General features: G+C 43.0%; 2 protein-coding genes across 2 annotated transcripts; one reads left to right on the plus strand and one right to left on the minus strand.

Moving 5' to 3' along the window:
* Positions 1–22,090: 22,090 nt before the first annotated feature.
* LOC148139862 (procathepsin L-like) lies at positions 22,091–41,866 on the minus strand. The gene is made up of 6 exons (XM_087980686.1): positions 41,735–41,866; positions 40,715–40,837; positions 36,615–36,794; positions 31,624–31,842; positions 24,464–24,629; positions 22,091–22,224 (listed from the first exon to the last, which is right to left on the minus strand). Exons 1-6 carry the CDS (start codon positions 41,864–41,866, stop codon positions 22,091–22,093), a joined length of 954 nt encoding a protein of 317 aa, XP_087836812.1.
* A 16,272-nt stretch (positions 41,867–58,138) lies between these two features.
* Positions 58,139–84,182, plus strand: LOC122547413 (procathepsin L-like). Its single transcript, XM_087980687.1, has 6 exons — positions 58,139–58,285; positions 66,780–66,953; positions 71,754–71,942; positions 78,937–79,102; positions 81,316–81,418; positions 83,815–84,182. Exons 1-6 carry the CDS (start codon positions 58,139–58,141, stop codon positions 83,912–83,914), a joined length of 879 nt encoding a protein of 292 aa, XP_087836813.1. The 3' UTR covers positions 83,915–84,182.
* Positions 84,183–144,179: the final 59,997 nt, after the last annotated feature.

Below are 144,179 nucleotides of genomic sequence, written 5' to 3' on the forward strand. Positions count from 1 at the left end.
TTCTATTGATGTCGTATATCTGGAATTCCAGAATGTGTTGCATAAGTTGCCGCCCAAATGACTGATATGCAAGATATTAGCATATCGGGTTAGAAAAAAAAATGCTTGGAGACCGGAATGACTAACCAACAAAAGCCATGATATGTGGGGTTGTATTGGGTTAGACGAGATCAAATAACACACGTCACAAGCGTATTATCCAACGGCTTTATCTGAAAACGTTAGCTTTCGGAAGGCTGCTCCTTCATGAGATGTTAGTGAGAGAAGGAAGAACTTGACAGAATTTATATGGAAAAAAGTTAAGCGAAAGAATTGAACAGACCTGATGAGACATTAATCATTAATAATTTCGGGCACAGGTCTGGACTGATAAATAGTCAAATCTCAGAATGTCATTTAAATCACTACCCCAAAATAACTTCAGGTGTTACGAATTTAAAGAATGTGACATCTAAAATCATACAATGTAATTTAGATCTTGTGTGGAGTCGGTCTTTGACTTAACTTTGAGCCAGACCAGTTTTATTACCAACGTAGATGTTCAGAAATTGCCAAATTGACTGACTGTCAACAAATAGTAATCTTTTCGTAAAAAAGTAGAATGGATCCACAAGTACAAATCTGTAAATGCAACTTAACACAGATTTACATATATATGCGTGTGTGAGAGGGGGAGCATATGTGTGTGCTGGGGAGAGAAAGGAAGAGTGTGAGTGTGAATGTGTGTGTGCCAGAGGTTGAGTGTATGTGGCTAGGGTGGAGTGAGAGATCATGTGGGTGCGAATCTGTGGGTGCGTGTTTGATAGAAAGAGGGAGTGTGTGGGGGGACGGAGACAGTATGACTGTGAATGCGTGTGTGCACGTGTGTGTGTGTCAATGTGTGCCTGTGTGTGTCAGAGAGGGACGAGCGCGGGTGTGTAGAGGGGAAAGAGAGAGAGTGCGTGTATGAGTACAGGAAGATACCCAGACAGTTACGGGAGATCCCTTTCCCCACACACACTCACTCCGTGATTTCACAGCTTCTCATCTCCGCCCTATTCGTTGTTCATGCTACAGGCCTTGGTGTTGTCGCTACAATCCTCATGCTCCATTCATAGTTGGGTCAACAAACCTTCAGCTCTCCTTAATATCTGAGGCAGCTCACAGCACATCCTCCAGCAAGCCAGCCCCAGCAGCACCACTAACTCTTCAACGATATGAGTCTTCAGAAACTCCTCAGCTACAATTTTAATACCTGGTCCTTTGCAATAATACTCGAGGGGCTTCCTTATGATACTGACCACAAGATCAGCTGAGAGTGACAAACACAAATTCAGTGGACAGACACAGACCAAGTTTCAACAGCGTGTCTCAACGCATGGGACATAGCTGAAAGTGACACACAATCTCATTGTCAACAGAGAGACACGTGTGTTGTACTGCCAGAAGCAAAAAAAAAGTGAATGAACAACTCACTGATGTCGTTAGTAGTCGTTTATGGAATGTGTATCTGGATTCAGACTCTCAGCAGGAATACTAACAGCAGGAAGGAGAATAGAGTAGATGAGGAGAACAGTATTATAATCAAACACGGTGTACATAATTAGTAACTGAACAGTAAGACTTACCAGGCACACTAACGATAGCTAGGATTGGATAATAAAAATAATCAATAATATAAAGTGCATATTTGATCCGTTTTGATAATGACCATCGATCATAATATGTCGAAAGAAGCCAAATATCCCGATATAAACCCCTGTCCATTATTGGAACATTCCAGTCTACTGTTCTCAGATTTGGATGCATTGCTGGAACATTCGAGCCGAATGTTCTCAGATTCTCTTCTCTTTCCCTTCCCGCGAACAGGGAGCTGCTGACCCTTGTTCGCACTGTGGGTGATGCTACCGCATATACTATGGGATTATACGTTGAATGAAGTCCATTTATCATTTAAAAAAATGAGAAAACTCCGTTGGGATAATTAGAATCCATGGAGACTAATATTAATCACAGCCATTGAACAAACAGGTTCACTTAACCCCTTCCTTACATCATTTTTGAGATCACAATAATAGTGAACAATTTCTGGGTTTGGCTGGAATGGATGAGGTCACTAAGGGATGAGGTCACAAAGGTCACTAACTTTCACTCTTTTTAATCTTTCTTTTTTGAATGTGGGACCCATGCCAGAAGACTGCAGGATTGTATCTGTCCCATGCTGTTTATAAAAGGAGACAGGGATAAAATAACATGCTAACTGCAAATTGTAGGTACTAGGGAAATATCAAGAAATCACAAACCAAGGTAATAATGTTGAATTGCCCACTGACTTTGCTTAATTTTGCTCCTTTTGTTAAGTGTCCTGTTATCAAAGCCTTTTGTAAACGTTAGATATCATTCAGAGTACTGGGACTGCTGCCCATGAAAGTGGAAATAAATTCAGTCCACATGTGCCTGACGCAGACGGAGGGAATTTAGCCTTTCAAACCTGTTACAGAGAGACAGGAGGAGGCTGTTCAGCCTCTCTAGACTGTAACACAAGGACAGGAGGAGGCCATTCAGCGCCTCGAAGCTGTTACACAGTAACAGGAGAAGGACATTCAGTCTCTCAAGTCTATTGCAGAGGGATACGAGGAGGCCAGTCAGCCTCTCGAGTCTGTTACGTAGGGACAAGATTAGGCCATTCAGTCTCTTAAGCCTGTTACAGTGCCAGAGGAAGAGGTAATCAGCCTCGAGAGTCTGTTACAGTGGGACAAGGGCAGGCCATTCAGCCCCTCGAGTTTGTTACAGAAGGATAAGAGGACATCATTCATCCATCAAGTCTGTTAAAGAGAGACAGGATGAGGCCATTTAGCCTTTTCGCGTCTGTTACAGATGTTATGATAATCTCAGAGCCACTGTTTTCTCAAGGGGAATAGTGAGATTCACCATGGGTCTCCATTTACACTGATGTCTTCGACAACGACAATGAACTCCCTACAATTTTGTCCATTTCTCTCGTTGGCTGAGACTGCTCTAACCCAAGTGGCAATTTGAGAGAGGGCAGGCATGGTCTTTTGTCATGGCCTCCACGCCGAGTCCTGCGGGAAAGGCAAATGCTGCCTGTGACTACTCACCCAGGAGGAGCTCCATTCCCGAGCACTCAACGCGGGTTTGGAAGAGCAGTTATTTCCCTCTGCCTGTCACGTACAGTCTCAATATTAGGGGGTACAGGGTAGTTCTGCACGGTTTGAGCTTTCCCAATTCATTATGTGCTTTCAAAGATGGCACTGCTTCTCAGTATGGCTGGATAATTCCAGGATTCTGAGTTGCTCTGGAATGGTGTGCAGTGACAAATGGGAGAAACCCAACGTGATTCTCAGTGTGGGCTCAACCACCAATTAATGTGGGGAGCTGATGAGATTCACTCAGTGTCATGATGGAAATCACTCCCCAAACTCAACTCAACTCGCACTTTGTGCACAAAACAAGATAAGTATGTCAATACTTAAGAACATAAGAAACCGGAGCAGGAATAGGTCAAATGTTCGTCTGCTCCACCATTCAATCGGATCATCATTTCTTGGAATCAGCTCCACTTACCCGCCCGGTACCATTGACCTTTCATTCCTGCAGTGTTCATGAATCTCAATGCTTTTGCCTTTAAAACTTTCAACGAGGTAGCCTCGACTGTTCAGATGGGCATTGAACTCCACAAAATGACAATCCTTTGGGTTGGTCAGTCCTAAATCTGCTCCTCCATATTTTCAGACTGTGGCCCCGAAATTGAATTTCATCCAGCAGTAGAAACATCCTCCCTGCTTCCATCCTACTTGTGTTTGTATGTTTTTTTTTTTAAGAGATCCCTCTCGTTCTTCTAAATTTCAACGAATATATTTCAGTATGCTCAATCTTTACTCAAGAGGCAACGCTCTCAACTCCGGAATCCATCTAGTCAACTTCCTCCACACTCTAATTTCAATCCAGTGCCAGTACATCCTTTCTCGAGTAAAAACACCAGAACTGTACACAGTACTCCAGTTGCGGCCCCACCAGAACAATCTACGACTCTAACGTAGTCTCCCTGATTTTAAACTATATCCCTCTTGCAATGAAGGACATTGTTACATTTCCCCTCTTAACTGTTACATCTGCAAACCAACTTTTGTGATTCATACATCAGGACACACAAGCCCAAATGCACAACAGCATGCTGCAATATTTCACCATTTAAATATTATTCCTGGCAAAATGGATGAACTCACATTTGCAAACATTATTCGCCATCTGACAGACCCTTGTTAACTCTGAAGACGAACAGTGCCCTCCACATGCTTTGCTGGGCGACTCACTTTCGTATCATCTGTGACACACTACACTTGGTTCCCAACTCTAAACCATCTATGAGATACATTGATCACTTAATGTCAGTTCCTCTTTAACAATCATACAGTTGCCATCCCTAATTTGGCGATCTCCCCCAGCTCCGTTTCAGCTTGGTATAACACTCGCAGCTGTACATGTTCTCGAAATTCAGTTCCAAATATCAGTTACCCTGTCAACTTATCGCTCTAATGCCATGAAATCACATCCATTTCCCTCAACTTATGCAGTGAATTACTGTATCTGATTTGAAAATACAACACAATCAGATAGAGTGCTTCTGATTTATCATTTTACACCGATTCTTCCCTGCTCCATTGTCAACTTTATTCCCTATATTGACGCGGTCAGGAAACAGTTTGACATCGTCATACTCAGAGTCAGGCCTCCTGGGTAAGGTTTCATGAAGTCCCCTGACCATCCTTGGGCATAGTCTAGATTAGAGTCGTGCTGGAAAAGCACCGCAGGTCAGGCAGCATCCGTGGAGCAGGAAAATCTACGTTTCGGGCAAAAGGTGTTCATCAGGAATAATCAGGCAAATTGTGATAAATTGCAGCTGAATGGAAAATAAAGTTTTAAAGTGAATCACAAAATGGACACGCTACAACGAGAAAGTAAAATAGCCAATTGCATGAGTTTGAGAGGAAAACTGATCAAGGTAAACAGGGTAAACAGACTGAAACGTGTGTCTGTAAATGAGCAGTGGAGAATATTTCCAGGAACAAAATAAAATATTTAGCAGAAGGGCATTCTAGTGAAACAGACGAAACCTCAGCATGAAGTTCCCACCTGTTCCTCACTCAGGACAAAATGGTTAATATTAGCTTTGTGAGGCTTACAAGATCATCAAACATTAATAATTCTGAAGTAGGTAAATTTTAGGAGTAAGCGTGAAATATATAAAAAAGAGTCTCCTAGCAGGAAGAGAACATGGGAAGTGGAAGCATTGTCTTGGTTTCATGAGATATTAGCAACAGGAAAAGTTGAAAGTGGAGGAGGTGGGGAAAACGTTACAGAGCGTGGCCAGCGCCTGAATGGTGTTACCAAGCCAATACGAATTGCTGAAGCTGGAAGTGTTCACGGAGATCGGGAGGGAAATATGTTCTTTTAATTATTCTTTCATTTATGGGATGTCATTGTCACTGACTTTACCAGCATCCTTTGTCCCACTGCTAATTGATCGGAGGGCAGATAAAGATCAGCCACATTGCTCTCGGTCTGGAGTCACACGTGAGCCAGACTAGATTAGGATATCAGATGTCCCTCCCTAAAGTGGGTAAGTGAATCAGATGAGGTCTTCAAACTGTTAAAAATGCTTTCATGGTGGCCCCACCGATATCTTGCACAGCCGTAACATGACGTTCCATTTCCTACACTCAATGCTCAGATCAATGAAGTCAAGTGGCCCAAACGCCGGCTTCACCACCCTGTGTACTTGTGACACCACTTTTAAAGAACTGTGTATCTGCCCCCCTACGTTTCTGTTTGACAACACTACTCAGGGCCTTAATGTTAAATGCACAAGTCCCACCCTGGTTTGTCTTATCAAAATTCAAAATCTTGTATTTATCCAAGTAAACTCCATTTGCTATTCGTCAGGTTACTATCTCAGCAGTACTGTTAATCCTGTTTTGTCATAGATATCCTTCTTCACTGCCCACTTTAACACCATTTTCAGTGTCACCCACAAAGTTACTTACCAGGAAATCAATATTCTCATCCAAATCATTTATCCAAATGACAAATAACAGTGTACGCAGTACATGGCTGGTCAATTGCCTACAGTGAAAAAAATACAAAATATCTCCCATTAAACGTTTCTCCCCACTTCAAGCCAATTTTGTATTCAGTTGACTAGCTCCTCCTGGATCCCATATCCTTTTACATTGATCTGAACTTGTTACCCAATCTACCATAGGGAACGTAAAGCACAGAACATAGAACAGGAAAACACAAGGTCCTTTGGCCCTCGATGTTGTGCTGAAATGTTATCCTATCCTAAGATCAAACTAACATACATGCCCTTTATTTTCCATGTGCCGATCGAAGAGGCCATTAAATGTCCTTAACGTATCTTTCTCTGCTACCCACAATGGCAGTGCATTCCATACACCCACCACTCTCTGCATAAGGAACCAACCACTAAAATCTACTGTGAGCCTTCCTGCAATCACGACAAAATAATGCCTGCTTATGGTAGTCACTTGTGCCATGGGAGAAATGTCTCTGACTGGTCATTCATTCTACACCACTCATCTTGCCTTCCAATGCTACTCTGTTCCTCCAGATATATCTTTGTGCAGCCCACACTCCAAACGCCCTCTATTGTCATCATTTGCTGTTCCGTCAAATTTGGCATTTCTTTCATAAATGTCTTCAACTCATCTTCACCCGAGTCTCTCGTTTGAAAACCCCTTCAAACCAGTTCACCTCTATCAGTTTGCCTCTTATCCTTCTTCACTCCAATGAGAGAAAGCCTTAGCTCGCACAACATTTCTTCATAAGAAACGTCCCCTAGTCTGGGCAGCATTCTTGAAAATCTCTGCAACCTCCCGAAAGGTTCCACATATTTCCTGTAATGAGGGAAGCAGAACTGAACACAATATTCCAAGTGTGGTCCAACCAGAGCTTTACAGGACTGCAGCATAACTACGCAGCTCTTAAACGCAATGCCCCTGCTAATGAAAGCCAACAACCATACGTCTTCTTAACGACCCTATCAACTTGGGTGGCAACACTGGGGAGTATGCAGACATGGACCCCAAGGTCCCTCCATTCGTTCACACTGCCAAGAAACCTACCTTTAATCCTGAATTCTGCAATCCTTCATAATGAATCACATCACACTTTTCCAGTTTGTACTCCATCTGCCACTTCTCAATCCAGGTCGGCATCGTGTCAATATCCCATTGCAAACTACAACATCCCTCCACACTATCCACAACTTGAACAAATTTCATGTCATCAGGAATTCTCTTAACCCGCTCTTTCACATCCACATCCATGTATTTTCCCAGAAAACATCCCTGCAGAATACCACTGATCACTAAGGTCCAGGTTGAATGCTTCCCATCTACTACCACCCTCCAACTTTTATGGTCAATTAATTCTGTATGCAGATATCCAAAATTCCCTGTAATCCATGCCTCCATACTTTCTGAATGCAACTACCATGGCGAACTGAAATATTTTTCAAACTTGAAACTGTTCAACAAATATTTTCAAGAATGTTGCCAGAGTTGTAGGATTTCAATTGTAGGGAGAGGCTGAACAGACTTGGAATATTTTCCCTGGAGCATCAAAAACTGAGTGGTGACATGATAAAGGTTGAAATAATCATGAGGGGCATGAATAGGACAAATAGACAATGTCTATTTCCTGTGGGAGCTTGACCAGAACTACAGGACATATGTTTCGGGTGAGATCGGAAAGATATAATAGGTAACTTAGGGGCAACATTTTCATGTAGAGTGTGGTGCGTGTATGGATTGAGCTGCCAGAGTAACTAGTTTGGCAGAAGGAAGGTGGCTGGTACAATTACAGCATTTAAAAGGCATCTGGATGGGTATATGAATAGGAAGGGTGTAGAGGGATATGGTCAAGTACTGGAAAATAGGACTAGATTAGGTTGAAATATTTTATGGGCATGGACGAGTTATTTCGAAGGGTCTGCTTCCGTGCTGTACATCAGTGTGACTCTGACTCTTTATCTCATCAATGTGCTTTGTCACAGCCTGAAGGAATTCTTTAAAATTTGTGAGGCTTCAAATGCCCCGCACAAAGCCATGCTGACTATCCTTAATCAAACTATGGTTTTCCAAATGATCATAAATCCTGTTTCTTAGAGTCCGCTCCCATAATCTGCACACCACAAAAAAAGGACAAAAACAAAGAAAATATATAGCTCAGGAACAGGCCCTTCGGCACTCCTACCCTGAGTCAATCCAAACTAACTGTCTAAACCTTTCAGCCAATTTCTAAGCATTTCTATCCCTCTGCTCCCCACCTACTCATGCATCTGTCCATGCTCAGCTTAAATGCATCTACCGTACCTGTCTCTACCACCTCTGCTGGCAATGCATTCCATACGCCCACCACCCTCTGTGTGAAGTACTTGCCGTGTGTATCCCCCTTAAACTTTCCACCTTTCACCTTGAAAGCATGAACTCTAGTTATTGAATCCTTCACCCTGGGAAAAGGCTTGTCTCTATCCACCGTGTCTATATCCTTCATGATATTGTAAACCTCAATCACGTCCCTCCATCTCCTTTTTTCTAGTGAAAGTAAACCTAACCTACTCAACCTCTCTTCATAGCTAGCACATTCAATTCCAGGCAACATCGTCGTAAACCTTCTCTGTACCCTCTCCAAAGCATCCATGCGGCAGAACCAATGTCTTGTACAATTTTAACATGACTTACCGGCTCTTATACTCAATACCCAGTCCAATAAATACAAGCATACCAAATGCCTTCTTGAACACTCTATCCACCTGTGCAGTAACCTTCAGGGTACAATGGACTTGCACTCCCAAATCTGTCTGCCCCTCTCCGTTTCCTAACGATCCTCTAGAATTAGACTTGCCTAAATGCATCACTTCACATTTGTCTGGATTGATAAACATCTGCCACTTTTCCGCCCAAATCTCCGGTCTATCTTTATCCTCCTGTATTCTCTGACAGTCCATAATGCTCTCTGCTACTCCACCAATCTTTGTGCCATCTGAAAACTTGCTGATCATACCAACAGTACCCCCTTCTAGATCATTTATGTATATTACAAACAACAGTGGACCCTGTGGGACACCACTGGTCACCTTTCTCCATTTTGAAAACCTCCCATCAACTTCTACCCATTGTCTCCTGTTGCTCAACCAGCTCTTTATCCACCTTGCTAGAACACTCTGCACACCATGTGACCTCACTTTCTCCATTAGTCCACAATGGGGAATCTTATCAAACGCCTCACTAAAGTCCATGTATATGACATCAACAGCCCTTCCTTCATCTAACAACTTAGTCACTTCCTCAAAGAACTCTATTAAGTTGGCAAGGCACGATCTCCCCTGCACAATACCATGTTCCCTATCACTGATAAACTCATTCTTTTCTAAATATAAATAGATTTTATCTCTCAGTACCCTCTCCAGTAACTTCCCAAACACTGACGTCAGGATCACTGGTCTGTAGTTACCCGAAATATCCCTACTAACATTCTTGTACAGGTGGACAACATAAGATACACTCCAGTCCTCCTGCACGTCGCCTGTATTTACGGATGCCACAAAGGTATCGGTCAGGGCCCCAGGTATTTCCTCTCTCGCCTCCTTCAGCAACCTGGGATAGATCCCATCCGGTCCTGGGGATTTGTCCACCTTAATAACCTCTAATAACCTCTAACGCACCCAGCACATCTTCCCTACTTATGCCAACGTCATCAAGACTAATCAAACTTCTATGTCTCATCTCAAGGTTCATTATGTTCCACTCTTCAGTGAACACTGATGCAAAGTAATCGTTCAGAATCTCACACATTCTAAGGTTCAGAACAAAACCTTATTTCGTTGTCATTTAGTGGACCAATCCTTTTTCCTGCTACCCGCTTGCTTCTAATGTAAGAATAAAATGCTTTGGGATTTTCCTTAATTCTGCTTGCTATAGCTATTTCAAGACCGCTGTTCGCCCGCTTGATTCCTTGTTTAAGACTTTAAGGGGCATTTGTATGGGTATATGATTGGGAAGTGTTTTGATATGGGCCGGGTGATGGCAGGTGAGACAAGATTGCGTTGGGATATCTGGTCGACATTGACGGGTTGGACTGAATGGTCTGGTTCCATGCTGAACATCTCCAGAACTCTATGAGTTGAGGACTGGAGAATGTGACAGGAATAGGGAGGTTGTATGGACTGGAGAATGTTACAGGGATAGGGATAATGGCATGGACTGAAGAACGTAATAGACATAGGGTGGATGGTATGCACTGGAGATTATTTCAGGAACAGCGAGGATGGTATTGACTGGAGAAGGTTATGGGATAGGGATGATGGTAGGGACTGGAGAGTATTACAGGTATAAGGAGGGTTGTTTGGACGTGAAAATATTAAATGGACAGAGAGGGTAGTATGGACTGGCGAATATCCGAGAATGATCTGGTTTTATGCACTAGAAAATATTTTAGAGTGAGTGAGTGTTGTGCATGCTGGACAGGGATCGGGAAGCTTATCGTGAATGTAGGAGGCTGCAGTCATACAAAGTGTTGTGATGCACTGGAGTACCTTACGACATTAGGATGGGCGACAGTGAGACGAATTGTTTACAGATATAAGGAGAATTTAATTGCCTCAAATTCGTCACACCGATAGGGAGGTATACCGCATCTGATGGAGTGTGCACGGGGGTGGTGGTTGGAGGGGTGGAGGTGGGGAAGCTGTCAGGGTTTGAAGAGGTTAAAAAGATTGAGCGTGTTTTCGAGACTGGAGGGTATTACACAGACAGGGATGGATTTAGCGACTGAAGAATGTCAAGAAATAGGGAGGGTTGCAAAGGTGAGAGAAGGTCGCAGCAAGTTGGATATGGGGGTGAAGGTTATTACAGAGATAGTTATGGCTGTAGGGTCTGGTGGGCATTACACAACCAAGGAGCTTGCAGTCACTGGAGGTATTGACACGTACAGGGAGAGTACTAGTTGCAGGCAGAGTTTATAGAGACGGGGAGAATGGTTGAGGTGGCGTGAGATTACAGAAATGAGTAGTGTTGTATCAATTGGATGGTTTACACAGGTAGGTGAGTTTTAGAGGTAAGAAACAAGGACTGCAGATGCTGTAAACCAGAGTCGAGATTAGAGTGGTGCTGGAAAAGCACAGCAGGCCAGTCAGCATCCGAGGAGCAGGAAAATCGACGTTTCGGGCAAAAGCCCTTCATCAGGAACAGAGGTAGGGTACCTGTAGAGTGGAGAGATAAATGAGAGGGGGTGGGGGTGGGGAGAAATTAGCATAGAGTACAATAGGCGAATGGGGTGGGGATGGAGGTGATAGGTCAGAGAGAAGGGTGGTGTAGATAGGTGGAAAGGAAGATAGGCAGGAAGGACACTTCATGAGGGCAGTGCTGAGCTGGAAGGCTGGAGCTGGTGTGAGGTGGGGGAAAGGGAAATGAAGAAACTGATGAAATCCACATTGATAGCATGGGTTTGAAGTGTTCCAAGGCAGAAGATGAGACGTTCTTCCTCCAGGCGCCGGGTAGTGAGGGAGCGGCGGTGCAGTAGGCCCAGGATCTCCATGTCCTCGGCAGAGTGGGAGGGAGAGTTGAAATGTTGGGCCACAGGGCGGTGGGGTTGATTGGTCCGGGTGTCCCGGAGATGTCCCCTAAAGCGCTCTGCTTGGAGGTGTCCAATCTCCCCAATGTAGAGGAGACCGCATCGGGAGCAATGGATACAATAAATGATATTGGTGTATGTGCATGTGAAACTTTGATGGATGTTGAAGGCTCCTTTAGGGCCTTGGATGCAGGTGAGGGGGTGGTGTGGGCGCAGGTTTTGCAATTTCTGCAGTGGCAGGGGAAGGTGCCAGGATGGGAGGGTATGTTGTAGAGGGGCGTGGACCTGACCAGTTAGTCACGGAGGAAATGGTCATTGCGGAAGATGGAAAGGGGTGGGGAGGGAAATATATCCCTGGTCTGGTGGTGGAGTCTTTTTGGAGGTGGCAGAAATGTCGGCAGATGGTGCGGTTTATGCGAAGGTTGGTAGGGTGGAAGGTGAGCACCCGGGGGGTTCTCTCCTGGTTACGGTTGGAGGGGTGGGGTATCAGGGGGGGACGTGGATGAGATACGTTGGAGGGCATCTTTAACCACGTGGGAAGGGGAATTGCGGTCTCTAAATAAGGAGGCCATCTGGTGTGTTCTGTGGTGGAACTGGTCCTCCTGGGCGCAGACATAGCAGAGGCGGAGGAATTGGGAATATGAGATGGCATTTTTGCAGGAGGTAGGGTGGGAATAGGAATAATCCAGGTAGTTGTGGGAGTCGGTGGGTTTGTAAAAATATATCAGTGGCAAGTCGGTCGTCATTAATGGACATGGAGAGGTCCAGGAACTGGAGGGAGGTGTCAGAGATGGTCCAGCTGAATTTAAGTTCGGGATGGAATGTGCTGGTGAAGTTGATGAATTGCTCAACCTCCTCTCGGGAGCATGAGGTGGCGCCAATGCAGTCATCAATGTAGTGGAGGAAGAGGTGGGGAGTGGTGCCGGTGTCACTATGGAAATGGACTGTTCTACGTAGCCAATAAACAGACAGGCATAGCTGGGCCCCATACCGGTGCACATGGCTACCCGTTTGGTCTGGAGGAAGTGGAAAGATTCGAGGAAAAATTGTTAAGGGTAAGGACAAGTTCAGCCAAACGAATGAGGGTGTCGTTGTAAGAGTACTGTTGGGGATGTCGGAAAAGGAAGAAACGTAGGACTTGGAGGTGCAGAGGGATTGGCTATCCATGGTGAAGATGAGGCGTTGGGGGCCGGGGAAACGGAAGTCTTAGAATAGGTGGAGGGCGAGGGTATTGTCTCGAACGTATGTGGGGAGTTTTACAGACAGGAGCCGCCTCACCATAGTATGAGTCTGGAAGACATTGTGGAATTGGTGATGTTTGAAATCACTGAGACAGTCAGAGAGAGCAATAAAGTTATACTTCCACAGATTTGGAGGGTTTTAGGGAGGACCGAAGGTTGAGAGAGACATGGCGAGGGCTGGAGGAGTCTGCAGACATTGCGAGGGTTGTGGTGTCCAGAGGAAGGTCCACAGATAGGGATGGATGTTGGAGCTTTAGCTATTTACACTGTTACAGCCTTGCCACAGCACAACATCTCCGTTACAGTCACATGATGACTTGCACTACACAAAGAAAATCATAGAACATAGAACATAGAACAATACAGCACAGAACAGGTCCTTCGGCCCACGATGTTGTGCCGAACTTCTAACCTAGATTAAGTACCCATCCATGTACCTATCCAAATGCCGCTTAAAGGTCGCCAATGATTCCGATTCTACCACTCCCACGGGCAGCGCATTCCATGCCCCCACCTCTCTGGGTAAAGAACCCACCCCTGACATCTCCCCTATACCTTCCACCCTTCACCTTAAATTTATGTCCCCTTGTAACACTGTTGTACCCGGGGAAAAAGTTTCTGACTGTCTACTCTATCTATTCCTCTGATCATCTTATAAACCTCTATCAAGTCACCCCTCATCCTTCGCCGTTCCAACGAGAAAAGGCTGAGAACTCTCAACCTATCCTCGTACGACTTCCTCTCCATTCCAGGCAACATTCTGGTAAATCTTCTCTGCACCCTCTCCAAAGCTTCCACATCTTTCCTAAAGTGAGACGACCAGAACTGCACACAGTACTCCAACTGTGGCCTAACCAAAGACCTGTACAGCTGCAACATCACTTCACGACTCTTGAATTCAATCCCTCTGCTAATGAACGATAATACTCCATAGGCCTTCTTACAAACTCTATCCACCTGAGTGGCAACCTTCAAAGATCTATGTACATAGACCCCAAGATCCCTCTGTTCCTCCACCTGACTAAGAACCCTACCATTAACCCTGTATTCCCCATTCTTATTTGTTCTTCCAAAATGGACAACCTCACACTTGGCAGGGTTGAACTCCATCTGCCACTCCTCAGCCCAGCTCTGCATCATATCTAAGTCCCTCTGCAGCCGACAACAGTCCTCCTCACTGTCCACAACTCCACCTATCTTCGTATCATCTGCAAATTTACTGACCCACCCTTCGACTCCCTCATCTAAGTCATTAATAAAAATTACAAACAGCAGAGGACCCAGAAATGATCCCTGCGGAACTCCACTTGTAACTGGGCTCCAGGCTGAATATTTACCATCTACCACCACTCTCTGCCTTCGACTGGTTAGCCAGTTTTCTATCCAATTGGCCAAATTTCCCTCTATCCCATGCCTCCTGACTTTCCGCATAAGCCTACCATGGGGTACCTTATCAAATGCCTTACTAAAATCCATGTACACTACATCCACTGCTCTACCATCATCCACATGCTTGGTCACCTCCTCGAAGAATTCAATAAGACTTGTAAGGCAAGACCTACCCTTCACAAATCCGTGCTGGCTGTCCCGAATCAAGCAGTGTCTTTTCAGATACTCAAATCCTATCCCTCAGTACCCTTTCCATTACTTTGCCTACCACAGAAGTAAGACTAACAGGCCTGTAATTCCCGGGGTTATCCCTATTCCCTTTTTTGAACAGGGGCACAACATTCGCTACTCTCCAGTCCCCTGGTACCACCCGCGTTGCCAGTGAAGACGAGAAGATCATTGCCAACGGTACTGCAATTTCCTCTCTTGCTTCCCACATAATCCTAGGATATATCCCGTCAGGCCCGGGGGACTTGTCTATCCTCAAGTTGTTCAAAATGTCCAACACATCTTCCTTCCTAACAGGTATCTCTTCTAGCTTACCAGTCCATTTCACACTCTCCTCTTCTACAATACGGTCCCTCTCGTTCGTAAATACTGAAGAGAAGTATTTGTTCAAGACCTCTCCTATCTCTTCCGACTCAATACACAGTCTCCCACTACTGTCCTTGATCGGACCTACCCTCGTTCTCGTCATTCTCAGGTTTCTCACATACGCATAAAATGCCTTGGGGTTATCCTTGATCCTATCCGCCAACGATTTTTCATGCCCTCTCTTAGCTCTCCTAATCCCTTTCTTCAGGTCCCCTCTGGCTATCCTGTATCCCTCCACTGCTCTGTCTGAATCCTGTTTCCTCAACCTTATGTAAGCCTCCTTCTTCCTCTTTACCAGACATTCAACCTCTCTCGTCAAACAAGGCTCCCTCACACGACCATTTCTTTCCTGCCTGATAGGTACATACATATCATGGACACGTCGTATCTGCTCTTTGAAAAAGTTCCACCTTTCCACCACATCCTTCCCTGACAGCCTATGCTCCCAACGTATGCTCCTCAAATCCTGCCTTACAGCATCGTAATTTCCCTTCCCCCAATTATAAAATCTACCTTGTTGTGCGCACCTATCTCTCTCCATAACCAAGGTGAAAGTCACAGAATTGTGGTCACCATCACCAAAATGTTCACCCACTAACAAGCCCACCACTTGTCCCGGTTCAATACCGAGTACCAAATCCAATATGGCCTCCCCTCTGGTTGGACAATCTACATACTGCGTTAGAAAAGCTTCCTGGACACACTGCACAAACACCGCCCCATCCAATCTACTTGATCTAAAGAGCTTCCAATCAATATTTGGGAAGTTGAAGTCGCCCATGACTACGATCCTGTGGCTTCTGCACCTTTCCAAAATCTGTTTCCCAATCTGTTTCTCCACATCTCTGCTGCTATTGGGGGGCCTATAGTAAACACCCAACAAGGTGACTGCACCTTTCCTATTTCTGACTTCAGCCCATACTACCTCCAGAGGCAGATCCCCCTCAAACTTCCTTTCTGCAGACGTTATACCATTTCTAATTAGCAATGCCACCCCCCCTCCTTTTTTCCCACCCTCCCTAATCTTACTGAAACACCTGTAACCAGGAACCTCCAACAGCCATTCCTGTCCCTCATCTATCCACGTTTCCGTGATGGCCACAACATCGTAGTCCCAGGTACCGATCCACGCCTTAAGTTCACCCACCTTATTTCTGATACTCCTTGCGTTGAAGTATACTCACTTGAGCCCATCTCTGTGTCCGCAAGTAGTCCCTGTCAGTGCTACCTTCTCCACAGCCTCCCTACAGTCTTGGGCATCCTGACACACAGCTAGCTTACTTGCTGGACTACAAGTCCGGATCCCATCCCCCTGCCAAATTAGTTTAAACCCCCCCGAAGAGTGCTAGCACACCTACCTCCCAGGATATTGGTGCCCTTCTGGTTCAGGTGCAACCCGTCCTGTTTGTACAGGTCCCACCTTCCCCAGAATGCAGTCCAAATACTAATCACTTACCTTCCCGCCCAGCTATGCGCTCCAACCTCATTTCCGCTGCTCCCACTCAAATGACCTTTGGTGATTAAAGGGTGAGTATTTATACTCACAGTTCTCCTTCCCGGCTGCCCCTCTGTTTGCTGTCACTTCCTCTGCTGCTCCCGCTCTTTTTGTGAAGAGAGAAAAAAAACACTGCTGCCCGCTACAGGTAAGTAATTTTGAAACAAACTGTCTTACCTTAGCTGTAGTCTCCCGGGTTCGCCTTTACTCGGTCGCTGCTCCCACTCAAATGACCGTTGGTGATTAAAGGGTGAGTATTTATGCTCACAGTTCTCCTTCCCGGCTGCCCCTCTGTTTGCTGTCACTTCCTCTGCTGCTCCCGCTCTTTTTGTGAAGAGAGAAAAAAAACATCGCTGCCCGCTACAGGTAAGTAATTTTGAAACAAACTGTCTTACCTTAGCTGTAGTCTCCCGGGTTCGCCTTTACTCGGCCGCTGCTCCCACTCAAAATCATCACTCAGATTCCCAGGTTATATAATCCTCTGAACGACAGTCTACAGAAAACGGCAGAATCCACAAAACCTCACTGCATGGGTCAAAGTTAATGAAGAATATTTCATTCTCTCCACTTGGAAACCAGTTCCTACATTTTACAAATTTGCCACTTTTCAATAAGGAGAAAAATCAACAAAATTCCAAATTAAGATTTTGCTGAGGTGAACTCTGGTGTATCATGCAGATCTGGAGATCAGATGAGCAGCACCAGGTCAGAGTCAAACACTCAGAGAGCATGGCCAAATAGATTCACATTTGAACTACATCTCCCAACCTGGGAACCTGAAGCTGCACTCAGCCATTCCAGTAAAGTTCTCCAGATGCAGCTCAACAAGATCCCGGGTTTGTGCATTTAACATTACAAAATATTTGTTTTGAATCCCTTGGTCCAATCAGAAGACGTCCGTGATTCAGATTGCAATCTCCCTCAGGATTCACAGCCCATTATAGATGCAATCCTGCAGATTCTTTAAATGCCGCTACCTCTACTCGAATGCAGGATCCACGGCCCTTCCAACATATGAGTGGTCCTCCAGCTTCTGAAGCTCTTCCTACCTCCGTAACATAGCCCAACCTCAACAACCTTTCCTCTGCAATGTTCACCAGAAGGGAACTGGTGCAGGTTACAGAAACAGGGAGGGATATTAGCACTGGAGGATTTTGTAAAATTGCGAGGGTTGAAGTGGCAACGGAGGGTTCATATTTATGACGGTTCATGGTGATGGAGGAAGATCCTTCGCTCGGGACGTTGTGGGGGAGGGCGACATTTGCTCAGATAGGGGCGTCAGTGCAGAAGTAGAATATGGAGATGAGTAGATGGATGGAGAGACTGCTGGAACGTGCATTGAGAGGGCGTGTGAATGCGATGGGAGGATGTTGCATCGATAGTGAGTCTTGTAGGAACTGGATCGGGAAAGTCACAGGCATTGGAAAGGGTTCTATAGATCGGGAAGCTTTCAGGAATCTGAGAGGATTACACAGAATGGGAGGATTGTCGGTTCTCCACAGATTGATATTGTTATAGAGACAGGAGGAGGTTACACCGATTAGCCACATTGCAGGAGATGCAGGAGAGTAAAAGGAGGTTTGGTTGGGTTGGAACAATTTACAGAGAGGGGGAGATTTGTTCGAACAGTAGTAGATTACAGATAGTGAGGATTGTGTGGCATGAGAAACTTGAGGGAGATCTTTTGGATCTGGAAGAGATCAACATAGATCGGGACCGCTCAGGAAACTGGGACTTGCTTCATCAATAAGGTGAATTGAATGTTCTAGGTTAGATGACACAGATAATGAAATATGTGGGGATTGAGGGCAAATACGCAGGCATTGCCAGCTCTTTTGACAGAAGGACCTTCTAGGGGTAAGGACTCCTATGACGAGTTTACATGGAGAGTGAAGTTTGTATTTACTGGCGAGGTTTACACTGATACAGGCAGAGTGAGAGAGTGGAGAAGCTGACTGAGGTTACGTGTGATCTGTTGATTCGAGGAGGTTACACGCAGAGGATCACAGGAACTGGAGGAGATTACTGCCAGAAGGAGGACTGTAGAGTTGGGAAGAAGTTACCAAGATAGCTAGTGTAGAGATAGCAGCAATTTACACTGATCAGTAATTTTGTTAAGACTTAATCACTTTATTGCTATCGAAGGGGACTGTGGAAGTGACAGTCAAATGCAAGTTTATGCAATCCAGATCAGTTTGCACAGCTATATGAATGGTTCTGGAAGTTGCATGCAGTAATTTTGATGGCGAGTGCGGCAACGAATGCCAACGTATTTTTTTTAGTGTTCATATCTGTATTCTCTTAATAAGGATTATATCTACGTATCCTGTGCTTAAAATGATACTGCGTGTTGGTGATATTGCTGCATTGTACCTAAACTTGGAACTGAAGAGTCAGTAAATAGTTACCCTTGTCAATCCGATGGCGCTGTACATGGAGCGTCAAAAGCTTCTCAAACTACTCGTTTGAGTACATGTGACAAAAAGCTAACTTATTCATTCATTTCTTCGAAGGTTACAGTCACAGGCAGAATTCTCAGGGAAGAAACAAGTGACAGTCACAAGGAGCTTTGTAAGGACTGCAGAAGCTTATAAAGACAAAGAGTGTACAATAGCCTGTTTTCAGAGTTAAGCAGAATAGTGGGAAACAGGCAGTGTTCAAGAGACAAGGATGGTTTGTCGGAGGAAAATACTATGATAATGAGCATTGCAAAGAGTGGACGAGTTCACAATATTCACAATGGTTATTGGAACAGGAAGAGGGTACTGCCAGTATACAGCAAAAGAACGGGAGGAATTATTAACAGCAGTGTGTTTACGAGGGACTGCAGAAGGGTACAACAATAGGGAGGACGGTGGAGGTTCGAGTCGATTACAGAGATAGGGAAGGTTGTCGAGAATGGATGAAGTTAGCAATACTGAGGGTTTCACAATTAGAAAGGACTATTCAGACTGACAATGCAGAGAGCGTCGTACGGACTGGAAGAGGTGACATAATCAAGAGTATGTTAGACATTCATGGATGGTTTTAGTAGTGGCAGGAGGTTACAGGGTTAAGAAGGCTACTAGTGACGGAAGGAGATCACAGAGATAGAGAAGAGTTCAGAGATTGGGCGAGTTACAGATCTAGGAAGGGGCAAGTGCTTTCATAATGTTACACAAAGGGAGGACTGGCAGGAAAGGCTGCATGAACTGGAGTGGTTTATGGCAGATAAGGAATTTTATATAGATGGTAGAAGATTAGACGGAGTGAGGTGCTATAGAACAGGATGGAAGAGTGTTGTGGGGTTTGGAGAAGGTTGCAATGATACCTTATGCAGATAGTGTACCCGTCTTCACCCCAGTCTGTTCCCCAGCTGGAAAATAAGAAAATCCATTGGTGTTGGAATCAAAACGCTAATAAAAGAGACATGTTTGGAGAAGCATCTGTTTTAACTCTGGTATACAATTGGAATTGTTTTAGGGACTGAATTCTGGAATTACTGAGCTAGATAATGAGTTGTAAAGAATAAGTTGCATCAGGCTGGAAAGAGTCAATTATTTTCTTTTACATCAATTGCTGATCTGTACAGTACGTATGGACTCACTACACAATTCAAAATGGCATGAGGTGAGATCCTTATCAGGGATAGGTCTGCAGCTGGAGTAGATATGAAGGGGAAAGTGAATAGGGACGAGTGAGAGCTTTATAGTTGGCCTCCTGGAGATTTCCTTCTTGCCGTATGGAGGAGGAGATTTTCTCAGAGTTTTTTTTTACCATCATCGTTCTGAGATTGCCTGTTACAGGATATAGTCTGTGCAGAGCATGAGTTGATTTGGGCACAGGTTACCCAATGTCTCCTGAACTGCAACGATACCTCGGCCTTAAAATTTGTTCCATATCCGGTTACCCTGCCCAAATCACATTTCCAGCTTTACCAAACTATTCCAGCACCCATTACACTGTTATACTATCTACCTTATTAAACAACACTGTCTACGTTTTTATAAACCACCCACGTACTTTTTCCTCTGGGAAATCATGTAGAAATGTGTGTATGTGTCAGTGTGTGTGTGTCTGTGTCTGTGTGTGTGTGTCTGTATATTCACCCGAACCACAGGACTTATTTCATCAAACATTTTGTATCCAATCTCGCCCTGAAGATGCGACTGCTTCTTCCAAGCCTGACTGCCGTGATTGTAATAACGGCAGCCAGCGACGCCTCATAGAATAAATCGCTGAAAGGAGACAGACAGTAGTAGTTGATGGAAAATATTCATTCTAGAGTTCAGTTACTAATGAAGTACTACAAGGATCAATTTTTGGATCCACTTTTTTCAGTCGATTTTTATATAAATGAATGAGAGCACAGAAGGATGGTGGATTAATATGCGGATGACATTAAGTTCGTTAGAGTTGTGGACAGTTACTAAGGATGTATGGATTGCAGAGATAAGTAGACAAGCTGAAGAGCTATGACGAAAGGTGGCGAATGCAGTTTAACGCGGAAACGTGTGAGGTGGTTCGGTTTGGAAGGAATCCAATGTAATGGGCGAATAGTCAGATTCGTGCTTGTGTGGATGAGCACAGAGATCTCGGTGTCGAGGTACATCGATGTTTGAATGTTGCCTCCCAGGTTGATAGGGTTATTGAGATGGCATATGGTGTGTTAGCTTTGATTGATAGGGGGATTTAGTTTCGGAAATAGGAGATCATGCTTCAAGCCGGACTAAACTCTGTTGCAACCACATTCTGGGAAATGTGCACAGTTCTGGTCACCATATTACAGGAAGAATGTGCATGCTTTGGAAAGGGTTCAGATGAGATTTACTGGGAAATCGCCAGTTATGGAGGGAGATATTAAAAGGAAAAGCTGAGGGAGTTAAGGCTGTTTTCGTTAGAAAAATGTTTGAGAGGTGAAGTAATTGAGACACAAAAGTTAATTAAAATATTTGATAGGTTGGATAGTGAGTGGCTTTTTTCCTTGAATGGCGATGGCTGGCAGGAGGGCTTTGAAATCAACAGTGATAGATATTGGACAAATGTCAGTGGTAGTTTCTTTCCTCAGATTGTTGTAGGGACTTGGAACTCTGCCTGCAACAGTAGAGGTATTGCCACATTTCAGAGTATTTAAATTGTCATTGTCAGGCATATGGACGAGAATGGAATAATGTTTGTTACATGGGCTTCAGATTGGTTCCACAGGTGGGCACAACATCGAGTGTTAAAAGGCATGTACTGGGCTGTAAAGTTCTATGTTCTACGTTCCAAAATTGAGGCTGTTAATCTGATCCCATCAGTGCTCTAGTGACAAGTAATTCGAGCGTTGTCCTTATTTCCCTGTGAACAGGTTGTACAGTTGGTTTTGAGATCTGACTTTGCCGCCCATTTCCCCAGTAAATTGTCTTTTGTTGTGTATCGCTGTTAATTTTAACCGTATGTTTGTAATTTGTACTGGTAAGTTTAAAAATGGTTGTGATTCAGGGATAATGACACTCTGATGCCTGCCTCTGTATGAAGCAATCCTTCAGTCAAGAACTGTTCACTTGTAAGTGCAGCGTTACTTGGTGATGGAATACCTGCCTCAGACTTTTTTTAGATATCATCTCAGACAGCACAACCATTAAGCCTTCACTTCCAGATAAACACAGTGTTACGTGCTCGCTGAACAGATACACGGTTTGCAGCACAGAGACAGGAAATTCATTCCATGTCACTGTCCCTTCTCCGTCTATGATCAGGTGTTTATTATTTCATAGAGTACGGACCTGTTTTTAACCAGCCAATAGTTCATACCATCCTCAATTCCAAAACCAACCACCAGCACTTCATCGGTTACATATCCATTGCAATTTTCATCATAGTAAACTCCTGTAAAGAGATACATATTAAATGGTTTATCTGTGAAATATTTAATTCGTGTTAATTTAGCTTTGATTAATGAACACTGACATGTCTGTTTTTACTAATTGTCTTCAAATTGATCGTCCTCACTCCGCACCATTACATCTGTTGACTTTAATCAATGTTTCCCAATGACATCGCCTCTGCCATTCTCACTTCCTCTCGGCACATCCTTCAGATTCATAGAGTTTTATAGCGGAGAAATGCTTCGATCCTTCGATCGAAATCGTCCATGCTGAGCACATATCCTCAACTAATCTAGTCCTATTTTCCAGCACTTGGCCAATATCCCTGTAAACCATTCCTGTTCATGTACCCATCCAGATGCCTTTTCTAATGTTGTATTTGTATCACTCTCCACCACTTCCTCTGGTATTTCATTCCAGACACGTACCATGTTCTGTGTGAAAACATTGCTCCTCAGATAACTTTTAAATCTTTCCCTTCTCACCTTAAACGTATGGTCTCTCGTTTTGGACTCTCCTTCTCTTTATTCGTCCCATACCCATTATTGTTTATTAACATCCACAAGCTTACCCTTCAGTCTCTGTCGAACCAGCGATCAAGGCTGCAGCCTTCTCAGCCTCGGGCGAAAGTGAGGACTGCAGATGCTGGAGGTCAGAGTCCAGATTAGACTTATGCTGGAAATGCACAGCAGGTCAGGCAGCATCTGAGGAGCAGGAAAATCGACTTCATCAGGAAGGTTTTTTGCCCGAAACTTGATTTTCGTCCTCTTCAAATGCTGCCTGACCTGCTGTGCTTCTCCAGAAAACTCTAAGCTGGACTCAATTCAGCGTCACTCAAACCCTCAAATACTTCGACCTTTGCTAAGTCCTTGTAAATATTTTCTGGATCCTTTCAAATTTAACACAATCTTTCTTATCGCAGAACGTTCAGACTTTAACATAAATTTCTAAAACTGGCCTTACCAATGTTCTGTGCAGCTGGAACTTGACATCCCAAAGCATATACTCAAAGCGTGCACTGACGAATGCTGCTTTCACTACCCTGTCTCCGTGTGACTCCAAAATCATGGAACTATGCACGCGGGCCCCGAGGTCTTTCTTTTTAAATAACACTCCCTCAGGCCCTTAAATTTACTGCATACATTTCTTTACTTTATTTAATTGTCTCCATTCCAGTCCTGCTGGCACTGGACCACCATCCCTTTTCTTATTTAATTTCCTTGTTCCACCCAATCACAGACTCTCTGTTTTCCAATTGAAGGTCCGACCTTGATTACAATCTTCCATTTTTTATAATTTTTGCTGTTGTTTTTATATCGATGATTGATATAGTATCTTGCTGAGATTACTTTCGATGTAGAAATAATTTACCAGACATTTGCAGAACACACTGACCATGGTATCTGACCGTGTGAAACATCGGTTTCCTGCCATGTGTGTTAACACATTCTGTGAACGAACAAAATCCTACACCTGGAGTGATGAAAGAGCTCCACTCTGCATTCAGTATTTTCCAGTTTGTCTCCAATTGTGGGTTGTACAGTAGAAGTGCTTTGTGATTTGAAATGTTGATGAAGTCAATAGGGAATAGTCCTGCACATGGAGACGACCTGTGTCATCATCACAAGGAAGCTGTGCAGGCGTCCACCTCCCTGTTCAGACCACCGTCTTTGCAATTCATCTCGCGTTGCCACACGAGAGGAGATCAAGAACAGAATAGAAACAGCTGCTGAGAGAAGAGGTGGAGCAGAGAGTGAAGGACTCTCAGCAGGAAGCGAAGAGATTTCAAGTCGAAGGTCTCGCCCGTCCTCTTAATCCAGATACAGTGAGTGTAGCGTCTTCAGTTTACAATTAATAAAACGCTGACTTGTGCAGACAGTCAGCAGCACATCAGGACAGTTACACCTCACTATCAGTTCTCTCAGCTATAGCACAACGTGTTGAGCTATTTGCATTACTCTGAATGGGAGCAGGTCCATTTCTCATTACCATTCATGAGCTCAACTTGTAGCATGGTCTAGCTTTAACTCGATGACATCTGACAGAACTGGACGGCATGTAACACGGAGGGAGTGTAGGCAGGAACAAGGGTAAGGGTCATGGTCCATGGTGAACTTTGCAGTAATACTAATACCAAAATAGTGACAGTAAATGTGTCTGTAGATGTATGATTTCTAATACCTTTTCTTGAACAGTCAATAATCTGATTCAAAGACATCATCCAGTGCTCTGCGACTTACCTCCTTTATAATGTTGAAAGGATTTCAGACTTGCATTAATCACAACAGACATCGGTCCTATCTCTCTCACTGCTTGTTCCAATGCTGCCTCGCCTCCCCAAACCCATTTGTAGTCAGTGATTTTAGCAGCAATTTTATCTGGCTGAAATTTGCAGTAGCGTCCATGCTATATTTTAAATAAAATGTTCAAAATGAATACTCATTAAGATCATAACAAAACTATTTTTCCTTTGCTTGACACTTTTCTGCATTCCGACTTTGGAAGCCAATTTATTTTCCCAAACCTGTGCGATATTTGTTCACTATTTGTTTAGACAAAGGCGCATTTTGCGCGACTTAGCACGAAAACAAACCGTCTGTTCCAACTCGTCCACGCCGGTCACATACCCTGACGTATTGTAGTCCCATTTGCGACCACTTGGCCCTGAACACTTCCAATCCATATACCCATCTCCGTACCTTTTTAATTTTGTAATTGTACCAGCCTCCGCCACTTCTTCAGGCAGGTCATTCCATACATACGTGATCCTCGGCGCGAGACAGTTACAACTCAGATCATTTATAAGGTTTTCTTGAGTCAAAATTAATATTTATTGCTCAATGTATTCGAAAAATTCTACAGTGTGACCAAGCAATGGTATTACAAATGACTTGAAACGTGAGAAAATTTAAAAAAAAGTACTTTGCCTTGACAACCCAATATCCCAATCAGGCTCACCATCTAGTTAGCTCATACCGAAACTACATTAGAAAGAGTTGAGCCTCTTCACAGTTTTCGGTCGACTCATCTGAATCTTGTGATCATACAGTAGTGCATAAAATTCTTCACATGCAGATAAACGTTTCCCAAACCGCCAATAATTACATCATTAGAGTCATTGGATTACAACTAATAAGTATTAGTCCCAGTACCTATTCAAATAGTTCACCTTTCATCTTAAGGCTCTGCTCTCTAGATTTGGACTACGATCCCATGGCTAAAACATTCTGTTCTTCACCCGATTCATGTATTTCATGATTTTATAAACCTTGATAATGTCACCCCTCAGCCTCTGTTCCTCCGATTGGAGAAAAGCCCCAGACTATTCAGTCTCTCCCGATAACTGAAACCCAATCCCAGCAACATCCTTGTCAATATTTTCTGCACCCTGTGAAAGTTAACAACATCCTCCCTTTAACAGAGCAACCAAACGTGTGTACAGTTTTACAAAAGTGGCCTCGCCAATGTCCTGTACAGCTGCTATAAGACGTCCCAATACCTGTACCAATGTTTTGAACAATAAAGGTAACTGTGCCAATTGCCTCCTTCACCATCCTATCTATCCTCGGCTCTGCTTCCAAGGAATTATCCACATGCAGCCCTCGGCCTTTCTGGAAATGCTTGCATGTTGGAAATGATGGAGTATATTGATTGTCTAAAGTATGGCCTCGATGCCCGTGTTTAAACGAAAATTGGAAAATTATAAATGTGGTGACTTTGCTACTCTCTGATGGAGTGAAGATTCTGGTCAATAATTTTCAATTACTTCTCACCAATGTTGCAGTTACTTCAGTTTCAGGACACAGGGCAGAACATGATGCAAGCTCTTGGGTGAGATTGATACTGGGAGTGATATCGAAATGGATGGGTGTGTGTAGCAGGAGGAATTGCCAAATGCACCGAGATTTAATTCCAAAATGGATTAAAATGTAGTTGTGGCATTCTGTGTCAGCGTTCATTCAAACTTGGCTTGGAGAAGGTGTGATGAGCTGCCTTCCAGAACATTTGGCAGAAATTTTGATCGGTACTATTCTGTTCGAGAGGTAGTTCAAGGCTTTTGACACAAAGTCGGTGATGGAATGACAATAAATTTCTGAGTAGGAATGGTGAGCGATTTGAGGGGATGTTGCAGGGAGTGGTGTTAACTGTATCTCCTACGGTCCTTGGCAGAAATGGTCTTCGGTTTGGAAGTTTCTGTCTACAGTCCATTGGTCAACTTCACAGCTGTAGCTCGTGGATTGTATATACTGCTATCACTTTGTGATGATATTGGAGGGAATTAATATTTGTGGATTTGATGCCAGACAAATGGAGTGAATGTCCTGGATGGTGGCAAACCTACTCAGTGTCAAAACATAGAACACTGAACAGTGCAGCGTAGTGCAGGCCCTTCGGGCCCCAATGTTGTGCCAAACATTTATCTTAATCTAAGATCAACCTCAATGCACACCTCTGAAATTGCTGCCGTGCATGTCCTTGACCAGCAGTCGCTTAAATGTTCTTAATGTCTCTAAATTTACTACCAAAGCTAGCAGTGCAGTCCACGCATCAAAAACTCTTTGCGGAAATAACCTAACTCTGATATCTTCCCTTTACTTTCTCCAGGGAACATAAACGTATGACCTCTCCTGACAGCCTTTTCCCTGGGTAACGTCTCTGGTTACCTTCCACTTCTTTAGCCAAGCCATTTATAAAAAAAAAACAACAATCCTTAATCAAAAATCTTTCTCCAAACAATCCAAAATCATATATCTGCGAACATTATTCAGTACCTAGCTGACCACAGACGTAAACCTACCGAGACAATAGTTTCCAGGTTTTTTCTCTACTTACTTCCCTGAAGAGAAGTACAATAAATGCCTCCCTCCAAACATGAAGAACTACTATGGAGAGGTTGGATTCAAAGATCATTGTCAGAGGTGCAGCAATCTTAGTCCTCACTTCTCGTAGGAAATTGGATACATTTGATCCGGCCCTCGAGATTGAATCATACTCATGCTTTCCAGAATTACCACCATATCCACATTCTTAACATCAATCTGCTCAAGCCTATTTAGCTCTTCCCAAGTATTCTCTCTAACATCAAGATCCCTCTCTCTCATGAGTACAATAGCAAAAAACTCATTTTGCTCCTTCTCTATCTCGCCACGCTCAGTGCTTCAGTTCCCTCCACTGGCTTGGATCTAGATTACGCTCTCTCAGATCATTCTCTTATTCCGAATATGCGTGTGCAAAACATTTGGATTTTTCCAACTCCTTCCCGCCAAGGCTTTTGATGCCCCCAACCAGCTTTCCTCAGTCCATTTTTGAGTTCTTTCCTTTCGACCCTGTAATCTTCAAAATTTGCGCCAGATCCCGCTCTTCTGCTCTTGTCATCCAGGGCTCCTTTCCTTCACAATTCCACACCGGTCTCATTGGGACAAAGTTATTCAACACAGCAACAAAATGCTCCACATTTCTGTTGTGCATTTCGGTAAAGCAATTATTCCTAATTTAAACTCCACATGTCCTGTCTAAGAGCAGTAAAACATCCCATCCCCAGATTAAATTCACTCTCATACAGTCAGTTTCTATTCCTCCCCATGCCGACCGCAAATGTGAGGCATTTTTGCTCTCTGTAACCAAAATGCTCTGCCACCGAGACATCTGACACCTGGCCTGGCGAATTGCCTCGCACCAAATCCAATATGGCCTCCCCCAGTCGGCATATCTACTTATTGCGTCAGGAATACTTCCTGGAAACACCTAACAAAATCATCTCCATCCACATAATCTGCACCATGGATGTTCCAATTAGTATTGGGGAATTTCAAATCACCCTTATCAGCAATTCTGTTATATCTGCACGTTTTCAAGATGTACTGTCCAATCTGTCCAATGTCTACAGCAGACAACCAATAAAATAACTTTCTTTCTTTGTTGTCGGAGCTGCAGTCATCCAGGGAAGTGGAAGTATTTCACCATATCCTTGCCTTTTGTTTATTTGATGGAAAGGCTTCAGAGATGTTGATAGTGTGCGATTCAGTAACGGTTAAATTCTCTCCCATATTGGCTTATGTCATTGTCTGGCACTTGTCTGGTGAGAATGCTATTTGTCATTTATCTTCGCAAGTGGAGATATTGTCCACACTTTGCCGCATTGGACACAGATTTCTTCAAAATGTGATAAATTCAAATAGTGCTGACAATCGTGTAGATATTCCCTCTGCGTACCTTTTGGATAGAAGGCCAGTGACGAAGCAGCTGAAGATGGCTGTACCAAGAAGGCTAGACTCAGGAACGCCGATCGACATGTCCTGAGCAGAAAGATATCAAATAACTGCAAACACCTTCCAGTGTGTTCGATATAATTACAACTAAAGGAACTTTTTCTTCCAATTCCCATTCACACCATATTTTCTTGGGCTCCTTGATGTCACGTCAGGCCTTGATGGAAAGGGGTGTCATTCTCACTTTAACTCTTGAGATCATGTCGTTTTCCCAACTGTGGAGTGTAAATTAGTGACTAAAGGTGTAATGAATCACAAGCCGAGTATTCGTCTGGAGTCAAAACTGAGGCTGCCAAATTGGCAATTTATAATACTGAGCAGTTCTGATCCCAATGCCATTCAGGGGTGAGTGAGGTGCTCAACATGAGAGGACAACGACATGCAAATGAGTTCAGCATTGCTTGTAGATTTAGGGGTCGGGAAATATCAAGTAGCAGTTGAGGAAGGGGACACCTGCTCATATGTGACCTTACTGCACCACACCCCACCCCAGCCAAACACACCCCTACACAAAGCTGTGTTGTGATCGTCACCTCCCCTCCTCTCACTCAATCACTTACTGTTGCTCTGTTACCCAAGATCAATAACAGCCTTCAGGTTGTTGTTGTACTAAATGTTACTGCCTTCCTGTTAAGCAGGGCCACTGGCCTCTGGCTGGTAATGACCACTCCTTGGCGCTGTCATTTGTGCAAAGCCCTTCTCTTGTCCAGCTCAGTGCCCGAGTGACAATACGTACACTAGGGCTTCATGAAAAGAGGAGACTCTGTTAATGTTGACTCACCAGCCAGTGAGTGAGAGACCATCACCTCCATAAAATATAGCCAGAGAATAGGTTTAGTTTAGAGTGATGCCCAGTCACCAGATCACGTACGCCTGTCATATGAAGAGAGTGTTTCTTTCATTCAGTTGTTTATTTGGCCAATGAAACGCTGGATTTTGGAGAGCAGAGTGGATGGGCAGACAATGAACTTAAACTCTGCGAGGCCTCAGATTACCACAGGAACAATTAAACAGTGTTGTCACAAACCCAAAACAAAAGCAACAGCTGTCCTGGATGATAACGCACAAGTCATCTACAATGAGTCCAGACATGAGAGTGTGGAAGAGCTGGGGTAACGACTTGAAGAATGAATTGAAGAACAAGCTGAAACTGTGTGACACTGAGACAAAGAGCTGGGATTTGCAAGCAAGAGGCTGATCCCAATCATATCCAATACTCGGTGCAATTGTGACGTGTCGAAAGACAACAACGGCTTCTGGAGGAACAGCATCAACCGTAAAGCAACTTACCCAAAAACGTCTCCTGAGTATAGATTCAAGCTAAGTTTCTTAATTACACACAATATGCCAAATGTCAACCCAGCAAGTTGCACGGTAAATGATATTCCAAAAGAGTAAACACCTCTCTTAACAAAGGACCATATTTACACTCAGACCTACCAACGACCTGAGCACATAATTCGAAGATTTCTCATCAAACGTTTATAACTTCTTATAGCTCATACTCCAAACGTAAGTTGTTCCTTTTCATGTAAAATTGCAGCTTATATTAGAGTGACTGACCAGCCCGATGGGGCAAATGGGAGAAGCAGACAGACTAAAATAATTACCTTTATTCCTGACTCTTCAGATCTGTCCTTCGCTGTGTTAGTACGTTAACTGTTATAGTGGATGGCGTACGTACATGTCTGAAGGACAGAACATGCTGTATGTTCCGTTGATTCAGCTGAACGTCACATCCACATGCTAACTCACAGTATCAGAGAATCCCCAGAGTGTAGAAAGTGCCCATTCGGCCCTACCTTATCCCTGCAATCCTGCGTCTCCCATGGCTTACACACCTAACCTATAATTCCCTACGCACTATTGTTAACTTAACATAGACAATCCCCTAACCTCCACATCTTTGAACTGTGGGAATGGTGAGCATTAATTCACAGAAATGGAAGTACTCTTAACTCCTCAGACAGATTGTCTGAGGGTACGAGGTGTTGTGTCAAGATGTCGGAGAGCATTCCAAGATAAGGTTGAGATGACTGGGCGTGCTGAAAGATTATATAGTCCTTGCTAAGTGCTCCATCATGGACATGCTGGTCAGGCATGTGTCCCCTCTCTATCACCGTCGGAATGAAAGTCGCCAGATCTTTGGCAGCATCTTGACTCCGCTGATGCCTTGGTTACAAAGAGGCCTTGTTGGACCTCAGCAAAGTAGATGCCACTGATGCTGCTGGGCATGACATTGGTCCAAACACGATTCTGTTGTTACCACGAGGCTGCTTTAGATATCGCGAACTAATGCAGTCACTGCAGTTGCTGCCGGATCTTGTTCTGGGCCTAAGCTCCATTGCTGCCTCCATGAATCTGTGATAGCGACCTGCACTGACAGGAACCCAAACTCACCTTATCCCAATCTCCATGAATCTGTGCTTGATACAGATCATGACAGGAACCCGAAAAAACCTTTATCCCTCTCTCCATGAATCTGCGCTGGATAGCGATACTGACAGAACCCAAACTAATCTTCGCACTGCCTCAATTAATCTATGATGGATGCAGTAATGACAGTAAATCAAACTCACCTTTTCTGCCTCCATGAATCTGAGCTGGATACATATACTGATCGGAAACAAAACTCACCTCCGCTTTGCCTCCATGGACCTCTGCTGGATACAGACACTGACAGAAAACTGACCCACTGGCACCCTTCCTCCATGAGTCTGTGCTGGATGCTCATGCTGTCAAAATCCCAGACGCACCTGCACAGCTAATTTTGTGAATCTATGATAGATACAGATATTGCCATGAACAAAAACAGATCTCATCTGCTGCCTGCACGAAACTGTGCTGGGTATGGGCACTGCCAAGGACCGAGACTCATCACCGCCTGAGCAGCCATGAATTAGCGTCAGGACAGGAGCCATCAGGAACCCAAACTCTCTCAGCTATCTCCGTTGTGAGTCCATGCTGCTCGACAGACTCACAGGTTTCGCTGCTCTACACCAAGAGGTAATTAAAATAAACTACAAGAAAACTTACAAGCGAACGCAGACAGGAGAGAAGAAATAAAATAAAACGAAATGAGAATGAATCCCGACTCCACCACAATCTTACTTAAAGTCTTGGGGATTTACCTTTCCTATGTAAGGGTAAGTTTCAGCAGAGTTGATGCCTTGAAGTTCAATCACGAGATCAAAGGCGCTCAATACGGTTAAACCAGAGCATCCAGTATATCCTATTCGACAATCAATCAGATTCTGTTCACTGAGAGAAACCAGTTTTCCATGCTTTTTTGCCCACTGTCCTTCTATGCCACCAGTTGCACTGAAAGCCCAGTCAGAATGACATTGACCCTGGTGTTGACAGAAATATAACCACATTAAATCATATTGATCTAAAAACCATCTCCAGTTTGCATCTACATTCATATGGAACACAGTCTCACACTAATGTTCTTAGTCTAAATGTTTGTTAAACTTCCTCAGAATTACACGGAATCTGTGAATATCGGTGTGCCTAGGTTCGGATTTGATTTGATTTATGTATCGTCACGTGTCGCGAACAACAGTGAAACCCTTTGTTTATAAGCAATATAGGCACATGATAGTATGCGAGGATGAAGAGATCAAAAAAGACTTGGAAAAATGTTACATTGCAGAGAGTGGGCACAAGGCAAATTCAAAGTCAGCAAGGTCAGTATGATTTGAACAAGAGAGTCTCATAACCGCCTAATAACAGCTGGGGAAAAGCTGTTCCTGCACCTGCTGGTGGATGTGTTCAAGCTTCAGTGTCTTCTACCTGACGGAATGCATGTAAGGAGTACATGACCAGGGTGAGTTAGGTCCTTGGTGATGTTGCCTGCCGTGTCGTGGCAGCGAGATGTGTAAATGGAGTTCATTGATAGAGTATTCGATTCCATAATGGCCTGGGCTGCGCACACAATCTTTCGTAGTTTGTTATGATCCTGAGCTTCACAGTTGCCATAAATGGCCTTCTGGACCCAGACAGTATGCGCTCAAAGGTGCAACTGTCGAAGTTAGTGTGGGTCCTTGTGCACATGCCAAACTTCCTGAGCTCTCTGAGGAAGAAGAGGCGTTGTTATATATTGTCCATTATGGTCAGTCGAGGAAATTTGACATTTTCCATTCTCTCAACCTCATTCCCATTGATGTAGATGGAAGCGTGTTGTTCTCCTTTCCTTCTGAAGTCAATTATATGCTATTTAATTTTACCAAAATTGACAGAGAGAGAGAAGCTATTCTCATTGCACCACGTCAATGAACTCTCTATCTCCCTTCAGTCTTTTTATTCCTCGTTGTCACATTTCCCTCCTGTTACAGTTCTGTCGTCAGTGAACGTATAGATGGTGTTCGTTCGGGATCCGTGGGTGTAAAGGGAATACAGTAACTGGTTGAGCACTCATTATTTGGGGGACGCAAGTGGTGAAGGTTATTCGGGAGAAGGTGCAGTTGCCTATCTTCAATGATTGGTATCTGTGGGACAGACAGCTGCGGATCCAGTTGCAAAGGATAAAATCATGACAAATGTCACAGGGTTTTGTTTTCAATGTCGAGAGGATAAGAGTGTTGAAGGCAGAGGGGTAGTCAATGAGCAGGAGTCTGACAAAAGTGTCCTTGTCCAGAAGTTCCAGGGATGCAGGGCGAGAGATATTTCATTCACTGTGGACCTGTTACTTTAAAAGGCAAATTTGAAGTGACCAAGGCAGTCTGGGAGAATGGAGTTGATGTGGAACCTCACCGGCTTCTCGAAGCACTTCAGGATTATTGTGCTCAGGCCACTGGGCGGTCGTCATTAAGGAACAATGCATGAGTTTTCTTTCCTCACTTACGAAGAATATGGTGGTCTTCTTGAAGCAGGTTGGGACTTCAGCTTGTAGAAGAGAGAGTTTGAAGATGTCAGAGAATTTTCCGTGAGCTGGTCCACACTGGAGCTGAGTGCCTGGCAGGGACAGTGTTTGGGCCAAGCAGCGTCCTTAGGGTAATTCCCAGGAGGACTGATCTGATTTCTACAGCAGTGACCAACAACTTGAAGCATTGACATGAAAGAGGATTATTTTATTATGAAAAGTCTTCTTAATAGCAAAACTTGTCTAATTATTCAATTTCCTCTCTTGACAAATTCACAAAATGCATTGGCTATCGAGGGAACATGGCATGGCTCTCAGAGAGGGACAGGATGACGCTGTTTCCGATTGGTTACAAACGACTATGGTGTTCGATCAGACCAAATAGCATCTCAGGGCAAGATGCACAGGCTCCTGTTGTATGGGCCTTGCCCATGAACTTTGGCATCTGGCATTTGCTGGTCCCCAGTCCAGGAATCGACCATAGTCTGTTCCGGGGGGGTGGGGGGGGGGGGGGTGGGGGGTGGGGGGGGGGGGTGGTGGTGTGCGGTGGGGAGTTGTCTTTGCGTCTGCAATCCAGGGACTTGGTTTCAACAGTCCTTTGGCTACAAAGTGACCAGTTCGGGGATTGGGGAACTGTTGTCCAGGAAAATGATTTTGCAATTCTTCACCTCTGAGGACTGTGCGTTGAGAGATCGAGGAGATTGCAGTTGTTCGCGAGGATGGGTGATAACACTATATGCAATGGTGAATAAAATGAATTTTGGATAGGAAGGGATTCCATAAATTTGTTGGATGAGGTATGACGGTATTTGCAGCTCAGCCTTACCTCGGCAAAACTTGTTCCTCTTCCTTCCACATATGACACCAGGCTCTCAGTACACACATTGATCCTATGTGACCATGTCGTTAGGCATCATGGTGCTGCAGTTATATGAAGCCTTCTCTCCACCGAGAGGGAAACAGCCATGTGGAAGGTCCAGCTGATACCACTTATCGAAAAGGATCAAATAACGTACGAGGTTTGTCACGCTAGCCACTAAACCTCCCTTTCCTTCATTGTCACAGATTTAAAGAATACCAGTTACTGTGTTGGGCAGGAAGGATCGGACTCCTTGTTGCTGCCTGTTAGCCCTGCAGTGGTTTGTTCAGTCAGCCTCGCAGCATTTCTGACTGGCGGGGGTGAGGGTGCTCTGACAATGCTGAGCAGAACTGGGCAGCAGTTTGCAGGTGGAGGCTCAGCCACTTCTATGACATCTTCAGTTTGGTCTTCGGTGTGACCTGTGTGTGCTTCCTCCTCCAGCAAGGCACTGTCCCTATTACTTGTGATTACAAAGTGGCACCTCGACTACACGCCCGTGGAGCAGTGGTCGATGGGTTACAGCTTTGTGCCCATGGCCAGCAGACGCTGAGGTTGCTGGGCCTGCTTCTCCATGGCCACTGCGAAACTGTTCTTGGAGGTTAGATGATTCATTGATTGGGATATCTGGATCCCCATAATGTATCTGCATCCCTGTCGTCTTTCAAGTGTATATCCCTGTCTGCTGCATCTGCTGCTCACTGGTACATGTAGATATTTGCCGACACCACGGTCTCTTCTGCCCGTCCCGTGTCGCTGACAGCCCTCTGAGTTCTGTGACAAATGACACAGTGAGGTGCTTACCAGACTGTGCTCCCACACCCTCAATAGCTCACATTCCCAGGAAGCTGGTGGTGTGTGCTGGACGCAGCCTTACTAATATTTCCTTTGAGGCCGCAATACTTTCATGCTCAGAGAACGAGGAGGTGTCTTCTTACCCTGCGGAGCGAGAGTAGATGCTGACAGAACCGGCAGAACACGAGAGACAGAAGTTTCTAGGACCAATGCAAAGATACACTGAAGAATTAATGAGACTGACAGAGTGCTAACAAAGGAGTGAAGAATGGTATTTTCTCGCTTAGTGGAATGTGGGTGTATCAGGTTTTCTTGTGAGAAACAAGAGTTACTCCTCACAGGTTGAGGAATCTGGTGTCAGACACCTCTCCACCAATCCAAGAGTTTTCTGTCCTCCAGTGTTCTCTCTTCTCCTGGAATGACAGAAAGGGAAGGATTTAGTGAGAGATTTAAGTTTTGCATGGTTCTTGGTGTTGGTACATGGCGGGAGGTACTCCAAGGTAGTGACGTGGAAATGCCGATGCGATGTTGGTTTGGAAGATGAGGAAGACGTCAGTGACAGCATGAATCTGGGTAGGACGGGGTGCTGGGGCTGGGATAGAGTGAGTCGGAGGGGGAAGGTGGGTGGTCACAGAGATTCTGACACATAGCATTCTTACGGCACTGTTGGTAGATTTTCTGTACCATTCTCTGGCATGTTCGAAAGCATTCCTATCTGAGCAGGGCAAGGTTGCCATGCTAGTGCTCATGTGGGTGCACAGCAGCTTCCTTGTGATGGCTCAGCTCCCAGGATATCGGGCACTAATCAGGAATCTATTGAATTGTTCCGGGAATAATGTGTGGCAAGATTAGGCTCGAATCGGATATGCGGGATCTTATAGCTGCATTGACGTAGCTAACGAGATGGTTTTTACAACGATAGTGAGAAATCTCACTGAGCCTCATGGTGGTATCACTCCCAAACATACAATGCAACTGACACTTAGAGAATTACAGTATAATCCGATCTTTTACAACTCCCATTTGGACACAATACTTCATGTACTTACCAGCAGGCTCTGCCTTCCTGTCGATCAGCCTTGTCCGGTTGGAGAGAATGATTGAGAGAGGTACAAGGCCCAACAGAAGTGAACTGTGAACGTGGTTTTAAAAGTTGGGGTGTCGAGATTCTGATCGAATATTCTTTGAATAAGACTGGTCATGGTATCACAAGGAAGCTTGGCATTGCAGTTTGCGACATTACCATTGTTGAGTTGTGCCAATTTACATTTAAACTTATATTTATTATATCGGAATTGTACTGGTAGACTTCCATTTTACAATTTAATCTAACCATTGAATTTGTTTTTGAAGTAAAATTTCTATAGATATTGTGAGTAAAAGCACGAACATTACCATTGATACATTTACCATGCTCCCTTGCCTGACCATAACCAATACCAGGAAACAAATGCAACAAGAAAGCAGGAGAAGCAATTTAGGTTAAAAATGATCTACTAAAACGGAGCCTTTCCTAACAATTCCTACAAGCTGATCATAATGTCCAATCCTATTGAGAAATTAATGTCTGCACTTAATAATCTTGAGAGCTTTTTTCTGATTTTTACCTGGTTTTTCACTGGAGTAACTACACCTTCTCTTCGCCAGTCAACAGTTGCAGTTGTCAATTCAATGTGACTTTCTTCAGATTCACGACTTTCATCTCTTTCATCAGTTTCAATTTCAGCAATGTTGACAGCTTTGATTCGGAGATGTCCATTCATGAGCTTATTGAACTCTTCATTGGTCTGAAAATTCAAACACATTGGTGAAATGATTGACTTTTAGTGGTGATTATGTAGAAGAAGTGTCAATAAAGTAAGAGAGCTACATTCTACATATTCGCTGACTTTAGCATAAAGTGCAGTGAAAGCAATGAGGGCACTCGTTACTCGTGTTTAATCTTTGACTGAATAAATGAGAAGCAGGCAAAGAAGTGGCCATCCATTTCGTCCGAATCCAATATAAAGCTTTGTGAGAAACCTCGAGCAGCTCAAATATCTCTGTTCGATTGTTCAATTACCAAAATGGCAGGAGCTTTATACATGTGTTTCATTTCGCAAGAATCAGTTCGATTGTCGTCTCTGATCATTAAAACCTGACAGGTCAATTTCATCATGGAAGGATAGGTTACGTCACCTCAGATTGGTGGGGTTTATAGGTGTTTGAGATGAACCTTCCCAATCAGGAGGATTACAAATTCCATCACCGGCCTGACCTGATTTCCGGATAACGCGTTGGTCTTGAGTTGGCCTCATGGCCCTTGGACCATTAGATTTAGATTCGAAACTCAGATTGATCATTTTCATGAAGATACTGGATTGGAATGGTTAGAAAAGGACCAGATTTGATGCTTTCCATCATCACATAACTTGTCATCCGGAACTGTGGATGTCTACATATCAAACTGAGATTGCAGACTGGTATTGAATCATCTGGTGTCTCTTTTTTGGGGTAGGGAGGGGTATATGTCGGATTGAAAGGGGATGGAATATGTCCCATCCTCTGAGTAATAAGCTGGGCCCGAGGTACATGCAAAAGTCCGAGTTGAACATGCCTTTTTGCAGGCTATATGGAGCATGCCTTGTTCCAGTCCTACTCTGACACCTGCCATAGTTCTGTCTCTGATCCATTGATTGTTGCTTCCTACTCTCACCCAGAATTAGAAATAGTAATCAATTTTACTTCGAATTTCCACCCTTGTCCCAACTTCACCTGGAATCTCTGAAAATCTTCCTTTCCTTTCTTGATGTTCATGTTTCCATTTAAGGGCTAGACCATCTACTGTCTCCCACAGTTACGTTGAACTACGTCTCCTCACACCCTGCTATCTGCTAAGATTCCATTCCATTTCCCAGGCTCTCCACCTGTACTGCATGTTCATTGGTGTCACCACCCACTGGGGTGTTTATCCTTACCTAAGGACTCCTCTCAATGCCGTTGACAGGCTGTCTTACTCAGTTTGCGCAATTGTTTCCTCACCCATAAGAACATAGGAAATAGTAACATGAGTAGACTAGTGGCCCCTCCACCTTGCTCCATCATTCCATTATGATTGACCCAAAATTGCTCATTTTCCCGTTCCTTCAATTTCATTGTAACACTTGGTTCCCCTACCGCTTAAGAATCTCTCTCATATTAGGCATACAGAGAGGCCGAGTGTCATAGAGATGTACAGTATGGAAACAAACCCTTCGGTTCAACCTGTCCATGCTGACCAGATATCCCAACCCAATCTCGTCACACCTGCCAACACCCAACCCGTATCACTCCAAGCCCTTCCTAATCATATACCCATTGCAAATGCCCTTCAAATGTTGCAATTGTGCTAGCCTCCACCACATGGTCTGGAAGCTTGATCCATCCATGTACCACCCACTGTGTCAAAAAGTTGCCACTTCGGTCTCTTTTATATCATTTCCCTCTCACCCTCAACCTATGCCCTCTCGTTCTGGATTCCCGATCTCAGGGGAAAGAAATACTTTGTCTAATTATCCTATGCTTGCACCTCATAATTTTGTAAACCTGCATAAGGTCACTCCTTACCCTGTTACGCTGCAGAGAACAAAACCTCAACTTGTTCAGCCTCTTCCTATCGCTCAAATCCTCAGTCCTGCCAAAATACTGATAAATCTTTTCTGAACCCTTTCAAGATTCACAACATCTTTCCGAGTGGATTGAGACCAGACATGCACGCAATATACCAACAGTGGCCGAACCAATGTCCTCACAACAGCAACATGACATCCCAACACCTGTATTCAATAACATGACAAATATAGGGGGGGGGGGGGCATAACAAACGCTTTCTTCACTATCCTATCTTCCTGGAAAGACATTCAGGCCTCAGACAGAAGGATTTCCTCCACATCTCGATTTCAAAACGCTGTTATTGTGATTCGATGATGTCAATTCCGAGCCTCTCTCATTCGCGTCAACATCATCTGTGCACTCACCCTGTCAAATCCAGTAAGAACATATAAATTTCAAAGGGATCACCTGTCATTCTTATAAACCCCATTCAGTAAAGTCCCAACCTGATTAGTCTTTACTCGCTGGAAAATCTTTGGTGCAGTTGTTCCCCTCCATCCCAGAAGAAAAATAGGATTATTTCTGTCTTCACTTTCTACCATCCCATTCTCTGTTTCTTTTTTAGCGAACAAATCCTCTACCAATGCCAATATGTTACGAACTAAACCATAAGCTGTTATTTTGTTTAGCAACAGCTGATGTGGCACTGCATGACATGTCTTTTAAAATTCCAAGTGCACACAATATATCGGCTTTACTGTGGTAAAAGAAAAACGTTTTGTCTCTTTGTTCACTTATTAACATTTGTGTGCACATCGGTCCAGCAAGTTATTAAAGAGGCAAAACAAATATTTGTCTTTAATGCAGAGCAAAGACAGTATCAAAGTGGGGAAGTCTTGTTGCCATTGGACAAACATAGAAGGCACTGTGATGAGCATTGATTTCACTCGTTACGGAGGAATATTTGGAAGGAAATTTGAAGCAGGTTAATCAAAACTATTCCTACGAAGAAGAGGGTTATCACAAGAGAAACATTTTGACAGACTGGGCCCACTCCACAATAAAGTTGAGGAGAATGAGTGCTGATCATACTGAAACAAATAAGATTCGAGGGAGATTGACAGGGCTAATGATGAGAGGATGATTTTCTTGATGGGAAAGGTGAGTACAGAACCAAAGCCTGGCGTAGACATTGTCGCTATTATTTACTTATCTATGCGACTTAACTCTGTGATCTGTGATCTGCTCGCAAGACAAAGCTTTTCACTGTGCCTCAGTACACGTGACATGAATTTCAATTCGCTTCAATTCAATTCAATTCAGTTCAGTTCAGTTCAGTTCGGCTCAGTTCAATTCAATACAATTCAATTCCATTAATTTATTTTCAATTCATAGAATGCTGGTGTAATGCTGATGTCATTAGTCACATTTTGTTGAGGTGCCAAGAATAGGGGAAATGACCAACTGTCCTGAGGAGCAATAATACAGAGAGAAGGATCATGTACTTCAATTTGTTTCAAATGCAGGTTAGTTTAACGGCTGTCGGATAAAGTTTAGTCAGCGATAGGTCGGGCGGAGCCAGAGATCCAGCAGACTCAAAAAGATTATTGTTGCCGAAGGGAGCAGCTTCCACAGTACAGAATGCAACTCTGGCTTCCAAATGTCATAATGTTCAGCGTCTGTGAAGACTCAACAACATAGAGGTGTATCCATAGTGTGACTGCAGTCCATAGAGGGAGCTCAAGCCAGCCAGTGTTGTTTAATGCAATTTAGTTGTACAGAATCTGATCGTGCAAGTGAGCAGAAATTATCGAATCAGGGGATTGTTAGTCATGAAACTTCTCTTCCGCAGAGAGAAATGGAGACTTGAGTCATTGAATATATACAAATTTGAGAGAGATGTTTTTGATTTCCAGAGGAGTTACGGGTTATGGAAACCTGAAATGAGAAGGAAGGAATCAACAATTTGGAGTAAAGTGAGATCAGTCATTGAGTGTACTGAATGAGTGAGTCAGCTTGGAGGACCAAATGTCCAAGTGCTGCTCTTGTCGCTGCATATAACTTCACAATTATATAGATTCACAATTTCACAACGACCAGCATCAAATAGATCCCAGACGATACATCCTGTACATACCAGAGCTGCAAATTTGTTCATTCCCACTTTAGATGTGCGTTTTCCCAATGAGTGTTCGATGTTGTGTTGTTCGATGTATCTCATATTGTCCTCCCATATCATCCTCCTGTAGCTCTCCTCATACTGAATAAAGAGATTAATATAATCAGGCTGCAGCATCTTTCATTTATAAAATTATACAGAAGCATTAATAATCCGTTTGTGAAACCTGAAATAACATTTTGCTGTCAGGGTCCATCCTCCCACCCAGATCTGAAAATTATTAATCAGGGTCCCCTCACCCCACTCAAAATAACGCACCCCTAGCAAAACCTGTCGAGCTGCCAGTCTGAGAGATTCATGCTGAAAGTGAATTAAGAATAAAATAGCTGAACAAGAGGATGGTTTAATCGACCGTCATGAATGACGTTGACAATGGATACGTTCCCTCTACTACCACCTGTCCCTGTCTGAAGTAAGATTACGCCAGTGGCAGGCAGGGAATTCAAGAAGCCACGTCCTTGCGAAGAAACCGAGGCCAATACATGGGCAATTACTGTGCATGTATATACCTTCTTAACCTGTTGTGTGAGAGACCTACCTTAAGCTGCCAACATAGTAAAGTCGGTGTCGGCAAAGAGACGCTTCATTGAATGGGCTGCTTGGGATGATCAGACGGCTTCCCAATCCCTCTGTCTCCAAGTTGCCCATTTACAATTGCCTCTTCAACACCATGAACGGATCTTAATCTTCCAGAGGCAGGTTTGTGTTCTTTGTAGTAAATCCAACAGAACTGCAGCGGGATCCTAGTAAATTAAGATACACCAAGTCGCTATTGATTCACTTTGTGTTTGGTCAGTTCTCTGATGAAGTTAGAAACTTGGAGAATACCCATTGAATTTCAAGATCAATATTTTCTCAATGTCACTTCACTCAACAGGTACCTCTCATTGACTGCAACTACATATTCTCAATCTCTGCCAATTGTGTGCAGACCGTTCCTATTCTGAGTGAGCTTAACATTACAGACTCTCCTTTTACCTTGGTGTACTGGTTCCCATGTTGTGATTTCCAATTTTTCCAGTCTTCATTCAGTTTCGAATCAAATGTGCCTGTTGAGGCTGCAGCCAGAAGACATACCGCCACACTGCCCAGAAAGAGCCAGACGCTCATGACAGACAACCTAATAGTCAAAACCAGTGGGCTTTCGACAGGGAGTGGGTAATTTTCAAGTTAGCTGTTTCCTTATTCTGAGAAGGAACAATATAAATTGTACAAATAATACAAACAATAAAATTCTAACAATTCATCCAATGCTGAAAGTTTAATGTAATTCACCGTCATGAGGCATCATCAGTGGATTGGAATCTTCCAGCACGAGATTGATCAAATTAATGACGTTTCAACTTTAAAACCAATTACTGGAAAGAACACGGTAAAATGAAATCATACTTTTCCATAAATTGCCTTCATGTGATGAAAGTTATTTGACTCACGGTCCACAGGTTTAATCAGTCAACAGCTCATGTCGTAATGATTACATTGCATTCAACCTTACATTGAGCAATGAATCCTCAGAAGGTATGACTGTACGTTTAGCAACAGGAAATAAAGAACAGGTGGACATATTAAATTGTTATCTTCTGTCACTTTAGAGAATGCCAAAAAAATCTGAAGACGACATGTAAATCGCGAGTTGAAAGGGAAGGAAGATATTGACCCAATGCAATCAAAATGGAAAGATACAGGGAAAAAAATCAAACTGAAAAACTCGTATGTGCTCAGTCAAAAGATAGAATTAATGATAGAATTCCGAAATGAAATGTGTGCAGCATTTTTAAACTGTTGATGTAAAAAGTCACAGAACAATGGGTATGACATGAAAGTTGTTTCAGACGAGTGTTTCCAAAATGGTCACGGAAGGGACCATCCAACTGATTATTCAAGAATCCTTCATGTTTAAGAAGTAAACGGAGGGAATTTGGCCAGCTCGTTTGATAAGCTTCAATGTGAAAAGGGAAAGTTGAAACGAGAGGCAAGCATTTGTGTTTTCTTTTACACAAGGCTTGTACATGCCTGGAAAATGCAGCCAGTTGAGGTGCTCGAAGTAGATGCAATGTCGAAGTTAAGAGAAATTTAGACAGACACATGAACAGGCAGGATATGGAGGGTCACAGAACATGTGAAATCAGATGAGATTAAATTAGAAAAGCATCATGGTAGGCGCAACCATGGTGGTCTGTAGGGCTAGTTTATTTGCTGCATTGTTTCATGTTTAAAACCATCGGATATCAGTGAAATAGTTAGAAATGGTTTTCTGGATGACTATGTGTGGTGATGAGAAAGGAAAATAAGTCTCTGGAGGGTCTTATTCCTGCGTTTCTTAAGAGCGTAGATGGAGAGCACAAACCAAGGAATAGTGGGATTTTGTAGGAAAGGTATCGAATAAGTCATTACAATTTTAAATTTCACGTTGATTGGATGAATCAAATTGACACATACAACCTTGTGGTTGAATTCATGGGATGTAATTATAAGAGTTTTTCGAAGAATACGTTATAGGATCAACTGGATAACAAGCTATTTTCATCCTGGTATGTATGAAACGAGACAGGATCATCAATAATAATCCAGGAAATGATTCGTTCAACAAAAGTGGTCACAGCTTTCCAGAATTTCATATGCAATGTAAAATAGAAAATCTTGGATATCAAGCTAGTGCCTGAAACTGAAAGAAGATCAAGCAGAAGAAGATGATGACAGCGTTTACCTCAGTGGGAGATGGAAAAAAAGGTGAGGTAAGAGACTGGATAAACAGTAGGATACAGTTAAGGTAAAAGTTAGGTATTCTTAGCAAGGAACTATTCAATGGTGTAGATTGTAAGAGAAGAATGTACCATTTATGGCTAAATATCAAATTCACGTCTAGTCGAAAGAAATTAATCATCGTCTGTGCAAACATCGATCAGGAGATTAAAAAATAGGAACTGACAAATGACAAATATTGATGAAGAGAACAAGAATATGAATGTTAGTGACAAATAAAAAAAAAGAAATTGAAAGCAAGGACTTTAATACTTATTTAAAGGAAGAAGCTAGCTGAAATATTGATCATTTCGATGGTGAGAATTGCCCATGAATAATGGAAAAGACGAAAGTAGCAGGGAGTTTGAACAAATATCCAGTTTCATGTTAAAAACAACAAAACAACAAGATTCAGAATCAAGAAGTAAAGGGAGGGAATTACCTTGATCACTGAAGGAACAATTACTCAGAAAGCAAATGAGATTAAAGTCTGACATTCACTTGGATCTGACTGATTAGATCTGAACGTTTTAAATGTAGTTACTGCAATGATAATGGGTACAATAGTGGCAATATCATTGGGTTCAGGAATTGTTTTCGCTGATGGAAATCTGCAAATAGGGCAATTCACAAAAAGGAGAATATTAGAAAATTGGAAGATTTATGCAAGTTCGGAAATATGATGTCATTGCCTAAAATACAACAAAGAGTTACGACTGTTATCGCACAGCAACAGGCCTATCGGCCATACAAGCCTGTGTTGACACATATTGCCCGACACCAATGAATTGTCTTCACTTAGAGGAACCATGACCCTCAACCTCCATTCCTATTCTTGTTTTCGATCAGGTACGTCTTGAATACTGCCATTGTGTCCGCTTCCACCAACTCTTTCAGAGAGCGCTCTCGGCACTCATCACTTTGTGTGAAATGCTTGCCTCTTTTAAAATCCACTCCCGCTACGCATGTTTCCCAAAGTAACTGACTCCTCCACCCTGGGAAAAAGGTCTCCTACTCACTATTCGATCCATGCCATTCATGTCCTATTATCTGACAGGTCACCCCAAAAAGCAAACCCAGTCTCCGTGATAATGAACATAACACATAGAAAATTACAGCACAGCACGGACCCTTCGGCCCTCGTTGCAACGACCTCTACAATTACACAATAACAAATTCATCCGTACGTTTCCCAAATAACCATTTAAATGCCCTTAACCCCCGCGGGTCAGCTGCTGTTGCAATTAGTGCGTTCCACAGCCTTTCTACTCTCTCAGGAAAAAAAAAACTACCTCCATCATTCGTCCTTTTTCTACAGCCCCACAATTTAAAGATGCCCCGTCGTGCTAGCCATTTGAGGAATAAAGGCAGCCAGTCTCCACCCTGTCTACCTCTCTGATTATCTCTTATGTCTCGATTAAGTCACCTCTCAACCTTCTTCTCTCTGACCAAAACAGCCTAAAGTGCCTCAACCTTTCCTCATAATACGTTCCATCCATAATGTAATCTAATCTAATCTAAAAACCAGGCAATATTCCCGTAAATCATGACTGAACCCTCTCCAAAGCTTAAACATTTTTCTTCCAATTCTGTGAGCAGAACTGTACGCAATATTCGAAATGTGGCCACACCACAGTTTTGTACAGCTGCTATATTACCGCGTGGCTCCGAAACTCAATCCATCTGCCAATAAAAGATAACACAGCCGTATGCCTTATAATGAAATTACTTAACCTAGATAGCTATTTTCACGGATCTCTGTACATGGACACCGAGATCTCTCTGCTCATCTCCACTAGCAAGAATCTTACCATTCACCGAGTAACCTTTATTCCTGTTGCCCCCTCCAAAGTACGCGTTACTTTTACACGTTAACCTACACTTGACACCGCTGCCCAGCTCTGCAGATTATCTTTCTCCCTCTGTACCTTGTAACATGCATGAGCACTATCCACAACTCCACCGACCATAATGTCACCCGCATATTTGCTATCATATGCTTGTCCGCCCTCATCCATATTATGTATAAACGTAACAAACAGCAGTGGCCCTAAAACAGAGCCTTGCATTACACCATTATTACATGAATCCCACTATACACATTTCCCGTCAACCGCCTCCTCTGTCGTCGTTTAGCGAGCCAATCTCTGATCTAAACCACGAAATCATCCTGAATCCCATGCCTTCTTACTTTGTGGAATAACCAACCATGGGGAACCTTATCAAAAGCCTTACTGAAATCCATGTACACCACATAATCTCTTTTACCCTCATCCAACTCGTTGGTCACCATCTTATAGAACTCAATAACGATTGTGCGGAATGGGCCTCCCCTGCGCAAAACCGTGTTGACTATCCTTAATCAACGGATTATTCTCCAGATGATCATAAATCCTGTCGCTTATAACCTGTCCGAACATTTCACTCACAACCAAGGTAAGGTTCACCCGTCGAGAATTATCAGAGTTGTCTCTACTCACCTTTTGAACAAGGCAAGAACATTTGCTATCCTTCAGTCTTCTGGCACTATTCCCGTCGCCAATGTCAACATAACGAAAAAAGGCAAAGTGTCTGAAATCTCCTCCTTGTTTCCCAGGAAATCCGAAGAGAAATCCCATCCAGTCCAGGGGACGTATTTATTTTCAGACTTTCCAGAAGTGCTCCATCTCCTACGCGTGAACCTCAGTCCTGCCTAGTCTCTTAACTTGCATTTCAGTATTCTCAACAGCCTTTCGCCATAGCCAAAATGTCCCCCATACCAGGCAACATAATGGTAGGCCTTTTTCTGTACATTCTCTATGGCATTGACATTCTTCTGGTAGTGTGGCGAACAGAACTGTGAACAATATGCTGAGTAAGGCCTTAAATAGAGTTCGGTAAAGCTGAAGCATAGTCTCTCCACCCTTACATTTTCTGCAATTTCAATGACGCCAAGCATGCGAAACGCATTTCTTTAATTACCTATCTACCTACGCTGTGGCCTTCCATGATCTGCAGATCCAGAAATCCAGATCTCTCTCCATACTAACACTCCTAATGATTCTTCCATTCACTATATAATTTTCATCTGTACTTGACCTTCCTTAATGCATCAACTGACTTTCTTTCAAGCTCAACTCCACCTGCTATTTTTCTGCCCATGCAGTGACTCATTTATATCCTGCTATCTCCTCCGAAGGTCATCCTCACTGTCCACAAAACCACCAATCCTTGTCGTCCATAAAATTACTAATTTGCCCAGCCATGTTTTCCTCCAAATCAGTTATGTAGATCACAAACGACAGATGTCAAACCACTGAATCCTGTGGAATTCCACTTGTCAGAACCCACCATTTTGAAATAAATTGTGAATCATCCACAAAAACCCTCGTTCTTCTACGACGAAGCAAGGTCTGTTTCTATCTTACCAGTTCACCCCTGAGACAGTGTGACTTTACCTTTTGTACCAATCTGCCTTGCGGGACCTTATCAAAGCTTTTACCGAAGTCCATGTCGATAAAATCAACTTTTATTCCCTTGCCTATGATCTTACTCACCCCCGAATAAAAAAACGATCAATTTCGTGAAGTGTGACCTTCACTGTTGAGTCTATCCCTCAGACGTCCATTTTCTTCTAAATGCCTACAGACATTGTCTCTGAGAATCTTTTCCCATCGTTTCTCGACAACCAGTGTGAGGCTCACAGGCCTGTAATTTCTCTACAAATAACTGTGACCTTCCTTAAACAATGTTATAACAATGGCTACTCTCAACTCCGTTAGATCCTCACCTGTGGCTTCCCCTGGTGGAATCCATTACAGCACAAATATTAAGTAAGGTCACAAAATGCCTGAGGACCATGGGTTTCCTCTCTCTCAGTGGACACAGACGGTATGTCATGGTTAACCATAGGGGTCACCATACCTCAGGAATAGGCAGTGGTCGAGAATGTCGGACTTTCAAGGTAACCGTATGCAATATGGAAAATAAAAAATAACAGCACCTTTAAATATTACACGATAAGCAAGGTCGATCAACATCGTTTTCTGAAAGGAAATTGCATTTGTTCAAACGATTTTGAGGATATAACTACAGATTAGAACTCGTAGGAAGCAGGATAGTATTGTGTTTAGGTATCTACAAATGTTCAAAATTGTGAGAGATGGAAGACACAAGAGCTCACACTGATGGAGTTGCATATCAGCAGAAATAGAGAGCTAACGACCTAATAGGAAATAGGGAGTTGGGATGAACAGATAACTTCTAAGTTGGCAAGTTTCAATGCGTGGAATGCCGCAGCGATTGAACATGGAACATTATCTGTCTATCAGCTATAGCGGTGACATAATGAATGAAGAGAGCCTTTTTAAGTCAAATCTACGGATATATTGATTATTAGATTACATTACAGTGTGGAAACAGGCCCTTCAGCCCAACAAGTCCATACCGACCTGCCGAAGCGCAACCCACCCATACCCCTACATTTACCCCTTACCTAACATTTAGCATGGCCAATTCACCTGACCTGCACATCTTTGGACTGTGGGAGGAAACCGGAGCACCGGGAGAAAACCCACAAGACACGGGGAGAACGTGAAAACTCCACACAGTCAGTCGACTGGCGGGAGGCGGGAATTGAACCCTGGTCTCCAGCGCTGTGAGGCAGCAGTGCTAACCACTGTGCCACCGTGCCGCCCATAATTGCACCCGGGTCTCCGGCGCTGTGAGGCAGCAGCGCTAACCACTGTGCCACCGTGCCGCCCACAATTGAACCCGGGTCTCCGGCGCTGAGAGGCAACAGTGCTAAACACTGTGCCACCGTGCCGCCCACAATATTGTTTGCAATATAAATTGGGAAGAGGACACAAACTGCTTTCAAAGGCACGGAGAGAATTTCGCGGGAGGCAGATATTTAGCAGGTGGAATAAAATATGGCAAAGTGGTTGATTCTCCATTTCGTTGGGTAAGCAGGAAAGCAGAATGTTATTAAATGGAGAGTAGAATGTAGTTGGACTAAGCGATGTAGGACAGCCCCAAATAAATTTTGCAGAAGCTCAAAAAGTCTGACAGAATCTATGGAGTGAGAAACAGAGTTAATGTTTTGAGTCTGGTTTGACATTTTCAGAACTGAAAAGGGCTGGATATCCATGCCATGCAACAAAACATGCAGTCACAGTATTATGTCTATTGAACTTAATTTGATAATTGTTTGTCCATTTTCCACATTTTGTTTAAAAAGTTCACCTAATTTACTGTTGCATACTTCGAAGCTGTCCTCAAATTTAGAAGTTGTGCTTTTAATTCCAAAGTACAATTTGTTAAACCAAAGCTTGAGTGAAATGGCAATAACTTTAATTCGTATGTCCTGAAGAATCTCTCATTTCAGGCACAGATCTCTGTCTTAGTCATGCACCTTTCTGTCTCACTTGTTCTGTTTCCTCGTATTTTCAGAGACACAGAGAGCAGGGGTATATACAATGTGTGCGTGAAGTGTTCTGGTGACATATGATGCGGGGCTAGAGAGGCATGTCAGGTGGAAGCTGGGTTTGAGGAATTGGATCGCTGATGGGTTACAGAGCGATGGGGATGGCTAAGAGTAAAGAGTGTTAAGGGTCGAAAGTCAGTCTGAAAATGACGAGAAAAGCTGGGAACTGCAGTATTTGGTGGTTATTGAGGGTTTAGGATTGTGACTTCAGGGGGTCAGTTGCCTCACAGGGAGGCGTTGTGTCAGTGTTAGAGATGGGGCGGGTGGTGCTGCGAATAGCTGCAGGAAGGATCGTTCTGTTGAGTTGGGTGGTTTTCTAACTTGGTAGATTTATGCCCGCCTGCATTCACTGGATAATGCATGAAGGTGAAATGCCTCGCTGATGTGTATAGAATTATGAAAGATCTCAGGATGCAATGATGATGTTTCCTCTGGCCTGGGAGTCCAGAGAAAGGGTTCAGGGTCTCAGGATACACACGGGACACCATTTCCGACTGGGATGCTGAGAAATGTCTTCACTCAGGCATTGGTGACCATCTGGAGACGTTCTCCACAAAGGGCTCTGGAGACAAAGTCATTGTGTTTTTTTTTTTAAGAAAGAAACTTGTAGATTTCCAGAATCTAAAAGTGTCAGTGGGTCTGAGAAAAAAAAAAACAGGTATGGGACTTCGTGATAAAGGGTCAGCCAGGATCATATCGGAAGGTGGAGCAGCGCTGATGGGAAGGTCACCCTTTCTCCCATCGCCCATTCTCTCCTATTCTTAGCATTTGTTATCACATATTCAGCTTCGGATCTGCCCGCCCATTTCATATATTATGGAACAGTCCAAACTCTCTAAAAACTATAAAGGACATAGCCTAGACCCTAACCTGAGTGTTAGTTGTTGAATTGCAGATGTGGTTCGATTGGTCAATCTACTCGGATTTAAGCAAAAGACACTTCATTCTTACCCCACAGTTAGAAAACACGGAAAACAATCAAGGTTGTATTGGAACAGTTACTAATTAGTAGTTACTGTATCGGGTCTGTTAATGTGTTCCATAGTTAGTTTATTTTAAATTTCGCTTTTTTAGTTCGTGTTTCAATTGAAGTGTTTAATTAACTTCTACTTAAAGCCGCATGGCTTGACCAATTGCATTAAACCGGGAATATCCACTTTACATCTGCCTTTAAAATAGGAAGAAGTTAGAGTCTCGGCTACCTTCATAAAACATTTTGAGGGGTTCTGGCCCAGTCCATAACAAAAAAAAAGCTACGTACTCTGCTTCTTCTTGAGAACACATCTCTTTGAAGAGAAACAGAACAGAACCAATCCCACTTAAAGGCGCATGTTATCACACACAGCTCTCTCTCTCTTTTTCTCTCTGCTCCATCTCCACCGATCCGCTCAACTCTAACCATCCCCCACACCACACTCTAAATACTCCTTATTCTCTGCTGCTATCAGTTGTGATGAAGGGGAAACAGACTCAAAGCATTAAATCTGGTTTCTTCCCACAGTTGCTGCCAGTGATTCGCGGTTCACCATATTCATTTCAAAGACAGTTAAGGATGGATAATGGTGGTTGTTCTAGCCAGTGAATACACCAGCGTGTGAAATCTGAGGTTTTTCCACTGTGAACTCGGAGGTTCGAAAACTGCACTCCCCTGCAGACACCGTCCTATCTCTGAGCACTGATACTTCCAAACTGCAAATCAAGCTTAGGTTTATGCCTCCTGGAACACAATTTTCAGATAATAACCCCCTCAATGATACATAAGAATGAACAAATTTTGGCTCCATGACATTAGCACTGAGCTCTTGTTCCTTGACCTGCAGGCATTTGGTCTGTGTGATGTTGGTATGGCTCACGCAGGTATGTACCAACCTACACACAGTATAGCTGGAAAATATCATTTACCATCCATCCAAATAATATTGTTATTGAAGAATTAGAATTCATCGCATTAAGCAGGACCGGGGGCGGCACAGTGTTTCAGTGGTTTGCACTGCTGCCTCAGCGCCAGGGACACAAGTTCCAATCGAGCCTCGGGCGACTGTCTGTGAGGAGTTTGCACGTACCTCCAGGTGCTCCGGTTTCCTCTCACAATTCAAAGATATGCAGGTAATGTGAATTGGCCATACTAAATTGCCCATAGTTTTCGATACATTAGTCAGAGTAAATGTGGGAAATGTATGTGGGTGTGTTACTCTTCAAAGGGTCGGTGTGGACCTGTTGGGCCGAAGTGATTCTTTCCACACTGTAGGGAAACTAGTCCAATCATTACCTTGTGAAATCTGGTATTTGTAAATATACCGTTCTGACTTCAACTACATGTTTCAGACAGAGAGAGACAAGCTGACAAAAAAACAGTGTGAGAGAGAAAAACAGACGCATAGAGAAACAGTGAGAGAAGGAGACGCAGAGAAAATGAGACAGAAAGACAATTTTTGGGTGTGTTTGAGAGAGAGATGGAGAGACAGAGGCAAGGAGTAACACAGAGAGTAAGAGACAGAGAGAGCCAATCAGACGTGCAGAGTGGGATAGAGTGAGAAAGGAGGACAGTCAGAGGTGACAGTGACAGAGAGAAAACGACAGAGAGTGAGAGGCAGAGAGGGAAAGAGCGAGAAAGAGATGGAGAGTGAGGCAGCAGGGAGACAGAGAGACATACATGGGGAAGAACAAGAAAGAAGGACAGAGAGAGAACGGCAGTGAGAGATCGAAAGTGACAGAGAGATGGTGCGAGAGAAAGACACTGTGAAGCACACGGACAGACAGTGAATGAGGGAGAGTCAGAGACAGGAGAAACAGAGAGATACACAAAGAGAGAGAGATCGATGGAGACAGAGACATGGGGGGGGGGGGGAGGAGATCAAAAAGAGGAAAAGAAACAGTCAGTGAGAAAGAAAGTGACTGTGTGTGAACAAGAGACACTGCGGTGGAGTGAGGAAAACAGTGAGATACACTGAAAGAGAGAGTGGGAGACAGTGGGAGAGGAAGGCTCAAAGGGACAGAGGTGCTGAGACAGAAATAGTGAGAGGGAAAGACAGTGAGAGAGGTAGGGAGATGTATAAAGAAAGGAGACTGGGATAGAGGGAGAATGAGACAGACAATGGGAAACAGGAATAGAGGAGAGGCATTGAGAGAGAAAGGGAGAGTTACAGAGAAAGAAAGACAGAGTGACAGAGAATGTGTGTGCACGTGTCTTTGGATCTCGTCTCACTCTCTCAAACTGGCCCTCTCTCACTATCGATCTCTCTCTGTCCATCTTTCTAAATCTTTCCCTATTTCTCTCTTATAGTCTCCCTCTCTCTTTCGTTCTTTCTGTCTCTCTCTCTCTCTCTCTCTCTCTCTCTCTCTGTCACTGTCTCTTCCTCTCTCTCTTTCTGTCACAGTACCTCTCCCTCTCTCGGTCTAACTGACTCACACTCTCATTCTGTCTGTTCTTCTTTCTCCACACCCCACTGTATCTCTCTCTCCCACTATCTCTCTCTGTCTCCCACTTTCTCTCTTTCTGTACATCTCACTGTATCTGTCAACCCCCTCTGCCTTGCTTTCTCACTCACAGTATCTCTCTTTCACAGACATGTTGCCTCTCTTTCTCTCACTGACTTGTTCTGTTCCTCTTTCTTGCTCCCCATGTCTTTCTCACTATCTCTGTCTCCCCGTGCATCTCTCTGTTTCTATTCTGTCTCTGACTTGCTCTTTCTCTCACTCTATCTCTCTCGATCGCTGTTCTTTATGGTATATCTCTCTCTCCCTCTCACGTGCACACACATTCTCTGTCACTCTGTCTTTCTTTCTCTCTCAATGCCTCTCCTCTATTCCTGTTTCCCATTGTCTGTCTCATTCTCCCTCTATCCCAGTCTCCTTTCTTTATACATCTCCCTACCTCTCTCACTGTCTTTCCCTCTCACTATTTCTTTCTCACTCGATCCCACTCTGCACATCTGATTGTCTCTCTCTGTCTCTTACTCTCTGTGTTACTCCTTGCCTCTGTCTCCCCATCTCTCTCACACACACACCTACAAACTGTCTTTCTGTCTCATCACTTTTTTTGTCAGCTTGTCTCTCTCTGTCTGAAACATGTAGTTGAAGTCAGAACGGTATATTTACAAATACCAGATTTCACAAGGTAATGATTGGACTAGTTTCCCTACAGTGTGGAAAGAAGCACTTCGGCCCAACAAGTCCACACCGACCCTTTGAAGAGTAACACACCCACATACATTTCCCACATTTACTCTGACTAATGTATCTAACACTATTGGCAATTTAGTATGGCCAATTCACATTACCTGCATATCTTTGAATTGTGAGAGGAAACCGGAGCACCTCGAGGAGCGTGCAAACTCCTCACAGACAGTCGCCCGAGGCTCGATTGGAACTTGGGTCCCTGGCGCTGAGGCAGCAGTGCAACCCACTGAAACACTGTGCCGCCCCCGGTCCTGCTTAATGCGATGAATTCTAATTCTTCAATAACAATATTATTTGGATGGATGGTAAATGATATTTTCCAGCTATACTGTGTGTAGGTTGGTACATACCTGCGTGAGCCATACCAACATCACACAGACCAAATGCCTGCAGGTCAAGGAACAAGAGCTCAGTGCTAATGTCATGGAGCCAAAATTTGTTCATTCTTATGTATCATTGAGGGGGTTATTATCTGAAAATTGTGTTCCAGGAGGCATAAACCTAAGCTTGATTTGCAGTTTGGAAGTATCTGTGCTCAGAGACAGTACGGTGTCTGCAGGGGAGTGCAGTTTTCGAACCTCCGAGTTCGCAGTGGAAAAACCTCAGATTTCACACGCTGGTGTATTCACTGGCTAGAAAAACCACCATTATCCATCCTTAACTGTCTTTGAAATGAATATGGTGAACCGCGAATCACTGGCAGCAACTGTGGGAAGAAACCAGATTTAATGCTTTGAGTCTGTTTCCCCTTCATCACAACTGATAGCAGCAGAGAATAAGGAGTATTTAGAGTGTGGTGTGGGGGAAGGTTAGATTAGAGTAGATAGGTGGAGATGGAGCAGAGAGAAAGAGAGAGAGAGAGAGCTGTGTGTGATAACATGCACCTTTAAGAGGGATTGGTTCTGTTCTGTTTCTCTTCAAAGAGATGTGTTCTCAAGAAGAAGCAGAGTACATAGCTTTTTTTTGTTATGGACTGGGCCAGAACCCCTCAAAATGTTTTAAGAAGGTAGCCGAGACTCTAACTTCTTCCTATTTTAAAGGCAGATGTAAAGTGGATATTCCCGGTTTAATGCAATTGGTCAAACCATGCGGCTTTAAGTAGAACAGAAGTTAATTAAACACTACAATTGAAACACGAACTAAAGAAAGCGAAGTTTAAAATAAACTAACTATGGAACACATTAACAGACCCGATACAGTAACTACTAATAAGTAACTGTTCCAATACAACCTTGATTGTTGTCCGTGTTTTCTAACTGTGGGGTAAGAATGAAGTGTCTTTTGTTTAAATCCGAGTAGATTGACCAATTGAACCACATCTGCAATGCAACACCTAACACTCAGGTTAGGGTTTAGGCTATGTCCTTGATAGTTATAAGAGAGTTTGGACTGTTCCATCATATATGAAATGGGCGGGTAGATCAGAAGCTGAATATGTGATAATAAATGCTAAGAATAGGAGAGAATGGGCGATGGGAGAAAGGGTGACCTTCCCATCAGCGCTGGCCACCTTCCGATATGATCCTGGCTGACCCTTTATCACGAAGTCCCATACCTGTTTTTTTTTTTCTCAGACCCACTGACACTTTTAGATTCTGGAAATCTACATGTTTCTTTCTTTAAAAAAAACGCAATGACTTTGCCTCCAGAGCCCTTTGTGGAGAACGTCTCCAGATGGTCACCAATGCCTGAGTGAAGACATTTCTCAGCATCCCAGTCGAAAATGGTGTCCCGTATGTATCCTGAGACACTGGCCACTTTCTGTGGACTCCCAGGCCAGAGGAAACATCATCATTGCATCCTGAGTCCTTTTATAATTCTATATACATCATCGAGGCATTTCACCTTCATGCATTATCCTGTGAATGCAGGCGGGCATAAATCTACCAAGTTAGAAAACCACCCAACTCAACAGAACGATCCTTCCTGCAGCTAATCGCAGCACCACCCGCCCCATCTCTAACACTGACACAACGCCTCCCTGTGAGGTAACTGACCCCCTGAAGTCACAATCCTATACCCTCAATAACCACCAAATGCTGCAGTTCCCAGCTTTTCTCGTCATTTTCAGACTGACTTTCGACCCTTAACACTCTTTACTCTTAGCCATCCCCACCGATCTCTAACCCATCAGCGAGCTAATTCCTCAAACCCAGCTTCCACCTGACGTGCCTCTAGAGCCCCGCATCATATGCCACCAGAACACTTCATGCACACATTGTATATACCCCTGCTCTCTGTGTCTCTGAAAATACGAGGAAACAGAACAAGTGAGACAGAAAGGGGCATGACTAAGTCTTCCACCACAGTCTTGTACAGTGATAATAAGCTCTGATTGAAAATATATTCTGCAGAATGATTGATTCAGAGAGCTGTGCCTGAAGTGAAGAGCTTCTTCAGGAAATGCGAATTAAAGTTATTGCCATTTCACTCAAGTTTTGGTTTAACAGATTGTACTTTGGAATTAAAAGCACAGCTTCTAAATTTGAGGACAGCTTCGATGTATGCAATAGTAAATTAGGTGAACCTTTTAAACAAAATGTGGAAAATGGACAAACAATTATCAAATTAAGTTCAATACTCATAATTCTGTGACTGCATGTTTTGTTGCATGGCATGGTGATCCAGCCCTTTTCAGTTCTGAAAATGTCAAACCAGACTCAAAACATTAACTCTGTTTCTCACTCCATAGATTCTGTCAGACTTTTTGAGTTTCTGCAGAATTTATTTGGGGCTGTCCTACATCGCTTAGTCCAACTACATTCTACTCTCCATTTAATAACATTCTGCTTTCCTGATTACCCAACGAAAATGGAGAATCAACCACTTTGCCATATTTTATTCCACCTGCTAAATATCTGCCTCCCGCGAAATTCTCTCCGTGCCTTTGAAAGCAGTTTGTGTCCTCTTCCCAATTTATATTGCAAACAATATTGTGGGCGGCACGGTGGCACAGTGGTTAGCACTGCTGCCTCACAGCGCTGGAGACCAGGGTTCAATTCCCGCCTCAGGCGACTAACTGTGTGGAGATTGCACGTTCTTACCGTGTGTGTGTGGGTTTTCTCCGGGTGCTCCAGTTTCCTCCCACAGTCCAAAGATTTGCAGGTCTGGCGAATTGGTCATGCTAAATGTTAGGTAAGGGGTAAATGTAGGGGTATGGGTGGGTTGCGCTTCGGCGGGCCAGTATGGACTTGTTGGGCTGAAGGGCCTGTTTCCACACTGTAATGTAATCTAATAATCAATATATCCGTAGATTTGACTGAAAAAGGTTCTCTTCATTCATTATATCACGGCTATAGCTGATAGACAGATGATGTTCCATGTTCAATCGCTGCGGCATTCCATGCATTGAAACTTGCCAACTTAGAAGTTATCTGTTCATCCCAACTCCCTATTTACTATTAGTTCGCTTGCTCTCTATTTCTGCTGATATGCAACTCCATCAGTGTGAGCTCTTATGTCTTCCATCTCTCACAATTTTGAACATTTTTAGATACCTAAACACAATACTATCCTACTTCCTACGAGTTCTAATCTGTAGTTGTATCCTCAAAACAAATGCAATTGTTTGAACAAATGCAATTTCCTTTCAGAAAACGATGTTGATCGACCTTGCTTATCGTGTAATATTTAAAGGTGCTGTTATTCTTTATTTTCCATATCGCATATGGCTACCTTGAAAGTCCGACATTCTCGACCACTGCCTATTCCTGGGGTATGGTGACCCCTATGGTTAACCATGACATACCGTCTGTGTCCACTGAGAGAGAGGAAACCCATGGTCCTCAGGCATTTTGTGAACTTACTTAATATTTGTGCTGTAATGGATTCCACCAGGGGAAGCCACAGATGAGGATCTAACGGAGTTGAGAGTAGCCATTGTTATCCCATTGTTTAAGGAAGGTCACAGTTATTTGTAGAGAAATTACAGGCCCGTGAGCCTCACACTGGTTGTAGAGAAACGATGGGAAAAGATTCTCAGAGACAATATCTGTCGGCATTTAGAATCAAATGGACTTCTGAGGGATAGACTCAACATATTTATGTGGGGAAGGTCACACTTCACGAAATTGATCGTTTTTTTCCGGTGTGAAAAAGATAATAGACAAGGGAATAAAAGTTGATGCTGTCGACATGGACTTCAGTAAAAGCTTTGATAAGGTCCCTCAAGGCAGATTGGTACAAAAGGTAAAGTCACACTGTCTCAGGGGTCAGCTGGTAAGATAGAAACAGAGCTTGCTTCGTCGTTGAAGAACGAGGGTTTTTGTGGATGATTCACAATTTTATTCAAAATGGTGGGTTCTGACAAGTGGAATTCCACAGGATTCAGTGATTTGACATCTGTCGTTTGTGATCTACATAACTGATTTGGAGGAAAACATGGCTGGGCAAATTAGTAAGTTTATGGACGACAAGGATTGGTGGTTTTGTGGACAGTGAGGATGACCTTCGGAGGAGATAGCAGGATATAAATGAGTCACTGCATGGGCAGAAAAATAGCAGGTGGAGTTGAACTCGAAAGAAAGTCAGTTGATGCATTAAGGAAGGTCAAGTACAGATGAAAATTATATAGTGAATGGAAGAATCATTAGGAGTGTTAGTATGGAGTGAGATCTGGGTTTCTGGATCCGCAGATCATGGTAGGCAGCAGCGTAGGTAGATAGGTATTTAAATAAATGCGTTTCGCATGCTTGGCTTCATTGAAATTGCAGAAAATGTAAGGGTGGAGAGACTATGCTTCAGCTTTACCGAACTCTATTTGAGGCCATACTCAGCATATTATTCACAGTTCTGTTCGCCACACTACCAGAAGGATGTCAATGCCATAGAGAGTGTACAGAGATGGCTTACCATCATGTTGCCTGGTATGGGGGACATTTTGGCTATGGCGAAAGGCTGTCGAGAATACTGAAATGCAAGTTAAGAGACTAGACAGGACTGAGGTACATACATAGGGGGTGCAGCAATTCTGGAAAGTTTGAAAATAAATACGTCTCATGGACTGGATGGGATTTATCCTCGGATTTCCTGGGAAACAAGGAGGAGATTTCAAACACTTTGGCTTTTTTCGTTATGTTGATATTAGCTACGGGAATAATGCCAGAAGACTGAAGGATAGCAAATGTTCTCGCCTTGTTCAAAAGGTGAGTAGAGACAACTCTGATAACTATAGACCGGTGACCTTACCTTGGTTGTGAGTGAAATGTTGGGACAGGGTATAAGTGACAGGATTTATGATCATCTGGAGAAGAATCCGTTGATTAGGGATAGTCAACACGGTTTTGCGCAGGGGAGGCCCATTCCGCACAATCGTTATTGAGTTCTATAAGATGGTGACCAATGAGTTGGATGAGGGGAAAAGAGATTATGCAGTGTACATGGATTTCAGTAAGGCTTTTGATAAGTTTCCCCATGGTAGGTTATTCCACAAAGTAAGAAAGCATGGGATTCAGAATGATTTCGTGGTTTAGATCAGAGATTGGTCGCTAAAAGAAGACAGAGGGAGGCGGTTGACGGGAAATGTGTATACTGGGATTCATTTAGTAATGGTGTAATGCAAGGCTCTGTTTTCGGGCCACTGCTGTTTGTTATTTTTATACATAATATGGATGAGGGCGGACAAGCATATGATAGTAAATTTGCGGGTGACATTGTGGTCGGTGGAGTTGTGGATAGTGCTCATGCATGTTACAAGGTACAGAGGGAGAAAGATAATCTGCAGAGCTGGGCTGCGGTGCCAAGCGTAGGTTAATGCGCAAAAGTAACGCGCACTTTGGAGGGGGCAACAGGAATAAAGGTTACTCGGCGAATGGTAAGATTCTTGCTAGTGTAGATGAACAGAGAGATCTCGGTGTCCATGTACAGAGATCCGTGAAAATAGCTATCCAGGTTAAGAAATTTCTTTATGAGGCATACGGCTGTGTTATCTTTTATTGGGAGATGGATTGAGTTTCGGAGCCACGCGGTAACATAGCAGCTGTACAAAACTGTGGTGTGGCCACATTTCGAATATTGCGTACAGTTCTGCTCACAGAATTGGAAGAAAAATGTTTAAGCTTTGGAGAGGGTTCAGTCATGATTTACGTGAACATTGGCTGGTTTTTAGATTAGATTAGATTACATTATGGATGGAACGTATTATGAGGAAAGGTTGAGGCACTTGAGGCTTTTTTGGTCAGAGAGAAGAAGGTTGAGAGGTGACTTAATCGAGACATAACAGACAATCAGAGAGGTAGACAGGGTGGAGACTGACAACCTTTATTCCTCAAATGGCTAGCTCGACGGGGCATCTTTAAATTATGGGGCTGCAGATATAGGACGAATGATGAAGGTAGTTTTTTTCCTGAGAGAATAGAAAGACTGTGGAACGCACTAATAGCAACAGCAGCTGACGCGCGAGGGTTAAGGGCATTTAAATGGTCATTTGGAAAACGTACGAATGAATTTGTTATTGTGTGCTTTACTTTTGTTCCAGAGGTCGGTGCAACGAGGGCCGAAGGGTCCGTGCTGTACTGTAATTTTCTATGTGTTATGTACATTATCACGGAGACTGGGTTTGCTTTTTGGGGTGTTAAAGATGTCCCGTCGTGCTAGCCATTTGAGGAATAAAGGCTGTCAGTCTCCACCTTGTCTACCTCTCTGATTGTCTCTTATGTCTTTTTGGGGTGACCTGTCAGAAAATAGGACATGAATGGCATGGATCGAATAGTGAGTAGGAGACCTTTAACCCAGGGTGGAGGAGTCAGTTACGTTGGGAAACATGCGTAGCGGGCGTGCATTTTAAAAGAGGCAAGCATTTCACACAAAGTGATGAGTTCTGAGAGCGCTTTCTGAAAGAGTTGGTGGAAGCAGACACAATGGCAGTATTCAAGATGGACCTGGTCGAAAACAAGAATAGGAATGGAGGTTGAGGGTCATGGTTCCTCTAAGTGAAGACAATTCATTGGTGACGAGCAATATGTGTCAACACAGGCTTGTAGGGCCGATAGGCCTGTTGCTGTGCGATAACAGTCGTTACTCTTTGTTGTATTTTAGGCAATGGCATCATATTTCCTAACTTGCATAAATCTTCCAATTTTCTAATATTCTCCTTTTTGTGAATTGCCCTATTTGCAGATTTCCATCAGCGAAAACAATTCCTGAACCGCCATGATATTGCCACTATTGTACCCATTATCACTGCAGTAGCTATATTTAAAACGTTCAGATCGAATCAGTCAGACCCAATCAAATGTCAGACTTTAATCTCATTTGCTTTATGAGTAATTGTTCCTTCAGTAATCAAGGTAATTCCCTCCCTTTACTTCTTGATTCTGAATCTTTTTGGTTTGTTGTTTTTAACATGAAACTGAATATTTGTTCAAACTCTCTTCAAACTTTCGTAGTTTCCATTATTCATGGGCAAATCTCACCATCGAAATAATCAATATTCCAGCTAGCTTCTTCCTTTAAATAAGTATTAAAGTCCTTGCTTTCAATTTCTTTTTTTTTATTTGTCATTAACATTCATTTCTTGTTCTCTTCATCAATATTTGTCATTTGTCAGTTCGTATTGTTTTAATCTCTTAATCGATGTTTGCACAGACGATGATCAATTTCTTTAGACTAGACGTGAATTTGATATTTAGCCATAAATGGTCCATTGTTCTCTTATAATCTACACCATTGAACAGTTCCTTGATGAGAATACCTAACTTTTACCTTAACTGTCTCCTACTGTTTATCCAGTCACTTACCTCACCTTTTTTTCCATCTCCCACTGAGGTAAACGCTGTCATCATCTTCTTCTGCTTGATCTTCTTTCAGTTTCTGGCACTAGCTTGATATACAAGATTTTCTATTTTACATTGCATATGAAATTCTGGAAAGCTGTGACCACTTTTGTTGAACGAATCATTTACTGGATTATTATTGATGATCCTGTCTCGTTTCATACATACCAGGACGAAAATAGTTTGTTCTCCAGTTGATCCTATAACGTATTCTTCGAAAAACTCTTATAATTTCATCCCATGAATTCAATCTCAAGTTTGTATTTGTCAATTTAATTCATCCAATCAACGTGAAATTTAAAATTGTAATGACTTATTCGATACGTTTCTTACAAAATCCCATTATTTCTTGGTTTGTGCTCTCCATCTACGCTCTTAAGCAACACAGGGATAAGACCCACCAGAGACTTATTTTCCTTTCTCATCACCACACATAGTCATCCAGAAAACCATTTCTAACTATTTCACTGATATCCGATGGTTTTAAACATGAAACAATGCAGCAAATAAACTAGCCCTACAGACCACCATGGTTGCGCCTACCATGATGCTTTTCTAATTTAATCTCATCTGATTTCACATGTTCTGTGACCCTCCATATCCTGCCTGTTCATGTGTCTGTCTAAATTTCTCTTAACTTCGACATTGCATCTACTTCGAGCACCTCAACTGGCAGCATTTTCCAGGCATGTACAAGCCTCTGTGCAAAGAAAAACACAAATGTTTGCCTCTCGTTTCAACTTTCCCTTTTCACATTGAAGCCTATCAAACGAGCTGGCCAAATTCCCTCCGCTTTATTCGTTTACTTCTTAAACATGAAGTATTCTTGAATACTCAGTTGAATGATCCCTTCCGTGACCATTTTGAAACCACTCCTCTGAAACAACTTTCTTGTCATACCCATTGTTTTGTGACTTTTTACATCAACATTTTAAAAATGCTGCACACATTCCATTTCGGAATTCTATCATTAATTCTATCTTTTTACTGAGGACATACTAGGTTTATCAGTTTGATTTTTTTTCCGGTATCTTTCCATTTTGATTGCATTGGTTCAATTTATTCCTTCCCTTTCAACCCGCGATTTACATGTCGTCTTCAGCATTTTTTTGCATTGTCTAAAGTGACAGAAGATAACAATATAATATGTCCACCTGTTCTTTATTTCCTGTTGCTAAACGTACAGTCATGCCTTCGAAGGATTCATTGCTCAATGTAAGGTTGAATGCAATGTAATCATTACGACATGAGCTGTTGACTGATTAAACCTGTGGACCGTGAGTCGAATAACTTTCATCACATGAAGGCAATTTATGGAAAAGTATGATTTCGTTTTACCGTGTTCTTTCCAATAATTGGTTTTAAATTTGAAATGTCATTAATTTGATCAATCTAGTGCTGGAAGATTCAATTCCACTGATGATGCTTCATGAAGTTGAATTACATTAAACTTTCAGTATTGGATGAATTGTTGGAATTTTATTGTTTGTATTATTTGTACAATTTATATTGTTCCTTCTCAGAATAAGGAAACAGCTAACTTGAAAATTCCCCACTCCCTGTCTAAAGCCCACTGGTTTTGCCTATTAGGTTGTCTATCCTGAACGTTTGGCTCTTTCTGGGCAGTGTGGCGGTATGTCTTCTGGCTGCAGCCTCAACAGGCACATTTGATTCGAAATTGGATGAAGACTGGAAAAATTGGAAATCACAACATGGGAACCAGTACACCAAGGTAAAAGGCGAGTCTGTAATGTTAAGCTCACTCAGAATAGGAATGGTCTGCACACAATTGCCAGAGATTGAGAATGTGTAGCTGCAGTCAATGAGAGGTATCTGTTGAGTGAAATGACATTGAGAAAATATTGGTCTTAAAATTCAATGGGTATTCTCCAAGTTTCTAACTTCATTAGAGAACTGACCAAACACAAAGTGAATCAGTAGCGACTTGGTGTATCTTAATTTACTAGGATCCCGCTGCAGTCCTGATGGATTTACTACAAAGACTACAAACCTGCCTCGAGAAGATTAAGATCCATTCTTTTTGTTGAAGAGGCAATTGTAAGTAGGCAACTTGGAGACAGAGGGATGGGGAAGGCGTCTGATCATCCCAAGCGGCCCATTCAATGAAGCGTCTCTTTGACGACACCGACTTTACTTTGCTGGCAGCTGAAGGCAGGTCTCTCACACAACAGGATAAGAAGGTATATACATGCACAGTAATTGCCCATGTATTGGCCTCGGATTTTTCGCAAGGACGTGGCTTATTGAATTCCCTGCCTGCCACTGGCTTCATCTTACTTCAGACAGGGACAGGTGGTAGTAGAGATAACGTATCCATTGTCAACGTCATTCATGACGGTCGATTAAACCATCCGCTTGTTCAGCAATTTTACTCTTAATTCACTTTCGGCATGAATCTCTCAGACTGGCAGTCGACAGGTTTTGCGATGGGTGCGTTATTTTGAGTGGGGTGAGGGGAACCTGATTAATAATTTTCCGATCTGGGTGGGAGGATGGACCCTGACAGCAAAATGTTATTTCAGGTTTCACAAGCGGATTTTAATGCTTCTGTATAATTTTATAAATGAAAGATGCTGCAGCCTGATTATATTAATCTCTTTATTCAGTATGAGGAGAGCAACAGGAGGATGATATGGGAGGACAATATGAGAACAACACAACATCGAACACTCATTGGGAAAACGCACATCTAAAGTGGGAATGAACATATTTGCAGCTCTGGTGTGTACAGGATGTATCGTCTGGGATCTATTTGAATTTGGTCATTGTGAAATTGTGAAGCTATATAATTGTGAAGTTATATTCAGCTACAGGAGCAGCAATTGGACATTTGGTCCTCCAAGCTGACTCACACATTCTGTACACTCAATGACTGATCTCACTTTACTCCAAATTGTTGATTCCTTCCTTCTCATTTCAGGTTTCCATAACCCGTAACTCCTCTGGAAATCAAAAACATCTCTCTCAAATTTGTATATTATCAATAATTCAAGTCTCCATTTCTCTCTGCGGAAGAGAAGTTTAATGACAAACAATCCCCTGATTCGATAATTTCTCTTCACTTGCACGATCAGATTCTGTACAACTAAATTGCATTAAACAACACTGGCTGGCTTGAGCTCCCTCTATGGACTGCAGTCACACTATGGATACACCTCTATGTTGTTGAGTCTTCACAGACGGTGTCCATTATGACATCTGGAAGCCGGAGTTGCATTCTGCACTGTGGAAGCTGCTCCTTTCGGCAACAATATTCTTCTTGAGTCTGCTGGATCTCTGGCTCCGCCCAACCTATCGCTGACTAAACTTTATCCGACAGCCGTTAAACTAACCTGCATTTCAAACAAATTGAAGTACATGATCCTTCTCTCTCTATTATTGCTCCTCAGGACAGTTGGTCATTTCCCCTATTCTTGGCATCTCAAAAAAATGTGACTAAAAACATCAGCATTACACCAGTATTCCATGAATTGTAAATAAATTAATGGAATTGAATTGGATTGAATTGAACTGAGCTGAACTGAACTGAACTGAACTGAACTGAACTGAATTGAATTGAATTGAAGCGAATTGAAATTCATGTGACGTGTACTGGGGCACAGTGAAAAGCTTTGTCTTGCGAGCAATACAGGCAGATCACAGAGTTAAGTCGCATAGATAAGTAAATAATAGCGACAATGTCTACGCCAGGCCTTGGTTCTGTCCTCAACTTTCCCATCAAGAAAATCATCCTCTCACCATTAGCCCTGTCAATCCCCCTCGAGTCTTATTTGTTTCAGTATGATCAGCACTTATTCTCCTCAACTTTATTGTGGAGTGGGCCCAGTCTGTCAAAATGTTTCTCTTGTGATAACCCTCTTCTTCGTAGGAATAGTTTTGATTAACCTGCTTCAAATTTCCTTCCAAATATTCCTCCGTAACGAGTGAAATCAATGCTCATCACAGTGCCTTCTGTGTTTGTCCAATCGCAACAAGACCTCCCCACTTTGATACTGTCTTTGCTCTGCATTAAAGACAAATATTTGTTTTGCCTCTTTAATAACTTGCTGGACCTATGTGCACACAAATGTTAATAAGTGAACAAAGAGAAAAAACGTTTTTCTTTTACCACAGTAAAGCCGATATATTGTGTGCACTTGGAATTTTAAAAGACATGTCATGCAGTGCCACATCAGGTTGAGGGTGAGAAGGAAATGATATAAAAGAGACCTAAGGGGCAACGTTTTCACACAGTGGGTGGTACATGGATGGATCAAGCCTCCAGGCCATGTGGTGGAGGCTGGCACAATTGCAACATTTGAAGGGCATTTGCAATGGGTATATGAATAGGAAGGGTTTGGAGTGATACGGGTTGGGTGTTGACAAGTGTGACGAGATTGGGTTGGGATATCTGGTCAGCATGGACAGGTTGGACCGAAGGGATTGTTTCCATACTGTACATCTCTATGACACTCGGCCTTTCTGTATGCCGAATCTGAGAGAGATTCTTAAGCGGTAGGGGAATCAAGTGTAACAATGAAAATGAAGGAACGGGAAAATGGGCAATTTTGGGTCAATCATAATGGAATGATCGAGCAAGGTGGAGGGGCCACTAGTCTACTCATGTTGCTATTTCCTATGTTCTTATGGGTGAGGAAACAATTGCGCAAACTGAGTAAGACAGCCTGTCAACGGCATTGAGAGGAGTCCTTAGGTAAGGATAAACACCCCAGTGGGTGGTGACACCAATGAACATGCAGTACAGGTGGAGAGCCTGGGAAATGGAATGGAATCTTTGCAGATAGCAGGGTGTGAGGAGACGTAGTTCAACGTAACTGTGGGAGACAGTAGATGGTCTAGCCCTTAAATGGAAACATTAACATCAAGAAAGGAAAGGAAGATTTTCAGAGATCCCAGGTGAAGTTGGGACAAGGGTGGAAATTCGAAGTGAAATTGATTACTATTTCTAATTCTGGGTGAGGGTAGGAAGCAACAATCAATGGATCAGAGACAGAACTTTGACAGGGGTCAGAGTAGGACTGCAACAAGGCATGCTCCATATAGCCTGCAAAAAGGCAGCCGCAACTCGGACTTTTGCATGTACCTCGGGCCCAGCTTATTACTCAGAGGATGGGACATATTCAATCCCCTTTCAAACCGACATGTACCCCTCCCACCAGATGATTCAATACCAGTCTGCAATCTCAGTTTGATATGCAGACATCCACAGTTCCGGATGATAAATTATGTGATGATGAATAGCATGAAATATGGTCCTTTTCTAACCATTCCAATCCAGTATCTTCATGAAAATGATCAATCTGAGTTTCGCATCAAAATCTAATGGTCCAAGGGCCATGAGGCCAACTCAAGGCCAACGTGTTATCCGGAAATCAGGTCAGGCCGGTGATGAAACTTGAAATCCTCCTGATTGGGAAGGTTCATCTCAACACCAATAAACCCCACCAATCTGAGGTGACGTAACCTATCCTTCCATGATGAAATTGACCTGTCAGGTTTTAATGATCAGAGACGACTGTCGAACTGATTCTTGCAAAATGAAATACATGTATAAAGCTCCTACCATTTTAGTAATTGAACGATCGAGCAGAGATATTTGAGCTGCTCGAAGTTTCTCACACAGCTTTATATTGGATTGGGACGAAATGGATGGTCACTTATTTGCCTGTTGCTCATTTATTCAGTCAAAGATTAAACACGAGTAACGAGTGCCCTCATTGCTTTCACCGCACTTCATGCTAAAGTCAGCGAATATGTAGAATGTCGCTCTCTTACTTTATTGACACTTCTTCTACATAATCACCACTAAAAGTCAATCATTTCACCAATGTGTTTGAATTTTCAGACTAATGAAGAGTTGAATAAGCTCATGAATGGACTTCTCCGAATTGAAGCAATGAATGAAATTGAAACTGATGAAAGAGATGAAAGTAGTGAATCTGAAGAAAGTCACATTCAATTGAGAACTGCAACTGTTGACTGGCGTAGAGAAGGATTAGTTACTCCAATGAAAAACCAGGTAAAAATCAGAAAAAGCTCTCAAGGTTATGAAGTGCAGACATTAACTTCTCAACAGGATTGGACGTTATGATCAGCTTGTAGGAATTGTTAGGAAAGGCTACGTTTCAGAAGATCATTTTTAATCTAAATTGCTTCTCCTGCTTTCTTGTTGCATTTGTTTCCTGGCATTGGTTATGGTCAGGCAAGGGAGCATGGTATATGTATCAATTGTAATATTCGTGCTTTTACTCATAATATCTATAGAAATTTTACTTCAAAATCAAATTCAATGGTTAGATTAGATTGTAAAATTGATGTCTACCAGTACAATTCCGATGTAATAAATATAAGTTCAGATGTAAATTGGCACAACTCAACAATGGTAATGTTGCAAGCTGCAGTGCCAAGCTTCCTTCTGATACCATGTCCAGTCTTATTCAAAGAATATTCGATCATATGCTCGACACCCCAACTTTTAAAACCACATTCATAGTTCACTTCTGTTGGGCCTTGTACCTCTCTCAATCATTCTTTCCAACTGGACAAGGCGGATCGACAGGAGAGCAGAGCCTGCTGGTAAGTATATGAAGTATTGTGTACAAATGGGAGTTGTAAAAGATCGGATTATACTGTAATTCACTGAGTGTCAGTTGCATTGAATGTTTGGGAGGGATACCACCACGATGCTCAGTGAGATTTCTCACTATCGTTATGATAACCATCTCATTAGCTACGTCAATGCAGCTATAACATCCCGCATATCCGCTCCGAGTCTAATCTTCACACACATTCTTCCCGGAACAATTCAAGAGATTCCTGATTAGCGCCCGATATCCTGGGAGCTGAGCCATCATGAAAAAGCTGCTGTGAACCCAAATGAGCACGAGCATGGTAACCTTGCCCTGCTCAGATAGGAATGTTTTCGAACATGCCAGAGAATGGTACAGAAAAACAACCAACAATGCCATAAGAATGCTATTAGTCAGAATCTCTGTGACCACCCACCTTTTTCATCCGACACACTCTACCCCAGCCCCAGAACCCCCTCCTACCCAGATTCATTCTGTCACTGACGTCTTCCTCATTTTCCAAACCAACATCGCATCGGCATTGCCACTTCACTACCTCGGAATACCTCCCGCATGTACCAACACTAACAGCCATGCAAAACTTAAATCTTTCACTCAATCCTTCCATTTCTGTCATTCCAGGAGATGAGAGAACACTGGAGGGCAGAAAGCTCTTGGATTGGTGGAGAGGTGTCTGACACCAGATTCCTCAACCTGTGAGGAGTGACTCCTGTTTCTCACAAGAAAACATGATACACCCACATTCCACTAAGCGAGTAAATGCCACTCATCACTCCTTTGTTAGCACTCTGTCAGTCTCATTAATTCTTCAGTGTGTCTTTGCATTGGTCCCAGAAACTTCTGTCTCTCGTGTTCTGTCGGTTCGATCAGCATCTACTCTCGCTCCGCAGGGAAAGAAGACACCTCCACGTTCTCTGAGCATGAAAGTATTGCGGCCTCAGAGGAAATATCAGTAAGGCTGCGTCCAGCACACACCACCAGCTCCCTGGGAATGTGAGCTATTGAGGGGGTGGGAGCACAGTTTGGTAAGCCCTCACTGTGTCATTTCCCACAGCACTCGGAGGGCTGCCAGCGACCCGGTACGGGCAGAAGAGACCGTGGTGTCGGCAAACATCTACATGTACCAGGGAACAGCAATGCAGCAGACAGAGATGTACACTTGAAAGACGACAGGGATGCAGATACACTGTGGGGACCCAGATATCCCAATCAATGAATCATCTAACCTCCAAGTACAGTTTGGCAGTTGCCATGGAGAAGCAGACCCAGTACCCTCAGCGTCTGCTGGCCATGGCCACAAAGCTGTACCCCATCGCCCACTGCTCCACAGGCCTGTAGTCGAGGTGCCACTTTCTAATCACAAGTAATAGGGACAGTGTCCTGCTGGAGGAGGAAGCACACACAGGTCACTCCGAAGACCCAGACTCAAGATATCATAGAAGTGGCTGAGCCTCCACCTGCAAACTGCTGCCCAGTTCTGCTCAGCATTGTCAGAGCGCCTTCACCCCCGCCAGACAGAAATGCTGCGAGGCTGACTGAACAAACCACTGCAGGGCTAACAGGCAGCAACAAGGAGTCCGATCCTTCCTGCCCAACCCAGTAACCGGTATACATTAAATCTGAGACAATGAAGGAAAGTGAGGTTTCGTGGCAAGCGTGACAAACCTCGTACGTTATTTGATCCTTTTCGATAAATGGTATCAGCTTGACCTTCCACTTGGCTGTTTCCCTCTCGGTGGAGAGAAGGCTTAATATAACTGCAGCACCATGATGTCTAACGACATGGGTCACATAGGATCAATGTGTGTACTGAGAGCCTGGTGTCGTATGTGGAAGGAAGAGGAACAAGGTTTGCAGAGGTAAGGCTGTGCTGCTATCACCGTCACAGCTCATCCAACAACTTTATGGAATCCCTTCCCATCCAAGATTCATTTTGTTCGTCATTGCATATAGTGTTATCACCCATCCTCGCGCACAACTGCAATCTCCCAGACCTCTCAACGCACAGTCCTCAGAGGTGAAGAATTGCAAACTCTTCTTCCAATGACAACAGTTCCCCAATCCCCGAACTGGTCACTCTGTAGCCAAAGGACTGTTGAAACCAAGTCTCTGGATTGCAGACGCAAAGACAACTTCCCACCGCATCCCTCCCGTCCCCGCACCAGACTATGGTCGATCCCTGGAATGTGGATCAGCAAATGCCTGTTGCCAAAGTTCATGGGCAAGGCCTATACAACTGGAGCCTGTGCATCTTGCCCTGAGATGCTATTTGGTCTGATCGAACACCATGGTCGTTTGTAACCAATCGGAAACAGCGTTCATCCTGTCCCTCTCTGAGAGCCATGCCATGTTCCCTTGATAGCCAATGCATTTTGTGAATTTGTCAAGAGAGGAAATTGAATAATGAGACAAGTTTTGCTATGAAGAAGACTTTTCATAATCAAATAATCCTCTTACATGTCAATGCTTCAAGTTGTTAGTCACTGCTGTAGAAATCAGATCAGTCCTCCTGGGAATTACCCTAAGGACGCTGCTTGGCCCAAACACTGTCCCTGCCAAGCACTCAGCTCCAGTGTGGACCAGCTCACGGAAAATCCTACGAAATCTTCAAACTCTCTCTTCTACAAGCTGAAGTTCCAACCTGCTTCAATAAGACCACCATCATCTTCGTAAGTGAGGGAACAAAACTCATGCATTGTCCTTTATGAGGACCGACCAGTGGCCTGAGCACAATAATCATGAAGTGCTTCGAGAAGCTGGTGAGGGTCCCGATCAACTCCATTCTCCCAGACTGACTATGTCACTTAAAATTTGCCTTTTAAAGTAACAGGTCCACAGTGGGTGAAACATTCTCTCGCCCTGCACCCCTGGAACATCTCGACATGGACACTTTTGTCAGACTCCTGCTCATTGACTACCCCTCTGCCTTCAACACTCTTATCCTCTCTACATTGAACTCAAAACCCTGTGACATTGGTCATGATTTTATCCTCTGCAACTGGATCCGCAGCTGTCTGTCCCACAGATACCAATCATTGAAGATAGGCAGCTGCACCTTCTCCCGAATAACCTTCACCACTTGCGTCCCCAAATAATCAGTGCTCAACCAGTTACTGTATTCCCTTTACACCCACGAATCCCGAACGAACACCATCTATACGTTCACTGATGACAGCACTGTAACAGGAGGGAAATTTGACAACGATGAATGAAAAGACAGAAGGGAGATAGAGAGATCATTGACGTGGTGCAATGAGAATAGCTTCTCTCTCTTTCTCAATTTTGGTAAAATTAAATAGCACATAATTGACTTCAGAAGGAAAGGAGAACAACACGCTTCAATCTACATCAATGGAAATGAGGTTGAGAGAATGGCAAATGTCAAATTTCCTGGACTGACCATAATGGACAATCTTTCCGGGAAATACCATGTGTTTGTATCGTTGGAAAATATACAACAACGCCTCTTCTTGCTCAGAGAACTCAGGAAGTTTGGCATGTGCACAAGGACCCTCACTAACTTCGACAGTTGCACCTTTGAGCGCATACTGTCTGGGTCCGGAAGGCCATTTATGGCAACTACGAAGCTCAGGATCAAAACAAACTACTAAAGGTTGTGTGCGCAGCCCAGACCATTATGGAATCGAATACTCTATCAATGAACTCCACTTACACATCTCGCTGCCACGAAACGGCAGGCAACATCACCAAGGACCTAACTCACCCCGGTAATGTACTCCTTACATGCATTCCGTCAGGTAGAAGACACTGAAGCTTGAACACATCCACCAGCAGGTGCAGGAACAGCTTTTCCCCAGCTGTTATTAGACGGTTATGAGACTCTCTTGTTCAAATCATACTGATCTTGCTGACATTGAATTTGCCTTGTGCTCACTCTCTGCAATGTAACATTTTTCCAAGTCTTTTTTGATCTCTTCATCGTCGCATACTATCATGAGCCTCTTTTGCTCATAAACAAATGGTTTAACTTGTTCGCGACACGTGACAATACATAATCAAATCAAATCCGAACCTAGACACACCGATATTCACAGATTCTGTGTAATTCGGAGAATTTTGAACAAACATTTAGACTAAGAACATTAGTGTGAGACTGTGTTCCATATGAATGTAGATGCAAACTGGATAACGTTTTTAGATCAATATGATTTAATGTGGTTATACTTCTGTCAACACTAGAGTCAATGTCCTTCTTCCTGGGCTTTCAGTGCAACTGGTGGCATGGAAGGACAGTGGGCAAAAAGGCATGGAAAACTGGTTTCTCCAGTGAACAGAATCTGATTGATTGTAGAAAAGGACCTATTGGATTCTCTGGTTCAACCGCATTGACAGCCTTTGATCTAGTGATTCAACTTCAAGGCATCAACTCTGCTGAAACTTACCCTTACATAGGAAAGGTAAATCCCCAAGACTTCTAGTAAGATTGTGGTGGAGTCGGGATTCATTCTCATTTCGTTTTATTTTATTTCTTCTCTCCTGTCTGCGTTCGCTTGTAAGTTTTCTTGTAGTTTATTTTAATTACCTCTTGGTGAAGACCAGCGAAACCTGTGAGTGTGTCGAGCAGCATGGACTCACAACGGAGATAGCCGAGAGTGTTTGGGTTCCTGATGGCTCATGTCCTGACGCTAATTCATGGCTGCTCAGGCGGTGATGAGTCTCGGTCCCTGGCAGTGCCCATATCCAGTACAGTTTCGTGCAGGCAACAGATGAGATCTGTTTTTGTTCATGGCAATATCTGTATCTACCATAGATTCACAAAATTAGCTGTGCAGGTGAGTCTGGGATTTTGGCAGCATGTGCATCCAGCACAGATTCATGGAGGTAGGGTGCAAGTGGGTCAGTTTTCTGTTATTGTCTGTATCCAGCAGAGGTTAATGGAGGCAAAGCGGAAGTGAGTTTTGTTTCCTATCAGTATATTTATCCAGCTCAGATTCATGGAGGCAGAAAAGGTGAATTTGGTTTCCTGTCATTACTGCAAACATCATAGATTAATTGAGGCAGAGTGAAGATTAGTTTGGATTCTGTCAGTAACGCTATCCAGCGCAGATTCATGGAGAGAGGGGAAAGGATTTTTCGGGTTCCTGTCATGATCTGTATCAAGCACAGATACATGGAGATTGGGAGAAGGTGAGTTTGGATTCCTGTCAGTGCAGGTCGCCATCACAGATTCATGGAGGCAGCAATGGAGCTTAGGCCCAGTACAAGATCCGGCAGCAACTGCAGTGACTGCATTAATAAGCGATATCTAAACCAGCCTCGTGGTAACAACAGAATCGTGTTTGGACCAATGTCATGCTCAGCAGCATCAGTGGCATCTACTTTGCTGAGGTCCAACAAGGCCTCTTTGTGACCAAGGCATCAGCGGAGTCAAGATGCTGTCAAAGCTTGGGCGACTTTCATTCCGACGGTGATAGAGAAGGGGACACATGCCTGACCAGCATGTCCATGATGGAGCACTTAGCAAGGACTATATAATCCTTCAGCACCTCGTACCCTCAGACAATCTGTCTGAGGAGTTAAGAGTACTTCCATTTCTGTGAATTAATGTGCACCATTCCAACAGTTCAAGGATGTGGAGGTTAGGGGATTGTCTATGTTAAGCTAACCACAGTGCGCCCGGAATTATGGGTTAGGTGTGTCAGCCATGGGAGACACAGGGTTACAGGGATAAGGTAGTGCCGAATGGGCACTTTCTGCACTCTGGGGATTCTCTGATACTGTGAGTTAGCATGTGGATGTGACGTTCAGCTGAATCAACGGAACTTTCAGCATGTTCTTTCCTTCAGACAGGTACGTGCACCATCCACTATAACAGTTAAAGTACTAACACAGCGAAGGACAGGTCTGAAGAGTCAGGAATAAAGGTAATTATTTTAGTCTGTCTGCTTCTCCCATATGCCCCATCGGGCTGGTCAGTCACATTAATTTAAGCTGCAATTTTACATGAAAAGGAACAACTTACGTTTGGAGTATGAGCTATAAGAAGTTATAAACGTTTGATGAGAAATCTTCGAATTATGTGCTCATGTCGTTGGTAGGTCTGTGTGTAAATATGGTCCGTTGTTAAGAGAGGTGTTTACTCTTTAGGAATGTCATTTACCGTGCAACGTGCCGGGTTGTCATTTGGCATATTGTGTGTAATTAAGAAACTTGGCTTGAATTTTTACTCAGGAAACATTTTTGCGTAAGTTGCTTTACGGTTGATGCTGTGCCTCCAGAAGCCGTTGTTGTGTTTCTACGCATAACAATTGCCCCGAGTATTGGATTTGATTGGGATCAGCCTCTTGCTTGCAAATACCAGCTCCTTGTCTCAAAGTCACATAGTTTCACCCCCTGTTCTTCAGTTCATTCTTCAAGTCCTTACCCCAGCTCTTCCACACTCTCATGCCTGGTCTCATTGTAGATGACTTGTGCGTTATCATCCAGGACAGCTGTAGCTTTTGTTTTGGGTTTGTGTCAGCACTGAATAATTGTTCCTGTGGTAATCTGAGGCCATGCAGACGTTAAGTTCATTGTAAGCCCATCCACTCTGCTCTCCAAAATGCAGCGTTTAATTGGCCAAATAAACAACTGAATGAAAGAAACACTCTCTTCATATCACAGGTGTACATGATCTGGTGACTGGGCATCAGTCTAAACTCAACCTATTCTCTGGCTATGTTTTATGGAGGTGATGGCCTCTCACTCACTGGCTGGTGAGTCAACATTAACAGAGTCTCCTCTTTTCATGAAGCCCCAGTGTACGTATTGTCACTCGGGCACTGAGCTGGACAAAAGAAGGGCTTTGCACAAATGACAGCGCCAAGGTGTGGTCATTACCAGCCAGAGGCCAGTGGCCCTGCTCAACAGTAAGGCAGTAACATTCAGTTACTGCAGACCTCACTTTCTCCAGTAACATTCAGTACAACAATAACCTGAGGGCTGGCATTGATCTTGGGTAACAGACCAACAGTAAGTGATTGAGTGAGAGGAGGGGAGGTGACGATCACAACACAGCTTTGTGTAGGGGTGTGATTGGCTGGGGTGGGATGTGGTGCAGTAAGGTCACATATCAGCAGGTGTACCCTTCCTCAACTGGTACTTGATATTTCCCGACCTCTAAATCTACAAGCAATGCTGAACACATGTGCATGTCGTTGTGTTCTCATGTTGAGCACCTCACTCACCCCTGAATGAATTATATTGGCATTGGGATCAGAACTACTCAGTATTATAAATTGCCAATTTGGCAGCCTCAGTTTGGACTCCAGCACCAATACTCGGCTTGTGATTCATTACACCTTTAGTCCCTAATTTACACTCCACAGTTGGGAAAACGACATGATCTCAAGAGTTAAAGTGAGAATGACACCCCTTTCCATCAAGGCCTGACGTGACATCAAGGAGCCCAAGAAAATATGGAGTGAATGGGAATTGGAAGAAAAGGTTCCTTTAGTTGTAATTATATCGAACACACTGGAAGGTGTTTGCAGTTATTTGATATCTTTCTGCTCAGGACATGTCGATCGGCGTTCCTGAGTCTAGCCTTCTTGGTACAGCCATCTTCAGCTGCTTCGTCACTGGCCTTCTATCCAAAAGGTACGCAGAGGGAATATCTACACGATTGTCAGCACTATTTGAATTTATCACATTTTGAAGAAATCTGTGTCCAATGCGGCAAAGTGTGGACAATATCTCCACTTGCGAAGATAAATGACAGACAACATTCTCAACAGACAAGTGCCAGACAATGACATAATGCAACATGGGAGAGAATTTAACCATTACTGAATCGCACACTATCAACATCTCTGAAGCCTTTCCATCAACTAAACAAAAGGCAAGGATATGGTGAAATACTTCCACTTCCCTGGATGACTGCAGCTCCGACAACAAAGAAAGAAACAGTTATTTTATTGGTTGTCTGCTGTAGACATTGGACAGATTGGACAGTAGATCTTGGAAACGTGCATATATAACAGAATTGCTGATAAGGGTGATTTGAAATTCTCCAATACTAATTGGAACATCCATGGTGCAGATTATCTGGATGGAGATGATTTTGTTAGGTGTTTCCAGGAAGTATTCCTGACGCAAGAAGTAGATATGCCGACTGGGGAGGCAATATTGGATTTGGTGCGAGGCAATTCGCCAGGCCAGGTGTCAGATACCTCGGTGGCAGAGCATTTTGGTTACAGAGAGCAAAAATGCCTCACATTTGCGGTCGGCATGGGGAGGAATAGAAACTGACTGTATGAGAGTGAATTTAATCTGGGGATGGGATGTTTTACTGCTCTTAGACAGGACCTGTGGAATGTAAATTAGGAATAATTGCTTTACAGAAATGCACAACAGAAATATGGAGCATTTTGTTTGCTGTGCTGAATAACTTTGTCCCAATGAGACCGGTGTGGAATTGTAAAAGAAAGGCGCCGTGGATGACAAGAGCAGAAGAGCGGGATCTGGCGCAAATTTTGAAGATTACAGGGTCGAAAGGAAAGAACTCAAAAATGGACTGAGGAAAGCTGGTTGGGGGCATCAAAAAGACTTGGCGGGAAGGAGTTGGAAAAATCCAAATGTTTTGCACACGTATATTAGGAATAAGAGAATGATCTGAGAGAGCGTAATCTAGATCCAAGCCAGTGGAGGGATCTTAAGCACTGAACGTGGCGAGAGAGAGAAGGAGAAAAATGAGTTTTCTTTTGCTACAGTATTCATGAGAGACAGGGAGCTTGATGTTAGAGAGAATACTGGGGAGGAGCTTAATAGGCTTGAGCAGATTCATACTAAGAATGTGGAGATGGTGGAAATTCTGGAAAGCATGAGTATCATTCAATCCCGAGGGCCGGATCAGATATATCCACATTTCCTTCGAGAAGTGAGGAATGAGATTGCTGCACCTCTGGCAATGATCTTTGAATCCAATCTCTTCATAGTAGTTCTTCATGTTTGGAGGGAGGCATATATTGTACTTCTCTTCAGGGAAGTAAATAGAGAAAAAACCTGGAAATTATTATCTAGGTAGGTTTACGTCTGTGGTCAGCTAGGTACTGAATATTGTTCGCAGATATAGGATTTTGGATTGTTTGGAGAAAGATTTTTGATTAAGGATTGTTGTTTTTTTTATAAATGGCTTGGCTAAAGAAGTGGAAGGTAACCAGAGACGTTTACCCAGGAAAAATGCTGTCAGGAGAGGTCATACGTTTATGGTCACTGGAGAAAGTAAAGGGAAGATATCAGAGGTAGGTTATTTCCACAAAGAGTTTTCGATTCGTGGACTGCACTGCCATCTTTGGTAGTAAAGTTAGAGACATTAAGAACATTTAAGCGACTGCTGGTCAAGGACATGCACGGCAGCAATTTCAGAGGTGTGTATTTAGGTTGAACTTGGATTAAGATAAATGTTTGACACAACATTGGGGTCCGAAGGGCCTGCACTGTGCTGCACTGTTCAGTGTTCTATGTTTTGACACTGAGAAGGTTTGACACCATCCAGGACATTCACTCCATTTGTCTGGCATCAAATCCACAAATATTAATTCCCTCCAATATCATCACAAAGTGATAGCAGTATATACAATCCACGAGCTACAGCTGTGAAGTTGACCGATTGACTGTAGACAGAACCTTCCAAACCGAAGACCACTTCTGCCAAGGACCGTAGTAGATACAGTTAACACCACTCCCTGCAACATCCCCTCAAATCACTTACCATTCCTGCTCAGAAATTTATGGTCATTCCATCACCGACTTTGGGTCAAAAGCCTTGAACTCCCTCTCGAACAGAATAGTACCGATCAAAATTTCTGCAAATGTTCTGGAAGGCAGCTCATCACACCTTCTCCAAGCCAAGTTTGAATGAACGCTGACACAGAATGCCACAACTACATTTTAATCCATTTTGGAAGTAAATCTCGGTGTATGTGGCAATTCCTCCTGCTACACACACCCACCCATTTCGATATCACTCCCAGTATCAATCTCACCCCAGAGTTGGCATCATGTTCTGCCCTGTGTCCTGAAACTGAAGTAACTGCAACATTGGTGAGAAGTAATTGAAAATTATTGACCAGATTCTTAACTTCCATCAGAGTGTAGCAAAGTCACCACATTTATAATTTTCCAATTTTCGTTTAAACACGGGCATCGAGACCATACTTTAGACAATCAATATACTCCATCATTTCCAACATGCAAGAATTTTCAGAGACGCCGAGGGCTGCAGGTGTATAATTCCTTGGAAGTGGAGCCGAGGACAGATAGGATGGTGAAGGAGGCATTTGGCACAGTTACCTTTATTGTTCAAAACATTGGTACAGGTATTGGGACGTCTTATAGCAGCTGTACAGGGCATTGGCGAGGCCACTTTTGTAAAACTGCACACACGTTTGGTTGCTCTGTTAAAGGGAGGATGTTGTTAACTTTCACAGGGTGCAGGAAATATTGACAAGGATGTTGCTGGGATTGGGTTTCAGTTATCGGGAGAGACTGAATAGTCTGGTGCTTATCTCCAAGTGGAGGAACAGATGCTGAGGGGTGACATTATCAAGGTTTATAAAATCAAGAAATACATGAATCGGGTGAAGAGCTGAATGTTTTCGCCATGGGATCAGAGTCCAAACCTTGAGAGCAGAGCCTTAAGATGAATGGGGAAATATTTGAATAGGTACTGAGACTAATACTAATTAGTTGTAATCCAATTACTCTAATGATGTAATTATTTACGGTTTGGGAAACGTTTATCTGCATGTGAAGAATTTAATTCACTACTGTATGATCACAAGTTTCAGCTGAGTCGACCGAAAAGTGTGAAGAGGCTCAACTCTTTCTAATGTAGTTTCGGTCTGAGCTAACTAGATGGTGAGCTTGATTGGGATATTGAGTTGTCAAGACAAAGTGCACTTTTTTTTATTTTCTCACATTTCAAGTCATTTGTAATACATTTGCTTCGTCTCAGTGTAGAATGCTTCGAAAACATTGAGCAATAAATATTACGTTTGACACAAGAAAACCCTAAAAATGATCTGAGTTGTAACTGTCTCGCGCCGAGGATCATGTATGTATGGAATGACCTGCCTGAAGAAGTGGCGGAGGCTGTTACAATTACAAAATTATAAAGGTACGGAGATGGGTATATGGATTGGAAGTGTTCAGGGCCAAGTGGTCGACAATGGGACGACAATACGTCAGGATATGTGACCGGCGTGGACGAGTTGGAACAGACGGTTTGTTTTCGTGCTAAGTCGCGCAAAATGTACCTTTTTCTAAACAAATAGTGAAGAAATATCGCAGAGGTTTGGGAAAATAAATTGGCAGCCAAAGTCGGAATGCAGAAAAGTATTAAGCAAAGAAAAAATAGTTTTGTTATGACCTTAATGAGTATTCATTTTGAACATTTTATTTAAAATATAGCATGGACGCTACTGCAAATTTCAGCCAGATAAAATTGCTGCTAAAATCACTGACCGCAAATGGGTTTCGGGAGGCGAGGCAGCATTGGAACAATCAGTGAGAGAGATAGGACCGATGTCTGTTGTGATTAATGCAAGTCTGAAATCCTTTCAACATTATAAAGGAGGTAAGTCGCAGAGCACTGGACGATGTCTTTAAATCAGATTATCGACTGTTCAAGAAATGGTATTAGAAATCATACATCTACAGACACATTTACTGTCACTATTTTGGTATTAATATTACTGCAAAGTTCACCATGGACCATGACCCTTACCCTTGTTCCTGCCGACACTCCCCCCGTGTTACATGCCGTCCAGTTCTGTCAGATATCATCGAGTTAAAGCTAGACCATGCTACAAGTTGAGCTCATGAATGGTAATGAGAAATGGACTTGCTCCCATTCAGAGTAATGCAAATAGCTCAAAGCGTTGTGCGAGAGCTAAGAGAACTGATAGTGAGGTGTAACTGTCCTGATGTGCTGCTGAGTGCCTGCACAAGTCAGCGTTTTATTAATTGTAAACTGAATACGCTACACGCACTGTATCTGGATTAAGAGGAAGGGCGAGACTTTCGACTTGAAATCTCTTCGCGTCCAGCTGAGAGTCCTTCACTCTCTGCTCCACCTCTTCTCTCAGCAGCTGTTTTTATTCTGTTCTTGATCTCCTCTCGTGTGGCAACGCGAGATGACTTGCAGAGACGGTGGTCTGAACAGGGAGGTGGGCGCCTGCACACCTTCCTTGTGATGATGACACAGATCGTCTCCATGTGCAGGACTATTCCCTATTGACTTCATCAACATTTCAAATCACAAAGCACTTCTACTGTACAACCCACAAACTGGAAAATACTGATTGCAGAGTGGAGCTCCTTCATCACTCCAGGTGTAGGATTTTGTAAGTTATCAGAATGTGTTAACACACATGGCAGCAAACAATTGTTTCTCACGGTCAGATACCATGGTCAGTGTGTTCTGCAAATGTCTGGTAAAATATTTCTACATCGAAAATAATCTCAGCAAGATACTATATCAATCATCGATAGAAAAACAACAGCAAAAATTATAAAAAATGGAAGATCGTAATCAAGGTCGGACCTTCAATTGGAAAACAGAGAGTCTGTGATTGGGTGGAACAAGGAAATTAAATTAGAAAAGGGATGGTGGTCCAGTGCCAGCAGGAATGGAATGGAGACAATTAAAGAAAGTAAAGAAATGTATGCAGTAAGTTTCAGGGCCTGAGGGAGTGTTATTTTAAAAAAAACGACCTCGGGGCCCGCGTGCATAGTTCCATGATTTTGGAGTCACACGGAGACAGGGTAGTGAAAGCAGCATTCGTCAGTGCATTGAGTATATGCTTTGGGATGTCATGTTCCAGCTGCACAGAACATTGGTAAGGCCAGTTTTAGAAATTTATGTTAAAGTCTGAACTTTCTGCGATGAGAAAGATTTTATTAAAGTTGAAAGGATCCAGAAAATATTTACACGGACTGAGCAAGGGTTGAAGTATTTGAGGGTTTGAGTGAAGCTGCATTGAGTCCAACTTAGAGTTTTGCTGGAGAAGCACAGCCGGTCAGGTAGCATTTGAAGAGGACGAAAATCAAGTTTCGGGCAAAAGTCCTTCCTGATAAAGTCGATTTTCCTGCTCCTCAGATGCTGCCTGACCTGCATAAATCTAATCTGGACTCTGACCTCCAGCATTTGCAGTCCTCACTTTCGCCCGAGGCTGAGAAGGCTGCAGCCTTGTTCGCTGTGACGACAGAGACTGAAGGGTGAGCTTGTGGAGGTTCATAAACAATAATGGGTATGGGACGAATAAAGAGAAGTAGAGTCCAAAACTAGAGACCATACGTTTAAGGTGAGAAGGGAAAGATTTAAAGGTTATCTGAGGAGCAATGTTTTCACACAGAACATGGTACGTGTCTGGAATGAAATACCAGAGGAAGTGGTGGAGAGTGATACAAATACAACATTAGAAAAGGCATCTGGATGGGTACATGAACAGGAATGGTTTACAGGGATATTAGCCAAGTGCTGGAAAGTAGGACTAGATTAGTTGAGGATATGTGCTCAGCATGGTCGATTTCGATCGAAGGTTCGAAGCATTTCTCCGCTATAAAACTCTATGACTCTGAACGATGTGCCGAGAGGAAGTGAGAATGGCAGAGGCGATGTCATTGGGAAACATTAATTAAAGTCAACAGATGTAATGGTGCGGAGTGAGGACGATCAATTTGAAGATAATTAGTAAAAACATACATGTCAGTGTTCATTAATCAAAGCTAAATTAAGACGAATTAAATATTTCACAGATAAACCATTTAATATGTATCTCTTTACAGGAGTTTACTATGATGAAAATTGCAATGGATATGTAACCGATGAAGTGCTGGTGGTTGGTTTTGGAATTGAGGATGGTATGAACTATTGGCTGGTTAAAAACAGGTCCGTACTCTATGAAATAATAAACACCTGATCATAGACGGAGAAGGGACAGTGACATGGAATGAATTTCCTGTCTCTGTGCTGCAAACTGTGTATCTGTTCAGCGAGCACGGAACACTGTGTTTATCTGGAAGTGAAGGCTTAATGGTTGTGCTGTCTGAGATGATATCTAATAAAACGTCTGAGGCAGGTATCCCATCACCAAGTAACGCTGCACTTACAAGTGTACGGTTATTGACTGAAGGATTGCTTCATACAGAGGCAGGCATCAGAGTGTCATTATCCCTGAATCACAACCATTTTTTAAACTTACCAGTACAAATTACAAACATACGGTTAAAATTAACAGCTATACACAACAAAAGACAATTTACTGGGGAAATGGGCGGCAAAGTCAGATCCCAAACCCAACTGTACAACCTGTTCACAGGGAAACAAGGACAAAGCTAGAATCACTTGTCACTAGAGCACTGATGGGATCAGATTAACAGCCCCAGTTTTGGAACGTAGAACATAGAATTTTACAGCCCAGTACATGCCAATTAACACTCGATGTTGTGCCGACCTGTGGAACCAATCTGAAGCCCATGTAACAAACACTATTCTCGTCCATATGCCTGACCAATGACCATTTAAATACTCTGAAATGTGGCAATACCTCTACTGTTGCAGGCAGAGTTCCAAGCCCCTACAACAATCTGAGGGAAGAAACTACCACTGACATTTGTCCAATATCTATCACTGTTGATGTTAAAGCCCTCCTGCCAGCCATCGCCATTCAAGGAAAAAAGCCACTCACTATCCAACCTATCAAATATTTTAATTAACTTTTGTGTCTCAATTAATTCACCTCTCAAACTTTTTCCTAACGAAAACAGCCTTAACTCCCTCAGCTTTTCCTTTTTATATGTCCCTCCATAACTGGCGATTTCCCAGTAAATCTCATCTGAACCCGTTCCAAAGCATGCACATTCTTCCTGTAATATGGTGACCAGAACTGTGCACATTACCCAGAGTGTCGTTGCAACAGAGTTTAGTCCGGCTTGAAGCATGATCTCCTATTTCCGAAACTGAATCCCCCTATCAATCAAAGCTAACACACCATATGCCATCTCAATAACCCTATCAATCTGGGAGGCAACATTCAAATATCGATGTACCTCGACACCGAGATCTCTGTGCTCATCCACACAAGCACGAATCTGACTATTCGCCCATTACATTGGATTTCTTCGAAACCGAATCACCTCACACTTTTCCGCGTTAAACTGCATTCGCCACCTTTCGTCATAGCTCTTCAGCTTATCTACTTTTCTCTGCAATCCATACATCCTTAGTAACTGTCCACAACTCTAACGGACTTAATGTCATCCGCATATTAATCCACCATCCTTCTGTGCTCTCATTCAGTTCATTTATATAAAAATCGACTAAAAAAAGTGGATCCAAAAAGTGATCCTTGTAGTACTTCATTCGTAACTGAACTCGAGAATGAATATTTTCCATCAACTACCACCGTCTGTCTCCTTTCAGCGATTTATTCCATGAGGAGTCGCTGGCTGCCGTTATTACAATCATGGCAGTCAGGCTTGGAAGAAGCAGTCACATCTTCAGGGCGAGATTGGATACAAAATGTTTGATTAAATAAGTCCTGTGGTTCGGGTGAATATACAAACACAGAGACACACACACACACAGACACAGACACACACACACTGACACATACTCACATTTCTACATGATTTCCCAGTGGTAAAAAGTATGTGGGTGGCTTATAAAAACATAGACAGTGTTGTTTAATAGTATTACAGTGTAATGGGTGCTGGAATAGTTTGGTAAAGCTGGAAATGTGATTTGGGCAGGGTAACCGGATATGGAACAAATTTTAAGGCCGAGGTATCGTTGCAGTTCAGGAGACACTGGGTAACCTGTGCCCAAATCAACACATGCTCTGCACAGACGATATCCTGTAGGAGGCAATATCAGAACGATGATGGTAAAAAAAACTCTGAGAAAACCTCCTCCTCCATACGGCAAGAAGGAAATCTCCAGGAGGCCATCTATAAAGCTCTCACTCGTCCCTATTCACTTTCCCCTGCATATCTACTCCAGCTGCAGACCTATCCCTGATAAGGATCTCACCTCATGCCATTTTAAATTGTGTAGTGAGTCCATACGTACTGTACAGATCAGCAATTGATGTAAAAGAAAACAATTGACTCTTTCCAGCCTGATGCAACTTATTCTTTACAACTCATTATCTAGCTCAGTAATTCCAGAATTCAGTCCCTAAAATAATTCCAATTGTATACCAGAGTTAAAACAGATGCTTCTCCAAACATGTCTCTTTTATTAGCGTTTTGATTCCAACACCAATGGATTTTCTTATTTTCCAGCTGGGGAACAGACTGGGGTGAAGGCGGGTACATCAAAATTGCTAAGGATAGAGGGAATCACTGTGGAATTGCCAGTTTTGTGCGGTGCCCTGTCGTGTAACGAGCCAACTGATAAGACAGAGCTTCATCAATCCCAGCTGAGTGAAAATCCGGACTATTTCTGTTAATGCTGACTCATTCAAGGACATTGCTTTAATTGTCTGCTGCAAATTACAAAAGTGAAATAATAACGATTTTTGCACATTTCTATCGCTTCATATAAAACCAATGGCATTGTCTGATTGATACATATCGCCACTGTAAATGGTAGATTGAATACATTCTCCACCTTGTAGAAGACAATAATCTGCATGTACTGCTGATGTCCAACAATATAATAAAGGCTGCCAGCAATCATTTGCGGAGCTTGTTTGTTCCAACGGAACGTATTTGTCTTTGTGCCGAATGAATTGTCTTGTCTGCTATGAAATCTATTGTCAAACCACGTTGTAGACAAATGCACAGAAAAAATGAAGAGTCTGTGTTTTTTGACACCAGCACAGTTACTGAATAAATGCAATGGGGTTGTTGAGGACAATAAGGCTTAATTGAACAGAGTCTAAGCAGAAACCCTCCTGGAAACAGGATAAGCTGGCCAGACTGTAGAATGGGAGTGTCCCGATGAGATTCAGTTCAGACAAATGCGAATATGTAATTTCATCTATTGATTAGCACTGAACAGAAAAACTGGTAAACGAAGTATTTTATGTATGGCAAAGCAATACTGGTGGAGAACCGTCAATGACAAAAATAGGTCACACACAGATCTGTGAAATAGACAAATACTGGTTTATTTCTGACGATATCATGGGCAAGAGAAATTGATAGGAATGGTACAGCATGGACACACTGCACAGGTAATTCAGGATTCTCTATCCCGTGTTGTCGATACAAGTAGTGTGCATAGTGTTACATCCGTGTTCCAGTCGTGCATTGTTCATTCCAAGACAATATGAATTAAATTATATTGAATGGAAAAAAGAATGTAATTGTAACAGGGGTGTCCGTTCCTCGTCTGGTGCAGGTGCTCATCTCCAGTATCCTCGTTTCAATGCTTATGCAGGGTGGTGTGCAATCTTCTGTCGAATCAGGTGTCACTCAGTCTCGGTAGGCTTTGTGCGGTTCAGTACTTGAGGCGACTGGGGATGTCCTTGCATCACTTCGGTAGAGATGATGCTATTGTGAGCTAGGAATACTGTTGTCAGATCATCTAAATAGTGTATTCATTGAGTCTGGAAGCCGTTTAGAAAATGGCTTGTTTTGCTGTTTTGTTACTTAGCTGATTGTGGTCAAGTTGAGGCATTTTGCGTATGTTGTGTTTACTTAATAACCGACATGGCTTCTGCAAACAAGTAGTGGGCAGGCAGAGTAGGTTTTTCTTCTCTAACAATTCCTCCTTTATTTGTTTTTTTCTGATAACTGGGTTTGAGGTGAAGGGGGTGTGTCGCAAGAACCAGGGGGTTATCTGACGTGGTCGGGCCAGCATCAGTTGGGTAGTATTTGGAGTCCGAGTCCAAAGCTGCCTATTCCGTGTCAGTTGCAAAGTTATTGTTCGAGTGGGCCTTCATTGATGCATGGTAAGGGGACGGGGGTAGCACCTTGAAGCACAAACTCTGGCGATTTAAACACATTTTAATAGCCATGAAAGAAGTGCGATATCGACTATGATAGTAATGACGAATATGAATCCCTGTAGCAAGGCTGTGCCCCAGGCTGTCACAGTTCTTGCCCAGTTCCATAGGTCCCATTTCGGTTTTTGGTTGAGCAGTTCAGTGGTAGCGCATTGGATATGCCAGGCTGGGTTACTGATGTCCTCACTGGGGTTCGGTATGTAAGTGCAGCAATCGGAAACGATGAGGGTGCATGCGCTCACTTTCTCGATCAGCAGATAATCCTGGATCATCCAGTTTTGCAGGGTCACATTGGGGATGCCAACAGTTTTGGCATTCAGCTGGTCATTGGCTACCTCCTCCAAGGTGGGGGCCAGCTGATAAGTTTTTATTTTGAATCGAGTGGTTGCATATTTGGGTGAAAGGACAGAGAGAACAAGGTCAAGATTGGTGAGGATCCGCTTCCTGTGATATCGTGGCGTCGTAAAGGGAAATACTGGGAATGATATGCAAATGGGACTGCACCGCATATGCAACATAACAGCTCCTGGGACAGGATAATGAAAGGTAGGCTTTGTAGCCACAAATAGCATAGGAACAACTATAGATTCTCAAGTGGTCGGTCTGGAACTCTCACTAGGTTTTGGTGAAAGGTGTTTTGGCTGGTTGAGGATGTGAAGGATCAGTAAACTGTCTTCTGCTGTGGACAAAATTGCTGCGGGGATGAGGAGCAACGAGTTCATGCACTGGCGCCAGCCGGCATTCCATCTGATTGGATGGCTGTTTTTGAGCCTGATAGATTACAGGGGTTTGCGCTATCTGGTCCAGTCTGTGAGGGGTAGTGCCGGGGGATCGTTGGAAAGATTGCATAAGCGGAGAACCATCCCGAAACTTTTTTAATGGGTACCCTGCGGGTTTCCAGTGGGCCAAACATTTACACCAGTAACTTCCTATTCCCGGTGGCAAGCTGAGAGAGTTTACTTCGGGGACTTGTCGCGTTCCAGCCGCCATTGATTTCTGATTCCTTGAAGGGGATGGGTTTCAGGGGAATTTACTCTTGGGAGTGCATGGAGGCATAAGCGCAAACACAACATCTAACCGGCTTGACCCATAACTCTTGAACACGTAAAATTTCTCACTACATGACCCGCTTCCAATCATCCCGTGGCAGGATGATCAGAGTGAGGAGAGAAATTATTAGGATTGCAGCGGTCAGCTAGAAATTTCCTCTGGGAGCGGAGCTGACTTTTGCTGTGTTTCCTGTTTGTTGTCGTTTGCGGTGGAGCTCGCTTGCAGCAGGTCTCATGCTGGTTTTCTATTCAGTTTGACAGTTGTCTGGGTTGTCAGAAACAGAAGTTATGGGCCTTTCCAATTCGATGAGAGTATCTTTTTCCAGTCAATTGATCATTATGTCGTGCCCAGGTTGGAACGTATGAAGTGACTCACGGTGGAGTGTTGGCACTGCTGCCTTTCCCAAATCATGGTCAAGATTAATGGCCCTATTAAGGGCTTGAACGTAATCCAGCAGGGTCTCCTGGGTCAGGAGTAGCGCTGTACCTGTGGGGAGTTTTGTGAGCCTGGTCACTGTCGGCAGGGGTCTTTCCATAAGAACCTCGAAAGGCGTGAGCCCCGTGCTCCAGTTTAACTTGCCACGTATTGTGTAAAGGGCTAAAGCAAGGCATCTGGCCAGGCCAGACCTGATTCCTGTTAGTAGGATAGTTATAAGCATGCCATTCATCCGTTTCACCTGATAACTGTGGCTGACATGGAGTGTGATGATTCCATGATATCCCCAGGTCCACTCGTCAATTTAAATGTTAGCCTGGACTCTCAATATGGAAATAACACCTTTCGTCCGAAATTTACACGCTGTTTTCGCGTCATCATCTTTCGTGTTGAATGCTTCCACATTCTTTTGTCATATACCAGTATTCACCAAAATATATTTAAAACCTTGTTTAGGAGTTTATTCTTTAAAAAATGTCTTATAGGTGGGTGAAGGGTCCCTCAGGAATAGGTAGGTGGTCATAATTGGCTTTCGGCTAACCCGCAATGATTTGGAGCCAAATAATACCGCGTGACAGGAGGGTTGGGGCCATGGCAGCAAATCCCACCGCATACCGAGATTACCTATCCGCATGTATCATCCCCCGCTTCACTGTGTGGTCAATGCTGTGGGCTTCCAGATCTAGTACATGGTGGTGGGTCTTGGGTCAGATAAGACCGCCTTATGGGGTGCATCAGTAATTGTAGAAATGGTGATTCCCAAGCCCCGCGGCGGATCCAACTGCCCTTGTCCACCGTTGGAGCAGCCTGTTTAGCGACTCGTACAGTGTCAGTGGTGTCAAAGTGATTCTGGAGCCTCCCGTATCCTGCGGGTCTGCACTACGACTGTAGTCGAGTTGTAAATAGCTTCAGGAGCTGCTGTGTCAGCGGAGGTATCTCCGCGAGTGATGGAGTCACTGGCAGCGATGTTAGCAGCACACTATATATCAGCCACGACAGACGGTAGGAGGATTGCTTTCAGTAATTAACTGAGTGTGGTGAAATGGCTTCCCTACTGATGTAATAAATTCTCTGGATTCCAGATATTGCGGAAGTCGTGAACGACTCCGAATGTATATCTGGAGTCCGAATAAATGTTGGTTGAGGTGTCTTCAGAGATAATAAAGGTTCTGGTAAGAGCGAACAGTTCCGTAGCTTGTGTAGATGTCTGATCCGGTAGCGCAGCAGACAGGAGAGTCTCACAGGGGATGCAGATGGCGTACTGTGTCAGTGTCTGATGGCATGAGGTTCTGTAAAAAGGCCCATCTGTGAAGAAGAACATGTTAGGCTTATCTCGTGGTGTCTCAGAGAGTTCAGGGCGCGGCGTAACAAATTGCTGCACTCAGTCCACACAAACATTGTTTTCTGCAGAGCTCCTGGGTGACTCGAATGACTGTTTAAAAGCAGGGACGTTCTGAAGGGAGAGGTTGGCTCAAGGGAGCAAGATGACCTCGGAGTCTGTTCGCCCAGTGGCTATGAAATGTTGATTTGATGCTGTGGAAAACAGCAGGGAGACCAAATCGGGAAACAAAACAGTGCATCGATAGTCCAGCATAATTGGGCTTGCCGTCTCTCTCTCTACCGCAGTGGTTTCCACAGCTCTCAATCTGGCCTCTATTTCCTTTACAACTGGTGGCAATTATATAAAGCTCTCGGGCGCCAGAGATCCCCATGAACCTTTCTGAAGATGGCGAACACATGTCCCACTTTCTCAGTGAAATGGCTGTGTTTAATCAGCGAGCCCCAGAGCACGAACTGAGATTAATTGTTATTTGAGGTCTGTGACTGCTTCTTCCATCGTAGGTGATCAGCGCCCATTTGGTGGCTACTTTGGTGAGGAAGTCGTGCATACGGGTGCGTCAACGACACGGTGATCAGGAATCCAGTGCCTGCAACATTGAATCATCCCCGGAAAAGTTGGCAGCTGGATCTGTTTGGGGAGACCTTAGTAATGGCTGTCACCTGCTCCTTAGACAGTGCTCTGAGACTGTGTGAGAGCTCATATCCAAGGTATTGTATTTTCTTCTGACAGAGTTGCAGTTTGTCCATGGAGACTCTGTGTCCATCCTGAATCAGGCAATGAGATAAGAGAACAGTGTCCTGTCTGCATGAATCAGTGGAGGTAAAGACCACTAATAAATCGTCAGCCCACAGAAGGAGCTTGCTTTGGCTTGGAAAGTGGAGAGTTGCACGCGTCCGTTGTATGCAGAGCCATACATAGTGGGGTATACCTTTGGACAAGCCGCATGCATGTACACTGGCAGCGACGGTAAGAAAAGGAGAAAAAGGTCCTCGCTCTCAGGGGATAATTTCATGGAGAAAAAGGCTGAAAAGACGACGGTAACAGAGTGGCAAGTGGCCGATGCAGGGATACTATTGAGAATGACATTAGTTTCAGGGACCACCGGCGAGCAGAGAACAACGCCAGAATTGGTTTCCTGTTGGTCATGAATGAAGTGCAATAACCACGAGGTCATTCCTGACCTCGTGGTCTTTGGTATAGGCAGCACAGGGATATTGCAGGCGCTGGTCGTAGGCACTAAGACGCCATATTGTAAGATGGAATCAATGACTGATTTGATTCCCACTGTTGCCGACGGTGATAGATTGTATTGCCTTACTGACGGGAGGACACTTCTCTGATTGAGCATTATGGTATGTGATGGGGAAGATAGAACTAGGCCTGCATGATTGAGTTCTGTGTCCACACCGAGGCGAGAAAGTTGCTTAGCAGTAGGGGTGCTTCGGAAAAGGATTCAGTAGCTGGGCTCTGTTTATTGAAGGTGGCCAGCAACGATGTCAGAATACAGCCCTCGCAGAATTCATTCTGCGCTAGTTCGGCAATCTGAACTGAGGGAGTACTGGCAGGGTCAATGGGGGCAAATTGCAGTGGTCGCTGTTGTAGCCGCGCTGTCAAAGATTACTAATTCTTGGGCAGCGAGTGGCTCTTGACCATGGGAGGAACATGCGGAATCTCAGCCAGATCGTAGCAGAGCAGTGCAGTCTACTCTGCATTGAGCTGGACTTCTGCTGCAACCTCCTTTCGTCCCAAAAAATGTAGTCCGATCAGGGCCAGCGGGATTGTCAGAGCGAGATGAAAGTACACAATCACACTGTAATGTGTGCTGAGGCAATGCAATTCAATTGGCAAAGGCAGCTTGTCAATACCACTCAGCAGATGCAGGATGTAGTGGGGGATAGAAAGGCTGTTGGCAAGTGGGAAAGGAGGGGGTCAAGGAGGTCACGTTCAGATGAGTGCGAATATGATCAGGCACAGATATATTCTGAAGGCGTACAGGACACTGGGCATTTGTAAGTGGCAGCCTGAAGCATGGAAAGATGTGTGTCGGGGATTTCGAGCGTGACACCTTGTGGAGACCAATGAATGCTAGCTTTTCATTCACACAGTTTGCAGGTCCAGGAGGGCTACTGGGCATGATACAAATATTGTCAGTGTATCCGGGACTGTGACAAAATCTGTGCAAAAGTTGACAAATCAGATTACGACTGTAAAATGGGTACTACAGAAATAAAAATGTGTTGCTGGAAAAGCGCAGCAGGTCGGGCAGCATCCAAGGAACAGGAGAATCGACGTTTCGGGCATAAGCCCTTCTTCAGGAATGAGGAAAGTGTGTCCAGCATGCTAAGATAAAAGGTAGGGAGGAGGGACTTGGGGAGGGGCTTGGGAAATGCAATAGGTGGAGGGAGGTCTAGGTGAGGGTAATAGGCTGGAGTGGGGTGTGGGCGGAGAGGTCAGGAAGATTATTGCAGGTTAGGAAGGCAGTGCTGAGTTCGAGGGATTTGATTGAGACAAGGTGGGGGGAGGGGAAAGGAGGAAACTGGAGAAATCTGAGTTCGTCCCTTGTGGTTGGAGGGTTCCCAGGCAGAAGATGAGGCGCTCTTCCTCAAACCGTCGTGTTGCCATGGTCTGGCGATGGAGGAGTCCAAGGACATGAATGTCCTTGGAGGAGTGGGAGGGGGAGTTAAAGTGTTGGGCTATGGGGTGGTTGGGTTGGTTGGTCCGGGTGTTCCAGAGGTGTTCTCTGAAGCGTTCTTCCAGCGTTACTTCCCTCCAAGGCCCCAAGTGACACTTCCATATCCGCCACAAATTACACTGGCACCACCCCCCACCTTTTCCTCCGCTACATCGATGACTGTATCGGCGCTGCCTCGTGCTCCCACGAAGAGTTTGAACAGTTCATCCACTTTACCAACAGCTTCCACCCCGACCTCAAATTCACCTGGACCGTCTCAGACTCCTCCCTCCCCTTCCTAGACCTTTCCATTTCTATCTCAGGTGACCGAATCGACACGGACATTTGCTATAAACCGACCGACGCCCACAGTTACCTAGACTACGCCTGCTCCCACCCTGCCCCCTGTAAAAACGCCATCCCATATTCCCAATTCCTTCGTCTCCGCCGCATCTGCTCCCAGGAGGACCAATTCCAAAACCGTACAACCAAGATGGCCTCCTTCTTCAAGGACCGCAATTTCCCGCCAGACGTAGTCGATGATGCCCTCCACCGCATCTCTTCCACTTCCCGCTCCTCCGTCCTTGAGCCCCGCCCCTCCAACCACCACCAGGACAGAACCCCATTGGACCTTACGTACCACTCCACAAACCTCCATGTACAACGTATCATCCGCCGTCATTTCCTCCACCTCCAAACGGACCCCACCACCAGTGATATATTTCCCTCCCCTCCCCTATCAGCGTTCCGAAAAGACCACTCCCTCAGTGACTCCCTCGTCAGGTCCACACCGCCCACCAACCCAACCTCCACTCCCAGCACCTTCCCCTGCGACCACAAGAAATGCAACACTTGCGCCCACACCTCCCCGCTTACTTTCCTCCAAGGCCCCAAGGGACACTTCCATATCCGCCACAAATTCACCTGCACCTCCACACACATCATCTATTGCATCCACTGCACCCGATGTGGCCTCCTCTATATTGGGGTGACAGGCCGCCTACTTGCGGAACGCTTCAGCGAACGCCTCTGGAACACCCGGACCAACCAACCCAACCACCCCGTAGCTCAACACTTTAACTCCCCCTCCCACTCCACCAAGGTCCACATTTTCAGCTCTGATCTCCAGCATCTGCAGTCCTCACTTTCTCCTACTACAGAGAGAGCCATGGTGGGACCAGTTTGCGAACTAGAGAAAAGTTTGAAAGAGGAAGGTGCAGATCAGTGGATGGCCCCAGAGTCAAGCAAGACTGAAATGAGAATCCTCTCCCCTCAACTCCGCGTGAATCCTGTCTTTTTCTGACAGACACTGGGAGCGGCGTATGGAGGCAGCCTGCATCGGCTCCTTTGCGAGGCAGCCCGAGGATTTCGGAGCCTGGGGAAATGGCTCAGCCACAGTGCAGGCAGCCGTTTGAGGAATCCAATTTTGCTGTGTGTGGGAGGGCTGGGAGAGAGTGGACCCATTCGTGTGTTGCTGGCTTGAGGCTGCCCAATAGTCCTCTGCCCAGTGGCCTCTCTGAAACTGATCACTAAGTCTGTAATGATCGTGCTGCACCTGTCTGGAGATTTCATGGCAGCAGTACCTCCCTGCCAGATTCTTGTAGTCTGAGCGGGTTTGGGTGGCGGTGTTAGGTAAGACTGCATTGTGATTGCCATACGCTCTATGAGGCTGCTAGGTAACAAGCAGACCCCTCATTTATCAGTGAGTCCGGTTCTGGAGTCGCCAGCGCGAATTTACAGGGAGACAGTGAGATCTGCAGATGCTGGCGATCAGAGTTGAGATTGTGTTGCTGGAAAAGCACTTCAGGTCAGGCAGCATCCGAGGAGCAGGTAAATCGAAGTTTCGGGCTGGAGCCTTTCATCTGGAGGATATGGGAGAATTGGAAGGAGAGACTCTTGAGAGTGAGGATCAGTTCAGCAAAATGAATAAGAGTGTCAATGGAAGGATATTGGTGACCAAGTCGGGAGAAGAAGAGACGGAGGGCTTGAAGGCCCTGGTCATGGCGGATGGAGGTGTAGCGGAACTAGTTGTCCATGGTGAAGATGAGGAGTTGGGGCCGAGGAAACGGAAGTTTTGGAGGAGGTCGAGGGGGTGGGTGGTCTCCCGAATGTATGTAGGGAGTTCCTGGACCAGTGGGATTGGACAGCATCGAGATATGTGGAGGTGAGCTCGGTGGGGCAGGAAAAGTCTCAGATTACAAGTCAGCCGGGGTACTCAGACTTGTGCATCTAGGGGAGGAGGTTGAATCAGGTGGTACGCGGATACCGACTATGAGGTTCGAAGTTTGGGTGGGAGATACTCGGAGGTGATGAGCTTGTGTATGGTATAGGAAATGATGGTTTGGTGATGGGGTTGAGGGCGTCGTCGGGGGACGGTAGGAGAATGTGTCTTCGAGTTGGCGCCTGGCTTCAGCGGTATAGAGGTCAGTGTACCAAACAACCATTGCACCCACTGTGTCCACTGGTTTGATGGTGAGGTTCGGGTTGCAGCAGAGGGAGTGGAGGGCTGCACATTGTGAGGGTGAGAGCTTAGATTTGCTGAGGCGGTTGGACAGGTTGAGGCAGTTGATGTCACGGCGGCAGTTTGAAATTAAGAGATCAAGGGCAGGTACAGGTCAGCACAGGGTGTCGAGGTAGGTGAGGTGTGTTGGAGGTGGGAGAAGGTGTCTAGGTTGTAAAAGTGGGCACGGAGGCGGAATAACTTCAAGGTCGCAGCGTGCTTTGAACTCATGAATCTGGACCGTAGAGGGGTAAACGTGCAGCCTTTACTGAGGACTGAACATTTATACCCAGTGAGGGTGAAGTCCGAGGGAAAGGTGTAAGCATGTCAGGGATGGGTGCTAGGATCTGGACTGGTACTGGATTAGAGTTGGGACCAGAGCTTGGACTTGCAGTGGGGGTGGATTTCGAGGGCTGTGGCACGAAATGTCGATCTTCATACTCGTCTCTCGTATGCTTCCTGACCTGCTGTGCTTTTGCAGCAACACACTATTGTATCAAGAGGATCTCCTATTTGAATTGAAACATACGTTTTATCTTGACAGCTTTGTGACCTCCGTGAAAAAATCAGTGGCTGTGGTCCATTCTCACTGAGGGAGAAAGGCAGAGCTGTGCCTGTAGGCTGTCGGCCTTCGCAGAGTCTGGGGTTCTGTGCACTCATATCCCCTTCTGTGACCGCATGCAAGGCAGGCTGCAGCACCGACGAAGCCAGACACAAACAAAACAAACAATTAGGACTAAAGACACACCGGTAGGACTGATGGACAGTACAGAACACTCAACAAAAAAAGAAAATACGCAGGGCGCCCTCGTCAATTTATCACGATCTCAGGCATTCATAGTCACGAAATTCTAGCTAGCAGTCTTTCCAATTGTCAGTCGTGCAAGGCACGTGCCTTCTCTGCAAACCAGCATTCTATCTCAGGTCGGGATAACGCAAAATATTCGAAATGTGAATGAAAGTTAGATTGACAGATGTTTTAGTAGTCGCCCATCTGCCATTTTCCCATGCCATCTGTCTCCACTGAGGGCGAGGCTCATGGTTCAGGGGAGGAATGGAGAGTCTATATTAGTGTGGTGCTGGTAAAGCACAATAGGTCAGGTAGCATCCGAGGAGCAGGAAAATCGACGTTTCGGGCAAGAGTCCATCATAAGGTGAGGAAAGCAGTTGCGAGCGAAATACAGAACAATTTATTACAATAAGAATCCTGGCCCCCTTCCGTATCTACCCTCAGCCTGATTTCCACACTTACCTTTCAGCCTGGCCTGCAGAGTGAGGTCGGAGCCCACCACCTCCGAATTGTTTAATTTTTTAAGGTGTGGTCTGTTAGCCTGTACAGATTCAGCGCCTGGATAGGCTGTCAAACCCAGAGTTTAGGATTTAGGAAAAGAAGCCTGGTGCAGCACAAGAGACCGGACGGAGAAACACAATTAGAATTCGAAAAGTTAGCCATGTCATCACTGCAAGGATAGTGCGGAAGAGGTTTGACCGGAATTGACACAAAGGTGTGTGGAAGACATATTTAACAAACGGATATTTGCAGCAAAACGGCGACTACTGACAAAGTGTTTATCGAGTCCAAACTCAGGGCATTGTTTTGTTAACATAAACTTGCAGCGGAAAATGGCCCTTCTCCTCTGGCCCCTGCGACAAAAGATATGCTTCATAATAATGTATTTTTCAATAATGATCCTAGAAGGTTGATGTTTCTGCCCAGCTAAAACTGCAGCTTTGCAGACATTAAGAAACTGTAGGAGTAGACAATATATGTGGACCGTACGACTGCCCCGAGGCAGCGTAGTTAATGAGCAGTGGGTTTTGTGATGTACTATATAACGTGTAACACTCTGTATTTCATTGAAATACAGTGGCCTTTTCTGAATAAAGATGCAATGCCGCATGGCCATGTTTAAACACTCGTTAATCGTTCCATGTCTTCTCTCCTGATTCGAAGTAAGATTTCCTTTTCCACAACAAGGTTTTCTTGAACTTGTTGCTGTTTTTCGAGGGGGTCACCGAATCTGTTTGATTAAGCTTCCTCTTGGGCCCGTTTATGAGGAATGCCCCTGAGTCTGCTTTGCGTTTGGTAGGCGCTGTCATAATCATTTTTTCTGTTTGTTTAAAAAAAAAAGGAGGGGAACGACACTGTTAAGATATCGGCTGGTTGCGTGATCTGGGCCTGAGTTAACATCCTGATTCCTTTTTACAACAAAAACGCAATGGCAAGTCGGTTTCCACAAAGATTGCAAACATAGAGCTGTAGGGAGCATTAGTGACCCACCTGAGCTAACAGGCTGATCCAAGGAAAGATGCTGTGGCAAGAAAGTATTGGTAAGAAAGAATAATTTATAATTTCACATGACCTTGAGTTATTGACAGATGCACCCACGCGATTTTGAATTTGTGTGGTTTTTGTTCATTTCCTTTGACAGGATATAGACTCAAGCCATTGACCAGTCAGATTCTGATGGGATCAGTCAGTTGCAAACACCCGGTAGAAAGAGTGAACTCTGGAACATTTAAATCTTGTCCCGCTGATTTTGTCGTCTCGAGGAAAACACAGAAGCGCCGTATTAAATCAGTTCGAATCAAGAGTAAGGCAGGGGATCCTTCGTACTGGCCGCTCACCGGCTGGTATTGTTCGCGAGATGATATATAGAGGGTGATTTTGCTGCTTTTGTCGCATCCAAAAATGAGGAGAAGAAAGCTGGTCAGTGACAAATACGTGGCGAGTGATACAATTCTTGCTACTCAGCCACAAGACACAAGTGTAAGTATTCAACGGGGTCCTAGAATCCGGACAGGTTGTGAAAGCATTTAACTTGAACAACATGAATGCTAACGAACTTGCTTGACTCAGTTATGACCGTTGAAAGACCATTTGGTAAGCCCTTGACACCTGTGAGGTTCAAGCCTTGCTTAACGACGCCCCCGATACTTTTAATTGCTTAATGTCAGTTTTAATTGGATCGTACAAATCTGCAATAATTATAGTTGCTTACTTCAGGATGCCATAACATTAATGAATTTGGCATACGGGCCGCAATGGGCTCCGTTGTATTTCCGCTGGATCGTGGACTGATGCAGAGGCACGAACATCTTGTCTTCAAAACGTTGTTTGAATTACAAATGGAACAGCTGAGCGGTACTTAGAATTTGCCTAGACTTTGGCTTTTCTTTCCCTAATTGGATAATCAGCTATATGCCACAGCCATGATTTATGAGGCTAAACTCTCTAACGTTGACAGTGCTGGGACGTAATTGCCTCATTACCCTTACCAGCAACGATTAAACTTGAACGCTGAAAAACTGAGACAGGAAAAAAAGTTGAAAAACGTTAATACGTTCGTGTGTGGCGGGGAGGGGGCGTGGTGGGGGCGTGGTGGGGAATGAGAGGGAGGGATGAACTGATTCAGTGTTGATTCACTGAAGCTTGCAGAAAGCTTAACTCTTTGTGATCTGGTTTGAATGCACATTTGCTTGTTGATGATTTAATGCGTTTTGTTCCCTAGAGCTCGAGATCAGGGCCTGCTTTGAATTTGATTTGCATTTTGAGAATTTAGTTCATTTATTTGATGGTTAAGGAACCGTCAGTGAATACAAGTGAAATATTAATCGTCCCGTTTTTGTAAAGCACATGACTACACGACTGTCAATTTTTAACTAATCACGTTTAATGCCGACATTAAAGACAATCTTATTTAAATTCGAATCAGTTTAATATAGAGGGAGACAACAAGACGTTTTTTTTTAAAAAAAAGTCTTCTCCTAAGATTTTGCACCATTTGATATCATTATAAACCTACTCTGAAATTCCCCATCATTTCATGCTCCTGCCAAAGATCAACCTCAACCCTCTCAGCTCCAGCTGATGGACCAATCAGTGCATTAACAAACAGAAGTAAAAGCAGTAAAAATGCAAATCCTGACCTCAGCAGGTCTCTACTCCTTTCTTAAAAATAAGCTAAACATAACGTTGAAGAAATTCACTCCAGATTGTAACATTTGCACATTAGGTTGAGACATTACAAGAATCTTGTAGAATTTGGGTAAAAATTGTAGAACAGAATATATCAAGTTCGATCCAAAACATAAATGTTGCTGGCTGTGAATCTTATCAAATCGAATGGATCGGTTGGAGAGACAGTTAGAAGCAATGGGTAATATTCAACAGCCACAGTATGTGATGGATAGCAGTTGTAGGAAGGTGGAAGGTCTCAGAGGCAGTTACACGGATGGGTTAACTCCAAGAAAGTAAGAGAGGTGGGCAGCTAGTGCAGGAATCTTTTATTGATACAGTCATTTCAAACAGGAATGCTGTTTTGGAAAACGTAGACGGTAATGGATTCTTAGTAGAACGTAGCACGAACAGCCACGTTTCTGATATCGAGACTGGCTCTAATGCAACGTGGGATAGGTCGGGTACCAAGAGATAAATTGTGTTACGGGAATTCTCTAGTTCGAGGTTTCTGTGGCCAGCAGCGACATATCAATTTGCTTTCCTGGTGCCAGGATCAAGGATGTTTCAGAGAGTGTACAGAATGTTCTTATGGGGGAGAGGGACCAGCAAGAGGTCATTGTACACATTAGAACCAATGACATAGGAAGGTAAAATTTTGAGATTCTGTGGGCGGCACGGTGGCACAGTGGTTAGCACTGCTGCCTCACAGCGCCTGAGACCCGGGTTCAATTCCCGCCTCAGGCGACTGACTGTGGAGTTTGCACGTTCTCCCCGTGTCTGCGTGGGTTTCCTCCGGGTGCTCCGGTTTCCTCCCACAGTCCAAAGATGTGCAGGTCAGGTGAATTGGCCATGCTAAATTGCCCGTAGTGTTAGGTAAGGGGTAAATGTAAGGGCATGGGTGGGTTGCGCTTCGGCGGGTCGGTGTGGAGTTGTTGGGCTGAAGGGCCTGTTTCCACGCTGTAATGTAATCTAATCTGAAAGGATATTACAGAGAGTTAGACAGGTATTTAAGATGGAGGTCCTCGAGCGATGTAATATCTTGTTATTCCCGGTGCTACGAGCTAGTGAGGGCAGGAATAGGAGAATACAGCAGACGAATGCTTGGCTGAGGAACTGGTGTATGAGGGAAGGAATCACATTTTTAGATCATTGGAATATCTTTTGGGGTAGAACTGACCTGTACAGAAGGACGGATTGCACCTAAATTGGAAGGTGACTAATATATTGGCAGGGAGATTTGCTAGAACTGGTCGGGAGGACTTAAGCTCGTAAAGTGGGGTGAGGAGGGGTGGGAACCAGGGAGATAGTCAGGAAAGATATCAAACTGAGAGTGATACATTGAGAACAGAAGGGAGTCAAACAGTCAGGACAGGCAGGAACAAGGTAAGACAAATACATTAAACTGCATTTATTTCAATGCAAGAGGCCTAACAGGGAATGCAAATGAACTCAGGACATGGCTAGGAACATAGGACTTGAATCGCAAAGCAATTTCAGAAACACTGGCGGCATATATTCGCACATAAAGGGACTGCTGGAAAATGGGAAACCTTTAGAATTTAGATAAGAAGAATCCAGAGAAAGTATATTCCTGTTAAGGTGAAACTAAAGGCTGGTAGGTATAGAGAATATTCGATGACTAAGGAAATTGAGGGTTTGGTTATGAAAAAGAAGGAAGCACATGTAAGATATGGATAGGATATGTCGAGTGAACCTTTGGAAGAGAATAAAGGATGTAGGAGTATCCTTAAGAGGGAAATCAGGAGAGCAACAATGGGACATGAGATAGAATTGGCAAATAGAATTAGGGATGATCCAAAGAATTTGTACAAATACATTAAAGAAAAAAGGGTAACTCGGGAGAGAATAGGGCCCCTATTCTCGGATTAGGGACAGTCAACATGGTTTTATGCGTGGGAAATCATGTCTCCAAACTTGATTGAGTTTTTTGAGGAAGTAACAAAGAGGTTTGATGAGGGCAGAGCGGTAGATGTGATCGATACGGACTTCAGTAAGGTGTTCGACAAGGTTCCCCATTGGCGAAAGATTAGCAAGGTTAGATCTCACGGTATACAGGGACAACTAGCCATTTGGATACAGAACTGGCTCAAAGGTAGAATACAGAGTGTGGTGTTGACGGGTTGTTTTTCAGACTGGAGGCCTGTAACCAGTGGAATGCCACAAGGATCGCTGCTGTGTCCTTTATTTTTTGTAGTTTACTTAAATGATTTGGGTGCAATTATAAGAGGTACCGTTAGTAAGTTTGCAGATTACAGCAAATTTTGAGGTGTAGTGGACAGCGAAAAGGGTTAACTTAGATTACAACAGGATCTTGACCAGATGGGCCAATGGGTTGAGAATTTGCAGATGGTGTTTGAGTCAAATAAATGCGAGGTGTTGCATTTTGGGAAAGCAAATCTTAGCAAGACTTATGCACTTAACGGAAAGGTCCGATGGAATGTTGCTGAATAAAGAGACTTTGGAGTGCAGGTTCACAGCTCGTTGAAAGTGGCGTCGCAGGTACATAGGATAGGGCAGAAGGCGTTTGGTATGCTTTCCTTTGTTGGTCAGAGTATTGAATAAAGAAGTCGGGAGATCATGTTGCGGCTATACAGGACATTGGTTAGACGACTATTGTAACCTTGCGTGTAATTTTAGTCTCCTTCCTATCGGAAAGATGCTGTGAACATTGAAAGGCTTCAGAAATATTTACAAGGATGTTGCCGGGGTTGAACTATTTGATCGAGAGGGAGATTAGGCTGGGGCTGTTTTCCCTGGAGCGTCGGAAGCTGAGTAGTGACCTTACAGAGGTTTACAAAATTATCAGGGGCATGTATAGGGTTAATAGGCAAAGTCTTTTACCTGGGGTCGGGGAGTCCAGAACTCAAGGGCATAGGTTCAAGGTGATGGAGGAAAGATATAAAAGCGACCTAAGGGGCAACGTTTTCACGCAGAAGGAGGTTCGTTTATGGAATTATCTGCCGGAGGAAGTGGTGGAGGCTGGTACAATTGAAACATTTAAGAGGCATTAGGATGGATATATGAATAGGAGGCGTTTGGAAAGATATGGGCCGGGTGCTGACAGGTGGGACTAGATTGGGTTGGGATATCTGGTCGGCATGGACGGGTTGGACGGAAGGATCTGTTTCCATTCTGTACATCTCTATGACTCTATGACTCTATATCCCGAACCAGCAATGATGTTTCCAGAAAGTAATAGCAACAGAAGTAATTTGTTTTTGCTTTTTTTCAGATTGGATTGGTTCCACTTCAGTTTCAGACTAATGCATTTCGTTGGTGATTATGTACTGCCATTTCTATATCAACGTTCCTCCCTCACTGAGAAATGAAGGAACAGATCAACAATATGCTTAAAGACATTTTTTTCAAACCAATTGTATGTGCCCTGAATCACAAAGTCAAAATTAATTGCCAGGATTAATTTGTTTTATGCTTTCGTACATGATCTGTATCGTTGCCTTATAGTTAATTTGAAGCATGATTGCACTAATCATTAAGTAAAGAATGGAAAAAGAAAGGCGATAGTAAATGGAAAGATATCTGACTGGCCAGTTGGAGGAATTATGTATGCGAGAGTGGGATCGAAGCACGTATATCGGATGGAACACCCATTCCTATTTGAAGGAAGCAATGGGAATTTTAACCAGATAATCCTCAGCACACACCCCTGATTATGAACCTTCCCTTAAACTGAAATGATGGGTCCAGTATCGTTGTCCAACTTCATTGTCGACATCATGGCAATGAGAGTCCTGAGCCATGTGAACAAGATACCGTCTCAAGAATCAGATTAATGTTTATGAGGATAGCACCAGACCGCAAGGAGAAACCGACCCAATTTGTTTAATACGTCCAAAGAATGATACATGTGTAAAGGCCACGAACATCTGGGAGTGACATGAATAAGATTGGATTGTGACTGAAATAAGTGGCCAGCTGTCTGATGAAAGAGGAAGACGGCCCGCAAATGAAAATGATCTTGAAGCTGACTCATCTTTGTATAACACTATTGTTTTTCCGTGCATGCCTTCTGGTATCGCCTACGTGATCTGGTCAAACAATATTAACTGGATCAGCAATTTCTAATCGCAGATGAGGTGATTGGTAGTCGTTTCCTGGGATAGCCAGAATGAGGCCAAATTACGATCCAAGTTACAGGTTAAACAGAATAAGTCAAGCAACCTCAGATACATGTACGCTGTGGGTCATCCCCAACGAGGTTGATTGTGACCAGCAGATCCACTGGGGGCGGAACCTACCTCAGACGCCCGCCTAGCGACCACTGTTCAGAAACCCTTTCCAGAGGGCACCCTAGAAGAGGAATTTAACTGGGGAAATATGGCCAATGGGAAGTGTTGTGTCCTTATTGTAATCTTGGGATTAACACAAGGCTCGACAGGCTTGCACTCCAGCAGCCAGAAAATCTGCTAATACACACGGACTCTCGATGTTATTTTGTGTGGCCCACGATTTTGGAACCTTCTGGGAGCATAGCGGATTTAGCCTGCACCAGATAACCAAATGATGTTGCTGTTTGTTGAACTAGTCTGGCAGTTGTCAAAATGTTCGAATCTCGTGAATGCAACTGATACCGTCTCTAAAGGAATGAGATAGATTTTGCAGACAAACAGGCAGCCGAACACCCCAAACTTCTGAACCGATTGGTTTCGCAGCAAAACCTGGTTAGAGACATTTTACGGATGGGAATTACAGACCTGGGTACGATTCATAAATATCAGGGAAGACCCTGCTAAAGAGCCACAGTTTATGGCCTCCAATGGGGTGATTTCTCGATACCCAAAACAAAATGTGGGTGATCCCTGGTGGACATGTTTGTATTCCTCTTTTGTTGCACTATTTTCGTTGACTATTTATAATCATAGAGGCTGAGAGATATAATGCATGGAAACAGGCCAATCTGTCAAAATTGTTCATGTTTACCAAATATCAAAATTTAATCTTGCCCCTTTGCCAGCACCTGGCTCATATCATTCTAAACCCTTCCTTTTCACAGAACAATCCAGACGCCATTTAAATGATGCCATTGTCCGAGCCTCCACCAATTTCCTCTGGCAGTTCATTCCATACACTCACTACTCTCTGACTGAAACAGTTGTCCCTTAGGTCCAGTTTATATCTCTTCCATCTCAAACTAAATCTGTGTACTCTATTTCTGTATTCCCCCATTCCAGGGAAAATACTTTGTCTGTTTAGGTTATCCTTGCCGCTCAATATTTAATAAACTTCTAAAAGTCCACGCCTCCGCCTTCGATGCTCCAGTGAAAATAGCCCGAGACTATTCAGTCTCTCTCTATAGCTCAATTCCGCCAATCCTGGCAACAAGCTTGCAAAAGGATACTTAAATGTCTACACTTGGACAAGGAACGAATGGTTTATACACTATTACAAACTTGGCAGAAGCCAGAATTTCAGAAAGAAGTTGAGTAATGAACTAAACAATATTTGATATGTATTCAAAAAAGATGAATTCTGTAAAAGGGTTGTGCTGCCTTTATTGAACGACTTTCTTGACTCATTGGCTTTTTACTTGTTGACACCTTGCTTTTATAGAATTACCTCGTAAGTGTTGTTATAAACATTGTCTAATAATAGCAAATATATTGAGCAGATGAATAAAAAATAATGACTGGCACTGCTGCCACTATAGTGGTGGACAAGTGGGAAATGCGTGCATCCGTTAAACAACACACTTCAATGTTTACAGTCACAGGTACTTTAATCCTAAAAACTAGAAAAGGGTGCAAGTGAAAGACCCGTTAAAAGTCCACATGGTGACCCATTCAGCAGTCAAGTTCGAAGGAGAATATGAATGGATGCATGCAATGTAATTCAAAAGCGTGCTACCCCCGGAGGGATACTGGAAGCCACTGTCTAAGACATCTGTTCAGTCATTGTCCACGAATGCCTCAGCCTCACCCTTCTGGCTTTCATTACACTGCATCTCATCTTCCTATCGGCGCAATGGATCGCCTGATTGCCTCTCGTAAACAGGAATAACAGACTAATGCTTTTCTCTTTGCACAGGTCAACAACTCTAGCTGCTGGGGATGTGCCAAATACCCATCCGTCCCGAACTCTCACCAATCCGAGCCCTGATGGAATTTAAGTGGCAAATTTCATTTCCCCTGCCTTTGGAACGGTTCAATTAGAAATCGAATTAACACTGCAGACAATCCTGTGCTTGTTTCAGGTCACTGTTGTGGCCGTCCTGTCCAGCCTAGATTTCCCCTTCCTGGTCAAATCCATTATGCTAATTCCCAGTCGCCGAGCCTTCTATCCACGGAGCATTTGTTGATCGTCAGTAATTGACCTTTACCCTGAACATTCCCCAGGGACGTATACAGCCAATCACATTCTACTGGGTCTGAACTTACTTTTAATCTTGAACAGGTAATAATCTTAGCTGTCTTAAGCAAACGACCTCACGAGAACAGGTAAGTTGTTGTACAAGACCCTGCTTCTTTTCTGGTTGTTATTCGCGAAGTCCTGGTTTTCTATCATTTGAATTTAATTTCTGCCGTCATCTGTGGTTGAAGGTGAAACAGTGACTTCAGTGTAATAACGTGGGCCTCTGAATTGTCGGCCCAATGACGCTACTACTCTCAATGGTGTTCTTGTCGTGAAGTTCCTTCAGAGAGAAGAACTAGTTCTTGATAGAAATACTTGTAATCCGAAGACTGGCCAGAAGAGAGCTGGAACCGTTCAGTGCGAATTTTATCAGGGCGTACTTGATGGTTTATTCAGCAGAGGCGAGGACTTGGGATATTATAGAGTTGCTAGTGGACAATACTGTTGGTGAAGAGAACACAGAGACATAAATCAATTCAGAGCAAAGTGGAACTTTGAGGTTGTAAAAAGTCTTGTTCTCAGATGTTTGTGAGTGTGGGCGCCTGAAATTCGGTGATAATGAATGGAGTTCGTCAAAGAAACTTAAGACAAGAGGTTTTGTCTTTTCCAAATATAAATCATGGATTAGAATTGAAGTTTAATCTGGCATATGGAATTAATAAATGTCTAGATCTCGAGAGACTTACCAGGTACACCAACAACAGTGAGGTTGGGATATTAACCTGCAGTAGACCGTATTTCCGTTATGGTAATGCTTGCCCAGGAAAGATAGGAAATTCCCAAGAATAAGCTCCTGTTGTCCATTATTGAAACATTCCAGTCCATTGCTCTCAGACTCTGATCTCCTCTCCCCTTGTCTCCCCAGACAATACTCCTGCTGCAACAATGAATGAAGCCCGTTACTAATAGGGGATAGATAGCCTCCGTGGTCTATTTAGAATCCATGGAGACTGAATTCAATCACAGTCGCTGAAAAATAATTTGCAGTTAAATCCTTTCAGGACAGCATGTTCAAGTCATTGTAGTAACTGGACTGGATTGGATGTTGACATCGATGGCTGTTGCTCTTATCTTCAGTTTTCAATTGCCCAAGCGAAGTCGTGGCGAGACAGAATGATGGATGTCTTCTTTTTGAAGGTTATATGGTTATGCTGTCTTGTCTGTTTACAATGTTGTAACCACCTTACTCCCAACACACCAAAAACACACAATAGAAAGTGTTTCAGTCCACTGAACTCTTCTCCGCTGGAAACAAACATATTTTTTAACACAAGATACGTTTTCCCTGACCGTAAACAGAATGTATGCATTTGTCAAGACTTTCTTCTCAATGCTCGAATAAGGTAATATTGTAACTTCAACACTCAATGCGCATCCATTTTGTTCTATGAACTGACAATCATTATATTGCAGTTTATATCTTTTGAAGCAGCAATATGTACATGCTTTGACTTCAGACCAAAGCCAAGCATGGCATTATAATGAACTTCTTCATTAAAACCCTGGATTAATGAGTCAGTACCTGAATAAATATGACATTGGCGAGGAGACAGAATGGAATGGTCACAGTGGCCGTGGAGACTGCATGGGGAGTACAATGATATTCCCCAGTCATCATCACTCTTTCTGACAGCTGGAATGAACAAAGCAAGGACACCGAGGATATTTGGGAGATAGAATGACAATCGAAAATATGAGCAAAACAGGATAACTTTAAATATAGGAAATAATGTTTTATTTATACATGTTTAAATTGCTGGGTGTATGATTTTGTAGATTGCTCATACCTGCACAGAGTACTCAGAATTAAAAACAAAGACAAGATAACAAAATGCACAGGACGGCATGGTGATTTCAGGAGAACATCATCAGAAATGTATTACAGTCTGAACTAGTGTAGCTATTGTCAGCTGAGTGATCACTGCCTTTGCTGCGATTATTGCATGAAACTCCTAAGACGACGAAATAAGCCATTCGGTCCAGCACACCTGCACAGAACTTCCAAAGAGCATTCCACCTATGTCCACACTTATTCCTCATGGCTAATGCACAAACTCTACAGATCCCTGGATAATATGGGCAATTTAGCATGGCCAATCCACTCTAACCTGCACAGCTTCAGACTTTGGAACACTGCAAGAGGATCCAGGTAGACACAGGAAGAGTGAATGAGCTCCACACAGACAGGAAGCCAAAATTGGAATTGATCCCGGGTTCGAGCGCGGTGAATTAGCGGTGATACCAGTAGAGCCTCCTCCAATAAACCACCACACAGCTACACTGATGTGTATTGACCGTTTCTGGACCTCGAGAGACAGGCTTGTTCAGTGAAGCATTTAGAGTCAGAATCATTTTCCTATTATTTTGTTCCGTAAAATGCAACTGCCTCCAAAATGTTTTTCCAAACAAAAATAATATCTTGAGGTTTGAGCAAATACACATTGTGCGTAGGATAAGCGAGCGTGAATGAGGGAAGGAATATTGGGGATGGTGGATTGGTTGCGTGTAATCACTCAGTCTGAGTTGGCTATGAGAGTAATGGGATTATCAGAAAATAAACATACTTCTCTGTTCACAAATCGCAACATACATTCTGTAGCTAAAGATCAGTCATTACAATGCACCTAAAAGCCTTAGAAAAATGTTTTTAAGTCCATACGCTGGCGGTGGGGTTGGGGTGGGGGAATGGAGACTTGCTTCAGAGAATGTGGTTATAATAGACAAACGGCATGCATTTGTTAGCCAAGATTTCTATCTGACAAACGCAATTCCGATGTTTATTCCAGGTTCATACAGGGTATATTAAGGTCATGCTGTTGAGGCTATCGATATCAATGCACTGTGATGAAGTATCATTTACTGGACGTCAGCTCAAGTCTGATTATGACGTTGGGGAAGAACCCAGACAAAACGGATAACTGGGCACATGGTTATTTAGACTGGACAGAGGGACAATAATATAACCCAGCCATCAGTATAGGATCGTTAATATTTACAACTCATATGAAGGCCAGATTCAAGAATACATCTACAATGAGGAATGATGAGAGACAATATTAAACAAATGCGTTTATTGAATAGGAAAGTAAAGGACAAAATATATTTCTGTACATTCCAAATTGCAGAATGTACAAAGAGGTAAGAATGTTAAAATGCACTCATAATACTGATCTGCATAAATTAAAATCTAGATTACAAATCTGAGGAACTGGTGGGTAAACTTTATCAATCATAGAAGGAAGCAGATGCCAGGTGTAGACAGGAGAGATCAAATGAAATCTTAGAAAAGTATAAAGGCAGGAAGAATATAATTAAGAGGGAAGTAAGGAGGGCAAAAATGGGACATGAGATAGCTTCATCAAGCATAGTTAAGGAGAATCCAAAGAGATTTTATAAATGCAATAAGGACGAAGATCAGCAAGGAAGCCTATGTGTGGTGCCACAGGAAAAAGGGAGATAAGAAAGGAATATTTTCAATCTGTGTTTACGATGGAGTAGGATGGGGAAGATATCGAATATGGGTAAATAGATGGTGGCAAATTCATAAATATCCATATTAAAGAGGAAGAGATGCTCGATGTCGAGAAAGGAATAAAAGTCGATAAATTCCCAGGACTTGATCGAGTGTACCCTCGAACTCTGTGTGAAATTAGGAGAGTGTGTTCTCAGCCTCTTGCTGAGATATTTGTATCATAGGTACTCACAGGTTAGCTGCCGAAGATTAGAGGTTGGCTCAGGTGGTGTTACTATTTTAGAAAAGTGATAAGGTAAAGATAGGAAACTATAGACTGGTGAGACTGACTTGGGAGGTGGATAGGTTTTTTGGGGGACAGGATTCTCATGTACTTAGATAGGCATGGACTGTTTCGGAAAATTCAGGATGGCTTTGTGCGTGAGAAATCGTGTCTCACGAACTTGACTGATTATTTTGAAGAATTACCAAATAGTCTTGATGTGGGCAGAGTGGGAGATGTCATCTATGTGAACTTCAGTAAGGCGTTCGACAGGGTTCCTCATGGGAGACTATTTATAAATGTTTAATCTCATGGGATACAGTGAGAACTGGCCAATTGCGTACAGAACTCAGAAGACAGATAGTGGTACTGAGCGCTGTTTCAGACCTAATTTGGTGGCAAGTGCGATGCCAATAAGATCAGTACAGAGTCCACTGCTTCTTATCATTTAAGTAAAGGATTTGGATGCGACCATATGATGTTTAGTTAGTAAGTTCACAGATAACACAAAAATTGGACGTGGCTTGGACATTGAAGAAAGATTACCTCAGAGTATAATGGAATCTTGATCAGATGGGCTAATGAGCTGAAAAGTGGCAGATGCAGTTTAATTTGGATAAATGCGAGGGCTCTATTTTGGCAAAGCAAATCAAAGCAGTACTTGTACACTTAACAGTAAAATCCTGCTGATTGTTGCTGAACACACAGACCTTGGATTGAAATTTCATAGTTCCTTGAAAATGGCGTTGCAGGTCGGTCAGATAGTGAGTATGTCGTTCAGTCTGCTTTCCTTTATTTGCCAGAGCACTGAGTACAGAAGTTGGGAGGTCATTTTGAGGGTGTACAGGACGTTGGTTAGTCCACCTTTGGAACATTGCACGCAATTCAGATCTCCTTCCTGTCGGAAGGTTGTTGACAAACCTGAAAGGATTCAGAAAATATTTACAAGGATGTTACCAGCGTTGGAGGATTTGACCTAAAGGGACAGGCTGAATAATCTGGGGCTGTTTTCCTTTGAGATTAGGAGGCTGATTGGTGAAATCATAGAAAATTGTAAAACTATGTTGGGCATGGATAGGATAAGTAGACAAGGCACTGTTTTCCATGGGGTGGGAGAGTCCAGAACTAGAGAGCATACTTTGAGGTTGAGAGTGGAAATATGTAAAAGGGACGTAAGGCAGAACTTTTTGATACAAAGGCTGGTGCATGTATGGAACGATCTGCATTTAAAAAGCATCCGGAATAGTATATGGTTAGAAAGGGTTTAGAGGATATGGGCCATGTGCTGGAAAATAGGATGGGATTAGTTCAGGAATTCTGGTCGGCATGGACGAGTTGGACCGAAGAATATGTTTCTGTACTGTACATCGCTGTGACTCTCTGGCGCTAATCTTTATTTTAGCCACAACTGAGATTCTGATCTCCCCTATGTGAGTGATCTTCCTCACCGAGATTCTCTACCTCTGTCTTTCACATAGTTTGAGCATTATCACTTAAAGCTGTTGTTGGCCAAGTCTATTTAAATTAACCCACCTTCTCCCTGGAACACAGACATATTGGCCCACTGGATACTGTGCAACTATCAGCAACTTAACACTGTAATATTATCAGAGATAAATGATCTGGGATCTCAACCAGTTTCAGCATATTGTTGAAAGGATATAGCACCAGACAAAATGCTTGCAGTCTATGGCAACTTCTGCATAAAATTCCCATCATCTGTCTGTTCATCCCTATCTGCATGTTCTTCTCTCATGTGCAGCTGCATCTACATGTCTGCTCGAACAAAATGGATTGAATGAAATTCAAGTAATCGGGAGGACGTTTCAATATATTCCAGAATAGTAGAAACATGTAAAGAAATACACAGCAGGATAAGAAATAGCAGCAGAGCACAACTCATGTTTCCAAGTAGATCTCCTGATATTGTTGGATTACTAATCAGTTAGGGCAGCAGATGTTCTGGACACCCACATCAAAATCACTACAAAACAGATGCTGGAAATTGAAGTCAACAATTGAAACGAGCTAGAGTAACAATTTTACTGATGACAATGAAATCATCGTCGATTGTAAGGAAAATCAAAAACGTTCACTTCTCTCCTTCAGGGATGGAAATCTGCTATCCTCACCTGGTCTGGCCTCCACATTATTCCAGATAGACAACAATGTGTTTGACACCAGGTCACCCTTTGAAAATGTCCAGCGAGTCAATCAATTGTGCCAATCACAACAAAGCCTCCAAGACATGAAACTGGAAGGATCACCTGGAATCGACCGGAACACCGGAGAAGTCACCGTCTAAAATATCCCTGCCATCCTGAAAAGTCCTGCTGACTCAGTAAAACTAGTAGCAATGTTGGGTGAGCTGTCTTATAGACAAGTCAAACACAGCCTGCCATAGTCATACTCACAGAATCATATCTTACAGACACTGTGTAAGGAACTACCAACACCATACAAAAATATAATCTGTCCAAATGGCAGAACAGACCCCCAGAGGTGGCAGCACAGTGCGATACAGACGGCAGGTGGTTGCTCTGGGAGTCCTCAACATCGACTTAGTGCCACATGAAGTCTCGTGGCTTCAGGGTAAATATCACCAAGGATTCATCTTGCTATTTATCGCATAGTGTCCTCAGTCGACTGATGAATCAGTACTCCCCCATGTTGAACAACACTTACCGGGCTATATGGAAGGACAGTTAGGAAGGTAAGGAAGGTGATGAAGGTGTGACATTGAAGGACAACATTATGGCGGTGCTGAGAGATAATGTAGGTTTTATGCAGATTTTAGTGCAAATTTATTTGCGTGGAAATCAGAAATTGTAAGAATAAAAGTTCACTGATAGGCAGAGTCTATAGGCCACGATTGGGGCAGGCTATAATCAAAAAATAAACTAATATCTGTAAAAATGATGTGGCAATTATCATCAACGATCATCTCGATTGGGTGAAACAGCTTGGTCAGAGTAGCATTGAGCAGAAATTCGCTGATTGTATCCATGATCGTTTTCTTGAACAGTGTGGAATGGAATCAACAAGGCAGCAAACTATCCTCGAACTGGTCCTGTGTAATGAGACAGGAATAATTAATGAACTCATATTTAGTGATACTATTGGAAGGAACGATCACATATTTTAAAGTTTAAATTTCAGATGCAGAGTGTGAAGAAAATATCCTGTACGAGGGTCCTGTGCTTAAACAAATGGGACTACTATGAGATGAGCGAGGAACTGGCTGAAGTAGACTGGAAATAAAGATTTTATGGTGCGACTGTTTCCGCCTTTCAACGCAATTTTTCAGAGTGCTTAGAAAAATACATTCCATTGAAATGGAAGGTTTGTCAGAAAAAGGCTAATCTACCATGGTTGCTTCATTAACTAAGGCAGTCTATTAATGAAAGAAAAATCATACAAAGTATCCAAGATCAGTGGGAAAGCAGAGGTTTGAGGAAAATTTCAAAGGTCAGCAGGAAGGGCACAAAAAGAGTGATCCGGAAAAGTAAGATTGAACATGAAGAAGACAAATAACTAGCACAGAACATAAAGACAGATCACAAAACTTTCTATAATAATATAAAACAAAGTGGCTTTTCGGTCTGGGATATGGTGAAATACTCAGGTATTGAATAGGTATTTTCTGTCGCTCTACCCATAGTGGAGGACACTAACTACATGCCAGTAATTGACAAAGAAACGAATGTAGGTGAGAACTTGAAAACAATCATTATTGCAGAAGAGGTAGTGTATGGAGCTAAGGGTGAACAAATCTACTGGCCCTGATGGAATGCATTCCAGAGTATGGAACAAGATGGCGTGAGAAATAGCAAGTGCACTTGTGCTAACTTTCCAAAACTCTCTGGACTCTGGGACAGTTCCAGCAGATTGGATAACAGTAACTGTGACGCCACTCTTTGCAAAGTAAGGTCGACAAAAGATGGGGAAAAATAGACTACTGAATCTAACTTCTGTTGTGGGGAAGATGCTTGAGTTTATTATCATGAAAGAAATAGCAACACGTCTGGATAGAAACTTTAATTTTGGCAGTGGCAGCATGAGTTATGAAGTGCTGGTCTTGCTTAACGAGCCTTTTGGAAATCTATGAAGACATTACGATTAAGGTGGACAATGGTGAAACAGTAGAGATAGTATACCTATGTTTCCAAAAGGCCTACGACAAGGTTCCTGACAAAAGGCTGCTAGACAGGATAAATATGCATGGCGTCGTGGGTAATGTATTTACATGGATAGAGGATGGGTTGACTAAAAGGAAGAACGAGGATAAATGCGTGCTTTTCTCGAAGTCAATCAGTAACTAGTGGTGTGCCTCAGGGATTAATGTTGGGTCAGCAGTTATTCATAATTCAAAAAGATTATTTGAAGTTGATATCTACGTGTAGTGTGTCAAAGTTTGCAGATGGCACTAAGATGTGTGGCAAAACAAAGTATGCAGTGGACTGTGAAACATTGCAGAGAAACTTAGATACTTCATGTGAACGGCAATTGTCTGGCAGATGGAATGCAATGGTAGTAAATGTGAGGTTACCCATTTTGCAAGCAGGAAGTTTAAAAAAGGATTATTACTTGAATGGTTAAAAATATTGCAGCACGCTGTTCTGCAGAATAACGTTTCTGTCCTTGTAGGGTAATCACACAGGGCTGGTGTGCCAAGCAACAAGAAATTAGGAGGACAAGTAGAATTTTGTAATTCCTTGAGAATTAATTTGAGCTTAAAAGCATAGACGATATGTAGCAGCTGCACAAAGTGCTGGTGACGCCACACGTTGCGCACTGTGTCCTGATTTGGTCTCCTTACTTGAGAAAGGATATACTGGGTACAGAGGAAGTCCACTCCTTCGTCTCCATTTGCAAACCACTACCATTTAATATTAATTTTCCAAACTTGTCAAACCTCGACTGAGTAATGTGAAGTACAAATAAATCGTTGTACTCCAAGCGTTTTTTACTACATGATTTAAAATGCAGAATTGTGGATCAATAAGGTATAACATCCTGTCCAGAAGCAAAAGGCGGGAACGTTTAAAAAAATGGGGCATAGCAGCTGAAAATGTTTAGTTTTCAAAACCGCATTGCCATTTTTGGAATTATAAAATAAGATAAAGTTTATTTTATATATTGTCTCACAGCTGTGCCACACCTTTCCTCGACGTTCAAGATTAGAACTAATCTACTCTAGGAACACGCTGCTGGCTCCCCAGTGCATAAATTGATCACCTATGAATATATGGGTTCAGCTCAAACTTCTCTGCAGTTTCAAACAGCAACAGCTTTCATATACACAGTTCAGATACACGCCCGTTCTTATGAGGCAAATTGTCTATTACTCTGTCTGGTAAATTTCCCTGTCTGCTGAACGTTTTAACCTGGCTACGAGGAGTCCAATAAAATTGAGACAAAATATGACACTACTGCAGTGAAATTGGGAAAACGAAAGCACGTCTTGTTAACAGTGTTACGTAGGAGTCAAAAACCCTAAACTTATAACTAGTTATCCCGAAAAAAAAAGTTATGAAATAGAATAGAATTTTCGAGGCTGGATAACTCAAACATACATAAACATTCTTCCTGAGTCTCAGCAGGTCTTGCACGATCAGTGGCAAATAGCCAACAGATGATTCCAACTCTTCTGAGATTACCTGTCAATTTCTGCAATTTGTTCATGCGTTAGAACGTGCACGCCCTCGCGTAGCACTGCTTGAGAAAGCCATCAAATGAATGCTTTGGTTTTCTTTTTCAGCAAAGTTAAAATAACCAAACATTGTTGATATTTGCCCATAGTAGATGTTCACAATTGCACTTGCAGCCTTCATAAAATTATGTTCGATAACATGAGATTTTCCAAAGGAAGGAACATTAGGGAAGGCAATTTGTGTTCTGTAAACTGACGTTTCTTAACATTTCGGCATTCTGGTTGTTGCAGTTTTTTCAATGAGCTGTAAAACGGGTTTGCAAATATTTCATTCCTTTTTCTTGGTAACATCCACAATGCTGACGAGCATCCTGTGAAATGGTGGAATACTTTAGTTGGAAATTATCTCTTATTGTACCCAATGATTTCTACTACCAGTTCTGGTGTTTCCTGGCAGTGTTTAGTATATTGAATCTACTTCAAAATATTTATGAATGGAGTCCGTAGATGATTGCCATCCTTCTAGGAATTATCTGGCTGGCCTCTTTTTGGCTTGTCCTATTACACTTGTGTTGTGTCCGTTGAGGTTGTATGTCCTTGTAGTCTTTGTGTATGAATGCGAAGAATAGCTGGTCATTGCGGTCAGTGGCTCGCTGATGTTACTGAATGAGGATCGCTAATTATTTGCCTGTTTGTCTTATATATTGCTTCATGCAGTCTCTGCATGGAATCTTTTACACCACGTTTGTCCTCCACATGATGGGCACTGAGTCCTTTCTTTTCTGGTGAGCACTTGCCTGCAAGTGGATGACACTTTATGTGTTGTCATAAATCCGAGTCGTCGGAGGAAGCTGGCAGTCACTTCTGAGAGGTATTTTTGCATAAAATAGAGCGGTTCGTGTGTTGGGTTGTGCCATGTCCTCGCCGCGTTGTTTGTCTTTTAGGAACCTGTGGACGAAAGTGCACGGAGTTCAGCATTCCCACATTCATGAACAGCTATCCTTGAATCTCTACACATCGAAGTCAACAACCGTAAATTAGATGTAAAACACAACAACAATGGAATCAGGAAATGATATGTTGGATCATCCTGCATGATAAGGCAGCAGCAATTGCAGAAGGAAGTGCACCTGGCAGGCACACAGCTTCCTGGGAGGTACTCAGTCCAGTTGGTAGAACGAAAACCATTGTCTGCAGAACTGAAATTAACCAGGGATCAGGGAGTGAACATATACACAAACAGTAGGTGTGTCTTTGGTATTTTTCATAACTTCATGCAGTTCTGCTCATTTGGCCCACACAGAGCACGTAGAAAAGGTTATAGTTTGTGGAAGCTTTCTATGCGGCATTGCTCAGCAGAAACATAGAACGTAGAACATGGAATGGAGAAGAGTACAGCACACTACAGGCTCTTCAGTCCATGTTGTTCTGATGGTCATTTATCATTATCTAAAATAAACCTCACCAAAACTTCACTTGTGTTTACTTCCAACCACGTGCTCGCCCGCAGGAACCTAAGTGTCCGTAATGTCTCTGAATCTGAACAGAATTATGGCAGAAGGTGTGATACCGAGGTCGAAGGAGGGGGTTACGATTTTCCCATCGCTATAATCCGATCAAGTTTAACATTTGAAAGGGAAAGTGATAAAACAATATGTGTCCTTTTCCGCAGAGTCATAGAGTCATAGGGTCATAGAGATGTCCAGCACGGAAGCAGAGTCTCCTGTCCAAAATGCCCATGTCGACCATCTATCCCAAGCCAATCTACTCCCAACTGACAGCCCCTGGTCTATATCCTTCCAAACTTTACAATTTAATAAACCCACCCAGCTGCCGTTTAAATTTTGTAATTGTACTAGCCTCTGCCATTTCCTCTACCAGCTCATTCCATACACGGACCACCCACTGCGTAATAGAAAAGTTGCCCTGTCTGTCTCTTTTAAGGCTTTCCCCTCTCTCTCAACCGATGCTTTCTAGTTCTGGACTCCCCAACCCCAGGGAAAATACTTTGTCCATTTATCCAATCGGTGGCCCTCAAGAGTTTTTTGAAATTCAATATGGTTACCCATCAGCCTCTGACGCTCCAGGGAATACAGCCCTAGCCTATTCAACCTCTGCCCAATCAGAAAAAAAATACTTCCTCTGCTGGATTGTTGTGAAGCTAGTCCTACCAAAACGTTACTGTACATTTGAGTTATTTCAGATAGGTTGTAAAGTACGGAAATGTTCCAAGTCAACTGGTTTCCGAGGACTGTTGAGGTCCTTCTGTAAATATCTAACAGAATAATATGCTGTGGTTCTGCTCGCCGAGCTGGGAATTTGTTGCAGACGTTTCGTCCCATGTCTAGGTGACATCCTCAGTGCCTGGGAGCCTCCTGTGAAGCGCTTCTGTGATCTTTTCTCCGGCATTTATAGTGGTTTGAATCTGCCGCTTCCGGTTGTCAGTTCCAGCTGTCCGCTGCAATGGCCGGTATATTGGGTGCAGGTTGATGTGCTTGTTGATTGAATAATTGGATGAGTGCCATGCCTCTAGGAATTCCCTGACTGTTTTCTGTTTGGCTTGTCCTATAATAGTAGTGTTGTCCCAGTCAAAATCATGTTACTTGTCATCTGCGTTGTGGCTACTAAGGATAGCTGGTCGTGTCGTTTCGTGACGACTTGGTGTTCATGGATGCGGATCGTTAGTTGTCTTCCTGTTTGTCTTATGTAGTGTTTTGTGCAGTCCTTGCATGGGATTTTGTATACTACGTTGGTTTTGCTCATGTTTTGCACATGAAAGTAGAGAGTTCTCCCTCTCCTACTACCCTTCCAAATTCGTAACCTGCAAGCCTTTGTTTCATTTTTACTCTTTGTGCAAAGGGATTGTTTATTTGGATTGTTGCCAGTATTTGTGATTAGGATCGTTATGTCATGGAAAGCAGTCGGTTTCGAATGCCATAAGTTATTCAGGTAATCAGTTTTCAGTTTGTGCTGTTTCATTCCGTAATCTTGCGAATTAACTCAGTGTATTTGTAAACGACCGTCTGAACCATCTAATTTCACTCCAGAAATATCCATTAAAAACTTATGTAAAACAAATAGCAAAATTTCAGTCTTGGCGTTGTGCTTTAAAAATGATTCGAGAGTTCAGGCCTGGTTCATCACAATACCAAATTTCAGGTACATTAGAATGAATGGATTAGAAGCGTGAAACTTGTGTGCTTGAGGAGCTGACAAAGGTTATGACAATGATAGAGTCAAACAATTTCCGAGAGGACTGAAAAAAAAAACAGCTGCTTGAGCTGAGAGGTGAATATTAGAAATGGTAGGAGAAGATTACATTAGAAGCCATTGAATATTTGAAGACACTCCAGGAAAATTGTCAATTCGCTTCCTGCCAGATAGGCTAATACATCTAAGAACGAACATATTGCAGAGGCATATACAGTTTACGATAGCTGACTGCTGACAATAATCAATAGTAGTATGCTTAAAATTTATATTCACCAACTCCCAGGTTGGTTAACTATTCTGAAATGGAGCTGACTCCCCGAAAATGCTTTAGGATGTTGACTAGAAGCTACGTTTATATTATGGCTGGCATATTTTCATAACAAATGGCATGACTTTAAATTACGGATAAAGGTAGTGTGATCTGAGGAAGTCCTACATATACATGTAAGTCTCTTGTTGCATCCTTTTCACACAGTCTTCTAAGTTTGGAATCGAATTTGAATTAGATGTTGTAACTAATTTGTATTTGTGATTTTAGAGGCAGTCGGAAAATGGATATCTCAGGATTGATGCAGCTGGTCAAACCACTCGGTTTTACATAAAATATAATTCATTTTCACACTACGATTGAAACACGAACAAAAAATAATAATTTGCAATAACCTAACTACTTAGAAACCCAACTGATTCAACGTCACAACATAACGAAGGAGCTGCTCCAATACCCAGAAAGTCCAAAGCACATCTCAATGGAAAATGACAAATTCAAATTCAAATTCTTGCAAGCGGGAGAGATTACACAGAGATGAGTACGGCAAGATACATCAGTTGGAGCATGGAAAACTTTCTCACAGTATCAGCTTCTCTTCGACCACCAGTTCCGAAACGTCTGTTAAAACAAACTAAAATCGAAAAAACAACTGAACTGCGAAAACCGGTAAATCCTCTGCTATTGTCCAAAGTAGCGACTTCCAGACATTTTGGCACATCTGCATTTACAAACATGTTGCAAACACCAAGGGGAATACCCTAAATAAAGGGTCGCATCTTTGCATCTCAACCCTCAAAAAAGAACCATCTGTCGATAAATGGTTTCACTTTGAAAACCTGTTCTCTCACCCTGTGTATACACTTAAATACAGAGATATTACTTTCACCAAAACCATGCAAACATGCAGTATTAAATTATATTTCAATATGGTTACTTCCGCGACCAGACATCTTCGTTTATCAGGAGAAAATGAGGACTGCAGATGCTGGGGTTCAGAGTCGTAACTTGGCTGCCATGAAAACACAGAAGGTCAGGCATCAAGCGATTAGCAGGAAACACATCACTGGCAACATAAATGTTGAAACAGTGTGACGCAAACATAAAGCTCAAAGTCTGCTTCTCAATTGTCGAATATTTCTGTCGATAAATGTTTAATTTCTTGGAGAAATATCCGAGCATGATTTCCGTTTTCTTGGCATCTTCCTGTAAGTGTGGAGATTCAACACTCACATTACTTGCATCTATTGAACCTTTAAACGTGTTGTGCAATGATGTGTGGCTAAAATTCGCGAAAAGGTTTGCACAGTTTTCAGGCAGTCAAATGCCTTTTGTTGGTCTGTTGCCAACTGAATCCGCCTGCTGTTCTTTCGTGATTAATTTCTGGTTTTAAAAAAGATTCAATACCAGAATCATAGTAATGTTCTCTACTTCGAAAGCACGACCAACCTCCCAATAATCCTTGTTTTCTTTTTACTCGTAGGGACATTTGCCCATATCCATTAGCAGTGCACATGAAGTTGACTTGGGATTTGGCGAAATGACATTAGCCAGGTTTAATATGAAGCCTTGGGCAGGAATCCTTTGTCTGGAATGAAGGGCTGATGCAGGGCCCCTGCCTGAAACGTCGATTTTCCAGCAACTCGGATGCGGCCTGACCTGCTATGCATTTCCAACACCACTCTAATCTTGCCTCTAATCTTCAACATCTACAGTTCTGATTTTCCCCTTATTACGAAATCTGTCGTTCGAAGTCAATTGAATAAACCTAATGCATTTGTCATCTTGTTCCTTCCATGTGAGACTAAAAATCATCAGTTCTTCAAAACGTACTGCATAATTGGTCACCCAAAAATGATTTTATTGGTTCGTCTTTGAAATATGGCTGGCACATTCTTCATACCATTTTTGTACAGTATTTTCGGTGTTACAAGTACTAAAATTGTTTTTGCTCTTTCGAATAACGATACAACCTGGTGTGCACTGAGGAATCCAACTTATGGATGTAAGTTGCTTTTCCCACGTTTTCCACACAGTTTCCCAAATGTTGATTCGACTATGACTTTGCAACAACTTTAACATCACGATAGTTCACAGATATCTGCATCCTACAGTCTGGATTTGCAATTATTAATACCTCTGAAATCAAGGCACTGGAATTAATTGCAATTGTTTTCGATTTCTTTTTGAACACATGGCAAATTTAGAGTGTAAAGTCTGAAAGGACGTTGCCTAATTTGAACAACATTTCTTATATCTTTATTATGCATAATTACATAATGACTTCTCCTTTTATTTTGACCTATCTCCCCATGCGATTGCAAGAACTGTTTCAGCACATGATGATATTCCTTTGGAATGCACTTCAAATAGTTATCCTATTTTAAAAAATGATTGACTCATTGTCCAATCGAATTTGAACATGTCTAATTCAGAATCCTCTGAACTTCTTTCTTCACTCTGTGTTATAACCAGCAAGACATTCCCTTTCTATTTTCCTTCCCTGTCAAAATAGATTTTAAGCATGTTCAGGTGTCTGACTATGCATAATGACTTTTTGTCTGGAGACCTTATCCAATCGTTCACGTCACTCAACCTCATTTCGAATTGATAAGGTCCACTAGATCATACCTTTTAAGGTTAATCTGTCACTGAAAGTGACACAATCACTTTATCTCCATTCGCATAATTGCGAGCTTTTCATTCCTTGTCTCTTCCAGGTCCATTACATACTCTGATATTTTCAAACCAGTCGAGCTAAATCCCTGGCGCTGTTTAATCGTTCCCTAAAATTTGACACATCGCCCAAAATGTGGTTTCTGAATTTTGATTCACCAATTTCTCCTGAAACACTTTTAGTCGTCCACTCACTTCATGCTCAAAACTAATTCAGTTGGACTGAATTTGGTTATTTCATTTGTTATATCTCTGAAGGCAGAAAGTACAAATTTAATTCTTTTTTGCCATTCATCTGCATAGACTTGGCTGTGACCCCTTTTACATATAAGGTCTGATGCAATGTTTCTACCGCTCCCAGCGATTATGAACGGTATGCAGTGCGTTTGATTATTTTATTTCGACGATGTCCATAACTTCGTTGAATAATTTTGATGTAACTTTGACCCTTAATTAAGTTGCATAGCTGTGGATGTTCCATATCACTTGACAAATTTGTGTAACTCCTTTCCAATCCTTTCAGCTGTGAAATTGATTATGGTTTTTCTCGTGGACACATCCATATTGTTAACAGACTCTACTCCTTTTTTTGCTTTTAAATTAAAGCTTGCAAACGGTGCCTCAAATGAAGGAATGCAAATTAAAAGCGCCGGTTTATAACTTGCAGCAATTTTTCATAACTTTACTTTTATGACACCCCCGACAAAATTTAACGACAATCTAATGCAGGAGAAACTGAGTACGGCAGATGCTGAAGATCAGAGTCGAGTGAGCGGTGCTGGAAAGTCAATGCTGGTCCAGCAGTATCGGAGGATCAGGAGATTTGATGTTTCCTGATGGAGCACTTATACCCGAAACATCGATTCACCTGCTCCATGCATGCTGCATGACCTGCTGTGATTTTGCAGCACCAGACATTTGACTACATCATGATGCATCCCAGACCAGTAAAACGCTTTTGTATTTAATTTGAGTTGTTTTTCAGCCTCGATTACCTCCTACTAGAATTTCATGTGCAAGCCACAACATCTCCTTCCGATAACACACTCGTAATACGAATTTCTAAAATTTTACCTTTTTGTGATCTGCTTGAAAGTGTGATGGTCATCATTTCACTCTTTTTTAACATAGTAACAATCAGGAAAACAGTCAAGTTCGTCATGCTGGTCTAAACCTTGATAGAATTGCATCAATTTGTCACTATTCAGTTGTAACTCAGTTCATTATTCTGAGCTGAAAATATCCACATTATCCTCCAAATGTTCCTATTTTCTCCAAACCATTCGATCAAATAGGGTTTCTGATAATTCTACTTCATTTCGTTATCTGTATTCGTTGATTTCTCCTCATGTCTGAAGTGGTTACTTACTAACGGTGTTACCACACAATCGGGGAAAATCCCAGGTTTTGTTTCCTATAGTAGCTTATTTGCGTGATTTTCCATCGATAAGGTCCATTAGATCATACTTTCTAAGGTTAATCTGTCACTGAAAGTGACACAATCACTTTATCTCCATGCGCAGAATTGAGAGCTTTTCATTCCTTGTCTCTTCCTGGTTCATTACATACTCTGATATTTATCAAACCATGTCCAGCCAAATTACCCACGCTGTTAAATCTTTCCCTAAAATTTGACAAATCGCTCAAAATGTGGTTTCTGATTTTTGATTCACCAATTTCTCCTGAAACACTTTTAGTCGTCCACTCACTTCATGCTCAAGACTAATTCAGTTGGACTGAATTTGGTTATTTCATTTTTACTTCCATAGTAGGCAGCAGTCCTCGTGCTACTCAACAAGAAGAAACTACATTCCCGAATCCGAGCGATCTTCCAATGCGCTGACAATCACTTCTCCAATTTTCACTTGATACTGTCTCCTCACTCTACATAACTGAGCAAAGACTTCTCACCATACTGTCCACGCAATCACACTTCTTTGTCCGTCAATAATCCTTCAGCGAAACGTATTTCCTCATATATCAACATCAAAGGTAGACACGATGCCATATACATTATACTGAAAACTGTTCTTGCTGGCCTATGGCAGTAAAACTTACCTTTTTGCATAAATGGCACTTGTTCCTTCCCCAAACTTCGAAGATTTTAGACCTTCTGATGTAGCTCTTTAGACTCCACTGTGCTTTATTTTACCAGTTCAGCATATTTAACTGGGTTATCCTGTTTTCCTGTACCCTTCCTCCCAGTACTTTTTTTTTCTGATACAAAAACAATGTTTCTACATTTGGGCCACTTCGTTGCAGTGAAAGCACTGGAACATTTCAATTTCTCTATCCCCCTCATGGGTTTACTTGAAGTTATCTTAAATGCGAACTACAATTTCTTGAAAATGGCTTAGAAGTATCCAAGATGTAGTAACACCACTTGTTGTGAAGAATAAAAGAAAGACCAAGGAACTCAGAAGTTAAATTAAAAATGCCCTGTTATTTGCAATTACAAGATCCGACTATCATAAGTCACAGCACGATGCTAAAACTGTGAGAACTATGGAGTTAACATTCAGTTAGCTGACACCTTGTTTGACGTCAAGATACATGAAAATATAAATGCCGAACAGGTCGAGTGTCAGGCAGAGGTGCTTACTCTTGAAAATCTAATGGAACTAAAATAGAACAGTGAGACAATAAGTATATATATTTTGATGCAGTCTCAGGAAAGGAGGCAGCGAATATTCCCTAGGGTTATTAAAAGAAAGATAGAACCATAAGAGTAAAATGGGGACTGTGGCAAGTTAAAGTAGACGAAAACTGCACCAGATTGTGTTTCTGGTAGCATGCAGAGAGAAACTGTCTGTCACCTGTTTCATTCTATATTTTGCTATCTTCAGATGCTGTTGACCTAACTCACTGAGCTGATTAAACTTCTCCCTCACATAATACAAGTCCCAGATCTGGAACTTCCTCCAGAAAATTGTTCTTTAACTAATTTCAATAGCCCTCTTACTTCATATCTGAATATTAACTCAAAGGGAGTGAATTGAGTAGATTTGTTTGGGACACCTCTCAAGACGAAAAATGTGAATGGGATTCCTTTATCCCAATCATTCTTGGTATCTTGAGAGTGTGCTGCTGACGTGGTTTGCAGATTCTGATGCCGTCTTTCTCAAGCTCCTTGGGATTAAGAATGACGCTCACTTGATTTAAAATACTGTTCACATAACTTCTCCATGCCTTTCTCAAACAACCAAGACGTTAATGAGAAAAAAAATGGTCTGATTCAATCTGCATACCACGGTAGACCTTACCGCGTGAAGAAAGCTGCTAATTCCTCTACGTCGCCTTTTGCCTTGATGGTCCAAAATGAAATTGCCTTCAGAAATCTGGTAGACACATTAATTTAATATATTGAGAACTGGTTCACATTTCTGGTTCTACAGTCAATCATAATTCTCGAGGAAAGTTCTTGGAAGGTGGGATTTGGCAAGACAGTTGCTGGTTTTATTACTGATTGTGGTTTATCTTCCACGTGGCATGCATTACATGTTCAGCAAACGTTAACACCATTCCTTGTGCATTTCAGGGCAAGGAAATGATTTTGTACCTGAGCTTGTGTCTTCCGTACTCCCAGGTAACCTCTTACGGGTAGTTCATTTACTACCTCTAACACATCCTATCTGTATGTGACCAGAAACACAATCTGGTGCACCTCTGCCCATTTCCCATCTGCACGAACCTGCCGTGGTCTCTATTTACCTCTTGCGACAAGATCTTGCAAATAATAACCCTGGGGATTTTTTTTTGCATCCTTTTCAGAGTCTGCATCAGTATATGTATTTCTATTGTCGCGTCATTGTGCTCTAAGTCGATTGGCTTTTCAGAACTAAACATGTCTGCCTGACTTCGAGCTTTTCAGATTTTTTTTCCAGAAGCATTATATCAAATAGTATCAGCGTCCCAAACCTGACAGCAATCATCGAATTTGTGTGGGTTATCAGTAGTTCAACGGTAGCAAAATCGGACTCATAACTAATACGGAGTTTAGAGAACTGTATGAAGAAATTAGCATAAGCCAGTTTCACAATAATGTTTGACTCACAGAGTGTTTAATGGCAGGTACCTTTATGGAGAACAGCGAAAATCATCTCTGCATTGTAACCACAAATGGGCTATGTTAATTCAAAATATAACACATTAGAATGAAGATCCCACCAGCTAGAATCCAAAGACACATGAATGTAGTTGCGGCTGGGATACCACATTGCACATTATATTTGCATGACGTAGAAATCTTTGGTGAGTCATAAAAAGATGATTTTGTGCAGCTGGCAGAGCTCGTTTAAAGAATAACAAAAGCAAAGCTGGTAAGAATCTTACATGAAACAGATTTCGCGAATGCATTGGTATCGTTCCTAGGAAATAACATTTTTCATCGACGGTTGACCCCAAGGAACGCGAACACGAAGGCCAGCCGTCCTCGAAGCAACTGAAATGTCAACCTATTGGAAGTTTTCTTCAGCCTTCGAATAGTTTAAGAGATGTAGAGAAAATGACAGCAAAGATAAATCTGGATAGGATCGTTAGCAACAGGCTAGATTTTATGGGAGACTTTAACTTTCAAAGTATTGACTGGAAATACTATATTTCGAGTAAATTAAGTGGATCAGTTTCAACCCACGTTGTTTAAGATGGTTTCTTTACACAGTATGTAGATCAGCCAACAAAGGCCAAGGCCACTTTGGATTTGGCACTGGGAAATGAATGGGGGCTGTCAGAGAATTCAGCCGTAAATAGAAAGATTGCAGAGTTGGGCAGAAAAAAATTGACAGATGCATTTCAATCAAGTCAAATACAACGCGATGCATTTAGGAAGGTGCAATTCTGAAGTGAATTATGTGGGAAATTAGATATTCTGGGGAAAATCATGAACGAGACAGATCTGGGTGTTCGAGGCGTTTGTACACTGAAGGTGGAAACGCTGGTCGATAGAGTGGTCAAGAAGTCATACAGCATGATTTCCTTCAACGGACAGTATACTGAGTATAAGAGGTGGCAGGTCATGTTACAGTTGTATAAAACTTTCTATCTACCACATTTGGAAAACTGTGTACAGCTCTGGTCACCACATTACCATAAGGATATGGATGCTTTGGAAAGGGTGCAGAGGACCTTCACAAGATTTTTCCTGGTATAGAGTGCCCTAGTCTGAAGGGAGGTTGAGTAGATTAGCAGTCTTTTCATGGGAAAGACTGAGTCACGGAGGGAAAAGATTGAGGTGTCAAAATCATGAGAGGGAAAGACAGGGTGAATAGCAAGCAGCTTTTTCCCAGAACAGGCAACTCATATATTAGCGGTCAAGAGTTCAATGTGATGGGGGAAACCTTGAGAATAATTATGCTTTGAAAGTTCTTCCTGCAGAGGGTGGTAGGTACCTAGAACGCATTGCAAACAGAGGTGGTATAACCGGGCCCAGATAGAGTCATTTAAGTTGGATACAGAATGGGCAGGAAGCACAAAGAGAGAGATTCATGGAAAATATTGGCAGGGATAGATAGAGTATCTGGGACAGCACAGGCTTGGACGGCCAAAAAGCCTCTTCCTCTGCAATAATTTTTTCTTCTTTGTTTTTTGTTCTCGTTCGACTGGGCGGCACGGTGGCACAGTGGTTAGAACTGCTGCCTCACAGCGCCTGAGACCCGCGTTCAATTCCCGCCTCAGGCGGCTGACTGTGTGGAGTTTGCACGTTCTCCCTGTGTCTGCGTGGGTTTCCTCCCACAGTCCAAAGATGTGCACGTCAGGTGAATTGACCATGCTAAATTGCCCGTAGTGTTAAGTACCGGGTAAATGTAGGGGCGTGGGTGGGTTGCGCTTCGGCGGGTCGGTGTGGACTTGTTGGGCCGAAGGGCCTGTTTCCACGCTGTAATGTAATCTAAATCTAATCTAATCGAGACTGCATTGTGAACAGCCATATAAGGAGACTGGATTGACCTTGTGGACGTGAAACGCTGCTTCATATGGATGACATGTATTGTGTTGCCAAGAAATCAGGAACGAATCTACAATCATTTTCAGACATTCAGCTTTATTTCTTATTCCAAGCCATTGCATGTTGTGCCCTCCGCAGCAACACCTTTAGTCGTCCTTTCTTGGCTGACTTTATTTTGTCCAAACACTCACAAGCTGCCCCCATCCTCCCACATTCTACCAACAGAATATAGGCAACAATCTGTCACATGTGCTCTTGTCTGCTTTTATCCGATTTTACTTGTTTCAAACGCACTTGCAAATCTGTCTTTTCTATTCGTATTTGTTTTCAAGTTGAAATAGTGCACTGTTCCTTGAAGAGAGCGCGGATCGCGCACTGAGAGCTTGCGGGTACCTATCACGTGACTCAATAGAAGTCTCAGGATGTACTCCCAAATGAACAGCATTTGGCTCTGAAACAAATCCATGAATATTGGTTGCTACCTTGACATACAGTGGAATTCAACTCATTAGTTTGAATTACGTCCCAGAATACAAGAACACAATCGATTTTGAATTTACTCATATGCCAACATCGATCCAATGATCCAATTGTTGGGATGTAAAGAAGCAGACATTTTGAGACTCAGTCAGTGAGACCAATTGCCTTTGCCAGAGTACGTGCCACGAAACACTTTCTATCAAAGGTACCTTTTACATATAAGATGCATTTACAACAAAAGACCGAAAACAACATAGGGACATCAGCAATCAGAGGGAGATCGACACTGGAGACGACGGCTACCGTGTGGTTTTGAAATTATATTGATGTAATTCCAGTATGCATGGTTATTGGAACAGGATATCGTAATAGAGATGGAGGTAGATAAATATCAGCTTAGGGAAAGGAGACTTAGATTTCCATTGCCAATGGTTTTAGTGTTCAGTTTGGTGTGCAAGAATAACTTAATTTTGTTTTCATTTAATAGAGAAATTTGGGAGTTCTCTATCACTCATGCATCAACAGATTGCGAGGTGAAGTGAGTTTTTCTGGGTGTTTGTTTTAATTAGCAGAGACGGACCGCTGCAAAACACATGTAAATTTAAATCTTTGAAAGCTGGAGCGTAATCACACAATCTTCAATACACTGTATAACGTCTTCGGTATTTATACTCAATGCTTGCATTCATAAAAAAAAGGATCCACTTAGCCTTCTGAAGAAAACTTGCAAATTACTATTTATTCGTGATGACTGCACTGACATTTGCATCCTGACTCTCTCGAATTTTTGGCAGGCTGCTGGTGTCTTCCACTGTGAAGACTCATACAACAAACCTATTCAACTCCTCTACCATGATTTTGTTCCTCAAAACTACTCAGCTCTCTTTTCCCAGCAGTATAATTTCCATTTTTGCCTGCCTCGCTTCCGTTTTATGTAACTAAAAGCCTCTTGCAATCTTCTGTTGTAATATTAACAATCTTACCTTCATATTTCATTTTCTCCTTCCTATTGCTTTCATTAGTTGCTCTGCTCGTATGTAATGGCTTCTCATTTCTCTGGATTCCCTTCACAAATTACGTTTCCTCCTCGGATTCTGTGCTCTCCCTGACTTCCGTCCTCAGTCACTGCTGCCTTGTCCTCAATTAAGTATGTTTCTTCTTTATTGAAATGAATTTCAGATGTCCACCGAATTAACCCCAAAAACTCCGGCAATTGCTGCCCTACCGTCCTCCCTGCCCGATCCCCTTCCAATTATTTCTGGCCATCATTTCGTTTATATCTTTGTAATGTAATTACTCAATTATAGTACATCACACCGTTCGTGAGCAATACATATAAACTGAGAGAGGGGGGTTCAAGAGCTGGGATACGAAAAATAATCGCAGGACTTGTTAATTGGATACAACGAGAGAACTAGTGAGAAAATACAGTTCAAGAGCTGCAAAAGAGAGAAAATTAGATTATCCATCGATGACGATGCACTTTCCCATTTGCTTCGGCAGTTTCTGTGTTCGTAGTCTTTGTACAGTGTGCATTCAACAGAGTAATACGCTCAAATGCTGAGTCTGACGCCAGAACATTTAGAATCATCGTGTGTTGAATTACTACAGCATAGACAAGTTATTTGAGCCACAATTATCTCTGCTGAAGAAAATGAGTGTCCAGGCTAACTCCATTTCTCTGCAATTAGTCCATCCGCTTCTAATCCTTCCCCTCCCATGTATTTGTGCAAATGTCTTTTAAATATTGCTATTGTACCATCCCAATTGTAGCACATTCCATATATGTACATCCTTCGGTATACAAACGTTGCCCCTCAGTTCCCCTTGTATTCTTTGCCCTCTCCAGATAAAGTTATGCTCTCTCCTCCTCGATTTCCTAACCCTGGGGAAAAAGAAAAGGCTGAGTGCATGCACCATAGCCATTGCTTTCATGGCATTATCGTCTTCTCCAAGATGTCAGTCTCGTCTACTGCAATGCAATAATGTTCTAGCTTCTCAAAACTCTCCCTATAATCTAGTCCGTAGAGTCCTACAAATCCTCTTCTGCAAAACCGTGCAGATTTCTGCACTCTTTCCAATTTATTCAGATGCATCTCAGGGAAAGTTGACCAAACAAGAAATAATATCCCAAACATGGACACAACAACTTCCAATAAGAGTGCAGTGTAATTTATCTACGTCTACACTCAATGACCTGAGTGATGAATAATAGTCTGTCAAAAGCTTCCATAAATCAACTGTCGACAAGTTATACGATTTAGGAAAAACATCAATTCCAAGATCTTTCTATTCCTTTGCATTCCTGAAGTCCCAATCATTCACTATGAAACTCCTACCTTAATTTGACTTTGCCAAATGAAGACTTCATCTCCGTTGCAGAAACCTTCATTTCCCTTTTCACAGAAGACTTCTGCAGCTGTTCGAGGTCCTGTTGCAGTTTCTGACGACTTTCCTCACTGTCCACGATACCGCCTGCAAACTTACGAATCATATGTTCTCCGTTCTCATCCAAGTCGCTGATTTGGATCACAAGCAGCCTTGAGCCCAGCACCGATACCTGAGGCATCCCATGCTCCATTTGGCCTCCAGTACAAGAACTATCCTTGCAGTATCATCATTTTCTTCCTGCCATTAATTAGTATTCAATTTGCTGGCTCCCCCACGACCCGGATTTCATGGGGTCTGAACTTCCAGAGCAGTCTACGATGCGGAGATGCATCAATGTGCTGACTGATATCCATGGCGTCGACGTGTACCATTGTGCCCACGTCAACCCACCTGGTTATTTCTTCAAAATACTCGAAAATACATTGAGGCATGATTTACGACACAAAGTAATGCAAAATTGGACTCATAAATTTGTGAAGGTAATTTGGGCAGTGAATAGCATGACGTCCTTTATTAGAAGACGAGTAAAGTACAAAATTCAAGCCATTTTCATGCAATTGCAGAATTTTGATGAGAGAGTATTTGGGACACTGTTCGCAGATTTGATCGACCTTGTAAGCAGTGATCTCCTAGCCACAAACACAAATTATCTACCATGAAGTGAGAGTGAAGAACTGCATGTTTAATCTGTTGCGTTGTGAGAGAAGAGATGGTTGCATTGTGACATGAGTGTTGGTGGCAGGCATTTACTTCCAAAGAACATATGGATAGATTGAGAAATTCCATACTTCAGCAAGGATTGTTCGATTTAACATATTGTCACGTGAACCTGGGTGCAGGTGGGAGCTTTTTTGATCAACACAGGAAGATCATAGTGAGTGAGAAGATACACATCGTATCTTGAAATAAAAGTATTTTTGTTTCACTGCGCAACACGTGCAGTGGGCAAGATGAGCATGATTGAAGCAAGAAAGTATATTCGTCAATCTAATCGAATGTTCATAATCGTTTATATGTCTCAATGATCTCTCTTCACACCAACGTACAGTCGGTGTGTGACCTGCACTGAACTGCATCTGGCTCTCAATCCTGACAACAGCCATAATACTTCCTTTCAAACGGATAGCCGTTCCCACAAGCTTCAGCCATCCACAGAGAAAACCAATCTGTCTTTTCAATCATGGAAGATGCCTCTTTTGGATATCTGGATTGTGGTTTCTCAGTAACATCAGAAGCCATTGCGGTCTCAATAGGATTAGAAGATTCAGTGAATGTCTCCTTGATGCTGCTTGCTCAGAATTTTATCTTTATGTTATTTTCTTCCTATTGCTTCAGAGAATTGCATGCGAGAATGTGGGTCGGAACTGTTGGTTTTGACCAACAGTTGTTGCTATGGAATATTGGGCGGCACGGTGGTTCAGTGGTTAGTACTGCTGCCTCACAAGAGCAGGAACTCGGATTTCATTCCAGTCTTCGGCAGCTGTATGTGTGACATTACCACGTCTTCCCTGTGACTGAGTGGATTTCCTCCCATCGTCCAAAGATGTTCAGGTTAGGTCAATTACTCATGATAAATTGTCCACGCATTAGGTGCATTGGTCGGACGGAAATAGGTCTGGGTGAGTTTGTTTTCGAAGGATCAGTGTGGAATTGTTCGGCCGGAGGGCCTGCTCCCACATTTTAAGGAATTTAATCTAATACATAGGAACCGTTAATTAGTGGTAATTACTGCAACGTTTATTCTGGTCAGGTTTCCAACGGAGTTAGCTTATTATGAATTCCTTTTCGTTTGGTTGTATTTTATCGAAAGTTTTGGAACAAATTGTGTTTTGCTTAATCTCAAGTAGTTTAACAAGTCACATCGTATCTAGATCAGATAATTTATCACTCACTTGTCTTTAAAACAAGAAAACTTTAGCATCTAGGTTAGCTCCTTAAACTATTTTCGAGAGCCTCTGGTCTAATCCAGAAGACTAGACTCCAAATTGTCCTCTGTGATAGTCTAGATGCACCTCTGTTCTGGGAGAAAGTGAGGTCTGCAGATGCTGGAGATCAAAGTTGAAACTTTATTGCTGGAACAACACAGCAGGTCAGGCAGCATCCAGGGAACAGCAGACTCGACGTTTCGGGCACAGGCCCTTCTTCAGGAATGAGCAGAGAGTGTTCAGCAGGAGAAGATAAAAGGTAGGGAGGAGGGACTTGGAGGAGGGGCGTTGGAAATGTGATAGGTGGAAAGAGGTCAAGGTGAGGGTGATAGGTCGGAGTAGGATGGAGGCGGAGAGGTCAAGAAGAAGACTGCAGATCAGGAAGGCGGTGCCGGGCTGGAGGAATTCGGCTGAGACAAGGTGGGGGGAGGGGGGATGAAGAAACTGGTGAAGTCTAAGTTCATCCCCTGTGGTTGGAGGGTTCCCAGTCGGAAGATAACACGCTCCTCCTCCGACCGTCGCGTTGTTGTGGTTTGGCGGTGAATGAGTCCAATGACCTGCATATCCTCGGTGGAGTGGGAGGGGGAGTTGAAATGCTGTGCGACAGGGTGGTTGGGTTGGTTCGTCCGGGTGGCCCAGAGGTGCTCTCTGAATCGCTCCGCAAGTAGGCGGCCTGTCTCCCCAATATAGAGGAGGCCACACCGGCTGCAGCGGATGCAGTAGATGATGTGGGTGGAGGTGCAGGTGAATCGGTGGCGGATATGGAAGTTTCCTTTGGGGCCTTGGAGAGAAGTGAGGGGGAGGTGTGGGCGCAAGTGTTGCACCTCCTGCGGTTGCAAGGGAAGGTGCCGGGAGTGGAGGATGGGTCGGTGGGTGGTGTGGATCTGACAAGGGAGTCGCGGAGGGAGTGGTCTCTACGGAAAGCTGATAGGGGAGGGGAGGGAAATATATCCTTGGTGCTGGGGTCTGTTTGGAGGTGGCGGAAGTGACGGCGGATGATGCGCTGTACATGGAGATTGGTGGGGTGGTAGGTGAGGACCAGTGGGGTTCTGTCCTGGTGGCGGTTGGAGGGGCGGGGCTCAAGGGCGGAGGAGCGGGAAGTGGAGGAGATGCGGTGGAGGGCACCGTCGACCACGTCGGGGGGGAAATTGCGGTCCTTGAAGAAGGTGGCCATCTGTGTTGTACGTATTTTGAACTGGTCCTCCTGGGAGCAGATGCGGCCGAGACGAAGGAATTGGGAGAATGCGATGGCGTTTTTACAGAGGGCAGGATGGGTGGAGGTGTAGTCCAGGTAGCTGTGGGAGTCGGTTGGTTTGTGAAGGGCCTGTGCCCGAAACGTCGAGTCTCCTGTTCCCTGGATGCTGCCTGACCTGCTGTGCTGTTCCAGCAATAAAGTTTCAACCTACCTCTGTTCTGGTCCAATCCTTCCAATGGGCAGGTAGAGAATGATCTCTTCATTTTGATTTGTGGAAATGAGAAGCGTCTCGTAGTCATGTCACATGAATGATACGTGCATTATTACAGAACAAACTTGGATATTGTTCAGCTCCTCCTGCACGGGGGCACAGACCGCTTCAGGAGCTGTGAGGTGACGAACCATTCTGAATGTTATGTGACTTGCACTGACTATCTCTCTTTCAGATCGCGTGATGGCGACAAAATAATTTTGGTGACGTAGCTGAACTTGTTTCTGCTGAGGATGCTACTCTGATGATCTCTTGTAGCCATGTCCATGGAGTGACATTTTGCACATCCACGAAACACAACATCCACGAAGCTACAAATAACTCCAACAAACAGAGTCACTGGGGATATTTAAGCGACTGCTGGGCATGCACATGGATAGCAGGGAGTTGATTGGTGCATAGGTTGTTATTATGTTTTTACATTGGTATTAAATTTCAGCAAAACTTCGTGGCCCAAAGGGCCTGTTCTGTGATGTACTTTTCTATGTTCTAGGTTCTAAGTGGGCAGTTTACACTGATTCTGTTCAGTGCAACTTTGTTCAGCTACATGAAGCCATCCTCAGTTAAGCACTGCCTTGATGTCAGGGCCCGTCCGTCTTACCTGAGCCTTTGTGTTCACATGTTTTCTGTCAGTAGATTATGATGTCGGAGCAGAGAATGTCAGGAATCCTCCATCATTGAGTGTTAGGGCATCCAGATCACTGAAAATATTTTTCAAAAATAGGAGGTGGATTGATTTTGACCTGAGAGTTGAGAGCTGTGAAGAATTGGGAATGCGCGATGACTTGAGATGGAAAGTTGATTAGCCGTGATCTTAATGAAGGGCAAGACAGGCCTGCAGTGGAGTGGGTGTGGAGTGGTTGCATCTACGATATGGTTCTATTTCGCATGCTCTCATATTCTGTTATTTGAAAGTTAGTGGCTTTTAGGTTTCAGCAGATTCTATCACTGAATATTGCATTTACGGAAACGACAAGATTTTGTGAGTCATCTCTCGGTGATGTATATGTAGTACATTCAAAGTGAATCTGTGTCTACAACTTGACCAGCAAATGAAACACAATTTGGAGAAGGGGAGTTTCTATACCGGGATAAATGAGGAGCCTTTTTCATACCCGCTTGGGTTTTCCAATCACAGTTTGCCAATCTTTAAGAGCAGTGTGTTACGTTCATGAAGGGCTGAATGGTCTTTCCTGTTTTTGTGCACTAGGTTATTGGAGTAGGTGTCCTCCATCTGCTTCTGTCTCGCATGTTTGAGGAACTGACTGGAACAAAGGAACAGAGAAATGAGGAGCAGCAGTCTGTCATTGGACACTTGGAGCCTTATCCACATGGCAGTAAGATCAGGGCAGAACTGGTCGTGCTCTCAACGGCAGTTCCTTTCTGTATCCCATGATCCATGGGTCAATACTCTGCCAAATATTTCTCCACCTCAACTTTGACTAAATGTAAACAGATAGGTAGCAGAACCATCTGGGGAAGATAGTTCCCATTCAAAAGGCCCTTTTCGGATGTGTCCTCATTGCACTTTCAGAAGTATACAGTCAGAGAGCACGACAACGAACCCTTCTTCCCAGTTGTGCCCAATGGCCAGATATCCTTATCTTATTTTCTCCCAATTACAAGCATTTGGCCGATATCCCTCTCAATCATTCGCATTTATTTATTATGCTGAAACATTTAAGAAATGTACTTGTAATCGTCTTCCATATCCTCTTCTGACGTCACTTTCCTTCACACACCATCCTCTGCTAGAAAAACTACCCCCTGTCGCGCCTTCTAAATCTTTCACCACTCATCTTCATCGCATGCTGTCTTGTTTTGTCATCCCCCATCCTTGTGGGAAACAGCTTGGGTATTCATACTATTTATGCCAATCCTGACTTTATTACTCTCCATGATATCTCCTCAGCATCCGACACTCTAGGGGAAAGAAAGCATCAACCCATTCAACCACTCCTCATATCACAAATTCTCCAGTCCTGGAGAATTCTTTCAAATCCTCTCTGCAAACTGTCAAGTTTAACAACGTACTACCTTTAACTGACCTATTCTTTAAAAGGGCACCACGCAAGTCTTGTGCAGGTACAACTTGCCACCCTAACTCTGTTACTCAATGTTCTGACCAGTTATGTTAAAAATGCCAAATTGACCCTCACCACCCTGTCTTCCTGCGACTCAACCTTCACGGAACCATGTATCATGTCTCTTTGATCTGAAACACTCCCTAGGACCTAACCATTAATGAAATAGATGCAGTCCTGCTTTGCCTTAACAATATGCAAAACCTCATATAAGAATCCATCTGCCATTCCTTGACCCATTGACACATCGGATTAAGGTCACGATGCGCTTGTAGATAATCATTTTCACTATTCACTATACCATCTTTTTAAATGTCATCCGCAAACTTAGTAACCATGCCTCTGATATTCGCACACAATCAGTTAGAAAATAATGAAAGGCAATGGACTCAGCACTGATCCCGTTAGAATGTGAGGTGACAATCTTCGTCGTTCACAACACCTTCAATTTTTATGTTGTCTGCAAACTTACTGACAATGCTTCTAACGTTAATATCCAAAACACTTAAGAACGGACGAAAAGGTGTGCACCCAGCACTGATCCTTGTGGGATAAAGGGAGAAACGTAGGAATTAGGAGTAGGCTGTGGACAATTCGGCCCTTTGACTCTGTTTCTTTTTTGAATCTGTTGATCTAATCTGCCCCCACTCTCGTGGCCGTTCTACAGATTCATAATCTTCGAAGAGAAGTAGTTTCTCCCCATGTCAGTTTTGAACCTATCTCCTCTGACTCTCTCCCTATGAGCTCTTGTACGACACTATCCCAGAAGATGACCATCTTTCCCACATTCACCTTATCAATCCCCTGCAGCATTTCAGACATCTCAATCAGATCTCTCATTCATTCGTCTGAACTCCAGGAAGAACAAGTCCAAGGTACTCAACTTCTTCCTCTAAAAAAATCCATTCCTGCGAGGAATCCACCTGGTGAACCTCCTCCGAACGGCAACCAATTCCACCACATCCTTTCTCAAGGCTGGAAAGCAAAACTGGACACAATATTTCAAGTGTGCAACCAAAACCAAAAATAATCGTAACAAAACCACTTTAAATTTTGAATCCAGTCGTCCTGCAATAAATGCCAGGTCTTCATTTGCCTTTCTTATTGAATGCTGCACCTGAGATAAACGCACAGAGACAGCCAGATCCTTCATTGCTGACGCACTTTGAGTCTGTTTCCCATTTCAATCAAAATTTTCCCTTTTATTTGTTTTGCCCAGAATGGAAAAACTCTCACCTGACGCACAAGAAACTTCATCTACCAGGTTCTGCCCCACTGTTCCAGTGTATTAATATTATCTGTGAACTCCATTTTCGCATCACTGCCTGTTTTTACATCTGTTTAAGTATGTATTAAGAATCAACTGCATTGCTGTGTCTGGCGTCACGTGGAGGCCAGACCAGGCAAGGGTGGCAGTTTCCTTCCCTGTGAGGTATTAGCGAACTGGAGGGTATGCATGACAATCGACTAATGGTCACCATCAGTCCCTTATTTCCAAGTGTGAATTCAAACTCCAGCACCTATTATGGCAGGATTCAAAACCAGTCCTCAGAACACTATCTGGTTTCTCAGTTAACAATTAAGCGCTAGAATTGGGAGACCAGCGCCTCCTCAAGTCCAGCAGAACACCTTGACCAAGCTTTTGTCTTAATGCTATCGATGATTTCATTTCTAAAACATGGATGGCCTTTCATCTTTTCAAATTTAAACTCCAACGCATGAATATACTTTTTGAGAGGTGTTTATGATATCGCTAAGTGTTTGCCACTGTACTTCATCTGTCCTGCCCTTTAGTTTATTTTCCCCATTACATTCCCAGCTCAAGTCCTCCCTCAGCCAGTGTAATTATCATTGCCCAACATCAAAACTCTCGTCAGTGACTCTGTGTTCAATTAATCAATCTGAATCTAAAACTGGAACATATTGTGATCACTCATTCGAAGAGGACCATTAAATACAAGGCCATTTATCAGTCCACCCTGATTACATAACAGGAGCTAGTTATCTGGTTGCTCTATTACATGTTGTTCAAGAAACAATGCTTGCTGCACTTAATGAATCGTTCTTCTGGGCTAATCTTGCCAAGTATTAACCCAGTCAATATGCATCTTCAACGCACCCATAAACACTCTGTCTTGCACAATTCATCTTACTTCTTAATTTATATTCTTCACTATTTTGGTGGTGGGGTGATGCTGAAAATTACTCCGACCAAGGGTTCTTCCCTTATTTTTGATTTCCGTCCAGAATGATTAACCATTCTACTCCCTCGCGCCAATATCATTTCTTGACATAGCCTTGATGTCATCCTCAACCAGTAGAGCGGTACGGTGGTTTAGTGATTAGCACTGTTGACTCACCGTGCCAGGGAACGGTGTTCGGTTCTCGCCTCGGGAGATTTTCTGACGGTGTTTGCACGTCTTCCCCGTTTCGGTGCGAATTTCCTCTCGGTGCTCCGTTTTCCTCCAACCGTCCAACGATGCAGAGGGTGGGTGAATTGGTCATGTTCAATTTCACTTAGTGTTCAGGAGTGTATAGTTTAATTTCATGAGTAAGGATTAATGTACAGCGTAAGGGGAATTTGTCTGGGTGGGTTACTCTTTCGAGGGCTGCTTTGAAAATGTTGGGCACAAGATCCTTTTCGAGATTTTCGGGATTCGATTCCATGTTTCAATGAGCAGCAGTCCCACGTGCTTCCTCTTGTCTATGCTTTTAGAATACTGAGCACTTTCGCACATCTAATTCACCAGTACTAATCTTTCAGCAATTCCCATCAGGCCATACCCATTTGTCGTCGTTTGTGCTGTCAACTTATGTGTTGCATTTCAAGAACTGCGAGCAATTGGCGACAAGGTTTTAAATAAGTTCCACTGATTTACTTTATCTTCTAATATTTTCTTGTGCACTATGCTTTCCACACTCTGCATTTTATTTATTAATCACTGTCTACACTGAGACTCATTTCCATTATTTACAACTCATAAGTGATCTTTTATGATTTCGTCCCTCGCTGTGTTCAGTGGATTGTTCCTGCCTCTTTGTCCTAGTTACCCACACCGTTTGCTCACTTTCTCATCGCTTCTTTGGTACCCAGCCTCCTACGTTATTATATTAAACGAACAAATTTTGATCAATGGAACCTCTCCGCCAGGATGTTGCTGACCCTCCAGTTCAGATGCAAATTATCTTTTTGTTTACCAGGTTCCTCAAGCCATGGAAGAGATCCCAATTTTTCAAAAATATGAAACCCTGCCACCGCATCAGGTCTTCAGACAAATTTTAATTTACACTATCTGTCTCACCGCAAAGTGGCATGGGAAGTGATCTTGACATTTAAATCACAAAGATCCTGTTTTTCAACTCAACTCTCTGACCTCTCTTTCAGGACCTTGACAGTCCTCCTGCCTATGTCATTGGTACACAGGCTGTTCATCCGCTCCCTTGGTATCTCCACAGATACTGCCAGGCCTGCTGAGATTTTCTCGTATTTTCTCATTTTGTCACTAATGACCAGAAGATTATGCCACGCAGATTTGAAAAAGAAAATCTCAATTAAAATCCTAAGGGAATATCGAAATATTTTGTTGTCCAACATCCACGATAAATGTCCATTTTTCTTCCATGAAAATCATCTTGTTCATTTTGCCAATCCATGAACAAAAGGATTTTTTGAATCTCTTTTCATTTCAGTACAATTACAGAGGATTGTCCACACAGCCATATATACAGGAACACAAAAAGCATTACTTTGTCGAAAAATACGAGTAACTAAATAAGTAATTACAATTGTAATTGGAATGAAAACTTTAGGTAATGGACGGATGAGAGAATCTAATCACTGTCAATAATACAGCTCGCAGTGAGGTGAGGAAAAACTTGCTAATAGAAGGATGTTGTTAGGATGTGGAAAGGCCCGTCTGGGAGAGTTGTGCATTGGGATTTTAAGGAAAAGTGGTTATAAATTTGAAAACTATTGATTTAGAGGGCTGCAGCGATAGAAATGGCAAATGGGATAAGCTGGGTGGATATTTCGTGAGCAAAAGCAAACAGTGTGTCTCAGTGGCCTTCTTCTTAACTTTATAGTTCTGCATTATACCATGTACAGATGCGAATAAAAGACAGTAACTGATTATTACCCATTGTAAATGCTGCTAAAAATTTGATACTATGACTCTAACAATTATAATATTTAAAAGGCTTCTGAATGAGTATATAAATATGAAGTGTTTAGAGGGGTGTAGGTCAAGTGCTGTCAAATAGGACTAGATTACTTTAGCATATCTGGTCGTGATAGACGATATCTCTACGACCCTATGACTCGACACTTGATGTAACATAAACGTGTAATATGCAACAATTGAAAGATCTGTTCCTTTATGGAGTTTAATAATTGCTCAGAACATGGACATTTTAAATCTAATAGCCGGATGACCAAAAGAAATACTGAATTGTTTTTGGCACAAAACTCTTTGAAAAGGTTTGATTTTTCATTCAAATACACATTTTTTTCACTAATCACATTGGGCGGTAAAGATAATATATTTTAAAATTTGTATGCTTTCAAATACTTGAAATCACTACAATTCCACAAACCATTTATTCAGGCTAATATGTAATGTTCACTGAATAATTGTCATGTTTTGCTTGTTGACAAATAGCTGAAGCTCGAAGATCTGACTGAGAAATTTAAGTAATTAATAATATTTAAGATAATAAAACCCCCATTTGATGTTCGAACATTTGCTCACTGTGAATACGTAATCGTACAGAGGCCAACCACTTTGGAAATATTAGAGCGACAATGTATCCATTTTATTGGGACATTGAATATGCAATTTTGTTTATCACAATACTCAAACAATGTGTTCGGTATAAAACAAAATGTACTTTCTTTATTTTGGTAGCATAAAGTGTTGAAATTAGTTTACATTTTCGTTCCATAGATATCGTAACAATCGTATTGTTTTCAGGGAGAATGCAATCATTGTTCTGTTGAATACTTGTAATTCACATTTTTATATTGCCCAATTCAAGAAACTTGGTAAACATTTTCTTTGGATCAATAGACTTTGCTTTTACGACTATCACTGAATTTAGGGAGTGTTACTCGATCTCATAGCTGCCTGTGAAAATGAGTGACATAAGGTCCTGCTCCTGAAACTGTCCAGAGATCTTCCAAGCTGGGCCAGGGCAGTCTTTCAAACATTCCTTCAAAACAAATCCTTTGGAGTTCACCATGGACAAGGGGAAACTAGCCAAAGGAGTATCATTGGTTTGCTTGTTGGTACAAATGCCATCCAAATTTGATACCAATGACTGACCAGCATCAGCTCTTTCAGATTCCTCTTCATTCTGAGCCTCGCCCAGGGAGAAGATGTGTGGAAATGGCGTGTCAGAACCAAACCTCACAAGTTACTTATGTTGATGACATGAGGTCTGCCATCCAGACTACAGCCATCTGCATCCTGGACTAGACCCTGGAGGAAGACGTTAACAACTGGATAGTCTCGTGCAGTACCTGGTGTTTACAGTAAATCCTCTACAACCATATGTAGATAAGTCACTTTCATATTCGCCAGCAGCAAAATAAAATTTTACAGCTGCACGCATAGTCAGAGATTAAAACTTGGGCCATCCAACATGCTTTTGAGTGGTTGTTTAGCAGAGATCGGCTCTGCAGAATGCATCTGAAGAAAACGTTACCAAACGGCAAACCAAGAATCACATCAACAATTAAACTTGGTGGATTTTGTCCGGGGGAGGTCACCACACATATTGTGCTGACACTCAGTTGGATGTAATAATGCGCAGTATAAATGGAAGTCTTGGCTATTACCCTTCCTCAGCTTCCTGAACTCACAAACCTCGCTCCCTCACACATTCACCAATTGATGAGGATCCAAACGTTGAGTTAAACAGTTTGTGCTTCATCTCAACTTATTCACTCCATAATGCCATGTTAGGTTAGATTAGATTATGATTAGATTAGATTAGTTGCAGTGTAGAACCAGGTCCTTCGTCACAACAAGTCTACGCCATCCCTCCGAAAAGCAACCCAACCAGACCCATTCACCTACATTTACACCTTCACCTAACATTACGGGCAATTTAGTGTTGCACCCACTGACTGACTGCTTTCCATTTCGGGGCTATATATTGTGCTGCCTTCCCGAGCAAGTACAGTTCGAAAAATCCTGTGAATTATGGAGTGGAGAACACAGGAAGGCATCAACCATTTCCTTGTGAGAAACTCCATCTGACGAGAGACAAGTTTGAACTATCAGGGAGAAAGAGATCATTGCTCAAAAAGGGTAAGCACAATGGTGGACCCTTTACTAACTAGCTGTATCGCTGGAAGCAACGTGAGCTGCAAATGATAAAGTCAATGTGAGTGGAAACAGACACTTCGGTTGAACTTGTCCATACCGACACTACGTAATCTAGTCCCATTTGCAAGCATTTGGCCGATATCCCTCCAAACTCTTCCTATTCATACACCCGTCCAGATGCGTTTCAAGTGTTGTAACTGTGTCGGCCTCCACTACTTGTTCTCGCCGCTCATTCCATTCGCACACCACCGTCTGCATGAAAAGTTTGCACTTTAGGTCATTTTTATTACATCTCCCTCTTATCCTGAACCTATGCCCTCTAGTTCTGGACTCCCCCAGCACAGGGAAAATACTTTGTCTCTTTACCCTATTCTGGCCTCTCTTGAATTTATAGAACTCTATAAGGTCACCCTCAGCCTCCGCTGCTCAAACGAAAACAGTTGAAACTTTATTGCTGGAACAGCACAGCAGGTCAGGCAGCATCCAGGGAACAGGAGATTCGACGTTTCGGGCACAGGGCCTTCTTCAGGAATCCTGAAGAAGGGCCTGTGCCCGAAACGTCGAATCTCCTGTTCCCTGGATGCTGCCTGACCTGCTGTGCTGTTCCAGCAATAAAGTTTCAACTTTGATCTCCAGCATCTGCAGACCTCACTTTCTCCTCAAACGAAAACAGCCCCAGCCTATCCAGCCTCTCCCTACAGCTCAAATACTCCAATGCTTGCGACATCTTGTAAATCTTTTCTGAACCCTTTCAGATTTGACAACATCCTTGTCTTATGATTGAGACCAGAACTGCACCCATTAATACAAAAGTGAACTCACCACTGTCATGTGATCACCCAAATTCTATATTCAATGTACTGATCAAAAAAAAGAAAGCATACCAAACGCTTTCTTCACAATAATTTCTACCCGCCCCTCTTCTGTCAAGGAACTATGAACCTATGCTTCTCGTTGTTTTTGTTCAGCAAAACTCTCTCACAACATACTGAAGTGTACGACTTCAGCTCTGAATTGCTTTTCCAAAATGCAGCATCTTACAGTTATCTAAATTAAACTCGATCTGCCATTGGCCCATCCGATCAAAATCCTGTTGTAATCTGAGGGAATCGTCTTCGCTATGCACTACACGCCCAATGTTGGTGTCATCTGCAAACTTACTAATTATCCATCCCGTGTACATATCCACATCAATGATATAAATGAATAAAAGCAGTGGACACAGCCTCGATTCTTGTGGCACACCAGTAGTCCCAGGCTTCCTGTCCAAAAAACAACGGTCCACCACCCTCGTTCTTCTACATTTGAGGCAATTCTGTACCCAAATGGCTAGTTCTCCCTGTATTCTATGAGATCGACATCACTAACTAGTCTCCCATAATGAACGGTTTCGATAGCCTTGCTGATGTCCATATCGATCACGTCCACAGCTCTACACTCATAGATCCTCTTCATTGCTTCTTATAATAAACTGAATCAAGTTCGTGAGAAATGATTTCCCACATGCAAAAACATGATGGCTATCTCCAATCAGTCTTTTCCTTTTCAAATACCTAAAAATTCGGTACCACGGGATTCCCTTCGACAACTTGCCCGCCATCGATATCAGGGTCACTAGTCCATAGTTCCCTGGCTTTTCGTTACTGCATTTTCCTTTTTTTAAAATAGTAACCTCACGTTAGCCAACCTCCAGTCCTCCGGCACTTCACGTGTGAGTATTGATGATGCACATATCGCAGCAAGGGATTCATCAATCACTTCCCCGGCTTCCCAGAGAGTTTGAAGATGCATCTGATCAGGTCCGAGCGATTTATACAGTTTTATGCGTTTCAAGGCATCCAATCCATCTTCCTCTGTAATGTAGACATTTTGCAAGATGTCGCCATCTAATGCACCACATTCCATACCTTCCATGTCCCTCTCCACAACAAACACTGATCCAAAATACCTTTTTATTATCTCCCCCATCTCCTGCAACTCCACAGATAGGCTGCCTTGTTGATCTTTGAGGGAATCTATCTCTAGTTAACCTTATGTCCTAGTGTATTTATATAAACCGTTTGGATTCTCCTTTAGCCTATTTTCTAAAGCTATCTCATGTCCCGTTTAGGCCCTCCAGATTTCCTTTTTAACGATATTCCTACAGTGTTTATACTCTTCTAAGGATTCACTCGATCTCTCCTGTTTATGCCTGCTCTATGCTTCCTTCCTTTTCTGAACTAAAACCTCACTTTCTCTCATCAGCCAGCAATCCAAGCACCTTCCAGCCTTTTCATTCATCCTAACACGAACATACTGCCTCGTTACCTCATTTTTGAACGCTTCCACTTTTCCAGTTGTTCCTTTACGTGCGACCATCTGCCTCGAATTAGCTTTTGGAAGTTCTTACCTAACTCATCAAAATTAACTGTCCTCCCATTTAGAACTTCAACGTTTTCATCCTGTGTTGTGGAGTGACACAAACAATGCTGCCCTTTGATTTAGGGTTGTCCTCTCTTTACGCTGAGCGGTGAATTAATCTCGGTATGTGGAGGTGATTGCTCGTTTCTGGAATGACGATTGAACAAAAACTACTTTCTCCAGCACCAGCGTTACATTTTCGGGCAGCCTGATAACAAACCGTGAACATTTGCAGAACTCCGATGTACAGCGTCCTCTAGGTGTTATAATCTTGGCTGGATATCCTTTACTTTAATGCTGGAAATATTAAATGTCAGGCAGTTTTGATACGGGAGTGAATTACAATGTGAAATTGAAGCATGTTTGCCATCACAGAGATTTGATTGAGTGATATCAGGACGAGCTACTGAATATTCTGTGATATAGAAAGTATGAGCAGGAGAGAACCAGATGTAAAAGAGCAGGATTTGTTGCATTATTAATTAATGAAACAGTTACTGCAGTGAGGAGGGACGATATATTGGAGGGGTCTTAAAATGAGGCTTTGTACCGAGAGCTTAGGATCAAGAAGAAGATGTACTATGGACTGCCAGATGCTGCGGATGTACTATGGACTGCCAGTTAAAATACAATATAGTAGCAGATGTATACCCAATTCACTGAAGTTTGTTAAAAAAAAAATTGTCATTGTACTCAGGGATTTCAATTGCCAATTGCCAGGGAGATCTAGTGTTATTAAGGCGGGGGGGGGGGGGGGTCATATGTCTTGAAATTTATTTCAAAGAGTTCTTATATCAATATCTGGAAGATGCAACAAGTGACGGTGCAGTGCAGGGCCTTACTGCTGAAAATGAAGCCAGTCAGGTATTATAAGCAATCTTAGGAGACTATTTTAGGACCAGTTACCATCATGCATTTTACGTGTATTAAGGAAAACACAAAACTGAAAGATAATCGGTAAAAGAGAAGATTTGTTTTCGTTTGGGGAGGCAGACATTACTAAAAATAAGACAGGATTTGTCCAAAGTTATCTTGGAAAAATTAACTCTGGGTATAGCTGCAACAGGACAGTGTTTGGGCGTAAGAGAGTGGTGTCATTATCAAAATTGAATTGTCAAGTGTATGTGCCGAGCATCTTAATACAAAGATCAAATTTGGGATACAAACGCAGAGAAGATTGAATGTCAAGAAATATTCAGAACGGGACAGAAACGTAAGGAGAATCTTAAAATAGGTACAAAGTGAGTAGAATAGTATAAACACAACAGTGGTTGTGAAAATGCAGCGCTAAGCTAAAGGAACTAAGTAGAAAAGCAAAAAGGAGGCATGATAAAACGTTAGCAAGTATGATTAACAAGAATCCCAAGATATTCTATTAGTATATTTATGAGAAGAGGATAACAAGGGAAATAATGAAGCCTATTAGGGACCAAGGAGGCAATGCGTCCACTGTGACAGAGTATATATTAAACAAGTACTTCATATCGGCCTTCACTTTGGAAAAGCAGTTATTGGACTGAGGTAGAATGACAATGTGATCCTTGAGCCGATTGCTACAGAGGGTGAGGATAATTTCGAAATTTTGTTGGAATAAACGAATCCTTAAGTCTGTATGAGATGTATTTTGAGCTGATGTTAGACATGAGGGAAGAAACTACAGGCTCGGAACATTATTTTTATTTTGTCTCTGGCCACAGAAGACGTGCGATAGGACAGGACAACTTCCAATGTATGTTTGCCTTGCACACAGCGTGCTCGAAATCAACAAGGGGATTAAAGACCACCA

The sequence above is a fragment of the Chiloscyllium plagiosum genome, unplaced genomic scaffold (genome assembly GCF_037043375.1).
Source record: "Chiloscyllium plagiosum isolate Xiang-an unplaced genomic scaffold, Cpla_swu_hap1 HiC_scaffold_37, whole genome shotgun sequence".
Taxonomy (NCBI): Eukaryota; Metazoa; Chordata; class Chondrichthyes; order Orectolobiformes; family Hemiscylliidae; genus Chiloscyllium; species Chiloscyllium plagiosum.

What these genes read in the sequence shown, in the direction of transcription:
- LOC148139862 (XM_087980686.1), bottom strand. Translation starts at nt 41,866, where the DNA reads ATGAGCGTCTGGCTCTTTCTGGGCAGTGTGGCGGTATGTCTTCTGGCT. An exon ending in TTACTCCAGTGAAAAACCAG is followed by an intron (nt 31,843 to 36,614) that starts GTAAAAATCAGA and finishes TGTCAACACCAG; the next exon opens with GGTCAATGTCATTCTGACTG. An exon ending in CTTTCAACATTATAAAGGAG is followed by an intron (nt 22,225 to 24,463) that starts GTAAGTCGCAGA and finishes ATCTCTTTACAG; the next exon opens with GAGTTTACTATGATGAAAAT.
- LOC122547413 (XM_087980687.1), top strand. Translation starts at nt 58,139, where the DNA reads ATGGACTGGATGGGATTTATCCTCGGATTTCCTGGGAAACAAGGAGGA. An exon ending in GTTCTCGCCTTGTTCAAAAG is followed by an intron (nt 58,286 to 66,779) that starts GTGAGTAGAGAC and finishes TTGAATTTTCAG; the next exon opens with ACTAATGAAGAGTTGAATAA. An exon ending in TATTGGCTGGTTAAAAACAG is followed by an intron (nt 81,419 to 83,814) that starts GTCCGTACTCTA and finishes CTTATTTTCCAG; the next exon opens with CTGGGGAACAGACTGGGGTG.